We start from the raw sequence: 120,162 nt of genomic DNA on the forward strand, positions 1-120,162 counted from the left end.
AGATTCTGAGGTTAACGTTATATTATCAGTAAGGTAAAACAGGAAGACTGAGGTAGGCAAAAGAGTCTAGACAGGTCCTGTGCAATCATATCATGAAAGACGGTGGGGCTGCGCAGATACTCTTGTGGTAGCACCTGGAAAGTCCATTGTTTGCCCCCCCAAATGAAGGCAAACTGCTTCTGTGAATCGTCTGCTAAAGAAATACTTTAAAAGGCGTTAGCCAAATTTATCACAACATGGACATTTCCCAGCTTAAGGACCATTTGCTGCAGCAGTTGAGCAATACTGGGTACAGCTGCAGGTACAGGGGGCATCGCTCTGTTTAGCTCATGGCAGTTTACTGTCATTTTCTAGGTGTCATATGGCTTCTTCGCAGGCCACATAGGGCTATTATAGGTGCTCTGGACTATTTGTGCCTTATGTAATTCCTGGATTGTTCAGGTGATTTCAAAGCATACCCCTGGCACGTGGTATTTTTCATGTTAATTGCCTGCCTATACCAGGGCAAGTGTACAAGCATTCAATTGGCCCATCCCCTTTTTGTTCTTTGATTATTTCCTGGACTTCGTCCTCATTTTGCTTTGTTTTTTTTTTTTTTTTTGGAAACAGAGTCTCACTCTGTCGCCAGGCTGGATTGCAGTGGCGTGATCTCGGCTCACCGCAACCTCTGCCTCCCAAGTTCAAGAGGTTCTCTTGCCTCAGCCTCCCAAGTAGCTGGGACTATAGGCGCGCGCCGCCACGCCCAGCTAATTTTTGTATTTTTTTTAATTATACTTTAAGTTTTAGGGTACATGTGCACAATGCGCAGGTTTGTTACATATGTATCCATGTGCCATGTTGGTGTGCTGCACCCATTAACTCGTCATTTAGCATTAGGTATATCTCCTAATGCTATCCCTCTCCCCTCCCCCCACCCCACAACAGTCCCCAGAGTGTGATGTTCCCCTTCCTGTGTCCACGTGTTCTCATTGTTCAATTCCCATCTATGAATGAGAACATGCGGTGTTTGGTTTTTTGTCCTTGTGAGAGTTTACTGAGAATGATGATTTCCAGTTTCATCCATGTCCCTACAAAGGACATGAACTCATCATTTTTTATGGCTGCATAGTATTCCATGGTATATATGTGCCACATTTTCTTAATCCAGTCTATGGTTGTTGGACATCTGGGTTGGTTCCAAGTCTTTGCTATTGTGAATAGTGCTGCAATAAACATACGTGTGCATGTGAATTTTTGTATTTTTAGTAGAGACGGGGGTTCACCATTCTGGCCAGGATGGTCTCGATCTCTTGACCTCGTGATCCGCCTGCCTCGGCCTCCCAAAGTGCTGAGATTACAGGCGTGAGCCACCACGCCCGGCCCCGTCCTTGTTCTTATCTAGCTAATTAAGGTCCACAAATACCTCCCCCATATCATAACCCTTTTTAAACTGGAAATGACCTAGACATTCAATGAGTACCTAAAATAATTTTAAGATTTTAAACTATACAGAAGTTTAACCTACACACATTTATCTCATTTACATGTACTCAGTTTATTCATTTTTAGCAGTTTATCTAAGTTTATCTAGATTACTTGTGAGAATCAAGACAGTCAACAAAGCTAATCATCATTGCAAGTTATTTCCCTGTTAACCATTTTCATAGCTTGTGAATATCAGGTGTTCATCTAAGCAAGAGCCTTAAACACATGCGGATTCTTGCTGATAACTCAGAAAACTCAGTTGTTTTCATTAAACCAACAATATCAAATTAGTCTTGCTTATCAAAAAAATCATACAGACAAAGATCATTTTATTTTTGGCTGGGTTTACAGTCTTCTAACTTTCATGTAAAATCCTGACACCTTAAAGTACCTAGCAGAGGCGAATATAAAATGTATTTTATCAGAAGACTCAGACAAAAATGTATGCTGACACTTTTGAAGATATCTTTATTTTTATTTACTAATAATTTAAAAGCCAACTTATTTACCAAAGATTATTGAATTCCTGTGAACTTGAAAAGCATTTGGACTTTATACCCATTTACTTATAATTTTATTTGGTAGCATGTTAGAACATATAATACATGCACATATATAATATATTTAAACATGTATATACATACATACACAAAGATCTGATAATTTTACCTCAGAACTCTAGCCATGAGACAATATAATAAATTTGTTATTTTTACAAAAGACAGTTGGACCCAAATTACTTTTGACAACATTGGGACCTGTTACGGCTAAGCTCTATTTTCCCCGATAGGTAATCCAAGGAAAGCTGTGGATCAAAATTTGGGGGAAAGCAGTTTCCATGGCAGTTTGATTTTTAAAAACCTCTTTTTCCCTTTTCGGTTTCAAATGAGTTTTATTGTTTACATTTTAACTAGAACTGGCTTAATTGTATAAGAAAAATAAAATCTCCAAATAACCTTGAATTAGTGTTACCATAAACAGTGAGTTTTATCTCAACATGGTGGCTTAATAATGGCAGATTCAAAGCATGTGGAAAAGGAAAGAGAGAAACAGAGAGCATATGAAGATACTATTTAACTCTATAGTTGCAGCTTAACAATTTGAGCTCTGAATTTTTTGTTGTTGTTGTTATTTGCCCATCAGTTTTAGAATGTGCACAAGAATAGGTCATAATATGTGACCTGCTGGTGTCCTAGAAAACCTGGCATGCCTTTGACCTTCTGCAGGAGTTTTTACCCTTTCTCCCTTTCCTGCTCTCATGATTTCTCAGTAGCTACCCTTATTGCAACAACAGCACATTTATTATCTTTATCATATTTTAATATCTTAACTTCTTACAATAGGTGATTCAGTTTCTGCCAGTGTTTTCCCAGAGTCCACGGTGGCCTGTGAAGGTCGATCAGTCAGGCAACTCCACCCCACATGCATGTTGCCAACCACCCTAGGATTCTCTCCGCATATGCACCTTCCTAATTCATCCATCGGTTTCTCAGATACTGCTCATGACACCAATTGTAATGAGAAAAACCTGGAATTGTATTTAAAAAAACCCTTACCCCAAACTGGGAGGGAGCAAAGAGACCAAGCACGTCTGGGACAAGTTCAGCTTGGCTAGTAGATGAGTTTATTAGGACTTATGCATGAAGCACTCCTGAACGGCAGCGGGACAGCTTTAGAGATCTGTGCCACCTCCCATCTCTAAGCTAATTTTCTGTCTCTTTACCTACTATGTGTGTGTGATGGGACCGTTTCCCTTAGTAGGTTCTCAGCTATTCTCCAGGATGTTTGGGTTCTCAGGGACACCTATTCCTCAGCTAGACACCATGGCCTTGGCTCACTGCCTGGCCTTCAGGGTTCAGGCAGTGGACATGTACCCTTAAATAACCTGGCAGGGGATCTGTCACACTACATAGGTAGTTTTTAACTTGTGGCCCCATTTTTGCCCTAAGGCAGCACCGGGTCTAGCCAAGACGAAAATCACTGAGGTTGGAGATGAAAACAAAAGCCTTTGGTTAGGATGGTAAAGGAGGCCCTCAAGAGTGGTGGAATCAGTGTATCCAGAAGGCACTGCTGGAGTCGGCCTCATGAACTAGGGGGATTTTTCTCGGCATTGCCCTTTTTCATTTCGTCAAGTGTTTTATCCAGGTTTCGCGTGGCCTAGTTCTGAGCCAGATACATTCCAATCACATTGCCAAAGTAAATTCAAGCAGGAACTGGAGCATGATGTCGGCAGGGAGGATGGCGAAGGCAGGGAGGGCGCAAAAGGCGGCTGCAGCTCTTCGGGCTGGTCTGAGACTGCACTTTTTTTTTTTTTTTTTTTTTGAGACGGAGTCTCACTCTGTCTCCCAGGCTGGAGTGCAGTGGTGCAATCTTGGCTCATTGCAACCTCTGCCTCCTAGGTTTAAGCAATTCTCTGCCTCAGCCTCCCAAGTAGCTGGGATTACAGGCCTGTGCCACCACGCCTGGCTAATTTTTGTATTTTTAGTAGAGAACGGGGTTTCACCATCTTGGCCAGGCTGGTCTTGAACTCCTCACTTCATGATCCACTCACCTCGGCCTCCCAAAGTGCTAGGGTTACAGGCGTGAGCCACCACATCCAGCCTCTGCACTCTTATATTGGCTTCCCTTCTTTCCTGTTTTACTCTCCCCAGTCACTTATTCCTGTTCCTTTGGATCCATTCCCAAATAAATCACCTACACACAAACTCTTGACTCAGGCTTTGCTTTCAGGAGGAAACCTGGGCTAAGACAGTCGACATAAGAGTGGTCCTAGAAGGCAGACCTGCAAGGAAGGGATTCACAGCCGTGATGGCTCTACTTTCTACAATGGAGTCATGGCCCTGATAGGAAACATATGGAACCCTGGAACAAAGAATGGGAACATTTGAGTAGATTAATGTGAGAATTTTGAATTCTTGGATTCTCCTAAACCTTCATGGCCAGCAGAAGCAGCTATCTTTCTCCTGCTATACGAGACAAGCCTCTCCTTGCCTGGAATCCTGCCAAGACTCCTCCTAAGGCAAGTGGCCCCAAAGATGATGCTTATTCTCCTCGATATCCCCTACCTCCCTTCATTGCCTGCAGACCAGTAACTAGGGTTAGGTCTCAGCACAGCCTAAGTGGAGAAATACAGTATTATAAGCAAATAGCATACACACTGAAAAAATTACAGGACCTATGTTGTGGCAGGAACAGGGATAATAGGGGTGTGAGGAGACGGTTGTAAGAATGTATCAGTCTGGGGGCACTCTCATTATTCAGGGATTAACGTCCAATCAAGGATACATAAAACCATTTTCATATGCTTCTGAGATGCTTCTTTGAAACTTGGACACAATTACGACCTTCAGAAATGAAGTAGAGACGCCAGAACTTCCTTGGCAGAATACTGAAGGAGTCAGAAGGCTCAGAGGGATTAGCACGTTAGATTGTAGTTATTATGCAAGACCAGAGAACATACTAGAAGACTACATTCCCATGGGAAGTCCAGAGGCCACTCTTTTCACCGAGGCAACACAACATGTAAAGGTGAGGAATTCTTAGTGTCAGGGGGGATGGTAGGACTCTGGAATTGCAGAGACCAGATGCGTAACAATCAACAGAGGCAGGGTAGATATAAAAATTACCACAAAACGGCCGGGCACGGTGGCTCACGCCTGTAATCCCAGCACTTTGGAGGCCAAGGCGGTCAGATCACGAGGTCAGGAGATCGAGACCATCCTGCCTAACATGGTGAAACCCCGTCTCTACTAAAAATACAAAAAATTAGCCGGACATGGTGGCAGGTGCCTGTAGTCCCAGCTACTTGGGAGGCTGAGGCAGGAGAATGGTGTGAACCCGGGAGGCGGAGCTTGCAGTGAGCCGAGATCGCGCCACTGCACTCCAGCCTGGGAGACAGAGCGAGACTCCGTCTAAAATAATAATAATAATAATAATAATAATAATAATAATAATTACCACAAAACCAAAGTGGCAGCTAAGTGCTTTGACCCATAGGGTCTATCTATGGCAATGGCTAATAGACCATAATGTCCCTAGGAGTTAACTAAAGTGGCAGATGACTGAGTATTACTTGACTGTAACAACAGCAATCCCCAAAATCAAGAGCTCATGAGCAGAAGGCAGATGACAGCTGCCATAATGGAAAATAGTATTTCCTCATAAATTTCCTTGATCTAGGCCAGTTCTCAGGCTCAGAGTCTATTGATTTAAGGAAAGGCCAAGACTTTTTATAGAAGAGCCCTCCAATGCTGCCAAAGCTATACAAGATAATTATTGCCCCAATCTTTCCACATGAGGGATCTGTGGCCTTTTATCATAGTAACTCTGGTCAGGGGGAAGAAAAAGAACCAGGCTTTCAAAGGCTATTGGGTACAGAGTATGAGCTGGCATCAATGCTGGGGGGAAACACTATCATGGTCCCCCCATGACAGAGGCTCATGAAAGTTAGGTAAATGGAGTACTCTTGCAAACAGATCCAGAAGTCAGAAGATCCACACTGTACTAATTTCCTTATCCCTAAGTAAATAACTAGAACAGATGTTCCAGCAACTGGCAGTACCCTAACATTTACTCCCTATTTTATTAAGAGCCATTAAGGTAGGAAGGGCCAAATGAAAGCCCCTGACACTTACCCTCACCTTTCTTACTGATTTATTAAATGAGAAGTAAAACCACATCCCGGGTGGTATTGCAGAGATTAATTTCAACATCAAACATTTTCTTCTCAATATCCTTCAGTCAGGAGGATGAAAAACTGTTTGCTTTTATGTGGGAATAATAGCAGTACATATTCACTCTCTTGCCTCTGGGCTATGTTAGTTCTCCTCTCTGCACAACACAGTATCTAGCGACTTTGATTGTCTCAATATTCCATTGAACATCATGGTAGTCCACTGTATTGACGACCTAATGCTAATTTGACCTAGTAAGCAAGAAGAAGCAAGAACTCCAGATGTCCCAGTAAAGACACATGCATGCCAAAGGATAGCAGATAAAAATATGAAGATTCAGGTCATCCATATTGTTCAACTTTTTTCTTACCTTTCTGTTCTAGAATAAGTTAAATGGATGTAAAAGTAGACAAACTAGTAAAATGAATCCCTAGAACCACTATTCACAGCCCATATTATTTCATCTATATCCCCACCAACTTCTTCTATCCCATATTATTTTGAAACAAATGGGGAAAGTTATCAGGGATCAGTAGTCGTGCCAGGTTATCCCCTGTAAAGTAAAGACAAGTTGTTGAGCTCTCTATCCTCCAGCACTAAGGCATAGCGCTTGGTGGAGTATTCCTCTGACCCATCTATTGGGTGCCCCTGAAGGCTTTCAGTTTCGGGTGAAACCCAGAGCAGGAGAGAGCTGTACAGTGTGTCCAACTAGAGTACAAGCTTCTCTACCATTTGGTTCATATAATCCAGCAGATACAATGGGGCTAGAGGCATACATGATGAATAAGGCTGCAGGGCAGAGTCTCTGACATGCCCTAATAAAAGAGTTTCAGCACAGATCTCTAAAGTTCTGGGGCAAGGCCATGCAGCAGAGAGAGATTCGACTTTTGAAAAGCAGCCGTTTGGCCCCAATAAAAACCGAGAGCCTAGCAATGGGCCATCAAGGGTCTATGCAACCAGAGATACCCATTGTAAGCCAGGTATTGTCAGAGTCTACCAAGTCATAAGATTAGGTAGGTTTAAGCCAGGCATGGTGGCTCACACCTGTAATCCCGGCACTTTGGGAGGAAGCTGAGGCCAGAGAATTACTTGAGCCCAGGAGGCAACATGGCAAAACCCCATCTCTAAAAAATACAGAAAAAAAAATTAACTGGGTGTGGTGGTGTTTGCCTGTAGTCCCAGCAACCTGGGAGGCTGAAGTAGAAGGATTGCTTGAGCCTAGGGAGGTTGAGGCTGCAGTGAGCTGTGACTGTGCCACTGCACTCCAGCCTGGGTGACAGAGTGAGACTCTGTCTCAAAAAAAAAAAAAAAACAAAAAAACAAGGCAGACTTATCAGCAACCCATCATATAATAATAGAACAGGAATGGTAAATTCAGGATCAGGACTAAGCAGGTCAACAGGGTGCATGTAAGTCAACAAAAGGTGGCTCAGACTCCTATGACACCTACCTCAGCTATCGGCTATACCAACCCTTCTGTTTTAGCTCAGACCTACAGCCTTAGTGGGTAGTTCTCTGCAACCAACTGATGGAGGGGAAAATAGCCCTGACTCACAGATGGATTAGCTTTAGACATTGATGCTAGTTAAAAAAAAAAAAAAATATATATATATATATATATATATATAGTTCCTGTAACATAGCTCCATTTAGCAGGTAGCCCTAAACAACTTTGAGGGGAAATTCCCCCAGTGGGCTAAGCTGTAAGCAGTATACTTGTTCATTCATTTTGTATGGAGGACAAAACAATTCCAGATAGAGGTTTACATACACTTGTGAGAAATGGCAAATAGTCGAGTGGTACCTGTTCAGCCCTCACTTATGTGCAATCTGGAAGTGCAAGCAGTTGACCAATGGAGACAGAACTAGGAAACAAATACCTCCTCATTCTATATGGCTCTTTGGAAGCCCCCAGTGGGATTAAACCTCAGTAACCCATAGCAATGGGGATTGAGACAAGGCTGAGGTGAGGAGAAAGAGCAAGGCACTTGTCTCTGGTGCAAATTTAAGGAGGCACCAAGAAATTCAGTAACCAAGATTAATTATATTTTAATGCAATATTTTTAAAAATAGAAATTAATGCAAATACCCATGATGAACACAGTATCAAAATTTTAAATAAAGACAGGCTCAGTATTGCTAATTTTCCCTTTATTCTTAGGCTCCACTAGGGCTCTACACAACACTGTTACTGATCTTGGTCATCGCCAATAACCATCTCAATTTCACAGTCTATGTTGGCTTTACCTCCCTCTCTGTTCACTCTCCTCCCTAGTCCTTCACTTCTGTTTTATGGTATCACTACTCAGAATAGACGACCTTATGTATGTTCTTGTCTCCAACTTTGCTCTATTATGTGGGGTGGAGTAGGGAGATGAAACCCAAGCTAAGTAAGTTAATGACCATAATATATCATTCGAAGAAGGATACTTGTGAAAGGGAGGCTCTATTAATAATTTCACTGGATTAATAGGCATAAATCACAGCTGTCCTAGCACATCAGGATGTATAGTCTTATTACAGGTAGGAAGCTGAGGTTCCAAGGGGGTGGGAAGTCCCCCTAAGAGGAGGGGTCAGACTGGAAGCTACACAAAAAGAGGCAGAAATGTCCCTCTGCCTCTTAATCGGGGCCTGGGGAAACAAACACACTTGTGCAAAATCTCCAGAGGTGAGCTCTTCACCCTGTCAATTTTATCTGCCTCGTGAACCCCAGGGCTCAGGCTCCAGGCCCGGGCTAGCTCACACAACAGCAGAGGGTCCTTAGGTCTGGGCACTGAGCCAAAAAAAGGGAGTCTGTGGTCCCTGCTTTGGTTACCCTGCCGGGACTGAGCGCCAAATCGGATCTCCTCCTCCTCTCTCCCTGCCTCCCTCTGTTCCTGGACTGGGGGCAGGCCCTTCAGCAAACAGAAAGCCTTCCAGTCGGAGAAAGCTCTGGCAGCCTGCCGCGATAAAGGGCCCTGGGGGCGTGAGGAGAGCAAGGGGCTCAAAATCAGAACCCAGCGTGACAACAGTGCCTCCATGACTGTGCTCCCGTAACGCGCAGGCTCCACGTCCTGGCGCCCGCCCGCCCATGGACCCGGCGGGGGCTTCCAGGCTGGGCTCAGCCATTCCGCCGGCGTGAGGGGGAGGAAACTCGCCTCCCGGGCACTCGGTTGTCTCCTCCCCCCGCCCCTCCCTCCGATCCGGGCCCATCTCTGACGTAGTGTGACCTTGCTCATCCCTTCCAGGCTGTGGGCCTGTTTTCCCTGTGCAAGATGAGGGTCCTGGCTGTCCTGAGGACGCTGTCCGGGCGCCGCCATGGGTGACCGAATTCAGCTCTGCTAGGATTGGTGGGAAATGAGCTCCCGGTCGGCGTGCGCCAGCCGCCTGAGCGAGGCGCCACAGGAGACGGCGCGCTCCTGTCGCTCTGCCGCCCCCAGAAGTTTCTCGGGAACCGACTCCACTGACTCGCCCCTCCGCGCCCCACGCGTGGCCGCCTAAGCTCAGCCTCCAGATTGGAGGAGACCGCGGAGGGAACCCTGCTGGGGTCTGGGCCCGGGGCGACGCGGCCCCATCAGGTCGAGGGCCGACCCCTCGGAGACCTTGCTCTCCGGCCTCGGCTCCTCCCTTGCGCCCGCCCTCCCACGTGGGGCCCAGGTCTGGGAATCAGCGCTCGGGGGTGGCTGGGGACAATCGAGAACGAGATTCTTCCCCGGCACGCGGGCGGAATGGCTGAGCCCAGCCTGGAAGCCCCCGTCAGGTCCTTGGGGGCGGGCTGGCGCGCGAAGCACAGGGCGGAGACAGCCAGGAGCCCAGCCCCCCGGGCTGGGCCGTTCTCCCGTTACCCGCCCCGGGCTAGGGATGGGTGTGTGGTCCCAAGTGTACAGTGGCATCAAGCTCGGCGCGGAGCTCCCAGGAACGCTCCAACGCCCTCAGCCTGTTTCCCAGGACCGGTCCCCGGCTGCGCGCCCCAATTTCCAACAGCCTGCCTGTCCCCCGGGAACGTTCTGACATCCTTGGGGAGCGCCCCAGCTACACGACACTGTCCCGAGAACGCTGTCATCACCCGTAGTTGCAAGTTTCGGAGCGGCAGTGGGAAGCATGCGGGACTACGACGAGGTGATCGCCTTCCTGGGCGAGTGGGGGCCCTTCCAGCGCCTCATCTTCTTCCTGCTCAGCGCCAGCATCATCCCCAATGGCTTCAATGGTATGTCAGTCGTGTTCCTGGCGGGGACCCCGGAGCACCGCTGCCGGGTGCCGGACGCCGCGAACCTGAGCAGCGCCTGGCGCAACAACAGTGTCCCGCTGCGGCTGCGGGACGGCCGCGAGGTGCCCCACAGCTGCCGCCGCTACCGGCTCGCCACCATCGCCAACTTCTCGGCGCTCGGGCTGGAGCCGGGGCGCGACGTGGACCTGGAGCAGCTGGAGCAGGAGAGCTGCCTGGATGGCTGGGAGTTCAGCCAGGACGTCTACCTTTCCACCGTCGTGACCGAGGTGGGTGCCAGTCGGAGACCGGAGACCCGGGAGTGCCTGACCCTCCCTCTGCGTCAGCACCCCTTGAGACTCCCTGCGCACTGCCCGGGTCAGCGCTCCCCTCCCCCTCAAACCTGCTGTTCATACTTCCAGCAACGGGTGTGCACCCCAAGAAAGAATAGAAGTCACTCGAGGCACATTCCTGGGTCGTTTCTGTCCAATAAGGAGGTGATGGAGAAGGGAGTTTGTCACCAACTGTCTTTTCATTTCCGATTTTCACAACAAATGAAGTTTCCTAAGAACCTAGATGTTCAGCCTTGGGGGAAGCGCAGCCCCAAGCTACCCAGACGCACTGCCTGAGTCACCTTCCTGCCAGGCATGGGAGGAGGGGTGTGAGGGACCTTGTTACTGGGCAGGGCGGGGCCAAATCTTGTCTGTTCCCTGGCCACAGACTTCTGGAGGCATCAGGAGGTGTACTGCTGTACCACATACTTGTGAGGTTTGGGGTCCTTTCCTGAGGCCCCAGTTTCTCTAAGACAGCAGATGGCCTCCTGAGGCTCATTGGGTGGAAGGAAGCACAGAAGGCGAAAGCCCAGCTGGAAGCCCTGGCCGTCAGGGACCTCTCTGAGCACAGGGTCAGTTGGCAGTCAGGGGCTGTAGCCCCTCAGCACCCTGCGTGGTTAGTGGCAGGTTTTCTAAGTTCCAGGAATGAGGATGCACACACACTTCTCCCGTTTTTGCTGCTTCATGTCTGGTAAGGACCTGGGTCAGGATACACCTTTCTTCTGAGGAGAGCATCCTCATGGAGCCGTTGCCTGCTATTGGTCAGGCAGGTAGGATTTCCCTGCTGCTAGTCCCGCCTCTGCCTTGTGCTCCTCCCAAGAAAAACCTGAGTGGCCTCTGCTAGTCCCTTATCCCTTTCCCTCAGCACAGTATAGCAGTCACCAGACATTGTGTCTGGCCTTGTGCTGAGGTGTGGATATCTGGGGTGCGGAGCCTGCCCTCAGATGCCCATGGGGCACACTGGCTGTGTTACTGAGAAGGCTAACATTAACCCTGGTTAGCAATAGGCTTCTGGAACCCAAATTCAAGTCCTGCCTTGCTTGCTATGTGACGTGGGATAAATAAATCGCCCTCTCTGTGGGACAATAAGTGGAGGAAATACTCCAAGAAGGGGTGATATGATTTTAGCTGAATCTGAAAATGTAAGCAAGACCTGTCTGGGCAAGAATATGGGAAATTCAGGGAATGGAGTTCTCATATATCAGAGTGGCTGGAACTCAAGGGATGACAGATATGACAAATGAGACTAGAAATGGCCACAAGGGCTAGTTCATAGTGGCCTTCTATGTATACTGAGGGGCTGACTTTATTCGGAGGACAGTGAGAAAATGTAAGCATTCTAAGGCCAGGTTCGTGCTTTTGGAAAGAGCTCACTCTAGCTGCTATGATAAACAAGAAGACCAGTGAGGAAGTTTTGAAACTCTTCTCTGCAAGAGAATGGTGGCCAGCCAGGTGTGGTGGCTGTGGAATCTGTGGCACCTGTGGGAAGTGGGCTCAGCCCAGGGACTGCCTTTGGATCCCCCAGCATTGGCACCATACCTACCCTGGGCCCTAAGGTGGCCATGCTTCTCTGGCTTTGCTTCCCTAGCAGGGGCTCTAGTGCTTGCCCACTCCCTGCCCACAGCATGGCCTGGGAGCAGCTAAGACGGGGGGCCAGCTCATCTCGCGTCGATTCCTGGAAGTGTTATCAGTGCCTGTTGTGGAGGCTGGACCCACTAGCGGCAGCCTTCCCTGGCAGCTGGGCTGACCTGTCTGCTTTTCCATTGCTCACTGGTTTTGTTCACTGTAGGGTGTGAGGGGTGGGTAGCTGCTGGCCTCCAAGTCCATAGCTACTCATGTTGTGCGCTGTTCACAGGGACCTCTAAGGATGTACATCATCACACATTCACACACATGCACCAGGATTTGCTTTTTTTGGCAGCTTTTCCCTTCCTGGCTTCCTTTTTCAGTGGTGGGAGTAAAATAAAAAGCAACTAGGGGCTGGGCGCAGTGGCTCACACCTGTAATCCCAGTACTTTGGGAGGCTGAGGTGGGCAGATTACTTGAGGTCAGGAGTTTGAGACCAGCCTGGCCAACATAGTGAAACCCCATCTATACTAAAAATACAAAAATTAGCTGGGAGTGGTGGTGCACCCGTATAGTCCCAGCTACTCGGGAGGCTGAGGCAGGAGAATCACTTGAACCTGGGAGGCAGAGGTTGCAGTGAGCTGAGATCACACCACAGCACTCCAGCCTGGGTGACAGAGCCAGACTCTGTCTCAAAAAACAAACAAACAAACAAACAAACAAAAAAATTGGGCTCTGGTGGTTGGGAGGAGGAGGGAAGGGAGCAAGTACCAGGGTGAGCAGGATGGATGGATGGCTCTCCCCAGAGGAGCGGCGGCACACAGAGTTCTGGAGTCAGACTCAGTAGAGGGCCAGTTTTGACTCCACTGCCAACCACCTGGCTGACTCCAGGCAGGTTACATCACTGATGAAAACCTCAGTTTCCTTGTCTATAAATCGGGATACAAGCAGATGAAAAGAGGCTCAACATCACTAATCGCTAGGGAAATGCAAATGAAAAGCATAAGGAGGTACCACTTTGTACCCTTAAAAATAGCTACTACAAAAAAAAAAACAAAAAACAAAAAACACCCAGAAATCCACTTTGGGAGGCCAAGGCAGGAGGATTTCTTGAGGCCAGAAGTTCAAGACAGCACTGGGCAACATAGTAAGACCCCACCTCTACAAAAAAAATAAAAAATTAGCCAGGCATGAGGGCATGTGACTGTAGTTCCAGCTTCTCAGGAGGCTGGGGCAGGAGGATCACTTGAGCCCAAGAGTTTGAGGTTGCAGTGAGCTATGACCATATCTCTGCACTCCAGACTGGGTGACAGGGCGAGACCCCACCTCTTAAAAAGTGTTTTTTTTTTTTTTTAAACACAGAAAATAACAAGTGTTAGTGAGGATGTAAAGAAATTGGAACCCTTGTTCATTCCTAGTGGGAGTGTAAAATGGTGCAGCCACTACGGAAAATAATATGGTGGTCCCTAAAAAAATTAAAAATAGAATTGCCATATGATCCAGCAATACCAATTCTGGATATATGTCCAAAATAATTGAAACAGGGTTTCAAGGAGATATTTGTACACCATGTCTATGGTAGCATTATTCACAATAGTCAAAAGGTGAAAGCAACCCAAGTGTCCTTCCACAGACAAATGGATAAACATAACGTGGTATATGCGTACAATGGACAATTATTCAGCTTTAAAAAGGAAGGAAATTCTGACACATGCTACAATGTGGATGAACCTTGAGGAGACTATGCTTAGTGAAATAAGCCAGTCACAAGACAAATTATTGTCTGATTTCACTTCAGGAGTAGTCACACTGACAGAAACAGAAAGTAAATGGTGGTTGCCAGGGACTGGAAGAAGGAAGGAGTAGGGAGTCGTCGTTTCACGGGTATAGAGTTTCCGTTTTGTAAGATGAAAATAGTGTTGGAGATTGATTGCACAACAGTGTGAACGCTTCTGAACTGTACACTTAAAAATGGCTAAGATGGTAAACTGTATATTATGTGTACTTTATCTCCGTTTTCAAAATGGGGATAATAAGGGAAGCCACCTTATCTGAGTTGTTGGGAGGACTCAGTGAGATAATGCCCCATGCCCCATCTGGTGGTGGCCAGCACAGAGTGTGGCACCAGCAAAGAGTGTGGCACCAGCAAATGGGCTTCCTAGGTGGGTGGTGAGGAGTGGTAAAAGCAGGACCTCAGCACCTTCTTTGCCTTCTCCACTGGCTGGGCACAGTGGGCATGGTGGGAGCTGTTCTAAAGTCCAGGTTGTGGCCTGTGTAATAAGTGATGGGACTTGCTGTAGTCTGAGCCCCTCTCCTCACAGTGGCAGTTCCAAGGCTCAGAGAATAGAACACAAGTCCAAACCCATACTGACTTGGCCAGTGCCAGTGGACAGGGCCAAGCCCAGGGCCCCTGAGCAGGTTCTCTGCATCCCAGTTGGCACAACACAGGTAGTGGGACTGTCCTCAGATTGTGTCTTTGCCTTACACTGCCGTGCCAGGATCTCCCGATGGGCATATCCTTGGGGACAGACAAGTCTGCCTGAACTGCCCCCCAACACCCCTTCACAGGAGGACAGGGTTAGCCAGGAACCAAGGATGGCATGCTGTGCTGTAGAAATGCCTTTCATAGTATGCCAAGAGGTAGCAATAAGGTGTCTGAGTTGGGGTTCGCATGAGTGCATTCGTCTGTGTGTGTACATGTATATAAGGTAGTTTCCTTCTTCAGGGGTTGATTGTGAGGTCCAAGTTTTTCATCCTATGCAGTTACTAAGAGTCAAATTATTTTTCGTTTTTTTTTTTTTTTTTTGAGATGGAGTTTCATTCTTTGTTCTTGTTGCCCAGGGTGGAGGAGTGCAATGGCGCCATCCCGGCTCACTGCAACCTCTGCCTCCCGGGTTCCAGCAATTCTCCTGCCTCAGCCTCCCGAGTAGCTGGGATTACAGGGGCCTGCTACCACGCCCGGCTAGTTTTTTGTTTGTTTGTTTGTTTGTTTTTTATATTTTTAGTAGAGACAGGGTTTCACCATGTTGGCCAGGCTGGTCTCCAACTCCTGACCTAAGGTGATCCACCCGCCTCGACCTCCCAAAGTGTTGGGATTACAGGCATGAGCCACCGCGCCTGGCCATTATTTTTTAACTTTATTTTGAAATAACTTTTGATTTAGAGAGAAGTTTGAAAATAGTACAGAGATTTCACATATACCCTTCATCTAGCTTTCTCCGATGTTAACAATTTAAATACGCATTTTGCATTTATCCAAACCAGGAAATTAACATTGGTTACAATAGCAATAACTGAACTACAGACTTTATTTGAATTTCATCAGTTTTTCTACTACTGCCCTTTTTCTATTGTAGGATACCATCCAAAATCCCATGTTGTATTTAGTTGTCATGTCTCAGTCTCCAATCTGTGACTGTTCCTTAGTCTTTCCTTATCTTTCATGATCTTGACATTTTTATGAGTATTTTGATGAATGCTCCTCAGTTTGGGTTGGCATGATTTTTCTCACAATTAGATTGCGTTATGCACTTTTTGGTAATGATACCATAGAAATGATGCATTCTCTGGGCATCATACCAGTGGGTACATGATGCTGATGTGTCTTATTACTGGTGATGTTAACCTTGATCATTTGTCAAGTTGGTGTCTGCAGAATTTCTCTGCTGTAAAGGTAGTATTTTTTCCTCTGTCACTAATAAATATCTTAAGGGAGATTCTTTGAGATTATACAAAATCCTGTGTCTCCTCAAATTTCTAGCCACTGATTTTAGCATTCATCACTAGGCCTTGACTGAAACAACAATTACTGCAGTTTGCCTAGTGATGATTTTGCATTTTCTGATTCCTTCAACATTTATTAATTGGAATTCTTCTGAGAAGAGCTTCCCCTCCACATCTATTTATTAATGTATGCAATTGTTAACTTATACCAGTACAGGTTCATACATACTTATTTTATTTCATCAGTTATAAACTAACGCTATCCATCTTTATTTTGTTGCCCCAGTTATTCTAGCTCAAACCAAGTTGTTTTTCACTTTAAGGATAGAGAATGTAGATATCCAGGGCCTTTATCTGTCTCTGCAGTCAGCGCTAGAGAAGTCTGTGTTTACCCCTGCGGGAGGAGTGCCAGTCACAGCTCGTTGCTAAGTTTTCCATCAGGCAGCAGTTGAGCAGGAATGCGAGCAGGGACTGGTGGGACCTGGGCTGGGACTGAAGCTTCTGTTGGGGAAGAAAGCGCCCCAAGCAACCCAGAGTGTCTGATGCTGGGGTCCTCATCCCTGAGACCTACTGCAGGGGTCAGATCTCAGTGTCCATGGGCATGGCCCTTCATATATAGCCCTCAGGGCCAAGACCTCAGAGAGAAGAGGCCCTGCATGTGAGGAAACCCAGCAGCCTCCTACGCTGAGGCTAAAGGAGCAGGAAGGGCAACAAATGCCCTGCTCTGGAGAGGGCCTAAGTTCATCTGCAGGGCCACAGGGCAAGCAGCAGAGGCAATCCTGGCTCGTGGCCAGGGGCTAAGCATGGGCCAGCCTTTGCCTCAAGCATGTCCTCTTCTCCCATGGAGCATCATTAGGGTCTTGACCTTCCCATCAGTCCATGGGCTGGGAAAACTGAGGCAGTCACCTCTAAGCTGGATACCACTTCTGCCAGGTCTTGTGCTCCAGAGGCCCTGGGGGAACCTTGTGTATTAAGGACCAGCCTTCTTTGCAGGCCACCCGTGATCTAAGACAGGGCTGCTGCCACACCGTAGATCCTCCTGTCCTCTTCTGCAGCTGGGCTGCCTCCTCTAGGAACCCATGAGTGGAGATGCTGGTAGCCCACTGGTAGTGGAGCTGATGGAGCCTCCAGCAAAGGGCCTGGACCTCTGGTGGCACTAGCCTTGTGCTTTCCTGGGAACTGGGGTCAGGGCCTGAACAGCAGTAGGACTTACTGATTCCCCACCCATAGCCCAGAGGCGAGCCAGGTTATGTGGCGAAGGATAGGGCCTCTTCCCCTGCTAACAGGGAACTTCTGGGAGGCATTGAGAGCAGCAAGCAAGGGAATAATGAAACAGACTAACCCTCACGTGCGGCTGCCACTATGTGGGACTTCACATAGCGGCTCTCAAGGATGCACCTCCCCTGGGGTCTGGGTAGGCCTCGACAAAAGGGGAAAACCTTCCATGATAGGCAGGTTTGTGAAGTTTCTTTCTATCAGGCCTGCAGGCTGCCCTGGGACATTGCTCACGGGTGTGGAGACTGTCAAGATAGCCTGAATATTAACCAAGTTGATCATCCAACTCCATACTCGGACCTGCCCTCTGGCAGATTCCAAAGGGGATAAGGTGTGGGGGCCTCTGGCTCCAGCCAGCCTGGCGAGACTTCTATTTCCAGTCAATGCTTCAGAAAGTAGATCTTGCCAGAGAGCAGACAGGGGAGACTCAGGGGCTTCCCCTTGCTCTGGCCTGAATGTGCTTCCCTGTTTATCAGCTGCCTCACCCCAAACTGTTTGCCTCTCTGCTGTGTTCCTCTGACAACAGCCACCAGGATCTCAGAATATGCTTTTGTTCAGAGGCTGCTTCACCTGCACCTCCTGCCAAGTTTCTGGATAAACAGACTTTGTCCATCCCTCTTGGTGGGCAGCAGAACTCTCAGACAGAGTCCAAGGTGGCATTTTGACAAAAACAAGACTGACAGGACTGGTCAGGGGGAGCTGCAGGTACCTTGGGCCTCTAGAAGGACTGTAATTCCTCCCTTATGGCAGGCTACATTCAATTTAGGTGTAAGGCTAATACAGGTCTGCCTTGTTTTCTAAAGCTGTGTTGTGGTTTTATGTATGTCTCTGGAGTCCAAAAGAAAGGCAAGGATCCCCATTTGGAATGAAGAAGGTGTGGAGAGAATGGACGTTCTGGGGAAAGGCTGGAATGACCCACATGCTCTAGCAAGAAGCACAGACAGTCCAAGCCTGGTGGCTCCTGCTCAGCGTTTGCAAGACTGGAGGGCAGGTTCAGGCGGCAACTTCCAGAGCTTCCCCTCAGTGCTTGGTGACTGGCACAGACACAATGCCATTTGCTCATGTTCCCCTAATACAGACTGGTATCCACCACAGAGCTGCGGTGGATCCATTGTCAGGATGCAAGGGGCACAGCCAGGTCCCTGAGTGACCCTTCTGCTTCCCACAGCCCCTCCACTCCCATCCCTATCTTCCCACTCACACTCACTGGGTTTTCTGCTTTGGTTTAGCCTCCAATGATCACAGAACTCGTCAGTGAGGCTTTTCCATCTGTGGTAGCTTTTCTAATATAAAGAAAGAAAGATACTAGAACATTTTAAGGTTTAGCAGCCTTCTGGCTTAGTTATTTGTAAATGAAAATATGAGTAGAAGAATTAAACAGAGAAAAAGATAACCCACAAAATGGGAGAAAATATTGGCAAATCATATATCTGATAAAGGATTTGTATCTAGAATATAAAAAGAACTCTTACAACTCAGCAATAAAAAGACAACCTGATTTAAAAATGGATAAAATCATTTGCCCATTTTGGAGAATAGACGTTTTGCCAAAGAAATACAAATCAATTAGCACATGAAAAGATTCTCAGACTTCGAAGATAGCAGTGTGAGGAGCGCCAGCACCATAGACCAGCTCCTCAGTGAAACAGCCATAACTGGTGAAAATACACACACACACACACACACACACACACACACACACACACTCTTAGAGTCTCTGGAAGTTGTCCTAAGGGCATATATTTATTCAAGAAAGTCGACTATATCTTGGCAAGAACAGTGGAAGTCTATGATATTTGAGTCATAACTCCTCCAGCCCTCCCTTTCCCCTTCCTCCCAGCACAAGAAAAATAGAAGTTCCACTCTAGGTGGGTATGGCCAAGAAAATAGAGTTCTCTCTCTCCTCAGCTTCCAAGGAAGGGCTACAGCAGCCCACCAAGAGGGACAACCAATGCCCATCCCCCACCCATCCCTGTATTCTCTTAGCTCCAAACCACAGAAGCTAAAATCCTCGTGAGTGCAACCAGGGGATCATAGGTTCTCATCCTCCACCCACCGCCTTTCATATAGTAGAGACTCTACTCCAGGTGCCACAAGTTGAGAATATTAGAGCCTTGATTGCCCTTATCCCAGCTCATTCATACGGCAGAGGTTCCACACCAAGCTCCCACTTCCACTCAGGGTCTGACTCATAAAGTAGGGGTGTCATTCTGAGATAAATGGGCCACTTTCCCTACCTACCTCTCTACAACAGGAGCTCAGATATTTTGTCCAGGGGGAAGAGATAATCCAAAAGAACAGAGTTCCAAAGCTGTCCCCACAGGAACGAACTTTATTTGAAATAGAGTGTGTGAAAGGACAGCCTAAGATTGCTCTCAAGAACAATGGAGAATTTAGTGGTAAGCAACTAAAAGGATTCTGGTAACTCCATTAGAGCAACAAATGAACCCATAATGCAGCTAGTTTACCAGGAAAAAACAGAAAACAAACAAACAAAACAAGAAAGAGACAGCTAAGAGCAGCCCTTCTGGAGTCAAAACAAACCTTACAGATTTGCCTCAAAAACTACCACTGCAAAGGGGCTTGACGTCAATTGGATTAGACTGTGGGACAATATATGCCCCCAGGGCATTATTGAAATGAATAAGCTAGCAATTAGTGAGGCTAACAGCAGGGTGTGATACCAGCAGAGACAGACAGCTGAATAGAAAGATCAGGCTGGCGTGGTGGCTCGTGCCTGTAATCCTAGCACTTTGGGAGGCCAAGGCGGGTGGATCACCTGAGGCCGGGAGTTCGAGACCAGCCTGGCTAATGTGGGGAAACCCCATCTCTACTAAACATACAAAAATTAGCTGGGCGTGGTGGCAGGTCCCTGTAATCCCAGCTACTCAGGAGGCCGAGGCAGGAGAATTGCTGGAACCCAGGAGGCGGAGGTTGCAGTGAGCCGAGATCATGCCACTGTACTCTAGCTTGGGCAACAGAGTGAGACTTCATCTCAGAAAAAAAGAAGAAGAAGAAGAAAGATCAGGGAAATGGGGGTGGAAGAATGTGACAGTACCTAATTTCTACAATATATTTTCTAAAAATTTCCAGTTTTTAACAAAAAATTACGAGATATGCAGAGAAACAGAAAAATATGACCTATACATGGGGGGAAAATGTGGGCAACAATAACTGCCTGAGAGGGCCCACATGTCAGATTTTAACAGACTTTAAAGCAGCCATTATAAATATGTTCAAAGAATGAAAGGAAGTCATGCTTTTAAAAGTATGATGACAATATTGCATCAAATAGAGAATAGCAATAAAGAGAGAAAAATTACATTTATATTTTTAAAAGCTGAGCCAGACATGGTGGCATGTGCCTATAGTCCCAGTTACTCAGGAGGCTGAGGTAGGAGGATTGCTTAAGCCCAGGAGTTCAACCCCAGCCTGGGCAACAGAAAGAGACCTTGTCTCTTAAACAAACAAACAAAACAACTGAATAGAAATTCTAGAGTAAAAATATACAATAATTGAAATTTAAAAGTAACTCAAGGTCCTTAACAGAAGATTTGAATAGGCAAAAGAAAGAATCAGCAAACTTGAAGATAGAGGATTGGAAATTATGCAATCCAAAGAACAGAGAGGAAAAAGGGAATAAAGAAAATGTATAGAGTCTCAGAGAAATGGGGAACACCATTAAACATAGCAATATATGCATAATGGAAATACTAGGAGAGGAGAAAGAGAGAAAAGGGCAGAAAAAATGCTCAAAGAAATAATGACTGAAAACTTCCCAAATTTGGTGGAAAACATTAATCTACACATTTCAGAAGCTCAACAAACTCCAAATAGAATAATCACAAAGAGATCTATACCCTGATACATCATGGTAAAACTGCTTAAACAAAAAAAAAGACAAAAACCAAGGGAAAATTTTGAAAGCAGCAAATATATGACTAGGTACATACAAGAGAACTCCAATAAGATCAACGTTTGACTTCTCATCAGAAACCCTAAAGGACAGAAGGCAGTGGAGTGGCATATTCTAAGTGCTCAAGGAAAAAGAAACTGTCAACCAAGAATCATGCATCCAACAAAACTGTCTTTCAAAAATGAGATAAAGAAATTCAAAAACACACAAAACTTGAGAGAATTGTTTCTAGCAGTGATGTCTTACAAGAAATATTAAAGGAGGCACTTCAGAAATAAATTTAACCAAAAATTTGCAAAATATATACTTTAAAAACTATAAAATGTCATTGAAAGAAATTCCAGAAGCCCTTAAAAAGTGGAAAAGCTTCCCATGTTCTGTTCATGGAGCAGAAGACTTATTGTTATTATGGCAGTGCTCTCCAAATTGATCAATAGATTCGATGCAAAAGATGTTCAACATTAGTTATTAGAGAAATGCAATCAAAACCACAATGAGATACCTCTTTACACCCACTACAATGACTAAAATTAAAGACACACAATAACAAGTACTGGTAGGAATGTGGAGAAATTGAAACCCTCATTCATTGCTGTTGGGATTGTAAAATGGTGTAGCCACTTTGGAAAGCAGATTAAGGAGTTCTGCAAAAGGTTAAGTATATACTTACCATATGACCCAACAATTTCACTACTATGTATATGACCCAACAATTTCACTACTATGTATATACCCCAAAGAAATGAAAACATGTACACACAAAATGTTGTACATGAATGTTCACAGCAGCATTATTCATAGTAGCCAAAAAGTGGAAACAACCCAAATACTTATCAACTGATGAACAGATCATTAAAAATGTGGTAGACCTAAACTGTGAAATAAATATATATATATATATATATATATATATATATATATATATATATAGCTGTAGTTGTTGTTGTTGTTGTTGTTGTTGTTGTTGTTGTTGAGATGGAGTCTCACTTTGTTGCCCAGGCTGGAGTGCAGTGGTGCAATCTCAGCTCACTGCAACCTCCACCTCCCGGGCTCAAGCAACTCTCCTGCCTCAGCCTCCCAAGTAGCTTGGATTATAGGCACATGCCACCGTGCCCAGCTAATTTTTGCATTTTTAGTAGAGACAGGGTTTCACCATGTTACCCAGGCTGGTCTTGAACTCCTGACCTCAGGTGACCCACCCACCTCAGCCTCCCAAAGTGCTGGGATTACAGGTGTGACCCACTGCACCCAGCCCAAACCATGGAATATTATTAAACCATAAAAACTAACGAAGGTGACATGGATGGACTTAGAAAAGGAGCTAAGTATAAGAAGCCAGTCACAAAAGACTATATATTGTATGATTCCATTTATATGAAATGTCCAGAATAGGCAAATTCATAGAGACAGAAAGTAGATTTGTGGTTTCCAGGGGCTAGAGGAAGTAGAGAATGAGGAGTGACTGCTAACAGGTATGGGTTTTCTTTCAAGGGTGATGAAAATTCTAAAATCAGATCATTGCTGATGGTTGCCCAAGTCTGTGAATATACTAAAAATGACTGAATTGTATACTTTAAAAGAGTAAATGTTATGGTGTATAAATCATATCTCAGTAAAATTGTTACAAAAAAGTAACTAACTAGCCAGGTTTGTTTTTGTTTTTCTTTGTTTGTTTTTTCAGATGGTCAAGGAATTCCCAGCTTTAAGTCACAATCAAGTGACAAAGATAGAACTGGGGTGGATGTATAGTCCATTATTAACTACTACTTCTTACTTTTTTCTCCAATAAAGGATAACTATGAGAGGATACTATAGAAATCAATCTTTTATTCTTAAAAGGACCATTGCTAATTTTTCACTCACAGTCATCTCTGGGATTGAATTCCATTTATCAAATCTCTTTTATAAGAGCTTTTCTAGCTTTTAGTAATGGGCTGGAATAATTTGTATTTCTTAGAATTTCTTTCTCTTAGTCAGATTTAAGTGTAACCTGCTTTGCTTATTCATCCATGTGTTCCAAGTCATGATTTTGCTCAGGACAAATAAAATGGTCTACTAGTATGAGCCTGGTAGAAAGGGAACTACCATTTAATGAGGTCTGTAATGTGTCACCACTGACATTTCCCATGCAATGCACACAACAAACCCAGGAGCAGGTATTATTGTCATCGTTTTGAAGGTGAAGCAGCAGGCTAATAGAGGTGAGTGGATTGCGCAACATCACACACCCCGAGAGAGCCTGTGTTCTTTGCTGAACACCAGGCTACCTTCCAGCATTCTCAGTTCCGTGCAGGTCAGACGGGGTTCACTTATCTTTATGGTCCTTTATGGCTCTGGTAAAAACTAAAACTGCCAGACTTTGGCTACTTGGAGAGTTAGTTCAAGGCTGAGGGTGATTTTCCAAGTGCAATGTGTGATACTCCTCAGCCCAAGAACCACATTTTCCAGGGTGATTTTCTATGACTCCTAATTAATTGTTCAATATTCATTCAACAATTTGTTAAGCACCCACTGTGTGCCTAGCACTGTGCAAACACTAGTCATCTAAAATATGATCATACGGATTATTCAGGTTTTAGAACTCTGTCCTTCTGCTGGAGGATGGTGAGGAGGGGGTGCCTCTTTCCTCTTTAGCCAAAGAGCAAGGGTGAAGTGGCCCAGAAGAGGGCCCACCCCACCCAGGGCTGCTGGCGTCATGCATGCACATGTGCACATCTGGCCTGTAAAGTATGCTTGACCTTGAGCTTTGTGAGGGCAGGGACCATGTCTTTCTTGTGCCCCACACAGAGCCTGGCCTGGAGCAGGTAGGTGCTCAATGTCAGTTGAATCAGTGATTAAGCAATTTTTTTTTTTTTTTTTTTTTTTTACCCATTCGCTAGGAGAACTTAGGCTGGTTGCTTTATTGCTCTGTGCCTTCACTTCCTCATTTGTAAAACGAGGATAAAAAGAGTACCCATCTCACATGGCAACCCTGAGATCCCCTGAGATAATACATGGCACTCAGTGAGCACTCCACACACTGTTACTGTCTTTCCCATTACTCCCTTTACTATAGGGAGGCATGGGAGGTGGCACATCCTTCTATGCCAAGAGTGACCTCCCATCCGCTATTACCTTGTCACCTGGATTTTTGTTTCTTAAATTAGAGCTGAAGGCCATGTGGCCCAGCTAAATGGAGCTCACTCTGCTCTGTTGTGAGAACCTTGGTCTGGGACCCTGCTGATGGGACAGACATAGTAACCCCGGGAGGCCCCATCAGAGGGGTAGGGAGAGGGGAGGTAAGCTATGTTTCAGAAATGTTAGGGTTTGACTTGAAAGCACAGCCCCATAGCAATGCCAGCCAGCTCCTCACCAGGACATCTGCCATTAGCCTCTGAGCTGGTCATGTGTATGTATGTGTGTGTGCATGTATGTACAAACATGTGCAGGGACCCACAGGGACAGGTCTGTCCCATCAAGGAAAACACTGTCTCCCACTGGGCCCGCCATGTCACTGTTAACCACAGGGAGGTTTTGTGGCCCTGGCCAGTGGAGACCTAAGACATATCCCTCAAACCTGAAGGGCCCAGGGGCAGGCAGGGCCTGGTTTCCTAAGAAAAGCCCTTTCTAAAGGGCCCCTCTTAGGACTGGCAGCTGATTTACTGGACTGTAGCCCTTCGCTCCAGGTAGAACTTCATCTGCCAATCCTGTGTCCTAATACCAGGCCCCTCGTAGCTTTCCAAAAAGACACTTTCGGCACCATAACTCCCCAAAGGAGAGCCCAGCCTTAGAGTCAACCATGGGCAGCCAGGCAGTCTAGCTGCCTTCCACTGCTGGTTGTAAGCAGGGTCTCCAAAGGCAGATAGCACCCCTCATGGGCTTGGGGCAAACGGCCAATGCGTGTGCATGGCTGTTCCTGTGCTGCTTGATGCTGACAAGGCTTCTTGGGCCCCTCTTCAGGGAGGGAATGGGACCGAAAGCCATTGATGCAGAGCCTACAGGAAGGAGAATGATGGGAGTTGACCCTCACCTTACCCCCCTTCCCAGTGTCCCCATTCAGAACTCCTGCATCTGCTTCATTTCCTGGAGACCAGGTTTGACCCCCTACCAGGGCCAGCTTCATGGGCATGCAACTGTGCAGTCACACAGAGCGCCACACTTGGTTTCAATGCTTTGCCATTGCTGTATTGAAATTCTTAATAATTTTTGACCAAGGAGTTCTGCATTTTCAGTTTGCCCTGGACCTTGCAAATTAAGTAGCCAGTTCCCAGTCCTACCCTTTGCTCATGCAATGCCTGGCTCCACATCTAACAACCTTCCTTTCCTTTCTATCTCTAAATCCTATCTATCCTGCCCTAAGGCAAAGTCCAGACAGAAAAATATTTGACAGACTACAAAGGAGAGCACATTATATTTGAAAGAGCTTTTCTGCTCAACTGCAGATGGAATGATGATGGTTGGCATGTTAACGCCTCTACCAATCTTGAGTTCTTCTTGGCTCTGTTTGAGGCTAAAGGCTGTGATGGAGGCCTTCTACTCCTAGTCCTGGGTAATTGTCTCCTGGTATCACATTCCTTGAAGAAGTGTAGGGCATCATATTTAATAAGCTCATTTTGTCCTGCCTTAGGGAGTATAGGTCCAAAGCAGGACACTGGTACAAGATTGGGTTCTGAGGCCCAAGTAGGTATCTATCATGCTCATTTACTTGCTGTGACTTGAGACAAATCCCATTCTCACAGTCTCAGTTTAATCTTCTGCAAAATGGGTCACACCACATCATGAGGCTTTGGGGCCTCAACTGCTCATCTCTCTAAGTCAGAAGCAGATCCCAAGCTTTTATCTGAAGCTTTGGACAGTTATTTTTGGAGGTAGATGGCCATGAATGCAGGCACACGTCCTGTTTACCGCTTCCGGTCTATGGACTGGCAGAACACATTAATCTGGCCATACAGTTTTAGAGGATTCATTTCCCTTTCTCCTGAAGCCCATGCAGGAGCCCCAGGTGAGGCAATGCTGCTCTGGGTACAGTCTGAGATTTATCCTCGGATTGTGCCTGAGCAGAGAGCGCTGAGTTCCTGGCCCCAGTTGTTTTTCTTCTGCAGAGCTGTGTTGGGCGTTGCCTGTGGCCGGCATTGTGAGCACTGTGACAGGCGGCCTCATGAATCTTGCTATGGTCTCCAGGACAGGGCTATTCTCGAGGACATTATCCTCAGCATCACCGAGTGGCTCCTTTGTGGAAGAAGTACATAGGAGACACTTCTTTCGGATCTCAGTATTCAGAACAACTGTGCTTCTGCGAATAAGCGGACTACTTCGGATACTGTAACCCTTCTGAGAGCTGAGCTGCTGGCATATGCAGAGCCAGTTTTGGAGCCCCGTCTGGCAAGCAGGCAGGCCCGTGGACAGGATAGTCTAGGGTCAGTCTTACCCCAGGCTTGGTTTTTGCAGCTTCCCTCCTCTTTATTTTCCATTTGCCCCAATTCCCTTAGCTTTTCGTTTTACGTTTTTCTCTTGTATGTGTCTTTATAAACACCTCTGTCTGCTGCAGAATGAGGTGTGATATAAATATGTGAGTTTGTGCTTAAATCCACCACACTTTCAAGGGAGTTGTGAGGATTCAGAAGGAATTGTTTGGCGAATGCAGTAAAAGCAGCCCCACCCAAGATGGAGCGAGGGCTGGGTGGGAGGCAGGGGTCTTTCCTCCAGACTGGATCATCTCGCCACAGACAGCAGCCGCCAAAACCCAAGCCCAAAGTGCTCATTGGCATCTGTTTATTTATTTGTTTGTTTTTAATAAATGAAAGGTCACTAAACACACTTTGAAATTTTTGTCACCTCCCTTGAGATGTTGCTTATTTGACTTAAGTCAAACTGAAACTCTGGCTGAAACTCATTTTGTAGATGCACTGGCAGGGACTTGTTAGGGCAGCAGCATCCCACAGGCCCTAGGGAATGGGAGGGACCACACTTCTGGAAAGACTGGATGGGAAGGAGGGTGTAGGGATGTAGGAGGGGAGCTAGGGAGTCCTGGAGAGGAGTTAAGTAGGCCCCAGAATGATGGGGCCCTGAATCAGGCCACAAGCTTGGCCTAGGCGTGAGTGGACCAGGGACCACAAAATTTTTCAGAGGGGTCTGCTCAGAAAATAAAGTCACAGAGCTCCTGGAACCACCTGCACTTTTTAACAAGGGAAAAGAAATTTTACCCCTGGACCAAGTGGCCATGCCCTCTGCCCTGCCCTTTGGGCTTTTCAAACACCTCCCCTCCACACTAGGCTGGCTTCTGAAGATGCAGTGCCGCCTTTACTTTGGACTGCCTCACAGCTGAGGGGTCACCAGTCACAGCCATGGCCTCGGCTGGCTTCTTTCTACGTAATGCGAGCAGAGTAGGAGCATCACCCTCCCTTTCCGAAGAGGATCCTGAGTTTCAGGGAGTGCAGTGACCTGCCCCAGGTTACTCGCCCCAGTCCTGGCACAGGCCAGTCAAACCCAGGGCTGCAAGGCCTATGCCCTTTGCACAAGGGCAATATCCTGGCACAGGGGAGGAGAGTCTGCCCGCCAGCCATGCTAATAATATTCCCTCGGAGCTGGGCTGGGGTTGAGGTCTGCCTCGGGGTTGGGCTTATGCTTCATGCTGTCTTCCTTGGCAGTGGAATCTGGTGTGTGAGGACAACTGGAAGGTGCCCCTCACCACCTCCCTGTTCTTCGTAGGCGTGCTCCTTGGCTCCTTCGTGTCCGGGCAGCTGTCAGACAGGTAAGGACATGGGAGGGGAGGAAGGTGGGATGGTGCCCCTTGTCAATCACTGCCTATCTTGGGGCTGGACTGAATTCAGGGTATTTCTACCCAGAGAAAGGGAGGACCCTCAGGCTGCTGATTCAGTGATAGGAGGAGCCCTGATGTCTCCTATTCACCCTGCCCTCAGTCCCCTTCACCTGGACACACTTTTGTTCCATTCTCCCAGCCTCATACTCCCAGGGCTTTGGCCAGTGGTGGGGAAGGGCCACTGACCCCACTGGAAAGTGGGGTCCTCATACCACAGACTCCTTGACAAAACATGACGCTACCATCACCACTGCCCTCCCTGCTCCACCATTACCTCAGGGGTGGGGTGGATGGCACAGGATCTGTCTGCAAACGGCCAGCAGCCAGACAGTGAGCCCCAACTGTGCACACACTGCTGCTGTGGCTTGGACCCTGAGCTGGGCACTGGGGCCACAGAGCTGACGCTGGCTCTGGGCCTCATAGAGCTTACAGGCCTGAGGAGGCAGCATCACAGCACCGGGAGACAGTATTCCACATGCCCCTGTATGTGCTGTGGCGACCAGTGCAGGAAGGTGGGGGTGCTAAATGGCAGTGCTAGGGAAAGCTTCCCAGCCCAAGCCAACAGCCAGAGACCTGAGTTTGGAAAATGGGGCGGGAAAGGCTGTTCTGCTCACACCTGTGCTCCATTCTATCCACTGGTCACTACCAGAATGTGAAGGTAACACTTAAACCAACTTCAGTGTCACCAACAGACATTGCTGAAAGCTACACCTTCCCACAGAGCAGTGGTTTGCAATTTTGGTTGCATGCTACTCATCTGGGAAACTTCCCAAAATCCTAATACCCAAACTGTATCCCAAAGTCTTGGGAGGTGGGATGCTGGCATCAGTATTTTTTCCAAGCTCTCCAGGTGATTCCAAGTGCAGCCAAGGTTAAAAACCCCTTCAGAGTGACTCTTAGTTCTGGATTTACAGAATTTTCATGTTGCTGATTCAAGAAATATCTGCAATCTGTGCTGTACCCACTTTCCAGAAATGTGCTGGTAGCATCTATCTGTGGCTCCTTCTAAAGAGCATATTTCCACATGGTCCTTGTGTATGCTGCTCCGTGCTTTTGAGACATGATGTCTCCACAGGAAGCTGAGAATCTCAAAAGCTATCTCCTGAGCGGACGGATGCCTGAGACCTCACCAAGGAGGAAGATGGGAGGATGTGACAGGGAAAAAAGTATGCCAGAGCCCTGAAAAAACACTAAGTCTGCATTGATGCCTGACTCAGGCTTGCAACACACCTTGGCAACCTACACATCTCATGTTTTGTGTTATACTGCATTCTCTAGGTTTGGCAGGAAGAACGTTCTCTTCGCAACCATGGCTGTACAGACTGGCTTCAGCTTCCTGCAGATTTTCTCCATCAGCTGGGAGATGTTCACTGTGTTATTTGTCATCGTGGGCATGGGCCAGATCTCCAACTATGTGGTGGCCTTCATACTAGGTAGGAATGGCTTCTGGGAGATATTCACTGTGTTATTTGTCATCGTGGGCATGGGCCAGATCTCCAACTATGTGGTAGCCTTCATACTAGGTAGGAATGGCTTCTGGGACATGGGGTACTTCCCTCTAACCCTCTGAAAGGCCCAGAAAGAGGAAATTATCGGGCCATTGGGCTGTGCTTCCAAAGCCTTTGGATATATGTGTGTTGGGAGGGAGCTGTAGCCACAGCTCTTGGAGCAAGTCAGGGGCAGGGCAGGCACTCACAGGGAGCCACCTCTGTGCTGAGCCCTGAAATATGGTGGAGAAGAAGAACAGGAGCCATTAAGAACCAGCTGCATAACAGCTGAGACACATTCTTAGGAGCACAGGGCTTAAGAGAGGCACAGAGGAGGACAGTTTAGGGGAAGGGCAGCCTGAGGATGTCTTTGATCTGAGTTGTGTAGGCTTGAGACTTCTTCCTGGTTGCCGGTGAAGAGACTTAGGGTAGTCACTGTGGCCAGTACACAGGTGGGGAGGCTCATGCCAGACAGGGGGAGTTCCGTGCCAGCCCGCCATCACTGGGCCTATCTGGCGTCACCCTGAGTCAGAGCCCACCCCGAGCCTATCAGCTAAGCACAGGACAAGCCTCCCTGCACTGACAGTAGCCCCATCTCCTGTTAGGCTGCCTGAGGAAGACTCATCAGCTACAAGGTCATGAGGAGGTCCCTGGGGCCCTCAGCAGCTTTTCCTGGGAGGGAGTTAGGTGAGCTCCAGGCAGGTCGATGAGGGTCATGCACAGGAGTGAGAGAGTGTGTTCTTGAGCCCAGCGAATGGGCAAATGAGAGAAGCAGAGGTGAGGGGTATCTCTGGGACAGTAGACACTAGTTCCCATCCTCTCTACGGTGATAATATATTCTAGGTGGCTCAATACCATCCCAATTTGTCCCTATTGTCACAGTGTCATTATTAATAATACTCCTTTAATAGAAGTCTAACGATTCTTCTTGCCTCAAAAGTCCGAATCTGGTTAGGTGACTCTGATTGCTTTTTAAGTGTCTGAAGGACTCGCTGGCTTTGGAGATGCTGCACTGTCTTAATTGATGGTGTGTACACCTTCTGTCAAGTTGCCAGGATGGAAATATTCCAACCCTACTCCTTTAATTATTTGCGAAGAGCCCCGTGCCATGCGCTCAGCCTCAGTGTCTGCAGAGGGGAAGAGGGAGGAGAGAAGGTGGGAAGAACATGCTGGAGCCACATGGTCCCAGCAGATAGCACACTCTTCAGCAGGCCCCAGCGGGAGGAGGCTGCTCCCCTTCCTGTGGGGGGAAGGAGCGGGGCAAGATTTTCTTGAAGATCATTTGAGTAGAGGGCACAGGGAGCTTCAGGCCAGTGTTACTGGAAACTGGAGATTGGAGGATCTTATGATAGAAATTGCAACCTCCTAGTCCCCAGTGGCTCCAAGAACACAAGGCAAAGCCTATTGTCTTCATGTTCAAAGTCCCTAGAATCCATCTTCCATGTGATGATCCTCCCTAAGCCTGAAAAACCCAACATGTGGCTCTGCTTGGGCCAGACACATACCAAAAGCCAAACAGGCCTCCCCAAAACAGAGGACTCTGACCAGCAGGCCCATATCCCAGGAGGACCTGAAGGACCATCTGGAACAGAAGGGCAGAGAGTCACGGTGAAGCCAGAGAAGCTCTCTCCGTGGGAATGGGAACAAGGTGGGACTTGTGCCAGGTGGTGGCATCCCCAGTTCTATAGAATGGGCAGCATTGAGATCTGCCTTTTCAGTGGCACAGGGTGATTCTGGGGCCTCCAGGCCTCCCCTGTGTGAGTGGCTGAGGCAGGAAGAGCACACCCCAGGCTTCCTACAGGAAAGGGCTGCCCCCGCGGCTCTGACACTGTCATCTACTCTCCTCCCAGCTCCCCGTGCAGTGTGTGGTCCCACATGCAGGGTGAAGAAGGGTAACAGGGCCAAGGGGAAAGTAAGGCCATGGAAGATCAGTCAAGCCAGCAGTCAGTAGGTAAGACCCTGGGTGCAGCAGCCTCGCTATCAGCCGGGATCCAGGGCTCTCAAGGCTTGCTATCAGCCTGTGGCCAGGCCTGTTATAGGGTGCTCTGGGAGCCTGTCTGTGGTAGTTTTACTCCATTGTGCTCTGCAGGAAATTGCTGGCTTTTGTGTCCTGGTAGGAGACTTGTTGTGTTGGGTTCTCAGGTCTGAAAGTTTAAGTGTCCCTGAAAACCAGCCTGCTCTGGAGTGGCTGGACGCCCCAGTCAGCACCTGGGGTTGGGGGACACAGTACAAAGGCAAGGTGGCTGCTAGCTTCCCTACAGTGCAGCAGTGCTCTCTGGTGTTTCTGGGATACAATAGCTGAATTCCAGGTTGTATTCAACTAAAATAAACCAAAGGGTGTGGTCTGGGTTGAGGAGTTTGGTAGGCGCCTTCCACCCTCTGGCCCTAAGGAAGGGTTGGCAAAGCTCTGCATGATAATTTCACATTAACTTGGGAAGCCAAATTACTCCCACTGTCAAAGCAGTGCAGAAATGAGTCCTTGTTTTGTGCTGCTTTTTAAAAATGATCAAGGCTGCCAGAGTCATAGCAGACTAGAAAAGAGAAAGAAAGAACAGTGCTACCCAACGCAACATTAAGCAGACATGCCTGGAAGTGATGGTGTTGCCGGAATGACGCTGGTTTAGGAGGAAATGACCACTTGGGACCAAGGACACTAACCCTACCCATGCTCCAGCTCCCCTCACAATCTCCTACTGTTGCTCAGAAATAATGCCCTCCACCTGTCAACAGCCTTCTGGGTAGAATGCCATCAGTATCCTCTCTTATCCCCCATAACTAGCTGCTTAAACACAAACTTAAACACAAAAAAAACTCTTGACTGATTCATTAATTCAGTATTTTTCAGTACTTTTAACATCAACCTCCCATGTGACATTTCTTTGGGCATGCTGAACCATTTAAAGCTTTGCTTCCTCTGATGTCTAGAGGTTCCTCCTTTTGATAGGTGTATAAGTGATGGCATCTTCCTTTACAACTCTGGCTACCAGGAAGCTCGGGCAAATTTGAAATTTAACTACATCAATGACGCAGATTTTACCAGCCACATATATATATATATTTTTTTTTTACTGTTTTTAAATTGAAAAGTTGAAATATAATTTTGTCTTCGCCTGTTTGGGATGCCATAACAAAATCCTGTAGGCTGGGTGGTTTAAACAACCAAAATTTATTTTTCACAGTTGTGGAGGGTAGAAGTCCAAGATCAAAGTGCCAGCAGGTCTGGTGTCTGGCGAGGTTTCTCCCGTTGGGTTGCAGATGGCTGGCTTCTCCCTAAGTCCTCACATGGTCTTTCCTCTGCTCAAGTGCTCAGAGAGAGGGAAAGCAAGAAAGACAGAGTGAGCCATAGAGAGCTCACTCTCTGGTGTCTCTTCTTGTAAGGACACTAATCCTATATCCTATCAGGTCAGGGGATCCATGTATGAATAATAGAGGGACACATTCAGTCCATGACAGATTTGCATACCGTGATATTCACACTTCTAAAGTGTATAATTCAGTGGCTTTTAGTATATTCACAAAGTTGTACAGCCATCGACACTATCTAACTCCTCATCACCCTGAAAAGAAACCCTATATGAATTAGCAGTCATTTCCCTCTTCCCCTCGCCCCTGGCAACCACTAATTTACTTTCTGCCTTTAATGGAGTTCCCTATTCTGCACATTTGATATAAACAGAATCATATATTATGTGGCCTTTGTGACAACTTCACTTGTTTTCAAGGTTGATCCATGTTGTAACATGAATTAGTATTCCACTGGATGAAGACAACACATTTCGGTCATCCATTCATCAGTCATTGAACATCTGGGTGTTTCTACTTTGGGGCTGTTATGAATAATGCTATGAACATTGGAGAATAAGTATTTTTGTGGATATATTTTTTTAATTCTCTTGGGTATAAGGTAGGACCTCTGCTGGGTCCTATGGTGATTCTATATTTAACCTTTTGAGGAACTGCCAAACTGTTTTCAAAATAGCTGCATATTTTTGTTCTTTTCACCAAGGCACAACTTTTTACTTTTCTTTATATCTTACTTTAATGTTACCATTATTTTATTGTATTTAAATTTGAAGTTGCCTGAAAGTCTCCAAGGGATGAGCTGGCATATAAATACATAAACATGATGCAGAAATTTGCTGGCATACCTTATTTGCATTGCACCATGAGAGGGAAGAACTGGGGGGACCCAGGGAAGAGCAAGAACTCACTCCTGTCTATTCACGAGGAGCTCACTCCCTGATTGTGCCTCTGCAGCCAATGCAGCTGTCACTGTGGACAGGGGGACATGGGTCAAGGGAGTGGGGCACATATTGCTGGGTATACACAGAGATAGGAAATGTTACTTTTGACTGGAGTGATCGGTGCAGAGAGAGGGCAAGCCCTGAGCAGGGGAACATCTGTTAAGCCCTGAAGAGGGGTTCTGCTGTCTTCCACTGGGACTTTTTGGATCAAAGGCATTGTACTTTCCATCATTCTCCTGACATGTAGCACATTTCAACTGCTTGATCAGGATAAAGAATAACTATTACTGAGCACCTGCCACATGCCAGACACCCTCCTAGTTACTTTACATACATGATCTCAGTCTTCATAATAATATCTCCATGAAGGAGGGTTTATCACAGTCACTCTAGTAGCAACTCAGCATCAAGGAACCCAGGCTCTCCCCATGCCAGATAGAGGACATTCCTAGCCCATGGTTCCTGGGTCTCACCTCATATCCTGGCAGCTGCACTACAGTCTCGTTTCTTGAGCTTGGGTCTACTGAGAGCCTATGTTGGTCATTTATGAAGGTGCATGTCCTGCCTCTGTGTGGAATGGGCCCAGCGGTTCCGGGGGAGGTACTGCTCTATATGGAAGGCAGCCTGGCCCTCTCTGAGTCACTCCCTCTTGGAGAGAGTGCTCAGATTCAGATGGGTGTGACAGGTGGTGGGCAATACTCCTAGGGCTATGCTGGCCCTCATCCTAGCCAGGTCATGTCCCTTTGGCTTAGATGTCAAAGTTTCACTCCCAGGAGAAACTCAGAGGCCCAGCCAGACCAAGACCAACCAGGCTTCGCCCTAGAAGCGAAGCAGGCAGTAGAGGCAGATAGAGCATAGGGGCCAGGACAGGGATCCCCAGTCAGCACAGCAGGTGTCACCATTGTCATCTGTTTCACTGCCACATGGAAAGCTCATGGAAGCTGCAGGCCATAAAAGACCTGTGTAATCAGGCTTTTCTCCTAGCATTACTCAGAGGGGGCTGGCTGGCTTCCAGTGATAAGCCAAGGAAGGGAAAATGCAAATCCACTTCTGAAAGGGGGATAAGGTGGGTGGATCACCTGAGGTCAGAAGTTCAAGACCAGCCTGCCCAACATGGCAAAACCCCGTCTCTTCTAAAAATACAAAAATTAGCCGGGCATGGTGGCAAGCGCCTGTAGTCCCAGCTACTTGGGAGGCTGAGGCAGGAAAATCGCTTGAACCCAGGAGGCAGAGGTTACAGTGAGCTGAGATTGCACCACTGCACCCTGGCCTAAGCAACAGAGCACAAGTCTGTCTCAAAAAGAAAAAGAAAGAAAGAAAGAAAAAAAAAGAAAACTGTAAAAATGATAGCAGGATATGGCTTCACCCATCTCCCCTCATGTCTCTACTGGAATCTCAGCTGAAGAACTGCTTTATAAGGCCAAGTCATGCCCCCAGTAATTTTTTTCTTGGAAGGTAGACCAGTATCCATAGAGCAAATAAGGCTTAAATCCTGGTGCACCACTTATTATATGCATGAATTTAGGCAATTGGCTTTAACTCTGAAGTCTCAGCTAATTATGTGTAAAGTAAGAGGAATATTAGTTTTTGTTTTAGTTTTTGTTTTCGTTTGAGATGGAGTTTCGCTCTTGTTGCCCAGTCTGGAGTGCAGTCGCATGATCTTGGCTCACTGCAACCTCTGCCTCCTGGGTTCAAGCGATTATCCTGTCTCAGCCTCCCAAGTAGCTGGGATTACAGGTGCATGCCACTATGCCTGGCTAATTTTTGTATTCTTAGTAGAGACAGGTTTCATCACATTGGTCAGGCTGGTCTCAAACTCCTGACCTCAGGTGATCTGCCTGGCTCGGCCTCCCAAGTGCTGGGATTACAGGCATAAGCCACCATGCCTGGCCTGGAATATTAGTTTTTATATAACTGGTGTGAAGGGTCAAAGAGATAATATATGTAAACACTTAGCCTGGGACCTGTCTCAAAGTACCTACTCAGAAAAATGCTAGCTGTGAAGATGGTGATCCTGTTTAAGGAAGGGTTACTGCCTAAAAGAGAGCAGAAAGTAGGGCTAAAAAGGAATTATTTCATTTTGTACCATCCCTGCTGTCCACAGGAAGGCAAAGAGAGAGACCTACAAAGTCTCTGTCCCGAACATGCATTCTGCAAAGTTATATAACTGTTCCGGTCTGAGACCCACGCTTACAGAGGGAGATTATCCAGGAACCCAGTAGTGTAACTTTTCCTTTCTTAACAAGGTCATGAAGGTAGGAGAAAGCTCCTCTGGCCTCACAATTCTACAAGATTCTCACTTGATCTTGCGCACTTTCTCTTTTCCAAAATCAAACCCTCTGCCGCTGAATCTCTGCTTAGGAATAAAGCACCTTCTATTTATTTCCACATCGTAATCACAGCCAAAGGGTTTAGAAACCAGTGCATAGCAGGAAGGTCATTAATGAGGTCAGAAAAGACCTGGAAATCGTACTCATGATCCTCAAAGAAGTCAGGCCCTATCCTTGGAAATGGGTTTATAGGCTGAGCAATGCTCTGGGTGGTGAGGGCAATTGTCTCCAACATGGGATGCAGGAGGCACAAAGTACTGGCTGTTTCTATCAGTCTGGGTTTTTAAATGGCCTCTCGAGAGGGACCCACTGAGGCAGATCTCTCAGTTATGAACAGTGAAGGAGAATGAGTGGGGTGGAATGGGAACAGGTAGGTGGTAAAATGAGAAACCAGCCAACAGAGTAATTTTGCTGCTTCTCTGGAATTAACTCTTAATCCCTTAGCCTGTGCCTAGAGCAGATAAACGTGACCGAGAAAATCTCTCTTAAAATGCGAGCATGAATGACCTTTGAATTATCTGTTTTGTATCTTCCAGGCCACTTCTCTGTAGCGGGGGCAGATCCCCAACAAAAGGTAGAGCCATTGCCATTGGTCAAGTCTCCGCCCCAGGTGTAGAGAACCAAGGGCAGACTCTGTGGAAAAGGCCTGGAGCTCCGTGACAAGAGAAGGAGCTTTATTCTTGGACTCCCATCTGGTGCTGAGTGATCCAATGTGGCAGTGAGCAGAGCAGAGGCCAATAGTCGCCTGCATGTCCTTTCCCAAAAAGCAGTGCCCGCACCAAGCAGTCATGGGCCTTTCTGCTATTCAGGGAAAGCTCTGTGGAGTTCAATGGGTGTGTGGCCAGGTCTAGGGCTGCTGCCTGCAGGGGCAGCAGAACAGCGCCTGCTTTTCTTTTCTTGGTCCAAATGGACTGTGTCTGCGTGGGCCGATCTCTGGGCACAGCATGGCTGCAGGGAATTCAGTCCTGGGTGCTGAAGGCCTGTCTGTGCACCTTCAGAGCCAGCTCCCTCCAACTGATTTCTCAGGGCTCAGGCATGGGTAAGTGTGCCCTGAGGTCTTGGAAACGGTGAACTCTCCACTGCTTCCTGATGGGCCAATGTCTATTTATTTACAGTTCAGAACTGTTGGAAAGGCTACACACACCGTGACCCCACATGGCCCCTCAGAAGAGCCACTGCTTGTCTCCTGAAATGCTCTCTCTGCTTCTCATGTTGGGGCTCTTATTTTGGAAATTTGGCATTCTCAGAAGGGATTAGCTCTTGGGGCTGGGCATGATATTTTTATGACATGGAATGGCCTTAAAATAAGTTGGCCAGGTGCGGTGGCTCACGCCTGTAATCCCAACATTTTGGGAGGCCAAGGCAGGTGGATCACTTGAGGTCAGGAGTTCGAGACCAGCCTGGCCAACATGGCGAAACTCTGTCTCTACTAAAAATATAAAAATTAGCCAGGCGTGGTGGTGCACGCCTGTAGTCCCAGCTATTTGGAAGGCTGAAGTGGGAAGGTCACTTGAGCTTGGGAGGCAGAGGTTGCAGTGAGCTGAGATCATGCCACTGCACTGCAGCCCGGGCAACAGAGGGAGACGTTGTCTCAAAAATAATAATAATAATAATAAATTAATTAAAAATAAATAAATAAATCTATGGCTCTATTAAAATCTCATAGAAATTCAACCTTCTATAAGTTGCCAAGTCTTGGATCACGTCCCACCTTCCTCTACCCTGACCATGCCTGCTCTGGGCCATGAGGCAAATGCCTTTCCCCTTTTCTAAGTGGTGATAGTTTGAACTCTAACTGCCACATAATGATATAAAAAGCAAATATTGAAGTGAGTTAATATGCTAATACTCCTCCCTTGTTTTGAACAGGAACAGAAATTCTTGGCAAGTCAGTTCGTATTATATTCTCTACATTAGGAGTGTGCACATTTTTTGCAGTTGGCTATATGCTGCTGCCACTGTTTGCTTACTTCATCAGAGACTGGCGGATGCTGCTGCTGGCGCTGACGGTGCCGGGAGTGCTGTGTGTCCCGCTGTGGTGGTGAGTGTGACTCGTCCCCAGACAGGCCCTCTGCTGCGGGTCAGCACACCTGGAACACACCTGGAGCCTGGTGCTGACCTAGCCTGGGCTTGCATGACCTCCACGGAACTCGCGGAGGCCAGCTTCCAAGCCGGGAGAGTTTTTGCCTCATTGTGGGTGGGCCTGTGTGCTGGAGTTTGAGTCTCCATTGTCCTAAAAAGCACATTCTCAGGATTCCAATCTCTTCCTTGACACCAACCACTCTTTTCTGTTGCTACTTGTTATTTGTGGAGCTGGTGGTGTTGGATTTTGTTGTTTTTAACTCTGCCCCCTGCTCTTTCATCGCTTTTCTGTCTCTAGAAAAATCTCACTCTATCCAACTAATGTAATTCTTCAAGCTTCCCTATCATATAATGATTAGCATCTATGAAAGGGAAGCCTGTTTATTAGCACTATGATAGTGTGCCTATTTATTTGCTATGTCTTGAAGAGTGAGAAAATTACTTTTTATTTAATAAATTGTTAGAGAGATGTTCTCTTCTCTCCTCCCACAACCTCCCAACTCAGTTTTAACACAACAGTTATAGGAATAACAAAGTTTGAAGATTCTGGCCTCAGTCTTACCCAATATGACTATCTGGGGGATTTCAGGTGAAAGAATAAATTAAAAATCATGGAACAAGCTGTCAGACATACCCATACCCTCTTTTTGGAGATTTCCTGTTTCTTTGCTTTTTCATATTTAAGCAAGAGAAAAGGGGATTCCTTCCATTGGTGGGTCTGGCTCTATCTCTCTCTCATTCTCTTCCTCTCTCATTAATTCTTGGTTTGATTTCATTATATCAAAGTCAAATCTTCCAGCACTGACTGTTTTCACCGAACTGCATAACTTCTACCTGCTTACACATCACACAAGCTTCTTTGACCATTTTTTGGAACTCACAATTTAGACTAGACCTCATGGTTGCCCTGTCCTTTGGACATCTCCTGACTGGGAAGCTGTCTAGGCTTTTATCTTACTGTAGCTGTTAGGCAGTCATAGAGATTGACAGGCAGGCCACCTGTCTGACTAGACAGCGCAGGTCAGGTGGGCTCACTCTAAGCCCCTGTATTCTCATGACCTGTAAGAGTGCTGTGATTTACCAGTGTAAATTATTGGCATGAAGTGTGCAGGGGGAGTTGACAGTATGTTAAAGGTTAGGTATTATTCTGATTTGCAGCATTCCTCTGGAACCCTGTCTGGGGACCAGGAAGCCTGGCCTGAGGAGCAGTGAATAAGGGCTGGCCATGATCTGCATAGCTGTGCCTCCAAGGAAAGCATCCCAGATTTACAAGAGCAGAGCAATTTTCTGAATGAGAGTAATTATCATCATCATCATCATCTGCCCTTCTCTCCACAACTCCCTTGCTCGCTGAATTTATTGGAAAAGATGTTAGTGACTAGAGGTTCTCTCAAGACACAAGACAAGATTATTCAAAGGTTCTTTTCTGCCTCTTCAGCTGAATGATTTTAATAAACTATGTTCTCTGGCTCTAGTTGTCATTTTGACCTAAGAGACCAGTACTTTCAAAATGTTATAATTAGCCAGGTATGGTGGTTCACACCTGTAATCCCAGCACTTTGGGAGGCCAAGGTGGGAGGATCACTTTAGCCCAGCAGTTTGAAACCAGCCTGGGCAACATGGCAAAACCCTGTCTGTACTAAAAATAAAAAATCAGCTGGGTTCAGTGGTAAGCGCCTGTAGTCCCAGCTACTTAGGAGGCGGAGGTGGGAGGGTCCCTTGAGCCCGGGAGTTCGAGATTACAGTGAGCTATGTGATCATGCTGCTGCACTCCAGCCTGGATAGAATGAGATGCTGTCTCAAAAAAAAAGTTATAATCAATCTTATTAATGTATGATTCTATCAGAGAGAAAGAGAGAGAGAGAATAACAATATAAAGCCTCCGATGGGCTGTACAGAGATTAGTAGTAGGGATGGGATCTTTGCCTCGGGACCATATGTCACAGCGAGGAATGAACAGCTCTGATCCATTAGCCCTCCAGAGTCAGCCTCCAGTTTCCAGCAGAGAAGGTCCATCCCACAGGGAGCCTGCTCCCTCTGCCCTAAGGAGAGCTCTTTCTTCTGTTCCCCAGGAGCTGGTCCATGAATGCTCCTGGCTGTGGGCATACTGTACCAGGGACTTGCCCCAGACAGAGGCCAGCACGGGACCAGCACTGACAAGCTGAGTGCTCCACCTGAACGTTTACCAGTGGTCTTACCATTTTCCTGTAAAAGAAAATAACTTTCTTCTGAACATCCCATCCTTGCAGGTGGGGCTTCCCAAAAGGATGCTCATCCATCTAGTGGTTGGGGTATGGAGGGATGCTTAGAGCTGACATGGACCCTGCCGCCTGCTCAGTATGAGACAAGCTCTCCAGCAACACCTCACTCCTGTTTAGTCTGAATTAAATCTACAGAGAGATTATAGTGTGCAACCTCATTTGGCACTCCATTGACTTTTGAAATGATCAGCTAGATTTGACATTATGTGCACCAAAAAAAAATCAAAGCAATTCAAAACTGGAGATACCAGTGGCCCTGAGTACAGTGGGCTAGAAATGGGAGGTAAACCTACATAGAGGCACTGCTGGTGGTTTGGGGGACTTTTTATGTCCCAAGTTTCCTTTAAAAGGCTTGGCAGTAAGTGGCCACAGGTGTGAATGGAGTATGTGTATAGGGGGTGGGGATAGGGTAGGGAAGCAGGCCATAGATGCAACATGAGGAAAGCTATGCAATTTCTAGCTGATTAAACATTAAGAATCTGAGGCCAGTGGTCTGTAGAAAAAAAGGTAGGATATTTCTAAGCATAATCTGGTTGGAGAAAGATACTGGCCCAAAGTAGAAGCATCCATCCATGAGGTATATCGTGGCTGTGTAGTAAGATCTCTAATTCTGCACTAATATAGTAGCCACCAGCCACATGCAGCTATTTAAGTTAAAATTAATTAAATTTTCATTTCTTCAATCACACTAGCTCAATAGCTACATGTGGTTAGTGGATGCTGTCTTAGCACAGATACAGAACATTTCAGAAGTTTCTATTGGACAGCACAGTTCTAATTACTGAGAGTCAGTGACCTAACATTATTGTAGTTCCTATAGGGACTAACTAAAGGCATATTCTGAAAAATGCAAACTAGGCTCATTTTTCAACTCATGTGCTAGTAAGCTGGAGAGGGGACCTGCTGGTTGGTCATTTGTTTTGCTCTGAGCTAATTCCTAGCGTGGATTTGGGGCCAATTAACTATAGAGGACTCTGTGTCTGCTGCTTACAACTTGTTTTCCAGGCTAAGTAAGTACAGATGCTCTTCGACTTATAATGGAGTTACATCCCAATAAGCCCATTGTAAATTGAGAATATTCTAGGTCAATACACCTAACCTACTGAGGTAGGAGGCCAGACACGACTCCAGAGGCAGGGCTTGGACACCGGACCAAATTGAGGACCAGCTAAAACAGAGCCAGGGCAGAAGACGCTTTCCGTAAGACACGCCCACCCGTGTGCCATGTCAGTTTACTGTTGCCATGACAACACTCAGGCTTTATCGCCCCTTTCCATGGCAATGACCCAAAAATTACTACGCTTTCCCTAGAAATTTCTGCATAAACTGACCTTTCATCTACATGTAATTAAAAGTAGTTATAACTATGAGTGCAAAACTGTCCTGAGCTGCTACTCTCTGCCTGTGGGGCAGCCCTGCTCTGCAGGAGCAGTCACGGAGCTGTAACATTGCCTCTTCAATAAAGCTGTTTTCTTCCACTTCCAGTTTGCCCTTGAATTCTTTCCTGGGCAAAGCCAAGAACCTTCATGGGCCAAACCCCACTCTGGAGCTTGCCTGCCCTACATCCCTACCAAATATCATAGCTCAGCCTGACCTATCTTAAACATGCTCAGAACACTTACATTAGTCTACAATTGGGCAAAATTTTCTAACACAAAATCGATTTTATAATTAAGTGTTGAATATTTCATGTAATTTATTAAATACTGTACTGAAAGTGAACAACAGAATGGCTGTATGTATGAGTACTCAAAGTAAGGTTTCTACTTAATGCATATCATTTTTCTCCTATAGTAGAACCATCATAAGTTAGGGACCATCTGTACTGACAATAGGTAAGGAAAATGAGAGCTGACAGGGGAATGGCTAAAAGATTTTGAGAAATAAAAATTTAGAAAGAACAAAAGTCCTATTATTTGCAACTGTGTTTGAGCATCAGCTATAAATGGGAATAGACTATATAATTTAAAACAATTAGCTTTTAGACATTAACAAAAAGACAACATTGGGGCTCATCTCCCAAAAACTGGTTTGGGCACTCACTGATCTGAGAATCTGTTGAAAGCCATGGGGACCCCACACAGGCGGGTGTCAGTGCCCTCACCTTCTCTTTTGACTAAAGGAAAAGATCAAGAACACAGGTGCCCTGGCCATCCTTTTCCCAATAAACTGTGAACATCACCAGCTGGGACACCAGCAATTCTCCTTAGGATGAACCCACTGCAAAGACAGTCTCTTCTCTAGGGGAACTTATAGTCTAGTAGCTATGTTTCTTTTATGAGCCACACTACCTATAAGTTTTGGATGAACTTCTCCAGAGCCCTGGCTCAAACATGCCCATAGTTAATGTCACCCCTTATGGTCTGGTCCTGGTCTCAAGCACAACTGATGATTAGTCTTATAATTTGATCAGAAGTTTGAAACTTGAAGGTGCTTTTATTTATTCCTATGCTCCAATAGAAATCCTATGTGGACTCCCTTTAAAAAGACAAACTAGAATTTTACAAAATTAAAACTATTTGGGGGAAACTCAGATTTAATAGTATCCAACCCTGCTGTTGTGAAAAATTATTAAATATTAAAAATAAATTATAGGTTCATTCCTGAATCTCCCCGATGGCTGATATCCCAGGGAAGATTTAGAGAGGCTGAAGATATCATCCAAAAAGCTGCAAAAATGAACAACATAGCTGTACCAGCAGTGATATTTGATTCTGTGGAGGTAAGCATTTGCAGATGTTTCCTCTTGAGATCAGCTATGCATTCTTGATTTTATGGAATTTAACTTAATTCAATATTTGTTAAGTGCCCACTATGTACCAGGCATTGCACTAGGCCTTAGGAACACAATCATGATTAAATTCTAAGATAAAATCCACCTTGAAGGGCTGTTTATAAGAATTAAATGCAATAATATATGTAAACTGCTTAGCAAATAGCAAGCATTCATTAAATATTAGTTCCCCTTATTTTGCAAGTTTATCATCAACTTTCTATTGGCATTGCTCCAAACCACTGACACAGCTATGAACTGATGGTTTTTAAATGTCCAGATTAAGTGGGAAAATATGTTTCAGGGCTAGTCCATGCTGGGTTCTCCACTGTACCCTGAATCTTACCACAGACTGCTGAGGAAGCTATGCCTGTCTTTAGTCTCGCTCTGTATCATGTCTAGAACCTTAAGGCCTGAAAGCACAGGCTTGAGGATTCACCCTTGAAAGCTGGTGGCCACAAGGAAAAGTTGATATTCTATGGAAGCAGCCACACCTCCTGACAGTTTGTAAGGATATGCAGTGTGCCACACACCGTGCTGGCTCCTAGAGGAAGTAAGAAAATAAGACACAGCCCCAATTCTAAAGGAACATAGAATGTAACTAAGATGGGCAAGAGGATTAGATAAAAAGATAAAGAATGGCATAAGGGAGGAAATGGTAAGTATCCAAGTAGAGACACTGTGTGCCAGCAATACAGAGAAAGAGAGCAGGGTAGCCCATGGCTGGAGGCAGGTCCAAGCCAGGGAGGACAGCAGGACTCACTTAAATGAGTGGAGAGGATGGGGCAGGGCATTCCTGTCTAGGAGATAGGTAGGAGTCTGCTCAGGACACGTAAAAAAGACTGTGGTGGCTTCAGTAACATTATACATGCCCTGCACCAAAGCATGTAGTGCGGAAAGCAGAACTCTGTAGAGGACAGTGGGCATGCCACTGCTCACCCCGACAGCTTCCCTGATCTCTGGCCTTCAGGACCTTTTCCAGAAGCAGATACTCTGGCTATGGCTAGAGGCTTAGAGTGGCCATGAACTCAAGCTCTCAGAGGGCTGCCAGGACAAAACATCCCTTAATCCTTTGCCCTTCAAATCAAGAAGTCCATTTCAAGTCTCAGTCCATTTAAATGGATAAAACAACAACAACACTGGGAATGTCTAACACTTCTGCCCTTCGGGGCTGTGCTCGGTGTTTATTGGTATTTATCAGCTAGGTGGCCTGATTCCTATCTGCGAAACTTACAGTCTAGTTGTAGGGATCTACCTACATGGATGAAAGCAATCATAAAATAGATATGAGATATATAGTTATGGACAAATAAGAATATAGTTCAGTGTTAAAACACATGGTTCTAGCAGTGCCTTTATATATTATATATATATATACACACACACACACACACATATATATACACATTTATATATGTGTATGTGTGTGTATATATATATACACACTTTAAAAAAAATTGAGTCTCACTGTGTTGCTCAGGCTGGAGTGCAGTGGTGCAATTATAGGTCAATGTAGCCTCGACCTTCTGGGCTCAAGCAATCCTCCCACCTCAACCTCCCAAGCTGGGACTACAGGCACTTGCCACCAAACCCAGCTAACTTTTTGTATTTTTTTTGTAGAGACACAGCCCAGGCTGGTCTCAAACTCCTGGGCTCAAGCAATCCTCCCGCCTCAGCCTCCCAAAGGGCTAGGATTACAGATGTGAGCCACCATTCTCAGCATGACAGTGCCTTCTTTCTTCCTGTCATGATGCACATCTAGCCTGAACTAGACAAACCCATTAAGGGAAAGGGGGCTTGCGCTTTCCTGAGGCCTGGTCATCTCCCATGCTCACCTCCCATAGGATCCTCTTTAGGAGGATCTGCGGAGCCCTGCGCCAGCAAATGCACCCTATTTAGAATGATATTGAAGAGCCTACCAAATGCCAGGCACTGTGTTCTGCTCATGCATTTTTTTTTTTCAAAAAAAGACACTAAGGCACAGTGAAGTTAAATAATTTGCCCAGGATCACACAGATGTTAAACTGGGATTTGTGACCTAGTTCTCCCAGGCACCAAAGTACATGCTCTTAATAACTGTGATTTTTCACTTCATGTTAGAGGCAGTAGCATTAACTTGGACAGGAAAAGATATAGAGTAGAGCATTGTCTCAGAAAGCAATCTCAAGCATCCTTGGCTTCAGAAGAAGCACCTTCAACCTGCTCCTGGTACCTGATCCGAAGACATTTTGGTGCCTCCACCCAGGCCAGGGACAACCACTGGATACAAGGATATTCTTGTTTTGAGGTTTCCAATCCTGGCTGCTCATCACAATCACACAAGTGCTTTAAGAATACAGATTCTCAGGCCTCTGTTCAAAAGAGTAGAAGTAGGCAAGCCCAGGGAGGAACCTGGCAACCTGCATTTGAGAAGGGCCCTGTGGAACCACCAAGTGTTAGCACACGACTGGTCCACAGGTCCTGTCTGTGTGCACCACCCCAGAACCCTCCAAGAGGATGTCTGGTTCCCACTAGTTTATGCAGTGGCTTTGCTTTGTTATAATACCAGGGTTATTCTGCTGGGGGCATATTCTGGGGCTCTACAATCCAAATAGTGTGGGAGAGAAAAGGCAATGTGGCTGTGAGCTGTTTAAGTGTCTGATGATTCCTAGAAAGAAGGACACTCACATTTGGAGAGCACCTGCTGTGAAGGCAGGCCTGGCACTCCCACTTCTTCATAATAGAAACTCCTCTATCAGTCTCTTACTGCACATGCACTGTAGGGCCACAAAGTCACAAAGTCTTGGTACTTCATCCCTGAGAGATTCTCCATCTCATAGCCTAATAACTTTTATGTTAGTTTCAATTCTAATCAGCTTAGTTACCTTGATTCATAATTCATGGCAAGTTAATATCAGCAAATTAAAAGCAAAAGAATAGGCCGGGCGCTGTGGCTCACACCTGTAATCCCAGCACTTTGGGAAGCTGAGGTGGATGGATCACCTGAAGTCAGGAGTTTGAGACCAGTCTGCCCAATACGGCAAAACCCTATCTCTACTAAAATACAAAAATTAGCCGGGTGTGGTGGCAGGTGCCTGTAATCCCAGCTACTCAGGAGGCTGAGGCAGGAGAATTGCTTGAACCTGGGAGGCGGATGTTGCAGTGAGCTGAGATCGTGCCACTGTACTCCAGCCTGGGCGACAAGAGTGAAACTCCCTCTCAAAAAACAAACAAGTAAATAAATATAAATAAAAGTAAAAGAGTATAAGCCCATTAATAGCAGTAAAGATTTGTCACTGACCCCTGATGGCTAGCCTCTTTTCCTCAATGATACAGTAATAATAATAATAGTTTAAATTTATTGGACATTTACCACGGTTCAAGCACTGTGCTAAGCTATATATACATGATCTCATTTAATCTCTCAACTCCCAATTAATATACCCATTTTATAGAGCAGTAAGCTGAAGTTCAGAGAGGATCGTTACTTGCCCAAGGCCCGCCAGTAAACTGAAGTCTGTTCTGATGCTAAAAGACTACAACAAGAGAAGTGTAAAAAGCAAGGCTTGGTAATCCCAGCACTTTGGGAGGCCAAAGTGGGCAGATTGCTTGAGGCCAGGAGTTTGAGACCAACCTGGCCAACATAGTAAAACCCCGTCTCTACAAAAAATACAAACATTAGCCAGATGTGTTGATGCTCACCTGTAATCCCAGCTACTCAGGAGGCTGAGAGGCAGGAGAATCGCTTGAACCTGGGAGGTGGAGGTTGAAGTGAGCTGAGATCACACCACTGCACTCCAGCCTGGGCCACAGAGCGAGACTCTATCTAAAAAAAACAAATAAACAGAGAGTGTAAAAAGCAGACGTGGCCTCAAGGAAGGGACTACATGGCCCTACCCTTCAATAGGCAGTCCGGAGGATCACAGATCAGTGTGGTAAATGACATCCATTCTCTGACTGTCAGTCAGTGAAAGGCTATGTTAGCCAACAGGCTTTGTATAACAAGATAGGAAAGGGGGTGTTATATATTTAAAAGGCTTCTGTGTAGAATGGGCTACAAACATTTTAAAGTGTCAGAATAAGTGTCATATATGTAGATGCCCTATTGCCTCCAATCCCCAGACTTCTAAGCATAGTCAAGGTGAACTGAGAGTTGCATGCATAAGTTTTCCCCATGCATCATAGCCAAAGATACTTCCTTACTACCTCTTTATCTCATGGTTATTTGCATTATTTTGGTTACAGGAGCTAAATCCCCTAAAGCAGCAGAAAGCTTTCATTCTGGACCTGTTCAGGACTCGGAATATTGCCATAATGACCATTATGTCTTTGCTGCTATGGTAAGTAATAAGTGACCTGGAAATGTAGACATCCAGCACGTAAGTATGCAACTGATTTTCTTTAACTCAGAGGAACATTATGGCAACGCTTGGGTTTTCCTGAGGAAAAATTAAGATTATAAAATTCTAAATTATTTTGAAATGCCTCTATTCAGTTCATGGGACTAGATATTGAAAAATGTCACTGGGCACAGTGGCTCACACCTGTAATCCCAGCACTTTGGGAGGCCAAGGTGGGCAGATCACCTGAGGTCAGGAGTTCGAGACGAATCTAGCCAACATGGTGAAATCCCATCTCTACTAAAAATACAAAAATTACCTGGGCATGGTGGCATATACCTGTAATCCCAGCTACTTGGGAGGCTGAGGCAGGAGAATCACTTGAACCCAGGAGGTGGAGGTTCCAGTGAGCCTAGATCGCACTACTGCACTCCAGTCTGGGCAGCAGAGCAAGACTCCATCTAAAAAAAAAAAAGTCACAGGGTACAGTATTTAAGTCTGCAGTACTGAGACCTAAAGGGAAAGCATTCCCTTCCCGCTCCTAAAGTTATGGGATTGAAATCATTGATGTCCCTGGGTAACAGTTCCCTCCCCACCAAAAATTATGAGATTAAAACTAATGATGTCCGTGGTGCCCGAGGCAGAAATGCTAATTCAACTCCTGCTTCCTGAAGCTGACCTGGCAACTGAACACTGAGGCTAGAATAACCTAGATCCCCATTACCTGGATAGGAGCCTTGATCACCTTTCTACACGTGCCAATAGCAAACCAACAAGTGGCTTTCAGGCACAGAAATACTGAATTGGCTTTATAGATTAGATTTAATAATTTATCTGCCAAGAAAAAAGGAAAAGGAAAAAAGAAAACTCCTACTCTATGATGGCAGCACACACACACACACACACACACACACACACACACACACACACACACACGATGATCGTCAGAACTGGTAGATTTAGGCTGCAGCTAATCTAAGTTTATTTTTAAGGGCCATCCTACTTGGCAATTAGAAGAGAACAATGACAGAGCTTATGCCTCTGAATTAAGCAAGTGTGTCCTAGGTACATGGCCTTCTTAGTTCTTACATTTCAGCATATATCCCTGGTGCAAATGTTCTTGGGCAGTGGTGCTACTAAGCTAATAAAAAATTAGTCACTAGTTCTATCTAAGCTGCTCCTATTACTAAATGGGAAAATCACTAAGATCCCTTGAGCATAATTATTTGTTTTGTTTATGAATTAGTCCTTGTATTATCTAATTTGGGTCTAGTATGTGTAAAAACATCACCAGTGTTCCTGAAATCATTTTTCAGATATCCTCTGCTTCTCAGTCATGTTAATAATAAGCAAATTTCTACACAGGGGTGCTGCATAGTGCAGTTTTAACAAAAACTCAGGTTGAGTCACTCACAGCTTGCAGCGTCCAATTAACAAGAGCAAGGTCTGAGGTAAGGAAAGTGACTTTTTATTCCAAAGCTAGCTTAGGGAGAAAGGTATCGGCTTCCTGCCTGAAGGGTACTGCTCCTCTTTTTGAAGCGGAAAGCAGGCACTTCTAAAAGGCAGGGGAGGACGCGAGCAGGTGAGGGATCAGAGGGCTAGCTTGCTGCCTTATCTACTGGGCAGTTGAGTTGGCACCTTCATGGGCAGAAACAGGTGGTATAGGTGGCCAAAAACTCTAGCAGGCATACTTTGGGTTGGAAATTGACTGATATCGCTTGAGGAAATCTGGGGGGTGAGAGTTCCACTCTGGAGCTTCTAAGCACATAGTTAGATAAATTTGCCCTGCAGGGAGTGTCCAGTGAAGAGGAGGTTAAAAAGCTATCATCACTGCACTTCCAAAGAGTTTAGTAGAAAGTGCAGAAAAGAGGAAAGAGAAAAGAAGAGAGAGAGAAAATAAACTATCTCTTAGAAAAATGGGGGTACTCAGTTACATAGTTATTTTTTCCACAGAGAAGCTTTTTTTTAATTTAATTTTTGTTTTTATTTTTTTTTGAGATGGAGTTTCAGTCTGTCATCCAGGCTGGAGTGCAATGGTGCGATCTCAGCTCACTGCAACCTTTGCCTCCTGGGTTCAAGCAATTCTCCTGTCTCAGCCTCCCAAGTAGCTGGGATTATAGGCACATGCCACCATCATGCCTGGCTAATTTTTGTCTTTTAAGTAGAGATGGGGTTTCACCATGTTGGCCAGGGTCGTCTCAAACTCCTGACCTCAGGTGATTCACCTGCCTTGGTCTCCCAAAGTGCTGGGATTTCAGGCATGAGCCACCACTCATGACATAATATACATGTGTGGTGTATATATATACTATACACCTATAATGACAGAATATACAGGCTGCAGTCTGTGATACTTTGAAGCATTAGGGGACATTCACTCTTTTCCCTAAAGAGAATCAGAATTTATTCTAAGTGAATCCCACAGTATGACCCTTGTATCTCTTTTTTATTAACGAATCAAATCTGGATTTTATGTTCACTGATGTGATTAATATTTTTTCTTCAAATAATAGCTCTAAGAGATTGAGGAGGTACAAACTATTCAGGAAATAGGAAAACTTGAAATCAACTAGCTGAGAAAAGTTATTGTTGAATATTGGTATATCTAGACTAGCACTGTCCAATAGAACTTTCTGCAGTGACGGAAATGTTTCATATCTATGTTGTTCAGTATAGTAGCCACTAGCTACACGTGGCTATTGAGCACTTGAAGTGTGGCTAGTGTAACTGAGGAACTGAATTTGTAATTTTATTTAATTTTAATTTATTTAAATTTAAGTAGCCCATGAGGGTAGTGGCTACTTATAGGACAGCAAGATATAGAGAATTTCTTGACCATCATAAAATTTTAGAGCAATTCACACCATCCCTTTGACATTTTTACCTTTTTCTTTCAGGATGCTGACCTCAGTGGGTTACTTTGCTCTGTCTCTGGATACTCCTAATTTACATGGAGATGCCTACCTGAACTGTTTCCTCTCTGCCTTGATTGAAATTCCAGCTTACATTACAGCCTGGCTGCTATTGCGAACCCTGCCCAGGCGTTATATCATAGCTGCAGTACTGTTCTGGGGAGGAGGTGTGCTTCTCTTCATTCAACTGGTACCTGTGGGTAAGAAGTTAACCAAGATGAACAGCTTACCAGAAAAGACCCACATATTGACTAGGCTGCTTCTGAGTCACTGCTCCATGTTTATTCAGCCTTTATATCATAAGCCATTCATAAGACAATTAGACAGGGATTGCTCACTATGTATGTTGTTTCCTGTGTTCAAAACAACTACCCCAAACAGAAGAGACAGCCTCGGAGAAGCAGAAAGCACCAAAGAGGAAGAGTAACTCTCCCAGTCATCCCCTACACAGAAAGACTCACCTAACATCTCCCTTTAACTCATAGTCATGATTCCTAATTTCTGGCTACTCTCAAACCTTTTCCCTGGGTGTATATTCAAGTAGTACAGTGAGTAGGACATGTCGGTTCCAGGATACATTCAGTGGTTTTCTGGTCTGAATCTTTAAGTAGTTAAATAGCACACAAAAGGATATATGCTTCCCTTTTCCCCTTGTGTCTGACGTTCTCATAATATTAAAATGTCAATAAATTATTGATAGTAATAGAAATACATATTTCTTAATAATAAGAAACAGGATAGAAAGGATTGGTCCTCCTCTTTGAAGATAAAACTTAACTATATTAACATGCTAATAGCTTACCTATGAAACTGTTGTAACAAACAAAAGACAAGTGGACAAAGGTCACTGAATGCATTAATGACCTAGAATAACAGTAGAACAAAGTACAAAGCCACCCCTCACGTGAGTTCCATCCTTGTCCATGCCCAAATATTAGGACATTTGAAGAGAAAATGCTATTTTGGGAATATATTTATGTTAATAAAAGTACTCCCACTGAAGCAAAAAGGACAAAAAAAACAACTGATATAAGAAAGCATCACTTCTAAAAGCACCGTTGTTTATACCGGGTCTCTTTTCCAGATTATTACTTCTTATCCATTGGTCTGGTCATGCTGGGAAAATTTGGGATCACCTCTGCTTTCTCCATGCTGTATGTCTTCACTGCTGAGCTCTACCCAACCCTGGTCAGGAACATGGCTGTGGGGGTCACATCCATGGCCTCCAGAGTGGGTAGCATCATTGCCCCCTACTTTGTTTACCTCGGTGAGCTGCATCTTGTGCATTTGTTCTTCCTTTAAATTAGTTTTCAATATAAAAGTAAGATTTTCATTGTGAAAACATCAAATAGCATAGAATGTACTGGAAAAAAGTACAAGTTCACCTCTCCTCTCCCAGGAGGAGCTCTAGAAAGCCAACCACAAACTGGTGAGTAGCGCTACAGACATTTTGTTTTGCACATCATGTACACATGTATGTATATAATTTTTTAAACATACAAGCAGGCCAGGCGTGGTGGCTCATGCATGTAATCCCAGCACTTTGAGAGGCCAAGGTGGGTGGATCACCTGAGGCCAGGAGTTCAAGACCAGCCTGGCCAGCATGGTGAAACCCCGTCTCTACTAAAAATACAAAAATTAGCCAGGTGTGGTGGCAGGTGCCTGTAATCCCAGCTACTCTGGAGGCTGAGGCAGAAGAATTGCTTGAACCCAGGAGGCAGAGGCTGCAGTGAGCCAAGATTGCACCATTGCACTCCAACCTGGGCAACAAGAGCAAAACTCTGTCTCAAAAATAAATAAAAATAATAAAAAATAAAAAGAATAAACACACAAATAACATTATATATGTTGAAACTTTTTAAACTTAACATTGTATCAGAATATCCTTCCAAATAGTTACATATTGCTCCTTTACCTTCTTTTTAAATAGGTACCTCCTTTTAAAAATGTATATAAGTACATTTTAAAATAAGTATACATAAGTATAATCTACAGATAGATTCATAGAAGTAAAATTCCTGGAGCAAAGAGTGCCGTTAAAAAATTATATATATGTGTGTGTGTACATGATGTTGTGCAAAACAAAATGTCTGTAGGGCTACTCACCAAACAGTTCATGTTGGTTTTCTAGGGCTCCTCCTGGGAGAGAAGAGGTGAACTTTTACTTTTTTCCAGTACATTCTATGCTATTTGAAGTTTTCACAATGAAAATCTTACTTTTATACTGAAACACATAATTCATTTAACCAGGCTCCAATGAATGGAGGACATGTAGGTCATTTCCAGGTTTTTGCTATTACAAATAACATTACAACGAACATTCTCCTATGCTCCTACACCCTTTGTGAATTTACTTATATATATTTGGATTTACAGGTAGATTCATAGAAGTAAAATTCCTGGAGCAAAGAGTGCTGTTAAAAAATTTCATAGATATTCCCAGATTGAACTCTACATATTGTGCCAATTATAATCTAATTATTAATAGGTAAGAGTGGTTGTTTCAATAATCTCACCAACAATAAAGATTACCTAATTCTTTTTTTTTTTTTTTTTGAGACAGTGTCTCACTCTGGAGTGTAGTGGTGTGATCCTAGATTCCCAGCTCACTGCAGCCTCAATCTCCCAGGCTCAAGAGATGCTCCCACCTCAGACTCCCAACTAGCTGGAACTATAGGCAGGCACACCATCAAGCCCAGCTAATTTTTTTTTTTTTTCTGGTAGAGACAGGATTTTGCCAGTTTGCCCAGGCTGGTTTCGAACTCCTGGGCTCAAGTGATCCACCCGCCTCAACCTCCCAAAGTGCTGGGATTACAGGCTTGAGCCACAGCGCCTGGCCGACCTAATTTTTTAATCATTGGTTATCTGTTATGTGAAAAATGGATATCATTGTTACTTTCATTCCTATTTATTAATTATGAATGAGGTTGAACATGTTTTTGTGTGTTTTTTGGCCATTTTATTTATTTTTCAGTGAACTGACTGATTATGTTCTTTGACCTTTTTTTTTTTTTTTTGGACATGGAGTCTCACTCTGTCACCCAGGCTGGAGTGCAGTGGCACAATCTCAGCTCACTGCAACCTCCGCCGCCTGGGTTCAAACAACTCTCCTGCCTCAACCTCCTGAGTAGCTGGGACTACAGGCGCATGCCACCATGTCCGGCTAATTTTTTTTTTTTTTTTTGCATTTTTAGTAGAGATGGGGTTTCATCATATTGGTCAGGCTGGTCTCGAACCCCTGACCTCAGGTGATCCACTTGCCTTGGCCTCCCAAAGTGCTGGGATTACAGACATGAGCCACTGTGCCTGGCCTTCTTTGCCCATTCTTTAATGGTTTATATCGGGTGAAATTCAGCCCCGATATTTCACGTAGGTTCTTTTCTATTTTCCTTAAGTGTCAGCTGGTCTGAGAAATAAATGGACAGAGTACAAAAGAGAGAAATTTTAAAGCTGGGTGTCCGGGGGAGACATCACATATCAGCAGGTTCCGTGATGCCCCCTGAGCCGTAAAGCCAGCAAGTTTTTATTAGTGATTTCAAAAGGGGAGGGAGTGTACGAATAGGGTGTGGGTCACAGAGATCACGTGCTTCACAAGGTAATAGAATATCACAAGGCAAATGGAGGCAGGGTGAGATCACAGGACCACAGGACCGGGGCAAAATTAAAATTGCTAATGAAGTTTCGGGCACGCATTGTCATTGATAACATCTTATCAGGAAACAGGGTTTGAGAGCAGACAAGCGGTCTGACCAAAATTTATTAGGTGGGAATTTCCTCGTCCTAACAAGCCTGGGAGTGCTACAGGAGACTGGGGCCTATTTCATCCCTACAGCTGCAACCGTAAAAGACAGCTGCCCCCAAAGCGGCCATTTTAGAGGCCTACCCTCAGGGACGAATTATCTTTCTCAGGGATGTTCCTTGCTGAGAAAAAGAATTCAGTGATATTTCTCCCATTTGCTTTTGAAAGAAGAGAAATAAGGCTCTGTTCTGCCCGGCTCACCAGCGGTCAGAGTTTAAGATTATCTCTCTTGTTCCCTGAACATTGCTGTTATCCTATTCTTTTTTCAAGGTGCCCAGATTTCATATTGTTCAAACGCAAAAGCTCTACAAACAATTTGTGCAGTTAATGCAATCATCACAGGGTCCTGAGGCGACATACATCCTCCTCAGCTTACGAAGATGATGGGATTAAGAGATTAAAGTAAAGACAGGCATAGGAAATCACAAGGGTATTGATTGGGGAAGTGATAAGTGTCCATGAAATCTTCACAATTTATGTTCAGAGATTGTGGTAAAGACAGGTGTAAGAAATTATAAAAGTATTAATGTGGGGAACTAATAAATGTCCATGAAATCTTCACAATCCACGTTCTTCTGCCATGGCTTCAGCTGGTCCCTCCGTTCAGGGTCCCTGACTTCCCACAACAGGTGTATTCATCTTTTTCTTTTTGACTTGTGCAAACTCTTTGCAATGGAAGAAATTAGCCCTTTGTATATATGTTGTAAATATTTTTTCTAGTTTACCATTTGTATTTTCACTTTATGATATCTTTGTAATTAAGACAATTTTAGTTTTTATATACTCAAAGGTGTCAATCTGAAATGACACTACAGAGGTGTTTCAGTAGCATGTTCAATCTGATGTAGGATCTGACACCCCATGCCTGGTCCGCATTAAGAACTCTACTGGTGAGAAATGCAGACACACCTCATCAACCGGGCAATTGGTTACCTACTGGTACACATGCACACATACACACATACACACACCTGAAAACATGTATGAATTCTCAGGAAAGGTATAATCCAAATCCTTACAGAGAAAGAGAAACATTTTCCTAACAAACATATTCTGCACAGTTGCCCTGTGCCACACCTGAGATAGCAGATTATACAGAGTGGTGTTATTTTTCCCTTTGTCCTTCCCTGTACTTTCAAACTATGCTCAGACGGTCCAGTGGTCAGACACTAGTACATAAGATAGGGAGTCCAAGAGTCTTCTACTCCACACAGCTACTCCTGTTAGTGACACAGAGGCCTCAGAGAAGCTGCAATAACAATATTTTCCTTATGTTTTGGGTCAAATGAAATCCACGGGTGTGCTGTTCCTCTGTAAGCTCTGTATGTATACAGGGGCAAAGCAAGATGAGGATCTGTTGTTCTCCTGTGTGAGTAAAGCTTCACAAAGAGATTACATATTAACCCAAGACATGTAAGTGCTGCAAAAAGAAGCCAAATCCAGGCACACAGTGCCTTTACAGAACGTGCCTGATACTTATAATTTACTGATTTAATCTGGAGTGAACATAATACTTAGTTGTTTTTTTTTTCTTTTTGAGTCTCATAGCTCTGTGGACCTAACTTTCCACTGCAGCCTACTAGTTTGGGCAAAAGCAAAGGTCATGCCAGGCTTATCATGGCCAAAACCTATCCCTGAAACATCCTGGTTAACCTCCTTCACCTTGATGTCCTCCCATCCCCCATTTCCAATTACCTCCACCTTAAGAGGAGAGCTCTGGTAGGCAAAGAACTCTACCAAAGGAACATCTGTCACACATGACTGAGTAGTAGCTTAGAGGATACCAGTTGACAGGAAAGAATGAAAAGCCTTATGATAATGCAAAAGGATTATAGACATGCACAATGTCATCTGCCAAAAAGAAACTGATATTTTGCTTACTTTTTCTTCTCTGAAAATATTCAGATTTAAATCCATTCTCTTATACTGTTCACCAACTTCACAAAATGATGCTCAAGAGTGCCCAGAGAGTCCTCGTATCTGATTGATGTTCTTATGTCCCGGGCTTTATAGGTGCTTACAACAGAATGCTGCCCTACATTGTCATGGGTAGTCTGACTGTCCTGATTGGAATCCTCACCCTTTTTTTCCCTGAAAGTTTGGGAATGACTCTTCCAGAAACCTTAGAGCAGATGCAGAAAGTGAAATGGTAAGTAGAACTTTTAACAAAATGATACCAAAATGCCTTAGGGAGAATAAGCATGGAAGAATAGCTAGGAAGGTTCTGAAAGAGAAGAGCAGTAAGTAGAGACTAGCTCTATCAGATAATAAAGCATATTGTTGGCTGGGCACAGTGGCTCATGCCTGTAATCCCAGAACTTTGGGAGGCTGAGGCAGGTGGATCACCTGAGGTCAGGAGTTTGAGACCAGCCTGGCCAACATAGTGAAACCCCATCTTTACTAAAAATACAAAAAATTAGCCAGGTGTGGTGGCAGTCACATGTAATCCCAGCTACTCAGGAGGCTGAGGCAGGAGAGCTGCTTGAATCCAGGAGGCAGAGGTTGCAGTGAACTGAGATCACACCACTGCACTCCAGCCTGGGCAACAAGAGCAAAACTCCGTCTCAAAAAAAAATAATAATAATAGGCCAGGTGTGGTGGCACATGCCTGTAATCCCAACACTTTGGGAGGCTGAGGCAGGTGGATCACAAGGTCAAGAGATCAAGACCATCCTGGTCAACATGGTGAAACCCTGTCTCTACTAAAAATACAAAAATTAGCTGGGCGTGGTGGCACACGCCTGTAATCCCAGCTACTCAGGAGGCTGAGGTAGGAGAATCACTTGAACCCGGGAGGTGGAGGTTGCAGTGAGCCAAGATCATGCCACTGCATTCCAGACTGGGCAACAGAGCTAGACTCTGTCTCAAAAATAATAATAATAATAGTAATAAAGCATATTGTTGAGCAATAGTAATTAAAACAATGTGATAATGGTATAGGAATAGAAACCAATGGAATAGGATAGAGTTCAGGATAAAACCCAAGAAAATATAAAAATTCAGTATGTAATAAAAAGTAGCAAAGTCAAGGGGGAATAGTTATTCAGTAAAAGGTATTAGAACATTCAGCTAGACATTTTGAATAAATTAAAAAGTTGGCTCTTTAAAAAATGCATTGGCTGGGCACGGTGGCTCACACCTGTAATCCCAGCATTTAGGGAGATTGAGGCAGGTGGATTGCTTGAGGTCAGGAGTTCGAGAACAGCCTGTCCAACATGGTGAAACCCCACCTCTACTAAAAATACAAAAATTAGCCAGGCATGGTGGTGCACCCCTGTAATCCCAGCTACTTGGGAGGCTGAGGCAGGAGAATCGCTTGAACCAGGGTGGTGGATGTTGCAGTGAGCCGAGATCACGCCACTACACTCCAGTCTGGGTGACAGAGCGAGACTCCGTCTCCAAAAAAAACGCATCAAGATAAAATCCAGGCAGTTAAAAAATATAGGCCTAAAAATGTAAAATCATAAATGTACCAGGAGGAAACAAACATTTTTATAACCTTAGAGAAGATCTTACTGAGCATAACATAAAATCAAAGAACCATAAAGGAACAGTTTGATATATCTGATTGTACATTTTTTAAATTATTGGCAAGGCAAAAAGAAACCACCCACAAAGACAAAAGTCAATAAGCCAGGAGAAAATATTTGCTACACAAAACCTAGACATAAGGCTAATATACTTAATATGCAAAAAGCTCATAGTAACCAGTGAGAAAAAGACAAACGATTCAGTAGGAAAACCAGCAAAGGACAAGAACAGACAGTTTACAGAAGTCACTTCAGTGTCCAATATATACATGAAAAAAGTTATTTGTCCACATTAATCAGGAAATGCAAAAATAAAACAATTCAACATCATTTTTTTGGCTTATGAGATTATGCAAGGGTTTTTCTTCTTGACGCAAACCAATTCTGACACCTATTGAGTGTCCTATAATCCAGTTCAATTTTGACAATACCTAAAGTTAGCATCAGACTCCACAGGTGTAAAGACTCAGTCCCACAATACTGCCTTGCTTCACTCGCCACTCACAAATGTCAGGTCCCCAGGTTGCCCACATTTCTCTCTGACTTTACTACCAAGTCTGGGGTTCCAACAAATCCCCTCCTCGGGTTTATTTGCTAGAATGACTCACAGCACTCAGAACACTGGCCACTAGCGGTTTATTACAAAAGATACAAATGAACAGCCAGATGAAGAGGTACATATGGAGAGTTCTGGAAAGGTCCTGAGTGCAGAGGTTCTGCCCCTATGGATTTAAGGTGCACTGCCCTCCTGGCACGTGGATGTGGTCACCAACTCGGAAGCTCTCCAAACCCCATCATTTAGAGGTTTTCATGGAGGTTTAGTCATGTTGGCATGATGGATTATTAAGTCTATCCCCAGCCTCTCTCTTCTCCCCAGACGTTCCAGGTTTCTAATCAAGGCTTGGTCTTCTGGTGACCAGCCCCCACCCTGAAGCTATCTAAGGGCCTTGCCAAGGGTTGCCTCATTAGAACAAAAGAAGCTTTTATCACCCCCTATCACTCCAGAAATTATAAGAGATTTAGGATCTCCGTGTCAGGAGCCAGGGACAAAGACCAGTATCTTTTTATGGCACCACAGCAAACATTTAAAAGATTAGTGGTATTTAGGAGAAGTTTAGAGTTTCGAGTAACACTGCCTGGCTTTAAATCCCAAATCTACTGCAAAAATTTGGGCATATCACTTAATATTCACTAAGTCTCAGTATTCCCATCTGCTATATGGGATATTTCATATGGCTATTTTGAGGTTATAAAAGATAAAGTGTTCTCAGTGCCTGGCCTTGATAAAGGTTAACTCTGCATGTGAATTAATTCTGATCCCTGACAGAACATTTACAGCAAAAAGTGCCCATTTTTGATAAGTTGTTTTCTTCTAATGATAGAACTACTTCAGCATCAACTTTAATTGCCAAGAATTTCATGCCTCCCTCTCTATCCTTTGCTTGGGAAAACTGTGAAAGAGTTTAAATTCTGGCTTCTATGCTTAATTAAGAAAGTAGCCTCAGATGTTTAAAAGCATAAAACATTAGATCTACACTATGAGGTTCTCATTAGAGTTCAAATAGTTACTCGTTCATTGATTGGAGAAATATTTTTCAATGTCAGTTTGGAGCATTTTGCGGAGGAAAGTCTTGAATATTTAATTTTCCTTAGCATCTATTTTATTTTCAGGTTCAGATCTGGGAAAAAAACAAGAGACTCAATGGAGACAGAAGAAAATCCCAAGGTTCTAATAACTGCATTCTGAAAAAATATCTACCCCATTTGGTGAAGTGAAAAACAGATAAATAAGACGCTGTGGAGAAATCCGTTGTTCCCACTGAAATGGACTGACTGTAACGATTGACACTAAAATGAACCTTGCTATCAAGAAATGCTCGTCATACAGTAAACTCTGGATGATTCTTCCAGATAATGTCCTTGCTTTACAAACCAACCACTTATAGAGAGTCTCCTTACTCATTAATTCAATGAAATGGATTGGTAAGATGTCCTGAAAACATGTTAGTCAAGGACTGGTAAAATACGTATAAAGATTAACACTCATTTCCAATCATACAAATACTATCCAAATAAAAATAACATCATTGTATTAACGCAAATATCAGGTGACAACAATGTGTGTGTGTGTGTACATGTGGAAGTGAACCAGCACATTCAAAATTATAGTAGTTTCTGAAGTGAACCAAATGATTATATGCAGTATTCCTATCCAGAAAACCTTCCACACTCCTTTGAGAGGGAGTGATCGCTGTTAGAGGAAAAAACAAACCATTTTTTACCCTCTACTGTCACACTCGACCCATAATACTCTGTGACCAGATGTGGTGGGGGGCTTCTCACACACCAAACAATTCTCCAGCAGATACCAACAGGGTGTTCTCTAATAGAATTAAGCTCTGACCCTATCTGTGGGGAGATAGTGTCAGATCCCACAGGTTGTGTGCTGTCCCTCTTCAGATGCCATTTGAACGTCCAAGCCACATGCACCTCTGACCTACCAGCTACAAACCAGGGTTTCCACAGCCCCCTTCTTGGGTTCAATTAATTTGCTAGAAAGGCTCACCAAATTCAGCTAAACCTTTACATTTAACAATCTATTATAAAGGATACAGATGAACAGCCAGATGAAGCAGCATGTAGGGCTAGGCCTGGAAAGATTCCAAGTGCAAGAGCTTCTGTCCCAGTGAAGCTGGGATGCAGTGCCCTCCCAGCTTGTGGACGCATTTACTGGAATCTCCTCAAATCTTGTTGTTCAAGAGTTTTTAGAGAGCTTGATCTCCAGCACCTTCCCCGCCCAGAGGTCAGTGGGTAGAGCTGAAAGTTCCAACCCTCTAATCCTCAAATGACCTGGTCTTTCCGGGGACTAGCCCCATCATAAGAATATCTAGGGCCCCACATTAAGTAACCTCATTAGCATAAACTCAGGAGTTATCAAATCAAAGGGGCTCATTATGACTAATGAGATACTCCTACCACTCAGGAAGTTCTAGAGGTTTGGGGAACTCTATGACAAGAGCTGAGACAAAGACCAGGTATCCATATTTCATATTAAACCACAATGGTAGATATTAATTGTATTTTAGCCTGGCTCATCTGGCCAATCTGCCTGCAAGAAGGCAGCAAGGCAGCTCCTAGTTACAGTTTCAGCAGCTACACCTCACAGCCCTTACACCATTAAATGGTCCCCATTTGTTGTGCTTTTGTTGAGCACGTGACTAAACCTCCTGTTTCCTAAAAATGGCTTAAGATATATTTTGCTGGTAAATACAAAATCAGAAAAACTGCACAAACCAGTTAGATTGTTAGAGGTGGTTTATGTTGTGCCCCATAGCCAAGAGAGGTGTGCACCAAGGAGGATATCATCAAATCTGACAATCTGGAAAGCGTTTGAAACTGTTCTTTTCCTAAGCACAGTATTCAGCTGTGTCCTCCTGAACCCATATCTATCAGGTCAACAGCTTTATCCCATTCCGCATGAATATTGGCTGTGGGTTTGTCAGAAATAGCTCTTATTATTTTGAGATACGTTCTATCAATACCTAGTTTATTGAGAGTTTTTAGCATGAAGGGTTTTTGAATTTTGTTGAAGGCCTTTTCTGCATCTATTGAGATAATCAAGTGGTTTTTGTCATTGGTTCTGTTTCTGTGATGGATTATATTTATTGATTTGCATATGTTGAAACAGCTTTGCATCCCAGGGATGAAGCCCACTTGATCATGGTGGATAAGCTTTTTGATGTGCTGCTGGATTCGGTTTGTCAGTATTTTATTGAGGATTTTTGCATCAATGTTCATCAGGGATATTAGTCTAAAATTCTCTTTTTTTTTGTTGTTGTGTCGTTGCCAGGCTTTGGTATCAGGATGATGCTGGCCTCATAAAATGAGTTAGGGATGATTCCCTCTTTTCTATTGCTAGGAATAGTTTCAGAAGGAATGGTACCAGCTCCTCTTGGTACCTCTGGTAGAATTCAGCTGTGAATGTTTCTGGTCCTGGACTTTTTTTGGGCTATTAATTATTGCCTCAATTTCAGAGCCTGTTATTGGTCTAATCAGAGATTCAGCTTCTTCTTGGTTTAGTCTTGGGAGGGTGTATGTGTCCAGGAATTTATCCATTTCTGCTAGATTTTCTAGTTTATTTGTGTAGAGTTGTTTACAGTATTCTCTGATGGTAGTTTGTATTTCTGTGGAATTGGTGGTGATATCCCCTTTATCATTTTTTATACCATCTGTTTGATTCTTCTCTCTTTTCTTCTTTATTAGTCTTGCTAGCGGTCTATCAATTTTGTTGATCTTTTCAAAAAACGAGCTCCTGGATTCATTGATTTTTTTGAAGAGTTTTTGTGTCTCTCTCTTTCAGTTTTGCTCTGATCTTAGTTATTTCTTGCCTTGTGCTAGCTTTTGAATTTGTTTGCTCTTGCTTCTCTAGTTCTTTTAATTGTGATGTTAGGGTGTTGATTTTGATCTTTCCTGCTTTCTCTTGTGGGCATTTAGTGCTATAAATTTCCCTATATACACTGCTTTAAGTGTGTTCCAGAGATTGTGGTACGTTGTGTCTTTGCTCTCACCGTTTTCAAAGAACGTCTTTATTTCTGCCTTCATTTCGTTATTTACCCAGTACTCATTCTGGAGCAAGTTGTTCAGTTTCCATGCAGTTGTGCAGTTTTGAGTGAGTTTCTTAATCCTGAGTTCTAATTTGATTGCACTGTGGTCTGAGAGACAGTTTGTTGTGATTTCTGTTCTTTTACATGTGCTAAGGAATGCTTTACTTCCAACTATGTGGTCAATTTTGGAATAAGTGTGATGTGGTGCTGAGAAGAATGTATATTCTGTTGATTTGGGGTGGAGGGGTCTGTAGATGTCTATTAGGTCTGCTCGGTGCAGATCTGAGTTCAAGTCCTGGATACCCTTGTTAACCTTCTGTCTCATTGATCTGTCTAATATTGACAGTGGGGTGTTAAAGTCTCCCATTATTATTGTGTGGGAGTCTAAGTTTCTTTGTAGGTCTCTAAGTACTTGTTTTATGAATCTGGGTGTTCCTGTATTGGGTGCATATATATTTAGGATAGTTAGCTCTTGTTGAATTGATCCCTTTACCATTATGTAATGCCCTTCTTTGTCCCTTTTGATCTTTGTTGGTTTAAAGTCTGTTTTATCAGAGACTAGGATTGCAACCCATGCCTTTTTTTTGCTTTCCATTTGCTTGGTAGATCTTCCTCCATCCCTTTATTTTGAGCCTATGTGTGTCTCTGCATGTGAGATGGGTCTCCTGAATACAGCACACTGATGGGTCTTGACTCTTTATCCAATTTGCCAGTCTGTGTCTTTTAATTGGGGCATTTAGCCCATTTACATTTAAGGTTAATATTGTTATGTGTGAATTTGATCCTGTCATTATGATGTTAGCTGGTTATTTTGCTTGTTAGTTGATGCAGTTTATTCCTAGCATCGATGGTCTTTACAATTTGGCATGTTTTTGCAGTGGCTGGTACCAGTTGTTCCTTTCCACGTTTAGTGCTTCCTTCAGGAGCTCTTGTAAGGGAGGCCTGGTGGTGACAAAATCTCTCAGCATTTGCTTGTCTGGAAAGGATTTTATTCTTCACTTATGAAGCTTAGTTTGACTTGATATGAAATTCTGGGTTGAAATTCTTTTCTTTAAGAATGTTGAATATTGGCCCCCACTCTCTTCTGGCTTGTAGGGTTTCTGCTGAGAGATCCGCTGTTAGTCTGATGGGCTTCCCTTTGTGTGTAACCTGACCTTTCTCTCTGGCTGCACTTAACATTTTTTCCTTCATTTCAACCTTGGTAAATCTGCCAATTATGTGTCTTGGGGTTGCTCTTCTCGAGGAGTATCTTTGTGGCATTCTCTGTATATCCTGAATTTGAATGTTGGCCTGCTTTGCTAAGTTGGGGAAGTTCTCCTGGATAATATCCTGAAGAGTGTTTTCCAACTTGGTTCCATTCTCCCTGTCATTTTCAGGTACACCAATCAAATGTAGATTTGGTCTTTTCACATAGTCCCATATTTTGTGGAGGCTTTGTTCGTTTCCTTTTACTCTTTTTTCTCTAATCTTCTTGCTTTATTTCATTAATTTGATCTTCAATCACTGATACCCTTTCTTCCACTTGATAGAATCGGCTATTGAAGCTTGTGCATGTGTCACAAAGTTCTCGTGCCATGGTTTTCAGCTCCATCAGGTCATTTAAGGTCTTCTCTACACTGTTTATTCTAGTTAGCCATTCATCTAATTTTGTTTCAAGGTTTTTAGCTTCCTTGTGATGGGTTAGAACATCCTCCTTTAGCTCAGAGAAGTTTGTTATTACTGACCTTCTGAAGACTACTTCTGTCAGCTCATCAAAGTCATTCTCCACCCAGCTTTGTTCTGTTGCTGGCAAGGAGTTGCAATCCTTTGGAGGAGAAGAGGCGCTCTGGTTTTTAGAATTTTCAGCTTTTCTGCTCTGGTTTCTCCCCATCTTTGTGGTTTTATCTACCTTTGGTCTTTGATGTTGGTAACTTACAGATAGCATTTTGGTGTGGATGTCCTTTTTGTTGAGGTTGATGCTGTTCCTTTCTGTTTGTTAGTTTTCCTCCTAACAGTGAGGTCCCTCAGCTGCAGGTCTGTTGGAGTTTGCTGGAGGTCTACTCCAGACCCTGTTTGCCTGGGTATCACCAGCAGAGGCTGCAGAACAGCAAATATTGCAGAACAGCAAATATTGCTGACTGATCCTTCCTCTGGAAGCTTCATCCCAGAGGGGCACCTGCCTGTATGAGGTGTCAGTCGGCTACTGGGAGGTGTCTCCCAGTTAGGCTACACGGGGGTCAGGGACCCACTTGAGGAGGCAGTCTGTCTGTTGTCCAAGCTAAAACACCATGCTGGGAGAACCACTGCTCTCTTCAGAGCTGTCAAACAGGGATGTTTAAGTCTGCAGAAGTTTCTGCTGCCTTTTGTTCAGCTATGCCCTGCCCCAGAGGTGGAAACTACAGAGGCAGTCAGCCTTGCTGAGCTGTGGTGGGCTCCACCCAGTTCCAGCTTCCACAGCCATTTTGTTTACCTACTCAAGCCTCAGCAATGGCGGATGCCCCTCCCCGTCCCAGGTTGCTGCCTTGCAGGTCAATCTCAGACTGTTGCACTAGCAGTGAGCAAGGCTCCATGGGCATAGGATCCGCCAAGCCAGGCACAGGATATAATCTCCTGGTGTGCCATTTGCTAAGATTTTGGAAAAGCACAGTATTTGGGCGGGAGTGTCCCGTTTTTCCAGGTACCATCTGTCACGGCTTCCCTTGGCTAGGAAAAGGAAATCCCCTGACTCCTTGCGCTTCCCAGGTGAGGCAATGCCCTGCCCTGCTTCGGCTCACCCTCCATGGGCTGCACCCACAGTCCAACCAGTCCTAGTAAGATGAACCAGGTACCTCAGTTGGAAATGCAGAAATCATCCGTCTTCTGCATCGATCACACTGGGAGCCGCAGACCAGAGCTGCTCCTATTTGGCCGTCTTGGAATGGAATCCTCAATGAGATATTTTAAGAAGTTAAAAAATAATTGTAAACAGCATCTGAACAAACAAATATGTAATAAGTTTAAGAAATTTTTGAAAAAGATCAGTGATAAGGGGAAATGTTCTCTTACATATATAAAAACACACAATGACTACTCTGGGTTTCCTGGAAAACACACATACACACACACACACACACACACACACACACACATGAAAGATAAATCAATCAACGAAATAGAAGAGGTATTGCAGAAACAGACCCAAGTGTTGAAAAAAATTGTAACATATGATAAAGGTGAATTATAAATTATCAAGAAAATGATACATTGTTGAAGACTGGTGCTGGGACAATTGAGAAGCTGAAAAACTGTTAAAAAATGGAAAAATGGGGGGAATAAATAGTATCCCATGATAAATCACATACCAAATTAATTCCTGATCAACTAAAGAGCCAAATGTAATAAATGTAAATAAAATAGAGACAAGACTAAATAAATCAAAAGCTAGAAGAAAATATAGGTGATATTTAATTTTAAGATGAATAGGAAATTGAAGTTAAGATAGATAGATTTTACTATAAACTTTTAAAGAATTCTGTACAACAGAAAATCTTAAAATTAACACAAGTTGGAAAAATATTAACAAAAACATATTGGACAAAATTACCATCCTTTGTACATATGCATCAATTTTTTTAATGCCCACTAATACTCCAGTTAAAGCAAATAGGGCTAAGTACATAGCCTTTGGAGACAAGTGTTCCAGGACCTGATGCTGGGTGTGTCACTTCTCTATCAGCTGTGTGATTTTGAGCAAGTTATAGTCTTCCCTAAAACTCAGCTTCTTCATCTGTAAAGAGGGATGATAACAATTCCGTCTGGGTGGGGATTACATGAGACAATGCATACTGTGTTTGGCTCCATACCTGGCAAAGATGTCCACGTTTTTGCTATCTCTCATCTTACTCATGTCCTCACACCCCTTCTTGGCCAGCTTAAATTCCATGCTTAATCATCATAATCATCTTCCTTGCCTCTTTCTTATCTGCCTTGCTTTTGGGGGAAACTATAAAACTGGTTAAATCTAACCTCCCTCCTACTTCTTGCTAGCACCTGCATAGCCAAATGTAGATGGAAAATATATTCCATCTGACTGGTTTCACTTTAAACTGACCATCAGTGACTTCAAGAGGATCCTAATTGCCCTGGTTCATTCTCTATCCTGGAGGACCTTCTTTCTCTTCAGAACTCCATCACCTTCTCCCCCATGCTCACCCTCAGCTGTGCCTTGGCTTCCTATTTCACCTAGAAAATAGAAGCAATGGAGAGAATCTCTACAAGCACCATAATCCACCAGCCTAACTCCATCTGTACCCACACCCTCTGTCTTTTCTCCTGTTTCTCCTGAATGGTTTCTCCTCCCTGCTGGAGTGCAGTGGCTCACTGCAACCTCTGCCTCCCAGGTTCAAATGATTCTCATGCCTCAGCCTCCCAAGTAGCTAGGATTACAGGCATGCACCACCATACCCAGCTAATTTTTGTATTTTTAGTACAGACAGGGTTTTGCCATGTTGGCCAGGCTAGTATTGAACTCCTGGGCTCAAGTGATTGGCCTGCCTCAGCCTCCCAAAGTGCTGGGATTATAGGTGTGAGCCACCATGCCCGGCCCCAGCCTTATATACTTCTTACCCGCTCCACCCCCTACCCCCTTACCAACAGCAGAAAAGTAACATGATATAATTGAGATAGCCCTGACTGCTATGCTGAGATTGAAGGGGCATAGGAGCAGCCTTAATGAGGAAGGATTGACTGGGGGCTAACAGAATACAGGCAAGAAACTGGATTCTACATAATGTTGAAATTATGGCAAAAGACTTTATTGACAGATTGGATGTGGAGTATGAGAGGAAGAGCAGCCAGGAAAATAAAGTTTCCATTTACTGAGTTGGGGAAGACTTCAGGAAGAGCAGATTTGGGATGAAATTAGGAGCACATGTTGCTCTAGCAATTCTCCTGACTCCCCCATCATAAATCTTTTCCCTCTCTACTGGATCTTTCCCATTCAGTATGCAAACAGGCTGTAAAAGCTCTCTCTTGACCCAGTTTCTGCTGCCAGCTCCTGCCCCATTTCTCCCTCTCCCTTAGCAGCGAAACTCCTTGGAAGATTGCTATATCTACTTGCTACTTTCAACTTTGTTCTTCCAATTTTCACTTGGCCCCACTACAATTAAGCTTTAGCCCTCACCTTTCACCAGAGCACCTCTATTAAGGTTCGCAGTGACTGCATGTTTCTGAATTCAATAGTCAATTCACAGTCATCATCTTACCTGACCTCTCAAGGCATTTGACAAACTCACTTCTCTTTCATCCTTGAACTGCTTTCTACAACATGACATTTGCGCCAGGCGTGGTGGCACACACCTGTAGTTCCAGCTACTTGGGAAGCTGAGGCAAGAAAAACACTTGAACCCAGGAGGCAGAGGTTATAGTGAGCCGAGATTGTGTCATTGCACTCCAGCCTGGGTGACAGAGTGAGACTCTGTATCAAAAAAATCAACAAAAATGACACTTGCTTGGTTTTCCTCTTACCTTGTTGGCTGCTCCTTTACCATCTAGTGTGCTGGGTTTTCTTCATCTCCGCTACTGCCCAAAATTGGAGGGCCCAGAACTTAGTCTTCAGTCCTCTTCCTTTTTAAAAAATCCAGTCTCATGGTTTAAATATCGTCTCTGCATTGATGACCACCAATACATAGACAGAAGTGAACTCCAGGCTCACACAATAACTGCCCACTCGATATCCTCACTTGGATACATAATAGGTGTCTCAAACATAACATGTCAAATTTAACATGTGCTCCTAATTTCATCCCAAATCCGCTCTTCCTGAAGTCCTCCCCAACTCAGTAAATGGAAACTTTATTTTCCCGGCTGCTCTTCCTCTCGTACTCCACATCCAATCTGTCAATAAAGTCTTTTGCCATAATTTCAACATATGTAGAATCTAGTTTCTTGCCTGTATTCTGTTAGCCCCCAGCCAATCCTTCCTCATTAAGGCTGCTCCTACACCCCTTCAGTCTACTCTCAGCATAGTAGTCAGGGCTATCTCAATTACATCATGTTACTTTTCTGCTCAAAACCTTCCAATCGCTTCCCATCTCAGTCAGACTTTTTAAAAGCCCAATTCCTTACAATGGTCTATAAGTAGGATGATTACACGTCAGTTTGTCCAGGACAGTCCTGGCTTCTCTGCATTGAACTAGTGTTAATTTTTTTTTTTTTTTTTTGAGACGGAGTCTCGCTCTGTTGTCAGGCTGGGGTGCAGTGGCGCGATCTCAGCTCACTGCAACCTCTGACTCCCCAGTTCAAGCGATTCTCCTGCCTCAGCCTCCTGAGTAGCTGGGATTACAGGCATGTGCCACCACACCCAGCTAAATTTTTGTGTGTGTGTGTATTTTTTAGTAGAGAAGGGGTTTCACCATGTTGGCCAGGATGGTCTCAATCCCCTGACCTCGTGATCTGCCTGCCTCGGCCTCCCAAAGTACTGGGATTACAAGCGTGAGCCACCACATCCAGCCCTAGTGTTAATTATTAATAACCCTCACCTACACCTTTCATTCTAGAAGTCTCCCAGTTTGGATGACAAATTATATATGGCAATAACCTACAGGTCACATTTGACAGTTTACTTTAAAAGTAAACAGCTTCCAAATTAACCCATCTTGGGAAGGTCTTGTGATTCATGGCAATACCTTGTCCTGAGTAAGGAATCTTAGAATTTCCTCAAATTGTTGATGTACTGATCAATGCACTACCTACTGACACTGAAAAGGACACTGATTTATTTCTGACTCATAACATTTTACTGATTGTCTTGCACGTAGACATTTTAGTCTGCATGTTGCAATCTGTAGCCAATTATTGTAACCTTTGTATTTTACCCTCCAGTGAAAAAGGACAACTCCTGTATGAAGAGTCCCCCTCCTTTCTTCCAACTTTCCAACTGGTAACAGACTCCAGAACACTCTCAACTTTGTTGGTGTGTTTTCCTGGGTTCATCCTCACATTTGGCTTCCAATAAACTTTTATCAAATCATTTCTGCCTCAACAGCCTTAATTTCATTTGACAGTGGTCACCCAGTTTATAGGGCCCTACTCTAATCTTCATGCCCTCCTTTAGCTCACTGACATCATCTCTTATTACTCTCTGCATTGCTTTCTTCATTAAGGCTACCAAGGCTTTGCTATTCTTTGAACATACTAGACATGCCTCTCTATTAGATACTTGTTCCCTCTTCCTAGGAATGCTCTTCCCAGCTATCTACATAGCTTGCTCTCTTACTTCCTTCATGTCTTGGCCCAAATGCCACCTTCTTAATAAACCCTTATCTGACCACACTATTTAAAATTGTATCCTGTTCTCTCTCTGAACTAACTTTACGCATGCCTGCTTCATTTTTCTCCATGGGATTTATCACTCTCTGATATCCTGACTAATGTACTTCTTTGTTGCATTTATTGTCCTTCTTCCTCCACTAGACTGTAAGTTCCATGAGGAGCACTTCTGTATTCCCAGAAGTTAGAACAGTACTTGGCTGGTCAAATGGTTGTAACCAGAATGCTGACGGTGATAGGGAAAGTGAAGGCGTGGCTGACGAGGTCTCAGATGGAAATGAGGAACCTAGAAATGGAGCAAAGGCCACCCTCATTATGGCCTAGCAAAGAACTTGGCTGCACTTTGTTCATGCTGTAGGGATCTGTGGAAGTTTGAACTCGAGTTCAAACCTAGGGTATCTGGCAGAGGAAATTTCTAAGCAGCAAAGTGTTCAAGAAGTGACATGGCTGCATCTAACAGCCTAACTCAGATGTGAGAGCAAAAAAATGACTTAAAGTTAGAAGTTATATTTAAAGGGGAAGCAGAGTGTAAAACTTTGGAAAATTTGCAGCCTGGCCATGTGATAGAGAAAGCAGAAGCATTTTCAATAGAGGAATTCAAGCAGGCTGTGGAGCAACCACTTGCTAGAGAAATTTGAATAACTAAAAGAGAGCCAGGTACTAATAGCTAAGACAATGGGAAAAAGGCCTTGAAGGCATTTCAGAGATCTAAGGGGCATCCCTTGCCATCACAGGCACAGGCCCAGAGATCTAGGAGGAAGAATCATTTCGTGGGCCAGGCCTAGGGCCCCATGGCTCTGCACAGCCTCCTTGGGACAGTGCTCCCTGCATCCAGGCTGTTCCAGCTCCAGCTGTGGCTCAAGGGGCCTCAGGTACAGCTCAGGCTGCTGCTCCAAAGGGCACAAGCCATATGCTTTGGCAGCTTCCGTGTGGTGTTAAGCATGCAGGCATGCAGACTGTAAGAGTGAAGGAGGCTTGGCAGCCTCTACCTAGATTTCAGAGGATGTACGAGAAAGCCAGGGTGCCCAGGCAAAGCCTGCTGCAGGGGTGGAACCCTCACAGAGAACTTCTACTAGGGCAGTTTGGAGGGGAAATGTGGGGTTGGAGGCCCCACACAGTCTCCACTGGGGAACTGCCTGGTAGAGCTGTGAGAAGGGGGTCACCACCCTCCAGACCTGAGAATGGTAGACCCACTGGCAGCTTGCACCCTGTGCCTGGAAAAGCCACAGGCACTCAACTCCAGCCCATAAGAGCAGCTGTGGAGGCTATACTATGCAAACTACAGGGGCGGAGCTTCCCAAGGCCTTGGGAGCCCACTTCTTGCACCAGTGAGCCCTGGATATGGGACATGGATTCAAAGATTACTTTGGAGCTTTACAACTTAATAATTGCCCTGCTGGGTTTTGAATTTGCATGGAGCTTGTAGCCCCTTTCTTTTGGCCAATTTCTCTTTTGGAATGGGCATGTTTAGCCAATGCCTATACACCCATTGTAACTTGGAAGTACATAGCTTGTTTTAGATTTTATGGGCTCATAGGTGGAAGAGACTTGCCTTGTCTCAGATGAGACTTTGAATTTTGGGCTTTTGAGTTAACATTGGAATGAATTAAGACTTTGGGGAACTCTTGGGAAGGCATGATTGTATTTTGCAACTTGAGAAGGACATGAGATTTAGGAGGGCCAGGAGCAAAATGATATAGTCTGGATACTTATCTCTGTCCAAATTGCATGTGGAAATGTAATCTCTAATGTTGGAGGTGGGGCCTGCTGGGAGGTGTTTTGCTCATGGGGGCAGATCCCTCATGGCTTGGAGCTGTCCCCACCATAATAAGTGAGTTCTTGAGAAATCTGGTTAAGAGTGTGGCACCTTCCCCCACCTTGCTCCTGTCTTTACCATGTGACACAACTGCTCCCCCTTCACCTTCCACCATGAGTAAAAGCTCCCTGAGGCCTTCCTAGAAGCTGAGCAGATGCCTAGTGCCACACTTCCTATATGGCCTGTGAAATCATGAGTCAATTAAACCTCTTTTCTTAATAAATTACCCAGTCTCAGGTATTTCTTTATAGTAATGCAAGAATGGCCTAACACACACTGGTTCTATCAAAAAAAAGAAATAAAGAAAAAAATTAATTTAAAAAAATTAGCAGGGTGTGGTAGCATGTGCCTGTAATCCTAACTACTTGGGAGGCTGAGTTGAAGATCCCTTGAGCCCAGGAGTTCGGGGTTGCAGAGTCATGATCATGCCACTGCACTCCAGCCTCGGGCACAGACTGAGACCCCGTAGCTAAAAATATAACATAATAAAATAATAAAATAAAACCAGTATATGAGTATTAACCAAAGAATGAGTGAATAAATGAATGAAAAAACTGAGTTTTAAAAGCGTGAAAAATAGCCAGGTGTGATGGCTTATGCCTGTAACAACAGCACTTTGGGAGGCCAATGCAGGAGGATTACCTGAAGCCAGGAGTTTGAGATCAGCCTACCAGCCTAGGCAACAGAGCAAGACTTCATCTCTTTAAAAAAAATAAACATATATATGTATGTAATGGTGGGGGGCTGGGGTGGTGGCGGGGAGGCATGAGAAAAAGACCAGAAGAAAGTAGGCTCAGCTGGGCACAGTGGTTCATGCCTGTAATCCCAACACTTCGGGAGGCCGATGTGGGCGGATCACCCAAAGTCAGGAGTTGGAGACCAACCTGGCCAATATGGTGAAACCCCCATCTCTACCAAAAATACAAAAAAAATTAGCTGGGCATGGTGGCGCCTGTCTGTAGTCCCAGCTACTCAGAAGGCTGAGGCAGGAAAATCACTTGAACCTGGTTGCAGTGAGCCAGGATCACACTACTGCACTACAGCCTGGGCAAAAAGAGCAAAACTGTCTCAAAAAAAAAAAAAAGGCCAGGAGCATTGGCTCACACCTGTAATCCTAGCACTTCGGAAGGCTGAGGCAGGCAGATCACATGAGGTCAGGAGTTTGAGACCAGCCTGGTCAACACGGTGAAACCCCATCTCTACTAAAAATACAAAAATTAGCAGGGCATGGTGGTGGACGCCTGTAAGCCCAGCTACTTGGGAGGCTGAGGCAGGAGAACTGCTTGAACCTGGGAGGCAGAGGTTGCAGTGAGCCGAGATCATGCCATTGTACTCCAGCCCGGGCAACAGAGCAAGACTCTGTCTCAAAAAAAGAAAAAAAAAGAAAGAAAGTAGGCTAAGGTATTAACAGTAGGTATGTTTGGATGGTCAGATTATAGATGACTTCTGTTTTATTTTTTCCAGATTTCCATACTTTACAAATGCTTCATATATTACTTTTATAATCATAAAGAAGTTAAAAAATAAAAACTTGCTGAGTGTCGACTAAGTGCCAGGTCTTCAGAAGCATAGATGAAGAGCATGAAGAATGCAAATTCATGCATCAGGCTGGGCATGGTGGCTCAAGCCAGTAATCCCAGCCCTTTGGGAGGCTGAGGCAGGTGGATCACTTGAGGTCAGGAGCTCAAGGCCAGCCTGGCCAACACGGTGAAACCCTGTCTCTACTAAAAAAATACAAAATTTAGCCGGGCATGGTAGCAGGTGCCTGTAACCCCAGCTACTTGAGAGGCTGAGGCAGGAGAATCACTTGAACCAGGGAGGCGGAGGTTGCAGTGAGCCAAAATCACACCACTGCACTCTAGCCCAGGTGACAGAGTGAGACTCTGTCTCAAAAAAAAAAAAAAAAAAAAAAAAAATCTTGCATCAGTGGGCTTAGTCTAGCCTGGTTATAAACTCCTGAGTGTGGCCTCAGCAACTTGCCCAGTGCTCCCCTGGGGCTAAGCCCTGTGGAGGCTGAAACCCAGGTCAAAGGCATGTTCTCCAATCCAGAGCTGGGTGTCTCTCTCACTTCCTTTGAGCAGCAATCACCTCTACCCTGATTTAGACCAAGCCAAGCTTGCTATGCTGAGGTAACTTAGCTTATCACCAAGGTTATATTTAACAGACTTCTGAAAGGATCATAAAAAATTATGGGGATTTGAACTATCACCCAATGCCTCCATCTGTTGACATAGACAATTCTAAAGCTTGATTTTGTGAACCTTGAGATGATCTTCCTCCAGCACTGCAAATGTAATCCTTCTCATCTAAAACTCCCATTCTAATGCCCCACTGTGCTCCTGCCCCTGCAGAGCCCTCCAGCTCACCCTCCTGCAGTTGTCTTCCCTGTGACTGAGTCCTCTGCAACACATATTCCATTGTAGACAAGCAACTCTCCGCTTTCAAGTACATCCCTGGTTGTTCTCTCCATCTCCTTTCCTTGATAGAGATCTGGCTTCCTTCTGAGTACTCCACTTGCCTCATGGCTCTGTCTCTCAAATGAAGGCTACTCATTTTGCACTACCCAAGATCTTGAAAGCCAAGAGCTGAGCAGGCTCTTAGCATTCTCCTTGCTTCCCACTGCCATTTCTAAATCATAACTCCTTCACCTTCACATACATAAAAGACCTGCTCAGGTTTGTGCTGTGCCTTCCTGGTTGCTGTTACCAACATCTGCCTGGTTGGTTATCCACATTCTGTGAGCTCTCTGACACCCAGCCCAAGGTGCTAGTGACTTTTGTGCTCAGGAAGATGAGTAGTGCTACACCTTAGCCTTGCAGTACTTGACCTTCACCTATACTTCACACTCTTGCTGCTGAGGACACACCCTGGGCCTCTCATCAGTCACAACAGCTCCATCTCACTCTAGGACCTTTGTTTTCCTCCCAACCCTTCAGCTCTCACCTGGTATCATTTCCTTTCCCTTTCAGTTTATACCTTGTGATCCCTCCAGCCCATTCACACTCTTGCCACTACCCCAGTCCTTTTGTTTACTAGTCTTGCAAAGTCTAAGCTCACAATAAGTCAAACCATTTCACTCTTCACTCTCAATCCAGGATGCTGACTTAAGATACAAGAGAGAAGGGGGCTGTTGACGGGTGCAAGGAAACATGGGTTGAGAGAGTAACAAGTGGGCTGAGGGTCCAGTTGTGATTGGAAATGTAAATGTGTCAAGACACCAACTCACATGGTTGTGTGATTTCCTCCAGTGACCCAGGGTAGGAGTACAGTGACCAAATGGTTGGATTTAGGGCCTTGCAGTAGAGGTGAACGGAATGACAAGACAACGAAGGAACTGAGATAGACTGAAGCTAAGGACCATAGTAGTATCTAAATTGAAGAGGAAAGGGAGTAAAAGCATAACTTCTGTTGGGCCTAGTATGTATACTGTATCCATCTACTTTCTTTTTCTTTATTTGGGGTGTATGAGAACCTGGCACAGCGTTAATAAGACACATAGTGTTCAAAAGAGAATGCAAGCCAGGCTAACGAAGGTGGCAGGAATAGCACCATCTCTCCTGGACCATTCACCACACACAAATGTGACTGCAGTGACATGGAGATCTACAATGATCTAATGCAGCCAGTTGGTAAGGGCTCAGGGCTAGATTTCATCTTCCAGGGTAATAAGATGTAGCATCAGTAATTGAGAGTGCAGGCTTGAAGGCAGGGGGCTACAATCCAACAACCCCAGGGGATTACTGAAACCTCAGATAGTACTGAACACTATATATACTAGGTTTTTTCCTATACATACATACATACGTACCTAAGATAAAATTTAATTTATAAATTATGCGGAATAAGAGAATAACAATAGCTAATAATAAAATAGAATGATTATAACAATATGCTGTAATAGAAGTCATGCAAATGTGCATCTCTCTCTCAAAATACTTTATTGTACTGTACTCACCTATTTGGTTTACCCAGTTGGCAGTAGATAACCGAAACTGCAGAAAACAAAACTGTGGATAAGGGGGTATTAGGGTTTTCCAAAGAAACCCAACTAATAGGATTACAGATATAGGTATAGATCAATAGGAGGAGATTTACTATGTGAACTGGCTCATATGATTACAGAAGCTAAGAAGTCCCATGTCATGCTATCTGCAAGCTGGAGAACCCGGAAACGTGATGGTGTAATTCAGTCCAAGTCTGAAAGACTGAGGGGAAAAGGGTAAGGTATAAGTCCCAGAGTCGGAAGATCCAAGAACAAGGAGCTCTGATTTCCTGAAGGCAGGAGAAAATGGATGTCCCAGCTCAAGAAGAGAGAGAATGAGAGAATTTGCCCTTCCTGAGCCTTAAAAAAAAATTTTTTTTTTTTTGAGATGGAGTCTCGATCTGTTGCCCAGGCTGGAGTGCAGTGGTGCGATCTCCACTCACTGCAACCTCCGCCTCCTGGGTTCACTCCATTCTCCTGCCTCAGCCTCCCGAGTAGCAGGGACTACAGGTGCCCGCCACAACGCCCACCTAATTTTTTGTATTTCTGATAGAGACGGGGTTTCACCATGTTAGCTAGGATGGTCTCGATCTCCTGACCTCGTGATCCGCCCTCCTTGGCCTCCCAAAGTGCTGGGATTACAGGCATGAGCCACCACGCCTGGCCAAAAAAAATTTTTTTTAAAGACAAAGGTCTCGCTATGTTGCCCTGGCTGGCCTCAAACTCTTGGGCTCAACCATCTTCCTGCCACCGCCTTCCAAGAAGCTGGAACTATAGGCACATCCTCTGCCTTTTTGTTCTATGTGAGCAGGAGCCCTCAGTGGACTGGATGATGCCTGCACATTGGTGAGGGTGGACCTTATTTGCTCCATCTACTGATTCAAATGCTTGTGAACCTCTCTGGACACATCCTCACAGACACAGATACAAATAATGTTTTACTTGCTATCTCATAAAATTAACCATCATACGGACAGACCAGGCCTCTAATATGGACCTACCACATGCTAACTATAGCAACTGGATAAATTACTTTACTTCTCTTTTGTTTCTTTGTCTGTAAAGTGAAGACAAGAATATCAATCGCGTAGAGCTATTGTGAGGATGAAATGACGTCATGTGCTATTGTTAGTATTATTCTTGTAATAATACAATAGCAAAGCAAATTGATACTTGCCCGACTTGCCCAGAACCTCCTAATTTCCACCTTAACCTGGCATCTAGCTTAGAAGAACATATTAACATAGTTAATAACTTATATTATCCAAATTTAACTCAGCCAAGACCTCCTGATCTCCTTCGATGGAATTTTACTGTAAGGTGACTGTATTAGGGAAACGTATGTGTTCCTACATGACTTCTCTCCGGGGTGATTCTGTCCAGACCCACGGCCTTAAATACCATCTATATGTGGATGATTCCCTAATTTATATCTCATTCTGATCTCTTTTACGACCTTCAGACTCATATGTCCAGCTGTCTATTTGACATTTTGACTTGGATGTCTAATAGACATCCCAAAATTGCATTTAAAATAAAACTCTTGCACAGGCAACAAAAGAAAAAATAGAAAAATTGGGCTACATCAAAAATGTAAAACTTCTGTGCATAAAAGGATATAATCAATAGTGAAAAGGCATGGAATGGGAGAAAATATTTGCAAACCATGTATCTGATAAGTGGTTCATATCCCAAATATATAAAGAACTCCTACAATTCAACAACAACAACAAAAAACCTGATTTTAAAATGGGCAAAAGAGTTGACTAGACATTTCTCCAAAGAAAATACATAAATTGCCAATAAGCACATGAAAAGATGCTCAACATAATTAATCATTAGGGAAATGCAAATAAAACCACAATGAAATACCACTTTATACCCTTTAGGATAGCTTCTTAAAAAAACAAAAACAAACAAAACAACAACAGAACCACAGAAAATAACAAGTATTGGCGAGGACGTGGAAAAACTGGAACTCTTGTGCACTGTTGGTGGGAATATAAAATGGTATAGCTGCCAGGGAAAACAGTATGGCGATTTCCTTAAAAAAATTAAACATAGAATTACCACATGATCCAGCAATTCCACTTCCGGGTATATACCCAAAGAATTAAAAGCAAGTACTCAAATAGATACTTGTACATACATGTTCACAGCAGCATTAGTCACAATAGGCAAAAGATGGAAGCAACCCAAGTGTCCATCAGTGGATGAATGGGTAAACAAAATGTAGTATACACATATAATGGCATATTATTCAGTCTTAAAATAGAAGGAAATTCTGACATATGCTACAACATGGATGAACCTTGAAGACATTATGCTAAGTGACAATAAAAGCGAGTCACAAAAGGACAAATACTATGTGATTCCACTTATATGAGAGTGGTCAAATTCATAGAGACTTCTGTATTATAGAATGGTTTTCAGGGGCTAGGGTAAGGAGGGGAGTGGGGAGTTATTGTTTAATAGGTACAGAGTTTCAATTTTGCAAGATGAAAAGAGTTCTCTACAGATGGATGATGGTGATGGTTGCACAATGTGAATGTACTTAATGCCCTTAAGAGGGGATAAAATGGTAAATTTTATGTTATGTGTATTTTACCACAATTTTTAAAAAGCAAAAAATAAAAATAAAAAACTCTTAATTTCCCAAACCCCCACCCCACCAAATCTCCCCATTTCAAAAACAAACATGAAAAGCTATAAAGTTGCTCAGGCTAAAAATCCAGGAGTCATCCTTAATTTCCTTCCCTCATGCCCACATCCAATAGTAAATCATATCACCTTTTTCTTCCAAAAATATTTTGAATTCATCCATTTATCTCTTCCACAGTTACCACTCTAGTTCAGGCCATCATAAGCTCTTGCCTATAGTGCTGCAATGCTTTCTAATCAGTCAATCTGCTTTCATACTTGTCCTCCACAGTCCCTTCTCTATATAGCAGCCAGAATGTTGCTTTTGTGCTAGAAGTAATACCTGATGCTTTTCTCTTCCTGAAAATACTCTGATAGGCCAGGCACGATGGCCCACGCCTATAATCCTAGCACTTTGGGAGGCCAAAGTGGGCAGAGTTCAAGACCAGCCTGGGCAACATGGCAAAATCCCATCTCTACAAAAAATACAAAAATTAGCCAGGTGTGGTGCATGTAGTCCTGGCTTCTGGGGAGGCTAAAGTGTGAGGATCGCTTGAGCCCAGGAGGCAGAAGTTGCAGAGAGTCAAGATCATGCCACTGCACTCCAGCCTGGATGACAGTGAGACCCTGTCTCAAAATAAAAAAAAAAAAAAGAAAAAAAATATTCTGGTAGTGTTGCATCTAGAATAAAATCCAAACTCCTTGCCACTATCTACAAGGCACTAGACAATCTGGCTTCCATAAAAACTGGCCTCCTGCCAATGTCTCTGACTTATGTTCCAACATTACTCACTTTGATCACTATGTTCTAGTCACGCTGGTCTTCTCTCTGTTACTTAGGCACCCCGAGCACATCCCTTACCTCACAGTCTTTGTACTTGCTGCTCTTCTGCTTAGTACACCTACTTCCCAGATCTTCACATGACAGATTCCTTCTCGTCCTTTGCCTCTCAGCTCAGATATCACTTTCTCAGAAACACGTTCACTTACCATTCATCTAAAGCAGCTACCCAATTACTGTCATTCTATACCATTACTCTCTTTTCTTTCACCTTGGCAATTACCACTACTTGAAATTTGTATTTATTTGTACAAGTTTATTGTCAGCCTCTCCATTCTCCAAGTAAAATATGAGCTCCATGAGAATAGATAGCTTGTTTCCTTCCTCAGTTCCCAGAACTCGGAACAGTGTTTGGCACACATCAGTCTATTCATATGTTTGCCAAATGAATGAAGAAGTAAAAACCACTAGTGACCCAATTTTCCTGCCATGTCATATATATACATAAAAGTCTTTTGGGAAAACTCATATTTCTATATTGGCCCTCACTAATGTCTTTTCCATCTATTCTAGAATGCAATAACCAGTCTTTAAAATGCAAGCAGAATATTTCACATTTCATTTTTGCAGGTATCTCTGAAGGGAATGAATTTACACTTCTACTACCGCAAATAGGATGGTCAAGTTTGTTGCAACGCAAAATTTTTTCTGCGGAATTCAAAAACTGTCCTGTACCTCTTGAAGCCAAATTGTGGGGTTTCACATTGGAAATTACACTCATCTAAAGAAACAGTCTGGACATTTAAGTCCTTAAACAGTTGTTCAAAGTATTTTATTACATACTTTTTCTAGTCTGCAGAATGTTTCAAGGTCCGTTGTCTTCACGGCTAGTTACCTATCTGTCCAGGCCAAACAAACTGGAGTTAAAATGCAGAATCACATAACAGCAGAAATGTGATTTCTCATTCTATTGTGCAACTCAACAGAATTGTGCCAAGTCTTGCTAGGCTGCCGCTGCTCTACTCTGCCCAAATGCCAATATGCACTGGGGTGATGACATCCCACTTGGGATATTGTCTGATGACATAGACAGACTTCTCTGTTTCTCCACTCTTGGGTCATAATTCAATGTTCTGGGGCTGAGGCAAATAATGTCTTACAAGGATTTTGGCAAGAAAAAAAATAGCTATTTCAGATTTTGTTCAAGTTCCCATTGTCATGTCAGACCCCACTGACTTCATTAGGGACGGCACCATGTTCAAGAGGCTGAAGAAGAGACCTAGAAGCAGAAACTGAGACGTAAGGTTTATTGAGGGGACTTACAATACAGGGCAGTCCAGTGGCAGTGGGCTGGGCAGGAGAACCAAAACTCCTTGTAAAAAGCATGCAATTGGCCAGGCGTGGTGGCTCATACCTGTAATCCCAGCACTTTGGGAGGCTGAGCCGGGTGGATCCCCTGAGGTCAGGAGTTTGAGACCAGCCTGACCAACATGGTGAAACCCTGACTCTACTAAATACAAAAAATTAGCCAGGCCTGGTGTTGGGCACCTGTAATCCCAGCTACTTGGGAGGCTGAGACAGGAGAATCACTTGAACCCAGGAGGCGGAGGTTGCAGTGAGCCGAGATTGCACCATTGCACTCCAGCCTGGGCAACAAGAGCAAAAACTCTGTCTCAAAAAAACAAAAACAAACAAAAAAAACCATGCAGTTTATATAACATTTTTACTTAACACCTTTCCTCTAGCAACCTCCACCAGGCAAACTTCATTTAACCTAAAACAAAGGGCTTCGATCGCCTAGTAGGGCCTGCATTCTACAGGATGGGCTGGGGTGGGAGCAGTTCAGAAGTTCGCCATAGATAAGAAATGAAAGCTCTGGGTTGGCCACTCCCAGATTCCTTAGCTCAGAGCTCTGAACACACATTCTTCTTAGACCATAGGGTCATTCTTCAGGTATGCATAAGTTATTGCTGCCAAGTGCATCTGTCGGGTGCATCTGGCCATACACTCCTTACCAGAAGCATCCAAACACGGATTTGCAGGATCTACAGCAGACACTGGACAGACCCTCTGAATCATTCTGTACTCTGATGCTGAAGCTATAATATTGGACTAAGCTTGGGCCTTCTACTCTGTTCCTTCTTTCTTTTTTTTTTTTTTTTTTGAGATGGAGTCTTGCTCTGTTGCCCAGGCTGGAGTGCAGTGGCGTGATCTCAGCTCACTGCAACCTCCACCTCCCAGGCTCAGGCAATCCTCTCACCTCAGCCTCCCAAGTTGCTGGGACTACAGGAGCATGCCACCACACTTGGCTAATTTTTGTATTTTTAGTAGAGACAGGGTTTCACCATGTTGCTTAGGCTAGTCTCAAACTCCTGACCTCAGGTGATCCGCCCTCCTCAGCCTCCCAAAATGCTGGAATTACAAGTATGAGCCACCGCACCCAGCCTATTCTTTTCTTAAAGGAGGTGGTCTTCCCTTCCTCAGGCAAGTAATTGCTGACTACTCCAGCCTACATAACGTCATATCCAAATCTGTGGAGAACATAAAGTTCTTAAGGTATTTATTTAGAGTCAATAATCAAAGTAAAACTAATAATTATAGCTAATATTTAGTTTGTAGTTAATATATGCTAGGAGCTAAGCACTACCATCCCAGGAAACTGAGGCTTAAAACACTTTTAAAATTTGCTCACGCTCACAAGCTTGGAATTGAAGAAGAAAGCAATTGAATATTGGTCTTTCTCTACCGTACATCCAGAGGCTATGCACTTAACCAATACAACACACTGTCTCCTATTGCACAAGTAATTACAAGGTTCATCTGTAAAATTCTATTCTGTAGAATGGAAGGGAAAACAAATTAAGGAATTACAGATGTTTATTCTTCTGAGCTTTCACATATTGTTTCATTCAAATATTTATATATTAGTTATCTATCGCCACATAACGTAATACCTCAAAATTTAGCATTTTAAAACAACAAACATTCATTATTTCTCAGAGTTTCTGAGGATCAGGAATCTGGGAGCCACCTAACCGAGTGGTTCTGGTTCAGAAGACTCTCATGAAGTTGCAGTCAAGCTGTCAGTAGTCATCTCAACACCCAACTGATGCTGAAGGAGCTACTTCCAAGCTCACTGAAGATTGTTGGTGGGCCTCAGTTCCTCATTAAATTTGGCTAGGGACTTCATTCCTTGACATCACATGGACCCCTCAAAGGGCTGCTTATAACCTGACAGCTTGCTTATCTCTGAGCAAGAGAAAGAGAACACCCACGATGGACATCTTTTATAATGTAATTACCCAAGTGATATAAGTATCATCACTAATGCTGTATGCTTTTGGTCACATAGACCAATCCTGGTACAGGGATCATTCATTGGGTGCCATCTTGGAGGCAAGCTACCACATCTGCCAGGGTATGAATGCATTTAATCTAAAGTTCTAGCTCTGAACTGTAGGGTTATCTACCATGTAAATCAGTTTTACATTTTTTAATGTGTAAAATAGGAACATCCTAATTCAGAATATTGCAAGATAAAGGGCCTCAGGTAACTGATTCAGATTCTAAGCTCTCTTTCTCTTTTAAAAAACAAAATTTAAATTTTGGGCATGGTGGCTCATACCTATAATGAGCCAGGACAATGCTGGGCATGGTGGCTCATACCTATAATCCCAGAACTTTGGGAGGCCAAGGCGGGGGGATCACTTGAGGTCAGGAGTTTGAGACCAGCTTGGCCAAAATGGCAAAACCCTGTCTCTACCAAAAATACAAAAAAATTAGCTGGGTGTAGCGGCGCGTGGCTGTAGTCCCAGCCACTTGGAAGGCTGAGGTGAGAGGATTGCTTGAGCCCGGGAGGTCGAGGCTGCAGTGAGCCAAGACCGCCCCACTGCACTCCAGCCTGGGTGAGAAGGAGACCCTGTCTAAAAAAAAAAAAAAAAAAAAAAGCAATTTAAATAGAAATGGCATTCAGATAGTAATCACAGTGCACCTGGAACCAGACGGCACCATCTTAGGTTGCTCTCTGCTTGGCACATGTGGACAAGCCATCTATGACAAATGGTTTCTTTTCTTCCTAAGGACGTGCAGTTTCTTTTATAGTCTACTACATTGTTTTCAGTCCCTTTCAGGAATGTTATCTGATGCCCAACTGATATTTCTCAAATGTTAAAATAAGACTTCTTCACCATGTTTTGTCTGGACACAGGGCAACATTCTTCTCATAGAAGTTTTCATTTCTTTTGAAGTGTTAAAACAATATTTTAGCGCTCAAAAAAGGAGTTTATTTTCAAGAAGCTTTGCTTTCTTTTTCAGTTAGTTCTAGATAAGAACTATAACTTCACATAAGATGTTAGAAGGATTTCAGTACATTGCTGAAGGTATAACCATCCATCTTCAGGAAGCAAGAATAGTGAATAGTAAGTATAAAGAAACAAACAAGTCCTGTGATAACATCTTCATCATAATTTTTTTTTTTTTTTTTTTTTTTTTTTTTTTTTTTTTTTTTTTTGAGACGGAGTCTCGCTCTGTCACCCAGGCTGGAGTGCAGTGGCGCAATCTCGGCTCACTGCAAGCTCCACCTCCCAGGTTCACGCCATTCTCCTGCCTCAGCCTCTCCGAGTAGCTGGGACTACAGGCGCCCACCACCACGCCCGGCTAATTTTTTGTATTTTTAGTAGAGACGGGGTTTCACCGTGGTCTTGATCTCCTGACCTCGTGATCCACCCGCCTCGGCCTCCCAAAGTGCTGGGATTACAAGCGTGAGCCACCGCGCCCGGCCCATAATTTTTTAAGTCTATTATGCTTTATGCAAATGTTTAGATTTCCTTGTTAAAAATCTGCTAGCAAGGTTAGGTTCCCTTTCTGTAGCTTTATTTTCAACTCACAATATAGTGACTATTAAATATTCTTTACCCAACACATTATATTGTAAAAATATACACTTAGTTCTGTTTCTATCACTAAGCCACTACTATTTTAAAAAGGAATATCTTGCATTGTTAAGTTTAGCAGCCCAAATTCTTAAAGGCCTTAGGAATGGTGCTGTTCAATAAGACAACCAATAGCTACACGTGGCTAGTGAGCACTTAAAAAATGAATCTGGCCAGGTATAGTGGCTCACGTCTGTAATTCAGCATTTTGGGAGTCTGAGGTGGGAGGATTGCTTAAACCCAGGAGTCTGAGACCAGGCTGGACAACACAGGGATGCCTTGTCTCTGTAAAATAAAAAAAAATAAAAAAATTAGCTAGGCATGGTGGCATGTGCCTGTAGTCCTAGCTACTCAGCAGGCTGAGGCAGGAGGCCCACTTAAGCTTAGGAGTTCAGGGCGAGGTATGATTGTGCCACTGCACTCTAGCCTGGGCGACAGAGTGGGACTGTGTCTCCAATAAATAAATGAATAAATAAATATTAAAAAATAAAAAGTGTGGCTAGTCCAAATTGAAATGTGCTGTAAAATACACACTGGATTCCTTTTTTTTTTCAAATCCCGAGAACCTGTGAAACACACTGAATTCTTAAGATTTAGTATGAGGAGAGAAAAAAGATCAATGATTTATATATAACAATGTAAAAGATCAATAATTTCTACATTGATTTTATGATGAAATGATCATGTTCTGGATATACTTGATTAAATATAGTACTAAAGTTAATTTCATCTTTTATTTTTCTTTTTAAATATGCAGCATTGCCAGATAAAATACAGGACAACCAGTTACATTTTTATTTTATGTATTCCTGCTTGGGACATAATATTTAAAAATTATTCATTCTATATCTGAAATTCAAATTTAACTAGGCGTCCTATATTTTTATTTGCTAAATCTGGCAATTTTATTAATATGGCTACTAGAAAAGTTAACATAACCAATGTAGCTCCTTACCCTATTGAACATTGCTGCTTTAGAATCACCTTGCTGCTTTTTTTTTTTTTTTTTTTCCAGTTAGCTTCTGAGTAAACTCTGCACGGAAATAACTAATCTGTGGGGAATATTTAATTCTAGGCTAGGAAAGGTAATCGTGAAGTTAAGTTTTTACATCTGCATGAACAAAATGGCTTGTTACAGACGAAAATGTGGAAAGGGCATCTGGACTAGAATGAAAAGTCATAGTTCCCAACCTCTCGCCTAGGGGAGTTAACAGTCCCAGGTTCAAAATAATCCCTGTCCCTCTTATAAGGATAGGCGGTGTCAAGAGCAACTAACTATCTGTGAGGCCCTGGGCCAGTGACTTTCTCCTTACTCCCGCCCCCAAGTAGGCCTTGCAAAAAGCTGGGAGGGGTGCGTTTTCAACACTGGAGCTTCGCGGCCGCTCTCCCACTCGCTCCCGGCCCCGCGCTGAAGGAACGAGTTCGGACTCTGACCCCAAGGCCGCGAGTCCCGCTGCCTTCCTAAGCCGAGCCCGGGCTACCTCGGTAGTCCCCAGCAGGCCCCCAGGACAGGCCCCGCCCGGGCCTCAGGTGCACTCCCGGCCCGCCCCGCGCCCTCGCGTCCCGTCCCAGCTCCGCCTTCGCCTTCGCCGGCGCCGCTCTGCCTGCCGGCGGGGCGCGCCTTGCGGCCCAGGCCCGGAACCCTCCCTGGCCGCGCGCCCTATGTAAGGCCGGCCGCGGCGGGACCAAGGCGGCGGTGTCAGCTCGCGAGCTTACCCTCCGCGGACGGTCTTCGGTCGCCTGCTGCCTGGTTTGCCCGGTTGGCGGCGGGTGCCCCGCGCGCACGCGCAGAGCCCGCCGCGTTCCCCGACCCCAGGCCGCGCTCAGTGGGCCTCTGAGGGCGGCATGCGGGACTACGACGAGGTGACCGCCTTCCTGGGCGAGTGGGGGCCCTTCCAGCGCCTCATCTTCTTCCTGCTCAGCGCCAGCATCATCCCCAATGGCTTCACCGGCCTGTCCTCCGTGTTCCTGATAGCGACCCCGGAGCACCGCTGCCGGGTGCCGGACGCCGCGAACCTGAGCAGCGCCTGGCGCAACCACAGTGTCCCACTGCGGCTGCGGGACGGCCGCGAGGTGCCCCACAGCTGCCGCCGCTACCGGCTCGCCACCATCGCCAACTTCTCAGCGCTCGGGCTGGAGCCGGGGCGCGACGTGGACCTGGGGCAGCTGGAGCAGGAGAGCTGCCTGGATGGCTGGGAGTTCAGTCAGGACATCTACCTGTCCACCATTGTGACCGAGGTGGGTGCCGGCCCCTGCTGGGGTTGAGACCGGGGCGCGAGGACCTGTCGCGGTCCTTGAACCCCAGCTCCTCTCTCCCAGATGCGCGCTGGACGCTGCCACTCCCCGTCCCCCAACAGTCAACACCCTAGCGATGGAGACCCTCCAGGCAGGTGGCTTGGGAACGCTTCGTGAGGTGACGTCCAGCCACAGTGTGCTCCTTCCTGAACAGGTGGTCAGTCTGGCCTCCCATCCTGATGGCCACTTTGAAGAGGGTACCAGGAAGGTCCTGGCGGTCCCTGGGCGATGCTCTATGGCCCTGTGTGTCCAGGACTTAGTCTAGTTGGGGTTGGGGGTGCTGAGTAGCAGAGCCAGGGTTTGGGCCAGGGGCTATCCCGTTTTTCCTCTAGTCTATTGGTTTCTTTTTAGAAGAGAAGAAATACTTCTCTTTCCTGAACTTTTAAAAGTTAAATAAAGCATGTGTATACAACTGCCTCTTCCCTTTTTCCCCTAGTTACTCCTTCCCCTACCGTCCACAACCCAAAATGACAATCTGGTCATGCCCTGTAAGTAATTGTTTGCCTTTTCCCATCGTCAGTTGTCAGTCTTTTTTTTTTTTTTTTTGAGACAGAGTCTCCCTTTGTCGCCAGGCTGGAGTGCAGTCGTGTGTTCTTGGCTCACTGCAACTTTCGCAGTCTTGCGTTCTTGGCTCACTGCAACCTTCGCCTTCCAAGCTCAAGTGATTCTCCTGCCTCAGCCTCCGAGTAGCTGTGAGCCACGAAGCCCAGCTAATTTTTGTTTTTAGTAGAGATGGGGTTTCACCATGTTGGCCAGGATGGTCTCGATCTCTTGACCTCGTGATCGGCCTGCTTCTGCCTCCCAAAGTGCTGGGATTATAACCTTGAGCCACCGCGCCAGGCGGTCAGTTGTCAGTCTTTAAGATCCATTCATCTGAAGATCTGTTGAGGGTGACTTGTTGACCTGGAATGTTTTCTAAGGTATTATGAGGCAAGGCTGTTGGCTAGATTTAGTTAAAGCATACAACCTTAGGTCATGGGGTGTGGGGGAGCCTTTCTCATTTCTCTTCCCCTTGGATTTTCCCTCTGGGTGGTTTTGTCTGTCCCCTCCGAACCTGTTGGAGCAGTTGTTGGAGCTGGATGTAGGAACATGATGTTAATGATGTATGTGTTTTGTGTCTTTTTCAGACACTGGCACTCTAGCTCCCTGAAGTTTCAGCAGCATTGAGTAAGTAGCCAGTGAATAGCCCTCATTGATAGACAGGCTCACTAAATGTGCAGATGACGAATTCGCAGGTTAGAGAAGGCTTCCCAGAGGAGGAGGCCTCTCAGTGAGCCTAGGGTGTTCAGCTCAGCATAATAGTGAGCTGAAGGCCCCAATGCAACAGCAAGAAACCACCCAGCAGGAGGGCAGAGTTCACAGAGAGGGGAGACTTCATAGAGAGGGTGAGCGCCACAGGCCCTGGCACAGCTTCAAGCCCTGCTGGATGTTGGTGCTGAGCCTCCCCTCCTGGAGCCTCGGAGGGGCTTACAGGGGTTCTGGAGATCCCAACTGTGTTGCTTCTTGGCGTCATCACTCTTCAAGGGAGTCTGAGAGTTACCCTGGGAGATTCAAGTGTGTGTGCATGTGTGTGTTTTTTCTACGTTTGGAAATTTGATGTCCCCAGCATCTGGACCTGCTTTCTCCACATATATGTAGTGGGAGTGTGACCGGAGCCCCACTGGGATTTCTTAGCTAGTGACATAGCTTCAGTGTCCAGAGGCATCATGACTTGACAAAAGAGGCACTCCCTGGAGGTAGCCAAATGTGCTTTCTGGCCCATGAATCCACAGGGAATTGGAACCTTCAGTTGCCACAAATCCTGGGTCCTAGCCTCACAGGTGGGTCTGTTACCTTCCTGGAAGCCAGTGAGTACTATGAAAGCAGAGGCTGTCCCTGAGGTTGCAGGCAGAGGCCACAGAGGGGAACATGACACAGGAATCCCTACAAATTCTGCTTGGGGCTGCCTAAAGAAGAGGGAAGTAGTGAAGCGAGAAGAGGCTCATGGCATCTCTTGGGGTTTTACATTGACCCCTGAAGGTTCCCCAGCTTACTCTGGTCACTTGTTCCTGCTTTGCTGCCTTCATCCCACATTGGGCCGAGTGGTGGTGGCATTGATGAGCTCCCAAAGGCCAGCTGTGCCACAGGGTCTGCCCTTATCTTGCTGCCAATGTCAGCCTTTTGTTTTTTAATATTTAGACTATTTATTTAGCTGTCTTAGCAGTTTCAAAGGAGTTATGTGCCCTTTCACCTACTTATATGTTGTCAGTCTTTGCAGGGAGGCCAGATTAATGCTTAGATCTTTGTTTTGGGCTACTGGAATGCTTGACTTGAAGTTCAGAGCTGCTCGTTCCCAGGTGAACAGCTACTGCTGGAAGTTGCTGCATCAACATTCTAATGGCTTTTTCTATGGCCTGTTGTCTTTCAACCCAAACCTGGCCTGCTGACCACTGCATCTAGTCCCGTGCCTGCTAAATCTCTCTAAGCCTGCCCTCTGCCCCAAATCATACATAAAGGTGTTTGTAAGTACACTGGTGTTGAATTACTAGTCATATTTTTTCCACTGAGGACTGGAACCTCAGGTGTCCTGTTTGGATTTGTTTTAATTTGTTCAAGTTAAACTACATACATGTAGTACCAAACTTTGTGGTAGATTTAGATCTTTGCATCTTCCTTAATTTCTGACACAATTCTGGATGCAGAGGGAGGTTCTCAGGAAAATTTTTATTGAATGAGTTAATGAATAATTTAAGAAATCATCTCTAAAGTTTGAGAACTAAAGAAAAATAGTTCAGTTCTTAGAAGGGAAACTTGAGGGTGGCTGAAAAGGATTGACTGGAATTTTTTAAAGGAAATGTGACTCCCCCTGCCCACTGACTGGGGCTTTGACGCCACATGGATGTGGAATGAGGTGTTGGGATTGGCAGAGGGAATCTGCTAGCATTTAATAAATAAATAAATATTGGCAGGGCATTGTGGCACACGCCTGTAATCCCAGCACTTTGGGAAGCCAAGGCAGCAGGTCACTTGAGGTCAGGAGTTCAAGACCAGTCTGGCCAACATGGTGAAACTCCATCTTTACTAAAAATACAAAAATTAGCTGGGTGTAGTGGCACGCGCCTGTATTCCCAGCTACTTGGGAGACTGAAGCAGGAGAATCACTTGAACCCAGGAGGCGGACTTTGCAGTGAACCTAGATCGAGCCACTGCACTCTAGCCTGGGCGACAAAGCGAGACTCCATCTCAAAAGAATAATAATAATATTAATAAATAAAAATGATTTATGAGGTGAAAGAGTTCTATGCCCCCATGTTTCAGGAATAGTTTGGTGGTCCACATGGTTGTCGGCTGGCCTCTCCTCTGGCCCCTCAGTCATCCCTGGGGTACTGGGGAATTAGCCAACCCATCATGCAGTGCTTCTTGGCCATGGACTGCCCCATCTGCTGGAAACCTGGGTGGTTTCTGAGGTTGCCTGGGCTGGCTGCTCTTTGGTTTCACCATAGCTCTGTCCAGCCTATGGACAGACAGGTTCCTTGAGAAACTTCCGGCTGGGTGTGGTGGCTCACGCCTGTAAACCCAGCACTTTGGGAGGCTGAGGCAGGCGGATCACAAGGTCAGGAGTTCGAGACCAGCCTGGCCAACATGGTGAAACCTCGTCTCTACTAAAAATACAAAAATTAGCCCTGCGTGTTGGCCTGTGCCTGTAATCCCAGCTACTCGGGAAGGAGGCTGAGGCAGGAGAATTGCTTGAACCTGGGAAGTGGAGGTTGCAGTAGCCAAGATCGCACCATTGCATGCCAGCCTGGGTGACAAGAGCAAGACTCCATCTCAAAAAAAAAAGAAAGAAAGAAAAAGAAAAGAAACTTCCAAGCTGCTCTGCATCGCCTTACTCTGCGCCTGTCTGCTTCTGAGAAGCCCTCGGCCCAGTCCTGGGTGGGACTCCCACTCCCTCCCCGTTGTCCTGGACTAGCTTTTCTATCAGCCTTATCTTGTGTAGAGACAGATAGTCTTAGAAGATGGGAGAGCCCTCACTGTTATCCCCAAAGCTGCCTGGAGGAAAAGCCAGAGCAACCTGGGAGCTGGGGCCGGGGCTGACTCTGGGCAGCAGAGACCCGAGAGGCCTGGAGCTTGAACCCCACTGCTACGCCTTTGCTGATTTGTCTCACTCAGAGGACACACAGACCCTCATCCAGGCTTTTGCAGCTATACGGCAAGGCAGAGAAGCCACTTGCAGGGTCCCGTGGCCCACTATGCATGCACATAGTAAACACATCTGGCCATGAGTGGTCAGATTGAGCCACTCTCTAGCTAGCTGAGACCTGTCATCCTGGATCAAAGTTCTGACAGTTGACACAAAGCAGGGGGTCAGGGAGCCAAAAAAAGAGAAAGTGCCAGGTGTGTGGTGGCTCTTACCTATAATCCCAGGGCTTTGGGAGGCCGAGGTGGGCAGATAACCTGAGGTCAGAGTTCAAGACCAGCCTGGTCAACATGGCAAAACCCCGTCTCTACTAAAACTACAAAAATTAGCCAGGCTGGTGGTGCATCCCTGTAGTCCCAGCCACTCAGGAGGCTGAGGCATGAGAATCACTTGAACCGGGAGGTGGAGGTTGCAGTGAGCCGAGATTGTGCCACTGCACTCCAGCCTGGGCGACAGAGCAAGACTCTGTTTCAGAAGAAAAATAAAGAGTATTCTGGAGATTGAAGTTCAGGAGTTCAGGGTTCATCTCGACTTTGGGAGCCAAGCAAGAAAGCATACCAAGATGTTGAAGGTTGATACCTTTTTATTTATCCATTCATTCACTCACCTATGTACCAAAGAGCTCTTGAGCCTCTCCTCTATATAGGGGGCACTGCCAGGAGTTGTAGAGGATGTGATAGCAAAGATAGCAAATACCTTTTCTCTTTTCTCTGACAACGCTGGGGCAAGGATTCATCATTAATTGAAGCAGGAGGCAGGACAAAACGTGTGTAGGAATATAGGAATACATGGCAATCAGTAACATGTGGTACCTAGCAGCATGTCTGACTGTTGATACGGTCAGGCTAGGTACATCCCCTCAGGGAAGAACTTCTGCCTTAGGGGCACACACCCTATCTTTTTTCCCTTCCTGCCAATTCACAGGTAAGAACATTTAGTCCCAGGGAACTATGTCGTCTCTCTACTTCTCATAATTGAAAAAGCAGTGCCAATTATGTATGAGGTATAGGAGACACAATTCTCCCTCATTTTAAAAACGTTTAACAGCTTTATTAAGGTGTAAATGACATAAAAACTGCATATAGCTAAAGCATGCAATTTGGCACACATGTATCTCTACACCCATGAAACCATCACCACTAGAAAGGTGCATTTCTCCCCAGGAAGAGGGGCAAGTCTAGGCCCTTTGCTAGAGTTGCTCCCAGATTGTTTTCAGGTTGGGCCTGCTTTCACAGCTCAGCCAGCTGAAGGGTGACAGCATTAGACTCATGACCCAAATCTTAAACCCACACATTCCATTTTAACATTGATACCTGTGATCATCAGCCAGTACAGCCCGTCCCATGTGCCAGGCGGAGGCATCAATAAGCTGGTCTATAGCAGCTTTAATCACAGCTGGGGAGCCAGGAGCTAAGGAATGCTAGACTCCTTTGTAAACAGTTTAAGCAGGGGGTACTTAGCCTAGACTCTATGTGCTTCTCATCCACCTCTTCTCAGGGGGATTCTGGCCAAGTCCTGGAGCCTACTGCAGTCCATCTGGTGGTTGACAGATATCTGGACGGATTGGCAGGCTGGGACCCAATCTGTTTGCCCTTGTGTTCAGTTTTGAGACCTAGCACCTTTCCTGATCCTGCTCACAGACGCCCTGTGGCCAGCAGGAAAGAAGTGTTAATGCACATTTGCTTTTGGAGGGCCCAAAGCCAGGCCCAGAGAGTTGTCAAGGGTGGTCAGTGGTGGGTGGATGGCAGTTAACCAAGGAGTTACACACCTGCCTAGACTAAGGACAGGCTGGACCAAGTAGAGAGGGTGGGGCTAAGGGAGCCTGAGAGATGCTCTGGGGCCTGTCTCAAAATGAGCACTACAGTCACCCTGTCCCCTGCAGAGATTGTCTGACCTGGTTTTAGGTCACACCCAACCTTGCCAGCCAAGGAGTCCGTAGAAGCCTGATATTGGGAGACCTGTCCTGGGGTCTACAACCCCAGAACTCACTGCAGAAGCCCACGTGGATTGCTAGTCTAGCTCAGCCATATGGGTCCCCAACCCTTACCTCATGATAGTCTTGTGAGAAACCGCTGCTGACCCTTTGTTCATGTTTTCATCTTTTCCACTATAAAAGACACGCTAGCTGGGAAATAGAGCCCATCATACTCAAGAATGACAGGAGCCAGGTCCTGGCCCCTGAAGCTTGGCCTCACACACAGAGGCTGGCACCCTGTCATCAATTCCCTCAGGTTTGTCTCCCCCTCCACTCCCAGTCCTAGATTTAGCAGCCATGTGTGGGTGGGGGCCACTGCAGGGATACTCACCCACCTACCAGAGAGATGGCCTGTGGGTGCTGGCCCTTCTGAGGCTGTAGAGGTTCGAGGCTGTGGCAGCCTGGGCACTCAGGCTGTGGTCCTCCCATGTTCTTGACTCCTGCTAGTCTGGGCTGCCTCCTGATTACGGGTTGGATGCTCCAGTTCTTCCCTGGATTGGGGATTGCCACCCTACTCCCAGCCCATCCTGGTCCATGCTTATTCCAAAGCAGAGGGCCAGCAGCATGCCTGCTGCGGGAGTTCTCCGTGTCCGGCCTGAGGGTTGCTTGCCAACCCCTCTGAGAGGTGCCCAGAGGCTGTGCGCCCACACTGCCCAGCAACACGGGGAAGCAGGCTTGTTTTTCCCTGTCACTGGCCTGGAAGAGATGCTTTGTTCTAGGGAGCCGCAAGTCCCCTTGCCTGCGTTGTTGTTGAGGAGCCAACAGGCTCCGTGGAGGGCAGGCCAGCAGCCTGGCGCCAGGGAGGCAAGGGTCTGAGTTCCTAGGAGGGTGGCTGCTCATGTGAGAAGTCTGCAAAGGTTACTACTGAGCACTATCTCTCTGAAAAACATTTTTCTTTTTTCTGTGAACCACCAAGTTTCCCGTTTGGGCTTTCTTCCTGCTTTTGGCTCCTGGTTAGGCAGGCGCAGCCTGATCCGAGCGTCTGGCTGCTTCTCCGTGTCTTCAGACCTCTTCTTCTGTTCATGGCAACTATAAATGGAACCACACATTGGAAGCTGGAAACTCAAGCGGTGCAGCCTGTTCCTTACCCCAATCCCTGTTTTACAAATGGGGAAATCAAAGCACGGCATGGGGTGATGCTTATCTGAGGTCGGAAGAGTTAATAGTAGAGTGGGAGCTAAAACCCAGTTTCTTACCTCCAAGCTCAGAGCTTTCAGCTGTAATTGAGCCTAGTATAGTTGGTGTGCAGCATCAGGGATTCCAGCTCTAAAGGTCACAAGAAGGACCCGGGGGTCATTGGCCCAGGGTGGGAACCTGAGCAGAACAGGTCCAGATTGTGCACTCTGTGCCCTGGCCTTAGTTTCTTGCTGGATGCTTTGGCCCGTAGAGCCCCAGAGCCCTGCTTCCAGAACTGCTCCAGTAACGTTCATGCCAATGGCCTGAACCCCCCTGAGCGAGGGTGCCCTGCCTCTTCCACAGCCCTGGGCTCTGCTCAGATTTTTAGGAGCAAGCGTAAGACGCCTTGCTTTCTCCAGGGTCAGCATGTGTACAGAACACTTACTCTCTGCCTGTCTCTCCTCCTAAAAATGGAAGCAAGACAGTGGGGCCCATAATGCTATGAAAAACAGGATGGGAAGGAAGCCTGCTGTCTGCCTTCCTGCCCAGGTGAGCCATCACCTGACTAAGTGAGTTCACACTCAGAACGTGCGGGGATGGCAGGATGTTCTGACTTCATTTTCCAGGATGTCTTTGCTTTAAAACCTTTTAAAAAGAAGTGAATGATACACCCCTTTGCTCATCTTGCAGTGGAACCTGGTGTGTGAGGACGACTGGAAGGCCCCACTCACAATCTCCTTGTTCTTCGTGGGTGTGCTGTTGGGCTCCTTCATTTCAGGGCAGCTGTCAGACAGGTAAGGTGTGTCTCCTGCAGCAGCAGGGGGCCTCAGCACTGAGCAAGAAGCATGTGCCTGGCCCTTGATTTCAGTTGGTAGTATTCTTTCAGCCCAGGGCCCTGTATTTTAAAGAAGAGGAAGCTATGTCTATGGTATAGACTCCATGCCTAGTAAAAAGAGCCAACAAATCTGACTCCCTAATTCTTGCTAAGTAAAGAAGCCTGAGTTATCTAAGCCGAGTGTATCTGTGATCCGGTTGACTAGGTAATAAGCTATGATTCACTTCTGCAGTACCCTGGCTTGCCTCGCCTGGGTCCTGTGACTATATCATGCCCCTGAGCATGGGAGAGGTTGACTTCATGCACACACACACATGTGCTGGATTGTAGATCTGTAGTGGTGCCACGGTGTCTGCCTCTGTAGTCCCAAGAAGACCAGCATTCTCTCTGAAAAGTGAGAGGAGCTCTCACCAGCCACTAGTGGTATGACAAGCAGAACTCGTGTCCACAAGGCTGATGCCCCTTAGCTAAGTGGCCTGTGGTTTTGGCATTTACTTTATGATAGGAGGGGGAATACTGTTTTGATCCATTTCTCATAAGCAGGTTATTTGTGTAATTCTAAAGCTTTTAACTCAAGGAAACATTAACGGCTTAGAGAATCCCAAACCCCTTGAAATTATATGCACCATGTTAGAGACTACATGTGAGCATTTTTTTGGAGAGACGTCCCTACTTTCATGAAGTTCTTAGAGGGGTCCATTATGTTGTGTCTTGTTTCCCTGGAGCTTCGGGGTCTGTCAGAGAAGACTGTGAAGAGAGTAGCAGCCTTCAGCAAGTCCTTGGCCACATGGCACATGTGAGAACACCCCACAGATCGGTGGATTACCCAGTGGAAAGGAGTCCCAGCATCTTCCCTGGTTTTTAATTCCTGGCCTCAAGCAATCCTCCCTCCATAACCTCCCAAAGTGCTGGGATTACAGGCGTGAGACACCATGCCCGGCCAGATATTTGTTGTTGTTGTTGTTGTTGTGGTTTTGAAACAGAGTTTCACTCTTGTTGCCCAGGCTGGAGTGCAATGGCATGATCTCAGCTCACTGCAACCTCTGCCTCCCAGGTTCAAGAGATTCTCCTGTCTCAGCCTCCTGAGTTGCTGGGATTACAGGCATGCACCACCATGCCCAGCTAATTTTGTATTTTTAATAGAGACGAGGTTTCTCCATGTGGTCAGGCTGGTCTCGAACTCCCGACCTCAGGTGATCCACCCACCTCGGCCTCCCAAAGTGCTGGGATTACAGGTGTGAGCCACTGCACCTGCCCAGCCAGATTTTTTTTAAAAAAAACAGGTTAACCTGTTTATTATTCCTAGTTTACAGATGGACAGATGGAGAAAGTGAAACAGAGGGATTAAATAACTTGCCCAAGGTTTCATAGCTGGCAAGTGGCAGAGTTAGGATTTGGACCCAGGTAGTCTTGCTCCTCTATTGTGTATGGACTACTGTTCTAGGTCCCTGCTGTCCTAGAACTTGCTTTCTAGCAAGGTGGAATGTATTAAACAACCAAGTGAGGAAGTCGTTGTTGTCCTTGGCCATGGTAAGAGATACAGAGAAGTGCAGGGTGCCACAGGAGTGTCTAACAGAAGAGGTCAGGGGCGGCATCCCTGAGAAGGTGAAGCATGAGCTGAGAGTGGGAAGATGAGTTGAAAGTAGCCAGCTGAGGAGTAGAGAGGAGAAAGAACATCCAGGCAGGGAGAACAGCAAGTGCTAAAGCCGGGGCTCATGAAGAGGCATGGGAGCAGGACAAAGTCCGTGCGGTAGAGGTGCGGAGAGTGGTGTTAAGATGAAGGGGAGAGGCAGGCAGAGCCCTGGGCAGACGAGCAACCAGGGCTTAGTTGATCACAGTTAGGACTTTGGGCTTCAGCCACAGAGCAGTGGTGGGCTACTGAGATTTTTTAAAGCAATAGTGTGACAATCAGATTTGTCCTTTTTTTTTTTTTTTTAAAAGATGCTTTGACAACCTTGTAGAGAAAGAATTGAAGGGAAACAAAAGGTGTTGTAGAGAGACCAATTAAAAGGTTGTCACAGTAGTTCATGCCAGAGATGATGGTGGCATGGCCTAGCATGATGGTGGTAGAAATGGAGGGAAGTGGTAAGAGGTAAAATCAACAGGACTTGCCGATGGGCTGGATGTCGGAATTGAGGGGAGAAAGCTTTCTGGCCTGGGTAACTGGGTGAATGAAGGTACACTTCTCTAAGACAGAGAATGCTGGAAAAGAACCACGTTCATGGATGTTGAGTTCAATTTGTGTGTACTAAATTTGGGGTGACTGAGACCCCTAAGTGGAGAAGTAGAGTGTGAAGTTGGCTGTATGGATATGGTACTGCATGAGAGGTTTTGGCTGGAGAAACACATGTAGGAATTGTCAGCGTATAGAACCATGAGCAGAGCCCCAGATGGGGATGAGGTTGCCTGGGGAGAGGGGATTGGGGAGGGTAGGGGGGAACTGGGGGAGGATTGTTCTATGCTTAGAGGCCTCCCGAGTGGACATGGGAGATTCCTTCTCACAGAGCTAAGTGACAGCTGAGGCTCAGAGGAATGCCCTTGATGTGAAAAAGGAGTTCAGAGTAGAAATGCAGTGTATTTTTCTGGGTCAGCTGTGTCATAGGTCAGCTTAAGAACCTTCTTACCATGTGACACAATGATTACCTGAGGAAAGCATTAAAGTTCCAAAAGGTCTATTCCCAGGGAAACTGGAAACAAAATTTGTGAGTATGTTTAGGACCACTTTAGTCTACAGAAGGGCTAATATAGTGTTTTTCAAACCTTTCTAAACATTTTGGCCGCAGAATTTTCATTAAAGTAGGATCATTTAAGTTTAGTAAATGAAATACACCCTAAGTGGCTAAAAGTATCGCTGTTCTGCCTGCAGCCCCTGCCTTCAACTCCCAATGCCCTGCCTCAACCCTGTCTGTGCCCCCTTGGAAGGCCCAGGGCCCTGTGGGATGGACAGCTTCTGAGTGCATTACTTCTGAGTAAACCAGTTCTAAAACCTAAGCTAAATAGATCACCTGAAAGCAATCAATTCATGCCCTAACTTGTCTAGCACATCAACATAACTTTTTATATAGTATAAAGGTTTCACCTTCTTTCTGGCATATGAATACGTCTGAAATTCAAGAGCAATTAAAGTACTCCTGGGTTGTCAAAGCCCTTTATGTGACACTATTGAGTTATCTTTATGCGTCTGACTTGTAAGAGATGCACAACTCTGGGAAGAAGTAGACTGCTGTGTCCTGTTTCCAGGTATGTGTGTGTTTGCCATTTTGTTGACAGACTTTCAAAGCAAACATTTCTGGCCCCAACCCTGAACTGCCAAGGACTGGTGCTATGTAAAAGGTTCTCTGGATCTGTCTCTTCCCTACCATCCCAGGGAGCTCTTAGGAAGGGAAAGGGCACAGAGATTATACCAGCCTGCCTTGTGGTTAGGAACCACCCCTTGGTTGGCATATAGAACACTCTTGTTAAAAAAACAATGCAGGGGAAAGTGGAGTCTACTACCAGGTGAGAGTTTCTCAACCTTGACCCTATTAACATTTTGAGCCAAATAATTTTGTTCTAGGGCATTTTCCTGGGCATTTTAGAATATTTAACAACATATCTCGCCTCTACTCATTAGATGCCAGTGTACCCCAAGTGATGGGAAAAAAAACAAACAGAAAAAAAACCTCTTATATTGAGGAAAAACACCAAACTCTTCCACATAGTTGCAAGGCCTTGTGCAATTTGCCTCCTAGCCACCACTGTACTCTTGAATTGCACGCCTGCTGCCAACCACACTGGTTCCTCATGTTCACCATGCCCCCTCCAGCCATGGGGGTGTGTGGTCTTCTCAGAGTCTGAAGCATTCCCCACCCACCCCAACCCACCCCCTGTGGCCTTCTTTAACCATTCTGGCTAATTCAGGATCCCTAGTTCCTTATGACTTTCCTTTATAACCTCTACCGGAAATTGGGGGAAAAAAGTGTTATTATAGGATTATATTATAGGATTAATGTTGGTCTTCCCTACTATACTGTGACTATCATTGAGAGCTTGGTCCCTACACCTTAAATCCCCCATTGTCAACTACTTTTTGCCATCTCAGTGTCCCCTGATCAAGGAGACCCTCCCTGAATGTCCGGTTCCCCAACCCTTACCCCTAGTCCAGGGTAGCTTCCTTCCTTGTGCCTCTCATGAACCTGCATGCCGATCCTTCAGTGCACTTGACTCAGTGTGTAATTGTATATGCAGTAGGGTGTTGTTAGATTAAAATGTGGTTAATATGTGTTTCACCAGTTATACTATGATACTCCTTAAGGGCAGAAACAGTATCTTTTTTAATTTATTGATATCCAAGTGCCCTCTATGATAGATGCTCAATAAACATTGAATGAAAGTGGGTGTCAGCCAGTACTGGCCAGACTCAAACTGAACCCACTGCTTCCCACTAGCTTGACTTTTTCCTCCTGTTTGTGGCACTCTCTTTAAAACAAACCAAAATAAACCCAACTTTAAAAACTTAAAAATGAGCACAGATACAGAAAACCACACAGAACAAATGTGTAGCTTAATGAATTTTTTCAGAGAAATAACCTTATGACCACCACCAAGTCAAGCAGTAGAACTTTGCTGTCCACTAAGAAGCCCTGTCCATGTGCCCCATCCCAATTACAGCATTCTCTCTCTCTCTCCCCATTAAGTAACCGCTAGCCTGACTCCTGTAATAATCACTTCCTTGTGAGTTTTTTTAGTTTTATTATCGAAATATGCATCCTTGACACAAGTTTAGTGTTGCCCACTTAACATATTTGATGTCTTTTAGTCTACTTAACCTATGGATTATCCTTCTATCCCCTTCTATGCCTTACTGATTATCTATGAAGAATCTGAGCTGTTCCACCTACACAATTTCCCAGTCTGGATTTGTTGACTGCACACTCATGATGCAGTTCAGCACATTCCTCTATGCTCTGCATTTCCTCAAAATTGGCAGTTGGATCCAGAGACTTGAGATTCAGGTTCTGATTCAGGTTCAGTCCTTTTGGTAAGACCATAGGAAGCATGCAACGCCTGACTGTCTCTTTATGGTGTTAACAGTCATTAATATATAATGCATATATCTATTAATCCATTGGGGGCTATAAATGGCATTATTCTAATTTTATTACCTTTTCATTTAAAAGTTAGAATACTTTTATACATGATACTACCTCTTATCTATTATTGGTTGCTGTTCACATAGTTTACAAAGGAAAATCAGGACAAATGCTTCTTTCTCTTTATTTGCCAGTTTTCATTTATAATGAATTGTTTCTCTGTTATTCTCCAAATTTGGCAGGTTCTTTTTTAAAAAAAAATATCATTATGAATGTATGGATTAAATAATTGATGTGTTTCAGTCTCTTGCAATTATTATCATAATTGTAGCATTGCTTTTTAGGCAACCCTGGTACCCAGGCTGTACATTTGTCATGGGGAGTGGGGAGGGGGAGAAACAGCATGGGCACTGTGAGACCGAGACTGTCCCTGGCAGCCGGTATCCTGGCAACACTGTTCACACCCGCTCACTGGATGGATCTTGGGAAAGCCCTACTTGGTGGAGCCCATTCCTGCTGCCCTTTTCCAGCTGGTTATCTGTCACTCTCCTTTTCTTCCCAGGTTCGGCCGGAAGAATGTGTTGTTCGTGACCATGGGCATGCAGACAGGCTTCAGCTTCCTGCAGATCTTCTCGAAGAATTTTGAGATGTTTGTCATGCTGTTTGTCCTTGTAGGCATGGGCCAGATCTCCAACTATGTGGCAGCATTTGTCCTGGGTATGGCCATCAGGTTGGAGTTGAGTACTTGATCCTGTATTTCACCATCATCCCATCACCTACCTTTCTGGAGACAGCTGTGATGTCCCTCAAGGGGGACGGGGTTTCTAACAAAACCAGCCAGAGCGTCCTGGTGAGCTCTACTTACAGGCAGGGAAACTGAGCCAGACATGAGACCAGCCTGGGGTCCCCAGCAGCACAATGGCCTGACTTCTGATTTCCAGTTCTTTTCTGGCCTCTGGGCTGTGGCTCCTTGGTTTTAGTACGTGATGGTCAGTTTACTAGGACTCGCCACAGATCCTGCATTTACAAAAAGGACCTGCCACTGCACAGGGCTGAGCCAGCCCCAGAAAGAGGGCGGCATGGTTGGAGGAGGAGGGGCCGTGACTGGCAAGCTTGCTAAGGTAGAGAACCCCTTGTCTGCAGAGCACTGTGGCTGGTGATATCTACGGACAAGAATAAATTGATAGGAAGGGGCTTTCGTCACCTTCAGGGTTTTAATTCAGAGTGCACACTGCAGGGCTTTGTCTCAAATGTGCCAGCCTGTTGTCACTGAGAAGCCGCCAGGCCGGCCTGTGTTTGGAGGAACCTGACTCTAGCTGATAAGGCCTTTGAGTTCCTTGGGTTGTATTGTTGAAAGGGTTGTTTTTTCTTTTCATATTTAATATTCTTTCCTTGAGGCTTAAGTCAGCATGTGCTGACTTAGTAATGACTTCACTTTTAATAAATTCTTCCTCATGTGAGGATTAAAGGGGGCCTACCATGGCATCTTTAGCATGTGGCTTCAGAACATGGTGAAATTTTCAAGAGAGAACTGCTGCTTGGGGGCCTGAGAGGCCACAGGGATGCACCCCCAGGAGATGGTCAGACGGGAGGGGTTCAGAACGCCATCCACTCCCTAGCACCAGGAACTTAGAGAGAGTTCTGGCTGTTTTCTTGTCTGTGTATTCACAAAGATACCATAAAAAATTAATAAGGAAGGAACCCAAATTAAACTTCTAACTCGACCTCCCTTGTTTTGAACAGGGACAGAAATTCTTGGCAAGTCAGTTCGTATAATATTCTCTACGTTAGGAGTGTGCATATTTTATGCGTTTGGCTACATGGTGCTGCCACTGTTTGCTTACTTCATCCGAGACTGGCGGATGCTGCTGGTGGCGCTGACGATGCCGGGGGTGCTGTGCGTGGCACTCTGGTGGTGAGTGTGACCCTGTGCCCCGTGCGCCCACTGGCAGGATGATTTCTGTCTGGCCTTCACTAGAGGGCAGCAACAACCCATGAATCCCTATTTTGTCTCCCAGAGACAGGAAACAGATTATTTATAAATTATTTCAGAATGTTTTCTCCACACTCAAAAGAGCCAAAACAAAACAGAATCCCATGACAGCAACAGACTTGCTCTCAGCCCTGTGCTGGGTTGCCCCAAGTGCGGGGAGAAGTAGCAGTAGCTGTGAGAAGATGGGGTCCAGCATGCCTTGTAGGAAGTTCCCAAGCCTCAGGGCAGGATAGTGTAGGCCCTAGTTCTGGCTGTGTGCTGCTGAAGCCTCATGCCACAGGCACTGCCACCAAAAGCAAGAGTCCTCAGGGTAGTCACGTGGAGGAAGCTAGGCTCCTTCTGCACCACCAAGGTAGAGGAGTTGAACAGGCAGAGAAGAGGCCATTCCAGACCAAGAGGGGAACACGGCAGAGGAGCTAAGGTGGGAATCACCCCTTGCAGGTGGAGAAGGTGAGATCACCAGCCCAAGTGGAGCAGAGAGCATTTCAGGGCATAGTGGGAGAGTAAGCTGCACATCATGGGGCCCAGTCATGACTGAGGGTGGGGGGCAGCTACCTGCTCCCAGCAAGGTGGAAAATAATATCCATAGAGCACTCAAGTGCCTTGATAAACATGCTAATTTTTTTCCTTCTTTTCCTTTTTTCCTTTTTTTTTTTTCCAGACAAAGTCTCTGTTGCCCAGGCTGTAGTGCAGTGGCGTGATTCCCACTTACTGCAACCTCCGCCTCCCCAGTTCAAGCGATTCTCAGCCTACCAAGTAGCTGGGACTACAGGTGCCTGCCACCACACCTGGCTAAATTTTTTGTATTTTTTTGTAGAGACGGGTTTCACTATGTTGGCCAGGCTGATCTCGAACTCCTAGCCTCAAATGATCCCCCTGCCTCGGCCTCCTAAAGTGCTGGGATTATAGGAGTGAACCACTGCACCTGGCCAAACATGCTATTTTAGGTAGAGTATCTGACTAATCTGTTGGATAAATCAGGGGTAGGGTGAGGAGAGAAGAGAAGCTAAGAGGCCAGTGCAGAAGCTTCTGTTGGTGTCAGGGACAGGGAGGATAGTGTAGCAGGGCCTGGGCTGACCTATGCATGCACAGAAGCCAGGCTTCTGGAGCCCATCTTGCACCTATCTCCTCAGCCCAGCAGATGGCACCACTGCTCTTCAGAAATGGAGGTGGCCAGCCAGCATGGGGATGCCGTCAGCGGGTGCAGGGCTCTCTCATTTTTGTGCGGTGTGATGTACACAAAAGCTCATCCACCCCAGGTTATTGCTGCGTGTGGATCAGCTCTTTGCTTCTGGCTTGTGAACACCAAACATTCCACAAGCTCTGGTTCTGCAACCTCATTCCCACCTATGGCTGTGCTCTGCCCGGTCTGTGGGTCCGCTGTTGGCAGGGAGGCCTCACTGAGATCGGACCTTGTACTGCCAGGTTCATCCCTGAGTCCCCCCGATGGCTCATCTCTCAGGGACGATTTGAAGAGGCAGAGGTGATCATCCGCAAGGCTGCCAAAGCCAATGGGATTGTTGTGCCTTCCACTATCTTTGACCCGAGTGAGGTAAGCACCACGTGGGTGTGGGTGAGAGGGACAGACTGACCGTGATTTGCGGGCAGCAGCACCCACCCCTGAAGTCCTCCCTGCTCACAGCAGCCCAGCCCTCTCTCTGCCCAAGCCCCAACTGCCCACTCCTCCCACCCCCTACCCCCCCACCCCCCCACTCCCCCACTCCCCCACTCCCCCACCCCCCCACTCCCCCACTCCTCCACTCCCCCACTCCCCACCCCCACACGGGCCCTGTTAACACTTAGAAGTTGAGAAATAGCTTACAGCTGCCTCACTCTTTTCACCACGAGTTTCAGATTTTCATCTTTTACTTCCTTTCTAGGCAATCATGTATTTTAACCATTACTTCTAACAATAAACACTCTTTTTGAGTAATAGGCCTTTCATAAAGTCAGCATTTGGGGAAATCATTGTTTCTTATACCTAAGGTGGCTTGTCATCTTACAAAGCTAACCCCGAACATAAAATATAAAGCACAAATAGATTTGTAGAAGTATTTCATCTTTTGAGTATTAGCAATTATTCATTAAAAAGAAAAAAAAAGTGTTTAGTCTCTTTCTGCCCTCCAATGGTTAATTATTGCATATCATCTTGGAGTCAGGTCCTTTTTGATGTCCACCTCTTCCCCCTACCCCACCCCTCCCGTCAACCCTGTTCTCACACACCATGACTCATTTCTTGGCTCTACCTAGTTCCTGGTTCTTGCTTTTCCTTCCCATTCCCTCTCCTACCATCTCTGTAGCAGGCAGTTTTCCTCGGTCTCGTGACTATGAGAGGTTAGAAGCTGTGAATGCCGCCTGCTGTGGTTCTGGAATGTGTCTGTGGTCTGACTGGAAGATGAGGAGTTGGCTGTGGGAACAGCCACAAGCAGCCATGCTGAAGTGTGAGAGGCAGGCATGGTTGGGCTTGGGAAAGAGGGAACAGTTATTGTAGACAGCAGAGGCCAATGGCCACTGCCCACCCTGCAGACTTCCCAGTGAGTGGTGGCCCAGCAGCCACTGTCAGCATGTACCAGAAAGGGGTCCTGTGTGCAAAGGTCAGGGAGGAGTGTGGTAGAGGGCTTTTAAGTTAGGTGGTTTTGGGGGCTTTTAAGTGAGGAGTCAATCTGGGTGAATGCAGAAGCCCCACTGGCATCTTTGAGGAAATGAGGCTATTTCAGGGGATCCTTTCAGTCCAAAGTTGACCTTTTGTTGAACTTCTAACTCTGGAAAAACAAGATCCAAACCTGGGTTTGCTTAAGAAAGCAACATTAGTGTGTTTAGACGTGTGGTTTATTAATGGCCTTGGCTGTGCTGAATTTCGTAGGAAGTCACTCTGGGTGAAGCTCAGGTCAATTTTCCTGTTTTTCTATTTGAATTCTTTTTCCCTGGAAACACACCAGTAACTACATGGTATAAGGACTCAAAACATTAACTTTTAAAAAATATCAGACCAATAAACCACACAGCCAGGTTCTCTCTCTGACCCAGAGGGCAGGGAGCCAGCCTTGGGGAGGAATACTTAGAGGCCTCCTTGGAATGTGGCCACTGACAGGAAGATGTGGGGGTGCAGTGAGGAAGCTGTCAGCCTGGGCCTCTGTCTTCCTGTACCCTTGAGGGACTGGTCACTTACTTTTCCTCATTTTCATTCACTCTGATTTGTTACTGACAAGGCCTAGGGAAGTTTTCACAGCCTAAAACACAGTCAGTATACTTACTGTTCCTAGAAACATAACACTCCCCAACTCTGAGGTGCAGACAGCTAAGACGCCAGGGATTCAAGTATGTTATTGTGTGCTCTGAGTCTCTGACCACCTCTTCTTCCCATACACTTATCATGTTGTTCCTGCAGTTACAAGACCTAAGTTCCAAGAAGCAGCAGTCCCACAACATTCTGGATCTGCTTCGAACCTGGAATATCCGGATGGTCACCATCATGTCCATAATGCTGTGGTATGTAAAAGAGACCTGCCTGAGGCTTCCAGACAAAGCTTCTTGAAGTGGCCATTGGGCCTCTTGTTTACAGACATGCCTCGGACCAAAATTCAAAGCCTGTGTCATCAGAGAGTGAAAAGGATATGTCTTGTGTTAGATGGAAAAAATGGGCATGTCACAATTCTTAATGGGATGGAACCTCAGAAAAGGAGAATGAAAACAATTGTGGAGGCCGTTTTGGGAAATATGGACTCTTGTGGGGAATCTCTCCAGATCTTAAGATGAATCCTTGCCCAATTTGGGTCATTTAGTTCCTGTCTCCTACCCAGTCACCGACAGTGGCTGAGGAGGCCAGGTAGGGCTTTTAAGAAGGATCTGAGTGAAGACACCATGTCCTGTAGGCTGCAGAGGCTGCCAGTTACTTTCTGGAAATGTGGAAGTGGAATGTGCTCCTCCTGGGATGTCCATAAATGGTCCTGGAGTCAGGGCTATAGCCTAGATGTCCTCACCAGGTTCCCAGTAATGAGGCATTTCACAAAGTGTGTCAGAAAGGGATTTGTGAATTACCAGGGAGAGGAAACATGTCCAAGTGTACCTCGCTAGCTTTTGCTCAGCGGCTGAAACCTGGGATTCTAGGCGACTTCTGGAGCCTGGTGGGTGAGCGGTGAGAAGATGGGCGAGGAGGGCGGACTTCATCTCAGAGTCCTTATTACTAGTCTCATCCAGCTTTGAGGCAGTCAGCCACTGTGTCTACAGAGGGGGTGCTATGAGTCACTGCTTCCAAGGAATGGCCCAGGATCCCTCCAGGCAGTTCACCATTCCCTGAGTTGGCCTCAAGACAGGAGCAGCATGTAGCCTGCAACACAGACATGCCAGCCTGTGATAAGTCACCCACTTTTGTGTTCACCCAGGCTCTCCTCCCTGCTCTGGATTTCCTGGGGACTCATGCACATACTCTTTTTATTGTACCAGCTGTGTGTTCCACCTGCAGATGAGTCAAAACAGTCTAATCCATAAAGGTCTGGTTTGTCAAAGAGTGTGGGTCATCAACAGAGAGAATGCCTACTGGGGATGCCCAAGTCAGGGGCACTGCAGGGCATCCTGATGAAAGGCAGTGTGACCCCTCCATTGGGAGCCACTTCTCTGCTCCATAAGTACCGCGGGGCTAGTGTCAGCTGTCTCCGACCAGCCTCTTCCTGACTGGTCACCACAGGTAGTGTGTGAGGGTCTCTCTACAAGTGTTTGACCTAATGTTGTTCCTTTTGTTATCTTATCCCCCCAATCCTATCACACCTCACTTGATGTCTGCCTCCCGACTCATTCTCTAGCTCCTTCTGCAGTTGCTGGATTTGAGGAGGTTCAGCTTAGGATTTTTAAAGCTGAAAGGCAGATTGGAATTTTTCTTTTCAATGAAGTAAATCTATCTGAATTATACCAGCTTTTTTGCTGGGACACTGTCTATATGGAAGGCTCTGAGAGTGCACTGGCGCAGGGTTTACACTGTACCACTTGGGCTGGGGAAAATTATCTTTTGATCTAGGAAGTAAGACGCAGGGTTACAGTTACTGCTGCCTTACTAGTCTCTGCTTAAAGATGGTTTGGAATTTACTGAAATAATTGCATTGTAAAAGTTGTACAGGTTGGGAAAGATGTGGATACTGCTTTTCCATCTTTCTTCTGCACTCTGTTTCAGGATGACCATATCAGTGGGCTATTTTGGGCTTTCGCTTGATACTCCTAACTTGCATGGGGACATCTATGTGAACTGCTTCCTTTCAGCGATGGTTGAAGTCCCAGCATATGTGTTGGCCTGGCTGCTGCTGCAATATTTGCCCCGGCGCTATTCCATGGCCACTGCCCTCTTCCTGGGTGGCAGTGTCCTTCTCTTCGTGCAGCTGGTACCCCCAGGTAGGGACCATGTGCATCTATGGTTTGGGGTCTTCACTGAGTCTCTTACTCTCTACCAGGCTGTCTCAGTTAATAAAGAGAATAAAATCAAGCCCATCACAGCTCCCTTGCATCTATACATTCTTGGCCTAAAAATCAATAGAAAGTGTCTTCTGAGACTAGAACACTTATGGCCTGGGCTTTGAGGGAGTGGGAAAAAGCAGCCATTGGGGCTGTTGGTTAATTTTACTCTGTACCCAAGTTAATGTGCTCATACTGTTTTCCACTCCAGAAGAAGAGGGAAGAAATAGCTATCCCATTCCTTTTTTTCCTGGCCCTATCTTCTTTATTTATTCAACAAATAGCTATGGCATGCCTACTATGGGCTGGGCACTGTGCTCGGTGATAACGATACACAAGAAAACAAGCCAGGCAGAACCCCAGGCCCTCATGGAACGTACATCCTAGTTGAGAAGACAGACAACAAACAAGTAAATGAAATGCTTAATATAGTTCAGACCGTGTTACCTTCTAGGAATACAAATGAAGGACAATGCCGAGTTAGTTTACATAGTCACAGATAGTGTCCCTGAACAGGGGGCAGTTCAGCAGAAATGTACATAAAGTGACAGAAAGCCCTGAAAAAGTCTAGGAGAACACTTTAGGATGAAGAAATGGCAAAGGCAGTGACCCTGAGCAGGGGATGAGCCTGGCACGTTTGAGGAGGAGGGAGAAGGGGAGGGGCCAGACCACTGAGAGGGCCTCACGGACCCTTAGCAGGATTTTATTTCTGAAACTATCTTGGTATCCCACAGATGGGTGGGAGGTAGCCATTTCCAATAATTTATAGAACCACTCATGGGCCCTCATCTCTCCCTCTCCATCACTGTGCCCAGAATCTTCAGTGTACCTGTAGATTCGGGAGCCTCTGATGGTCACTTTTGGGCCCATCAGGCTGGGAACACTCCACAGGAACAGCTCCCCATGGGATGTGGCAGGAGGAGCCCAGAACCGACATAGAGGCTCACAGCTGAGCTCAGAGTGACCTTCAGGTCACACATAGCTCTCCCATCAGCACAGCACAGAGAGATTAGAAGATCAACTCCAGATTCTGATGGCCTATGATTTTTTTGAGGTCTGAGTGGGAGGAAAGCATGAAATGAGTTAGAACTGAATTCTCCATTCATCTAAACATCATGAGTTAATTCCATATTGCCTGCAGTGTGAGGTTCTGGGGTGACAGCTAATCCCTGACAGACATGTCTTTAGTGACTTATGGACTGGGAAGCAGGTTGATTGGACTATTGAGGAGCTTACTCTGGTAGTCTCCAGGCTGAGGAAAGTGCATGTCCTTATAGCTGCAGGTCCCCACCCTCCTTTCAGCAGTCAATTTGGAGGGAAGTCTTGGCTATATCCCCTTCCCCCACAATAGGAAGTGATAGAAACTGACTCCCAAAAAAATCTGGGAAGAAAGTATGTTTGTTTTGCTCTCAATAGCTGCATGCCATGGGTTGGTACCTGCTCCTACCCTCTTTCCTTTGCTTCTCCAGACTTGTATTATTTGGCTACAGTCCTGGTGATGGTGGGCAAGTTTGGAGTCACGGCTGCCTTTTCCATGGTCTACGTGTACACAGCCGAGCTGTATCCCACAGTGGTGAGAAACATGGGTGTGGGAGTCAGCTCCACAGCATCCCGCCTGGGCAGCATCCTGTCTCCCTACTTTGTTTACCTTGGTAAGTCCCATGAGCCAAGGGCACACTAGAGCAACGGGATGGAAGTACTACCTGGCTTGAATGTGAGCTGCAGGTTGCATGTTAACAGGAAAACAAGTTCATACAGCACACAGGCTCCATCCAGTACTGGATCTTTGGCCGGGGAGGGTTCTTGTCCCAGTGTACTGGCCCTCACTTTCAAATGGAAAACAACCTATAGATTACCTAGAAATTGATGAGAATATTAGAGGGTTTGTTTCTGTTTTAGCCATCCCAGGCCTTCCATCAGAGACAACAATTCCTTTATCCTAAGAACCTACAGTGTGGTTTAGGGAGCCAGTGTGCTTAGTTGGAGAAATTTCTTGGAATCAGAGTTTAAAAGGAACATGAGGGGAAAGATGTCCATGCAAGAGGTCTGATGAACTGAAAATCATCATAACCTGGAGCACTATAGAGTGATTTTATGTTGTGTGAAGATCCACCCCATGCCATTTTATGTAGCAGGTCTCCAGTTTTCTCTTCTCAGAATTATGTCTTCATAGCACCTGCGGTTTCACTGCAAATCCCTAGCCAGTACCTCTTTAGGGAGGGTGGCACCCACCTGAGAGTACTCAGAGTGCTTTGTGAACATGCTATGTAGATCTCAAAGCAAGCAAACCACCCTGCCTAATCTGAAGGCAGATCACATGGGCTGGGACACATCTGCAGAGGTGGAAGTTATTTCCATCCCTGGACAAGTACCTCGGGTTCCTTGGAAACCCAACCTTGGGAAATAAGAATAATTGGCATGGCCCAGAAATAGGAATAATCAGCATGGCCTAGCTCTTCTCCTGCAACCGCCCCTTTGTACTCCTCCCCTGCATGATGGAACACCGCTGGGCTCTGGGCATGCCTGTGCCAGCTCTGGGTTCTGAAACCTGTCTAGGTGCCAGATTCTAATCTGACTGCTCAGACTGTGGGAGATGTGAGACCAAGAAGGAGAGTGATCCCCTTCCAGAGTCCTGCGAGCATAAAGGGGTAGAGAGAGACCAAGTCTAACTGCAGCCCTGGGCCTGAGGCTCTGTCTGCTTTGCCATAGGTGCCTATGACCGCTTCCTGCCCTACATTCTCATGGGAAGTCTGACCATCCTGACAGCCATCCTCACCTTGTTTCTCCCAGAGAGCTTCGGTACCCCACTCCCGGACACCATTGACCAGATGCTAAGAGTCAAAGGGTAAGAAGACCTCCTCCGTCAGTGTTGATGCACTGGGTCTGGGTCTGGCCAGGTCTCAGGAAGCCCTCACAATAGAGCTACTCGCAAACTCCCTCTCACAGACACCATGGACTAGTTTAGCCATTAAAGGGCTGTAAATGGCAAAGTGCTTACTTATAGCCCATCCTCTCTGGTCTCTTCCTGTGTGGTCATGTCACTATACACATCTCCATGGCAGCAGCCGCACTGGATAGCGCAGAGGCTAGAAGAAACCTTTCAGAATCTGCTGCAGGATTCTCTTCCCAGGGAAGATATCCTCAGTTCTTGTTTGTCTGGAGACTGGGAGGCATCTTTTTAAAATGTGTTACTGACATATTTTTGCTTGTTTTTATAGAATGAAACACAGAAAATCTCCAAGTCACACAAGGATGTTAAAAGATGGTCAAGAAAGGCCCACAATCCTTAAAAGCACAGCCTTCTAACATCGCTTCCAGTAAGGGAGAAACTGAAGAGGAAAGACCGTCTTGCCAGAAATGGCCAGCTTGTGCAGACTCCGAGTCCTTCAGTGACAAAGGCCTTTGCTGTTTATCCTCTTGACCTGTGTCTGACTTGCTCCTGGATGGGCACCCACACTCAGAGGCTACATATGGCCCTAGAGCACCACCTTCCTCTAGGGACACTGTAGCTACCTACAGACAACTTCATCTAAGTCCTAACTATTACAATGATGGACTCAGCACCTCCAAAGAAGTTAATTTTTCGCTAGAACCAGTGAGATCTGGAGGAATGTGAGAAGCATATGCTAAATTTACATGTTAATTTTAGACTACTTGAAAAGGCCCCTAATAGGGCTAGAGGTCTAAGTCCCCCACCCCTTTCCACACTCCCCTCTAGTGGTGAACTTTAGAGGAAAAGGAAGTAATTGTACAAGGAGTTTGATTCTTACCTTTTCTCAGTTACAGAGGACATTAACTGGATCATTGCTTCCCCAGGGCAGGAGTGCGCAGAGCTAGGGAAAGCGACAGGTAATGAAGATGGAGCAGAATGAGCAGATGCAGATCACCAGCAAGTGCATTGATGTGTGAGCTCTTAAGACCACTCAGCATGGCGACTGAGTAGACTTGTTTACATCTGATCAAAGCACTGGGCTTGTCCAGGCTCATAATAAATGCGCCATTGAATCTACTATTCTTGTTTGCCACTGCTGTGGAAACCTTGCTACTATAGCGTCTTATGTATGGTTTAAAGGAAGTTTATCAGGTGAGAGAGATGAGCAACCTTGTCTTTTCTCTCAAAGCTGTAACGTGGGTTTTGTTTTATTGTTTATTTGTTGTTGTATCCTTTTCTCCTTAAGTTATTTGCCCTTCAGAATGCACTTGGGAAAGGCTGGTTCCTTAGCCTCCTGGTTTGTGTCTTTTTTTTTTTTTTAAACACAGAATCACTCTGGCAATTGTCTGCAGCTGCCACTGGTGCAAGGCCTTACCAGCCCTAGCCTCGAGCACTTCTCTAAGTGCCAAAAACAGTGTCATTGTGTGTGTTCCTTTTTTGATACTTAGTCATGGGAGGATATTACAAAAAAGAAATTTAAATTGTGTTTATAGTCTTTCAGAGTAGCTCACTTTAGTCCTGTAACTTTATTGGGAGATATTTTGTGTTCAGTGTAATTGTCTTCTCTTTGCTGATTATGTTACCATGGTACTCCTAAAGCATATGCTTCACCTGGTTAAAAAAGAACAAACATGTTTTTTTTGAAAGCTACTGAAGTGCCTTGGGAAATGAGAAAGTTTTAATAAGTAAAATGATTTTTTAAATAACAGCAACTGCCTAGTATCTTTATTTCTAGAATTTAGTGAGCCTGTGCCACACTGTCACCTGCCTTCTCTCTGTATCAGCTTGGGCTAATTCTAGCAATGGTTGGGATTAATCTCTAAGACTAAGATTTGATTCTTGTGCACTAGAATTCTTCACTTTATTAATTGACTATGGGCTGAGCCAGCCTTCTTGCACAAATGTTGTATCTTGGGTTCCCTTGAAAGCAGAGCCTGAGACAAGTGCTTCTGTGCAGTTAAGCAGTTTATGCTTTGGGGACAAGATTCCAGGGAGCAGGAATAAAGGACAAGAGGAGGAGAACAGGGAAGGAGAGAGGCTGAATACAAGGATGCATTTTCAGGTTGACTAGCACCAAAGGCAGGGATGCTCCATCCAGCAAGGACTTGAGAAGAAGCTTATGAAATGCATCTCAGCACCATCTGTACCATGAGTAAAAGGGGGAAGCATTTCTCTGTTGGCATCCATTTGTAAAGGCAGCCCACAGGTGTCAGCTCTGTACGTTTCCAGGCTGCACGTGCATGAATCCCAAATAAGTTCTGTCCCGTGGGTAGAAAGCAAGAGAGAATACATTGCAGGGCTGAAGTAGGAGTTGCCAGAGCCCTTGAGAACTGGTCACTGCAACAGTGGCTGGAGTAAGTGGTGGGCTGAGAGGATTGGGGGTTGAGTGTGGTACACAAGAGGTGTCTTAATCTATATACAATTTGCACAGGGCACTTTGGGCTAGAAGGTGTGGATGGACCTGGGTAAAAAGCTCCAGTGTTGGATAGAAATTCAAGGGCATGTTGCATAACAAAACAAGCAGCATCAAACTTGGGGGAGAAGGAAGGCAGCACATCTTCTGGAACACTGTTGGCTTCTCCACTCTCCTCAAACATGATTCTGTGCTGGATTACTGATTAACTGTCTTCCCAGGGGCTCTAGAATCTGAATTGCAGTTCTGTCTACCCATTATCCTGTAGCAGGAGTGAACAGTTTCTGCATTTTCTCTCTTATTCTCCCTGCCACTGATTCCAGTCATCTGTGGCCTTCTGAGGGCAAAAACCATAATTACCTGAATGCTTAGAGCTTTTCACGTGGTGGGGCAGTAGCCCAAGTCACTTCCAGGGTTGAACCAAGCATGTGGAAATCCAAGTCCTCTGTCTAAGCCTGTTGGATTCGTGTGTGGCTTGTTTCCTTTAGAGCCATGACTTTGGGAAGACTGAGTGTTATCAGACCAAGGATCTCCTCCATTCCAGGAGAGAGGCATACACAAACTGTAGCCAGAGGGGCAGAGTTGGTGAGTGATGAGGTGTTCAGTTAATGTGTATAACAATTAGAAACCAGCATACCCACAGAAATATGAAAGACAAAGAAAAGGAGGTGGAGGAAGAACCCAGATTTTCTTAAAAACCAGTTTCCTGCCACAGATCAAAGTAAGGGCAAAGATTTGCCATATCATCTTTTCCTATTCTTGGAAACTAGTTCTTATCTCTGTCAGGGTTCCCTGAACATTCTCATGGATTCCAGAAGGCTGTTGTTTGTCAAAGAGAATTATTCTGCTTAATACCTGGTGTAAATGATGGTCAATGAGGTGGGCACAAGACCCTATTCCCTGCCAGGTAGTAAATAGCACAATAGAACTTCCTTCTGGGTGTTTGTCTTTTAATTCTTTCCCTAAAGGGCTTTTAGGCTGATAGAGGCTTGATGCAATGCATTGCCAACACCTTACGTTATATGCCATTTCTTTAAAAGCACTTTGGAAAATAAAATCTCATGAGATTGACAGAGGATGCACCGATGACAGACACAGGTTTCTCAGCAGAAATCATGTTTTGGAGCCCTCAGGCAGACCCACCCCTGAAGGTGTCACCTCATGAAGAAGGGCCATAGCCTCAGGGACAGGGTTCTGTAAGAAGCCGCCAGAGACACTGGGACATCATCTCTCTGTTGTGCCAGCCAGAGGGCAGCAGCCAGGCCCCTGACTGGCTCTTTACCTGGGAATAAGTCTCACAAAAGACTTCTCATAGAGGAAGTGTGAGGATGCACTCCACATCAAGGATAAGACTGCTAAATACTAATACACAGTGATATTGGTATTTCACATGGCTTGTCTACTGAAGAGATTTGAAACCTAATGCTCATGCAACCCTTGATTATGAGCAAAATAGTTCTGAAAATTCTAAACGTCCTCATAGAATTGCCTTCCCCCCGCCCCATGCCAAACAAATGAGCACAGAAAACAAAAGCCCCAGGAACAGCTCTGGTCTGGAGCTCACAGCGAGATCAGCACAGAAGGTGGGTGATTTCTGCATATCCAACTGAGGTACCCGGCTCATCTCGCTGGGACTAGTTAGACAGTGGGTGCAGCCCATAGAGGGCAAGCCGAAGTAGGGTGGGGCATCGCCTCACCCAGGAAGTGCAAGGGGTTGGGGAATTCCCTCCCCTAGCCAAAGGAAGCCATGAGGGACTGTGCCATGAGAAACAGTGCACTCCGGCCCAGATACTATGCTTTTGCCACAGTCTTCGCAACCCGCAGACCAGGAGATTCCCTTGGGTGCCTACACCTCCAGACCCTGGGTTTCAAGCACAAAACAGGGGGGCCATTCGGGTAGACACCGAGCTAGCAGCAGGAGTTTTTTTTCACACCCCAGCAGTGCTTGGAACACCAGTGAGACAGAACCATTCACTCCCCCGGAAAGGGGGCTGAAGCCAGGGAGCCAGGTGGTCTTGCTCAGCAGATCCCACCCCCACAGAGCCCAGCAAGCTAAGATCCACTGGCTTGAAATTCTTGCTGCCAGCACAGCTGTCTGAAGTCGACCTGGGACTCTCTAGCTTGGTGGGGGGAGGGGCGTCCACCATTACTGAGGCTTGAGAAGGCGGTTTTCCCCTCACAGTGTAAACAAAGCCCCCAGGGACTGCAGTCTGGCAAAGCCGCTGTAGCCAGACTGCCTCTCCAGATTCCTCCTCTCTGAGCAGGGCATCTCTGAAAGAAAGGCAGCAGCCCAAGTCAGGGGCTTATAGATAAAATTCCCATCTCCTTGGGACAGAGCACCTGGCAGAAGGGGCAGCAGTGGGTGCAGCTTCAGCAGACTTAAATGTTGTGCCTGCCAGTGCTGAAGAGAGCAGCGGATCTCCCAGCACAGCGCTTGAGCTCTGCTAAGGGACAGACTGCTTCCTCAAGTGGGTCCCTGACCCCTGAGCCTCCTAACTGGGAGACACCTCCCAACAGGGGTCGACAGACACCTCATACAGGAGAGCCCTGGCTGGCATCTGGCAGGTGCCCCTCTGGGACGAAGCAGGAACAGGCAGCAATTTTTGCTGTTCTGCAGCCTCTGCTGGTGATACTCAGGCAAACAGGGTCTGAAGTGGACCTCCAGCAAACTCTAGCAGTCCTGCAGCAGAGGGGCCCAACCATTAGAAGGAAAACTAGCAAACAGAAAGGAACAGCATCAACATCAACATCAAGAAAAAGGATGTCCACACAAAAACCCCATCCAAAGGTCACCAACATCAAAGACCAAAGACAGATGAATGCACTAAGATGAGGAAAAACCAGCGCAAAAAGGCTGAAAATTCCAAAAACCAGAATGCCTCTTCTCCTCCAAAGGACCACAACTCCTCGCCAGCAAGGGAACAAAACTAGACGGAGAATGAGTTTGACGAAATGACAGAAGTAGCCTTCAGAAGGTGGGTAATAACAAACCCCTCCGAGCTAAAGGAGCATGTTCTAACCCAGTGCAAGGAAGCTAAGACCCTTGAAAAAAGGTTAGAGGAATTACTAACTAGAATAACCAGTTTAGAGAAGAACATAAACGACCTGATGGAGCTGAAAAACACACACAAGAACTTTGTGAAGCATACACAACTATCAATAGCCAAATCAATCTAGTGGGAGAAAGGATATCAGAGATTGATGATCAACTTAATGAAATAAAGCGTGAAGACAAGATTAGAGAAAAAAGAATGAAAAGGAACGAATAAAGCCTCCAAGAAACATGGGACCATGTGAAAAGACCAGACCTACATTTGATTGGTGTACCTGAAAGTGATGGGGAGAATGGAACCAAGTTGGAAAACACTCTTCAAGATATTATCCAAGAGAACTTCCCCAACCTAGCAAGGCAGGCCAACATTCAAATTCAGGAAATACAGAGAACACCACAAAGATACACTTCGAGAAGAGCAACCCCAAGACACATAATTGGCAGATTCACCAAGGTTGAAATGAAGGAAAAAATGTTAAGGGCAGCCAGAGAGAAAGGTCGGGTTACCCACAAAGGGAAGCCCATCAGACTAACAGAAGATCTCTTGGCAGAAACTCTACAAGCCAGAAGAGAGTGGGGGCCAATATTCAACATTCTTTTTTTTTTTTTTTCTTGAGAAGGAGTCTCGCTCTGTCGCCCAGGCTGGAGTGCAGTGGCGCAATCTTGGCTCACCACAAGCTCTGCCTCCTGGGTTCATGCCATTCTCCTGCCTCAGCCTCTCCGAGTAGCTGGGACTACAGGCGCCCGCCACCACACTCAGCTAATTTTTTGTATTTTTAGTAGAGACGGGGTTTCACCATGGTCTCGATCTCCTGACCTCGTGATCCGCCCACATTGGCCTCCCAAAGTGCTGGGATTACAAGCGTGAGCCACCGTACCTGGCCTTCAACATTCTTAAAGAAAAGAATTTTCAACCCAGAATTCCATATCAAGCCAAACTAAGCTTCATAAGTGAAGGAGAAATAAAATCCTTTCCAGACAAGCAAGTGCTGAGAGATTTTGTCACCACCAGGCCTGCCTTACAAGAGCTCCTGAAGGAAGCACTAAACATGGAAAGGAAGAACCGGTACCAGCCACTGCAAAAACATGCCAAATTGTAAAGACCATCAATGCTAGGAAGAAACTGCATCAACTAACGAGCAAAATAACCAGCTAACATCATAATGACAGGATCAAATTCACACATAACAATATTAACCTTAAATGTAAATGGGCTAAATGCCCCAATTAAAAAACATAGACTGGCAAATTGGATAAAGAGTCAAGACCCATCAGTGTGCTGTATTCAGAAGACCCATCTCACGAGCAAAGACACACATAGGCTCAAAATGAAGGGATGGAGGAAGATCTACCAAGCAAATGGAAAGCAAAAAAAAGCAAGGGTTGCAATCCTAGTTTCTGATAAAAACAGACTTTAAACCAACAAAGATCAAAAGAAACAAAGACGGGCATTACATAACGGTAAAGGGATCAATTCAACAAGAAGATCTATCCTAAATATATATGCACCCAATACAGGAGCACCCAGATTCATAAAACAAGTCCTTAGAGACCTACAAAGGGACTTAGACTCCCACACAATAATAATGGGAGACTTTAACACCCCACTGTCAATATTAGACAGATCAATGAGACAGAAAGTTAATAAGGATATCCAGGACTAGAACTCAGCTCTGCACCAAGCGGACCTAATAGACATCTACAGAACTCTCCACCCCAAATCAACAGAATATACATTCTGCTCAGCAGCACATCACACTTATTCTAAAATTGAACACATAATTGGAAGTAAAACACACCTCAGCAAATGTAAAAGAACAGAAATCACAACAAACGGTCTCTCAGACCACAGTGCAATCAAACTAGAACTCAGGATTAAGGAACTCACTCAAAACCGCACAACTACATGGAAACTGAACAACCTGCTCCTGAATGACTACCAGGTAAATAACGAAATGAAGGGAGAAATAAAGATGTTCTTTGAAAACAATGAGAACAAAGATACAACGCACCAGAATCTCTGGGACACATTTAAAACAGTGTGTAGAGGGAAATTTATAGCACTAAATGCCCACAAGAGAAAGCAAGAAAGATCTAAAATCAACACCCTAACATCACAATTAAAAGAACTAGAGAAGCAAGAGCAAACAAATTCAAAAGCTAGCAGAAGGCAAGAAATAACTAAGATCAGAGCAAAAGTGAAGGAGACAGAGACATAAAAAACCCTTCAAAAAAATCAATGAACCCAGGAGCTGGTTTTTTGAAAAGATCAACAAAATTGATAGACCGCCAGCAAGACTAATAAAGAAGAAAAGAGGGAAGAATCAAATAGACACAATAAAAAATGATAAAGGGGATATCACCACCAATCCCACAGAAACACAAACTACCATCAGAGAATACTTCAAACACCTCTACGCAAATAAACTAGAAAATTTAGAAGAAATGGATAAATTCCTGGACACACACACCTTCCCTAGACTAAACAAGGAAAAAGTTGAATCTCTGAATAGAATAATAACAGGCTCTGAAATTGAGGCAATAATTAATAGCCTATCAACCAAAAAAAGGCCAGGACCAGACAGATTCATAGCCAAATTGTACCAGAGGTACAAAGAAGAGGTGGTACCACTTCTTCTGAAACTATTCCAATCAATAGAAAAAGAGGGAATCTTCCCTAACTCATTTTATGAGGCCAGCATCATCCTGATACCAAAGCCTGGCAGAGACACAACAAAAAATGGGAATTTTACACCAATATCCCTGATGAACATCGATGTGAAAATCCTCAGTAAAATACTGGCAAACCAAATCCAGCAGCACATCAAAAAGCTTATCCACCATGATCAAGTTGGCTTCATCCCTGGGATGCAAGGCTGGTTCAACATACACAAATTGATAAATGTAATCCATCATATAAACAGAACCAATGACAAAAAACACGATTATCTCAATAGATGCAGAAAAGGCCTTCGACAAAATTCAACAGCCCTTCATGCTAAAAACTCTCAATAAACTAGGTATTGATGGAATATATCTCAAAATAATAAGAGCTATTTATGACAAACCCCCAGCCAATATCATAATGAATGGGCAAAAACTGGAAGCATTCCCTTTGAAAACCAGCACAAGACAAGGATGCCCTCTCTCACCACTCTCATTCAACATAGTGTTGGAAGTTCTGGGCAGGGCAATCAGGCAAGGGAAAGAAATAAAGGTATTCAATTAGGAAAAGAGGAAGTCAAATTGTCCCTGTCTGCAGATGACATGATTGTATATTTAGAAAACCCCATCATCTCAGCCCAAAATCTCCTTAAGTTGATAAACAACTCCAGCAAAGTCTCAGGATAGAAAATCAATGTGCAAAAATCACAAGCATTCCTGTACACCAATAACAGATAAGCAGAGAGCCAAATCATGAGTGAACTCCCATTCACAATTGCTACAAAGAGAACAAAATACCTAGGAATCCAACTTACAAGGGATGTGAAGGACCTCTTCAAGGAGAACTACAAACTACTGCTCAATGAAATAAAAGAGGACACAAACAATTGGAAGAACATTCCATGCTCATGGATAGGAAGACTCAATATCATGAAAATGGCCATACTGCCCAAAGTAATGTACAAACTCAATGACACCCACATCAAGCTACCAATGACTTTCTTCACAGAATTGGAAAAAACTAATTTAAAGTTTATATGGAACCAAAAAAGAGCCCACATAGCCAACAAAATCCTAAGCAAAAAGAACAAAGCTGGAGGCATCACGCTGTCTGACTTCAAGCTATACTACAAGGCTACAGTAACCAAAACAGCATGGTACTGGTACCAAAACAGATATATAGACCAATGGAACAGAACAGAGCCCTCAGAAATAACACCACACATCTGCAACCATTTGATCTTTGACAGACCTGACAAAAACAAGGAATGGGGAAAGGAATCCCTATTTAATAAATGGTGCTGGGAAAACTGGCTAGCCATATGTAGAAAGCTGAAACTGGATCCCTTCCTTACACCTTATAAAAAAATTAATTCAAGATGGATTAAAGACTTAAATGTTAGACCTAAAACCATTAAAATCCTACAAGAAAACCTAGGCAATACCATTCAGGACATAGGCATAGGCAAGGACTTCATGTCTAAAACACCAAAAGCAATGGCAACAAAAGCCAAAATTGACAAATGGGATCTAATTAAACTAAAGAGCTTCTGCACAGCAAAAGAAACTACCATCAGAGTGAACAGGCAACCTACAGAATGGGAGAAAATTTTTGCAACCTACTCATCTGACAAAGGGCTAATATCGAGAATCTACAATGAACTCAAACAAATTTACAAGAAAAAAACAAACAACCCCATCAAAAAGTGGGCATAGGACATGAACAGACACTTCTCAAAAGAAGACATTTATGCAGCCAAAAAACACATGAAGAAATGCTCATCATCACTGGCCATCAGAGAAATGCAAATCAAAACCACAGTGAGATACCATCTCACACCAGTTAGAATGGCCATCATTAAAAAAATCAGAAAACAACAGGTGCTGGAGAGGATGTGGAGAAATAGGAACACTTTTACACTGTTGGTGGGACTGTAAACTAGTTCAACCATTGTGGAAGTCAGTGTGGCGATTCCTCAGGGATCTAGAACTAGAAATACCATTTGACCCAGCCATCCCATTACTGGGTATATACCCAAAGGACTATAAATCATGCTGCTATAAAGACACATGCACACGTATGTTTATTGCAGCACTATTCACAATAGCAAAGAGTTGGAACCAACCCAAATGTCCAACAACGATAGACTGGATTAAGAAAATGTGTCACATATACACCATGGAATACTATGCAGCCATAAAAAATGATGAGTTCATGTCCTTTGTAGGGACATGGACGAAACTGGAAAACATCATTCTCAGTAAACTATCGCAAGGACAAAAAACCAAACACCGCATGTTCTCACTCATAGGTGGGAATTGAATAATGAGAACTCATGGACACAGGAAGGGGAACATCACACTCCGGGGACTGTTGTGGGGTAGGGGGAGGGGGGAGGGACAGCATTAGGAGATATACCTAATGCTAAATGACGAGTTAATGGGTGCAGGAAATCAACATGGCACATGGATACATATGTAACAAACCTG

The 120,162-nt window shown here is 45.2% G+C and overlaps 2 protein-coding genes and 1 long non-coding RNA gene across 6 annotated transcripts; 2 read left to right on the forward strand and 1 right to left on the reverse strand.

The window, feature by feature from the left end:
* The first annotated feature begins 9,355 nt into the window (after positions 1-9,355).
* Positions 9,356-59,770, forward strand: SLC22A4 (solute carrier family 22 member 4). Of its 3 annotated transcripts, none has more exons than XM_055299448.2 (10): positions 9,356-10,610; positions 27,759-27,862; positions 29,210-29,364; positions 37,862-38,033; positions 42,931-43,057; positions 47,333-47,427; positions 50,325-50,539; positions 51,424-51,606; positions 56,152-56,287; positions 59,340-59,770. In XM_055299448.2, exons 1-10 carry the CDS (start codon positions 10,218-10,220, stop codon positions 59,413-59,415), a joined length of 1,656 nt encoding a protein of 551 aa, XP_055155423.1. In that variant the 5' UTR covers positions 9,356-10,217; the 3' UTR covers positions 59,416-59,770. The 3 variants fall into 3 exon arrangements, with proteins under 3 accessions (XP_055155423.1, XP_063468478.1, XP_063468479.1); XM_063612408.1 differs by having other exon boundaries at positions 27,820-27,862; XM_063612409.1 differs by lacking the exons at positions 27,759-27,862; positions 37,862-38,033.
* Positions 32,606-85,497, reverse strand: LOC129493360 (uncharacterized). Its single transcript, XR_010114324.1, has 6 exons — positions 85,426-85,497; positions 83,901-83,994; positions 50,392-50,533; positions 47,767-47,888; positions 46,790-46,913; positions 32,606-32,723 (listed from the first exon to the last, which is right to left on the reverse strand). It is a non-coding gene; the product is annotated as an uncharacterized lncRNA (long non-coding RNA).
* On the forward strand, positions 85,004-111,251 carry SLC22A5 (solute carrier family 22 member 5). Of its 2 annotated transcripts, XM_055299449.2 has the most exons (11): positions 85,004-85,947; positions 93,750-93,821; positions 93,963-94,066; positions 99,742-99,896; positions 100,923-101,094; positions 102,598-102,724; positions 104,561-104,661; positions 106,337-106,551; positions 108,081-108,263; positions 109,321-109,456; positions 109,830-111,251. In XM_055299449.2, the coding sequence occupies exons 1-11, from the start codon at positions 85,555-85,557 to the stop codon at positions 109,915-109,917; spliced, it is 1,746 nt and encodes a 581-aa protein (XP_055155424.1). In that variant the 5' UTR covers positions 85,004-85,554; the 3' UTR covers positions 109,918-111,251. The 2 variants fall into 2 exon arrangements, with proteins under 2 accessions (XP_055155424.1, XP_055155425.1); XM_055299450.2 differs by lacking the exon at positions 93,750-93,821 and having other exon boundaries at positions 85,005-85,947.
* The last annotated feature ends 8,911 nt before the right edge of the window (positions 111,252-120,162 follow it).

This window comes from Symphalangus syndactylus, chromosome 11 (assembly GCF_028878055.3).
Source record: "Symphalangus syndactylus isolate Jambi chromosome 11, NHGRI_mSymSyn1-v2.1_pri, whole genome shotgun sequence".
NCBI classification, from domain to species: domain Eukaryota; kingdom Metazoa; phylum Chordata; class Mammalia; order Primates; family Hylobatidae; genus Symphalangus; species Symphalangus syndactylus.

Excerpts from the sequence above, each read along its gene's own strand:
- SLC22A4 (XM_063612408.1), top strand. The coding sequence starts at position 9,845 with ATGGCTGAGCCCAGCCTGGAAGCCCCCGTCAGGTCCTTGGGGGCGGGC. Across the intron at positions 10,611-27,819 it reads TTTCCACCGTCGTGACCGAG|GCGTGCTCCTTGGCTCCTTC; the intron begins GTGGGTGCCAGT and ends TGTTCTTCGTAG. Across the intron at positions 51,607-56,151 it reads CCCCTACTTTGTTTACCTCG|GTGCTTACAACAGAATGCTG; the intron begins GTGAGCTGCATC and ends CGGGCTTTATAG.
- SLC22A5 (XM_055299449.2), top strand. The coding sequence starts at position 85,555 with ATGCGGGACTACGACGAGGTGACCGCCTTCCTGGGCGAGTGGGGGCCC. Across the intron at positions 93,822-93,962 it reads CTGTCTGCCTTCCTGCCCAG|TGGAACCTGGTGTGTGAGGA; the intron begins GTGAGCCATCAC and ends CTCATCTTGCAG. Across the intron at positions 102,725-104,560 it reads CTATCTTTGACCCGAGTGAG|TTACAAGACCTAAGTTCCAA; the intron begins GTAAGCACCACG and ends TTGTTCCTGCAG.